Source organism: Mercurialis annua, linkage group LG6 (genome assembly GCF_937616625.2).
Source record: "Mercurialis annua linkage group LG6, ddMerAnnu1.2, whole genome shotgun sequence".
Taxonomy (NCBI): Eukaryota; Viridiplantae; Streptophyta; class Magnoliopsida; order Malpighiales; family Euphorbiaceae; genus Mercurialis; species Mercurialis annua.
Window position 1 is genome coordinate 2,607,478 of NC_065575.1, and position 140,934 is coordinate 2,748,411.

At 30.9% G+C, this 140,934-nt stretch overlaps 10 protein-coding genes and 2 long non-coding RNA genes across 17 annotated transcripts; 4 read left to right on the plus strand and 8 right to left on the minus strand.

Annotated features, from left to right (window-relative positions):
* Nucleotides 1–1,565: 1,565 nt before the first annotated feature.
* On the minus strand, nucleotides 1,566–8,422 carry LOC126688233 (stomatal closure-related actin-binding protein 1). The gene is made up of 13 exons (XM_050382862.2): nucleotides 8,193–8,422; nucleotides 7,380–7,676; nucleotides 6,846–6,974; nucleotides 6,556–6,648; nucleotides 5,796–5,936; nucleotides 5,361–5,429; nucleotides 4,415–4,498; nucleotides 3,809–3,989; nucleotides 3,342–3,458; nucleotides 3,160–3,218; nucleotides 2,778–2,912; nucleotides 2,392–2,541; nucleotides 1,566–1,860 (listed from the first exon to the last, which is right to left on the minus strand). Exons 2-13 carry the CDS (start codon nucleotides 7,659–7,661, stop codon nucleotides 1,816–1,818), a joined length of 1,485 nt encoding a protein of 494 aa, XP_050238819.1. The 5' UTR covers nucleotides 7,662–7,676; nucleotides 8,193–8,422; the 3' UTR covers nucleotides 1,566–1,815.
* A 9,067-nt stretch (nucleotides 8,423–17,489) lies between these two features.
* LOC126686719 (beta-adaptin-like protein B) lies at nucleotides 17,490–26,194 on the plus strand. Of its 3 annotated transcripts, none has more exons than XM_050380922.2 (16): nucleotides 17,490–17,687; nucleotides 17,902–18,099; nucleotides 18,531–18,728; nucleotides 19,048–19,161; nucleotides 19,362–19,612; nucleotides 20,197–20,332; nucleotides 20,463–20,642; nucleotides 20,777–20,869; nucleotides 21,024–21,235; nucleotides 21,324–21,387; nucleotides 21,480–21,659; nucleotides 22,969–23,061; nucleotides 23,442–23,851; nucleotides 24,062–24,251; nucleotides 24,329–24,532; nucleotides 25,603–26,194. In XM_050380922.2, the coding sequence occupies exons 2-16, from the start codon at nucleotides 18,013–18,015 to the stop codon at nucleotides 25,900–25,902; spliced, it is 2,712 nt and encodes a 903-aa protein (XP_050236879.1). In that variant the 5' UTR covers nucleotides 17,490–17,687; nucleotides 17,902–18,012; the 3' UTR covers nucleotides 25,903–26,194. The 3 variants fall into 3 exon arrangements, with proteins under 3 accessions (XP_050236879.1, XP_050236878.1, XP_050236880.1); XM_050380921.2 differs by having other exon boundaries at nucleotides 17,933–18,099; XM_050380923.2 differs by having other exon boundaries at nucleotides 17,987–18,099.
* A 4,869-nt stretch (nucleotides 26,195–31,063) lies between these two features.
* Nucleotides 31,064–33,958, plus strand: LOC126686551 (tubulin beta-5 chain). Its single transcript, XM_050380661.2, has 4 exons — nucleotides 31,064–31,189; nucleotides 31,642–32,048; nucleotides 32,279–32,548; nucleotides 33,123–33,958. Exons 2-4 carry the CDS (start codon nucleotides 31,655–31,657, stop codon nucleotides 33,803–33,805), a joined length of 1,347 nt encoding a protein of 448 aa, XP_050236618.1. The 5' UTR covers nucleotides 31,064–31,189; nucleotides 31,642–31,654; the 3' UTR covers nucleotides 33,806–33,958.
* Nucleotides 33,959–35,158: 1,200 nt separating this feature from the next.
* LOC130014734 (BURP domain protein RD22-like) lies at nucleotides 35,159–38,005 on the minus strand. Its single transcript, XM_056106189.1, has 3 exons — nucleotides 37,959–38,005; nucleotides 37,725–37,833; nucleotides 35,159–36,664 (listed from the first exon to the last, which is right to left on the minus strand). The coding sequence occupies exons 1-3, from the start codon at nucleotides 37,995–37,997 to the stop codon at nucleotides 35,304–35,306; spliced, it is 1,509 nt and encodes a 502-aa protein (XP_055962164.1). The 5' UTR covers nucleotides 37,998–38,005; the 3' UTR covers nucleotides 35,159–35,303.
* A 3,406-nt stretch (nucleotides 38,006–41,411) lies between these two features.
* Nucleotides 41,412–42,292, minus strand: LOC130015646 (uncharacterized). The gene is made up of 2 exons (XR_008790947.1): nucleotides 42,121–42,292; nucleotides 41,412–41,673 (listed from the first exon to the last, which is right to left on the minus strand). It is a non-coding gene; the product is annotated as an uncharacterized LOC130015646 (long non-coding RNA).
* Nucleotides 42,293–48,636: 6,344 nt separating this feature from the next.
* On the minus strand, nucleotides 48,637–60,432 carry LOC126686683 (uncharacterized). Its single transcript, XR_007643983.2, has 3 exons — nucleotides 55,323–60,432; nucleotides 49,346–49,419; nucleotides 48,637–48,898 (listed from the first exon to the last, which is right to left on the minus strand). It is a non-coding gene; the product is annotated as an uncharacterized LOC126686683 (long non-coding RNA).
* A 7,251-nt stretch (nucleotides 60,433–67,683) lies between these two features.
* LOC126686681 (BURP domain-containing protein 9-like) lies at nucleotides 67,684–72,772 on the minus strand. 2 transcript variants are annotated; one of them, XM_050380834.1, is made up of 3 exons: nucleotides 72,709–72,772; nucleotides 71,430–71,538; nucleotides 67,684–69,455 (listed from the first exon to the last, which is right to left on the minus strand). In XM_050380834.1, the coding sequence occupies exons 1-3, from the start codon at nucleotides 72,751–72,753 to the stop codon at nucleotides 67,828–67,830; spliced, it is 1,782 nt and encodes a 593-aa protein (XP_050236791.1). In that variant the 5' UTR covers nucleotides 72,754–72,772; the 3' UTR covers nucleotides 67,684–67,827. The 2 variants fall into 2 exon arrangements, with proteins under 2 accessions (XP_050236791.1, XP_050236792.1); XM_050380835.2 differs by having other exon boundaries at nucleotides 67,684–69,452; nucleotides 72,709–72,759.
* Nucleotides 72,773–84,535: 11,763 nt separating this feature from the next.
* Nucleotides 84,536–94,506, minus strand: LOC126687263 (BURP domain-containing protein 9-like). 2 transcript variants are annotated; one of them, XM_050381758.2, is made up of 3 exons: nucleotides 94,391–94,506; nucleotides 93,764–93,872; nucleotides 84,536–86,282 (listed from the first exon to the last, which is right to left on the minus strand). In XM_050381758.2, exons 1-3 carry the CDS (start codon nucleotides 94,445–94,447, stop codon nucleotides 84,709–84,711), a joined length of 1,740 nt encoding a protein of 579 aa, XP_050237715.1. In that variant the 5' UTR covers nucleotides 94,448–94,506; the 3' UTR covers nucleotides 84,536–84,708. The 2 variants fall into 2 exon arrangements, with proteins under 2 accessions (XP_050237715.1, XP_050237714.1); XM_050381757.2 differs by having other exon boundaries at nucleotides 84,536–86,285.
* A 25,139-nt stretch (nucleotides 94,507–119,645) lies between these two features.
* LOC126686847 (early nodulin-like protein 17) lies at nucleotides 119,646–123,866 on the plus strand. Its single transcript, XM_050381113.2, has 2 exons — nucleotides 119,646–119,920; nucleotides 123,239–123,866. Exons 1-2 carry the CDS (start codon nucleotides 119,728–119,730, stop codon nucleotides 123,733–123,735), a joined length of 690 nt encoding a protein of 229 aa, XP_050237070.1. The 5' UTR covers nucleotides 119,646–119,727; the 3' UTR covers nucleotides 123,736–123,866.
* Nucleotides 123,867–127,649: 3,783 nt separating this feature from the next.
* On the minus strand, nucleotides 127,650–130,098 carry LOC126686845 (pentatricopeptide repeat-containing protein At1g11900). Of its 2 annotated transcripts, XM_050381110.1 has the most exons (3): nucleotides 129,845–130,098; nucleotides 129,658–129,746; nucleotides 127,650–129,196 (listed from the first exon to the last, which is right to left on the minus strand). In XM_050381110.1, exons 2-3 carry the CDS (start codon nucleotides 129,727–129,729, stop codon nucleotides 128,144–128,146), a joined length of 1,125 nt encoding a protein of 374 aa, XP_050237067.1. In that variant the 5' UTR covers nucleotides 129,730–129,746; nucleotides 129,845–130,098; the 3' UTR covers nucleotides 127,650–128,143. The 2 variants fall into 2 exon arrangements, with proteins under 2 accessions (XP_050237067.1, XP_050237068.1); XM_050381111.2 differs by lacking the exon at nucleotides 129,845–130,098 and having other exon boundaries at nucleotides 127,650–129,174; nucleotides 129,658–129,748.
* Nucleotides 130,099–131,494: 1,396 nt separating this feature from the next.
* On the plus strand, nucleotides 131,495–136,131 carry LOC126686846 (protein APEM9). The gene is made up of 6 exons (XM_050381112.2): nucleotides 131,495–131,640; nucleotides 131,851–132,018; nucleotides 132,714–132,791; nucleotides 133,110–133,395; nucleotides 134,138–134,496; nucleotides 135,522–136,131. The coding sequence occupies exons 1-6, from the start codon at nucleotides 131,594–131,596 to the stop codon at nucleotides 135,649–135,651; spliced, it is 1,068 nt and encodes a 355-aa protein (XP_050237069.1). The 5' UTR covers nucleotides 131,495–131,593; the 3' UTR covers nucleotides 135,652–136,131.
* A 1,966-nt stretch (nucleotides 136,132–138,097) lies between these two features.
* LOC126686849 (splicing factor 3B subunit 6-like protein) lies at nucleotides 138,098–138,831 on the minus strand. Its single transcript, XM_050381114.2, has one exon. The coding sequence runs from the start codon at nucleotides 138,742–138,744 to the stop codon at nucleotides 138,370–138,372; it is 375 nt and encodes a 124-aa protein (XP_050237071.1). The 5' UTR covers nucleotides 138,745–138,831; the 3' UTR covers nucleotides 138,098–138,369.
* Nucleotides 138,832–140,934: the final 2,103 nt, after the last annotated feature.

Here is a 140,934-nt window from a genome sequence, read left to right on the forward strand (position 1 = left end):
TGATTTTTATTTTTGTTGCTATTTAACGAATGATGTACTAAAGGTACACCAATGACCTTTGTTTTTAATACATTGTTGGTTAACAAATGATTAACTAATGGTTAATCAATAATTTTAGATTTTAAAAAAGACGATTTAGGTTTTATTTGTCGGTTGCTCTTGCGGTGATGAAGGCGGAGGGGTTTGTATTAGAATTTTCAACTAGTTTAATAAAAATGGAGGTTTGAATTTGTAATAGTTTTGTTTGTTGGTTAACCAACGGTGTTAGTATACCGCTGGGTAACCAAAATCGTATTTCTGAGATTAAAAAAAATATTTTTGAAAATAACAAAAGTCATTTTTGCAAAAAAAAAAAGTACAGATTGTAATATTTAAAAAAAAACTTTGAGGTAGTATTCTTGAGAATATTTTATTAGATCAATTTATAAACAATTTAGGCTTAATTTCTTAAAAAAAACCCACCTTGCATTTTTTTTTCGTTTATACCCTGACCTTGTAAAAACACCATTTGTACCCAATTTTGGGTTTTTATGTTTCATCCCTACCCAAAAGTATTAAATTATACTCTTTTCATTTAGAAAAGAGTTAAAACATACTTTTTTATATTTTTAAAAATACAAATAAATCCTTAAACTTAAAAAATGATCAAATATATCCAAATAATTAATTAATTTTTTTAATTATATAAAATAATAATAAAATTAAAAAAATTATTATTATTTTTAATTTTTTTGTTAGAAATATTTTTTAAAAAAACTAAAAAAATAAACAAAAATAAACAAAAAATTCGGAATTATTTTTAAAAAAAATTAAAAAAAATTATTATTATTTTTAATTTTTTGTACTATTAATAACTTTAATATCTAATTAGTATATAAGTTAAAAATGAAGGATTGTTTTACACTCTTTTTCAAATGAAAAGAGTACAATTTAATGCTTTTGGGTAGAGATGGAACATAAAAACTCAAAATTGGGTACAAATGGTGTTTTTACAAGGTCAGGGTATAAACGAAAAAAAATGCAAGGTGGGGTCTTTTTAAGGAATTAAGCCAACAATTTAATATTGAAATCACTTATTTAAATTTGTTTGTTAAGAAATTACAATGAAAGTCATAAAATTTAGAATTAGATTTTAGCATTATTTTTTGTTTTTTTTTTTAATATTAAAAATTAAATTTTAAAATTCTGAAAATCGGGTTTTGCTAATTACATAGTTAATTTATAAATTCAACTCAAAATTGAAACAATTAAATTGACAAGAAAAAAATTGATTAGAATTGCACGAAATATTAAAATCGATCGGGTTATAATAAAAATTAGTAGTTTTGGTTAAAATTGCAACAACCTTCAAAAATTTGAATTTATTTTATAATTAGGTCTATTGGCAAATTAATTAATAAACTTATCCCTTACGAAAACAATTTAACTATTAATTGTGATCTTACATCTAAGAACAAGTTTCCATTTACCAAGTATTAAGCAGCCAATAGTTATAGTCAAATACATTACAACTACCAAAATATGTAGCAATAATCAACCATTACATAATAAATCAAGCAAAACAAGTTATAATGTTTCAATAGATATCACATATATTCAATCACCAATTTTACACTCTGGTACACAAAAAGGCTAACAAAAAATACGCCTTGCTGTCGACACAAAAAGAAGAAACAAAATCGAAAAAAAGAATGGTGAGAGCTCATACCGCAATACGACATGCCAGATCCTACTACTGTTACAAACCTATAAATACATATCAAACTTGCTATTTTTAATTACAATTAGTGAAACATAATATCAAAGATCAGTCGATTATGTTCCCAAGGGAGATCGATCGTCTGGCCCAGCAAGCATTATCTGCCAGTTCAAGAAGTTGCTGATATAAGTGACTTTTTGATGAGTGGGAAAATAAACGGCAGAACACATTTTAAGGTTCTTGTATTATACGTTTTTTGTTTATTTGGTCCTTGATCAAGTCTCTGTAAGAAGTCCTTGGCTTAACAGAAATTAGGCCAAATGAAAAAAAACTACAATCACGCATCGTAAGTTAACGTCCATAATTTATAAATCAACAACAAAAAATATACGAATCCTTAAAGACCAAGTCACAGCATAATTCAATTGAGAGATTATGCTTTAACTTGATTTTTGATGTGTAAATTATTCTTTTGCGCGGATGTGTCAATCATGAACGTTAACTAGTTAACCACGTGCGATTGTAACTTTTTCATTTTTGTTAAGATAAGGACTTGGATTGAAAAATACAAATACAGGGACTTGATGAATTCCAAATGATCTATAAGAACCACATAAATAAAGAACGTCATAGTAGAGACCTTGAGATGGATTTTACGGAAACAAACAATCACATTCTTGAGATGTACTTACATTGCAATCAAAGGCAAATCTCCTTGCAAGCATAATGGCAGCATTCCTTTCCCTCTCTGATTCAAATGCTAATACAAATGAAAGCCCTTGTTTCACTTGCCAATAAATAGCTTGTGGTGCAGCATTTCCACCTCCTCTAACTCCACATAGCTAGAGCCACATGAAAGTGTTAAAAATTTCATTGCACGTGCGAGTGCTCGTGTGTGTATGTGTGTACGTGCGACTAGTGGTGAGCATTTGGTTCGAAAAGATTTTCTGTTTTTTGGTATCAGTTTTGCATACCCCTTAAGTGTGACAGAGAATGAGAGTGAATAAACAACTCTAAACCTGGACTGAGAATTTTCAACATTAAAATATGCTCTGCAATGAGGATTAAATAATCTTACCTGCATTGAAGCCGAGTAGTATTCTTTTGCCAATGTCGTTTTTCCTTTATGAAGCTTCATCCTCATCTTTCCAACATGAAGCACATGAATAGATTCTGATTGCTGATCTGCACCGTTCATCTGGGTAACAACTACCTATAAAATGATCAAAAAGATAACGTGAATGTAAAGTCCAAAAGATATATCAAGAGAGGACAATAACCAATCTTTTGCGACATGTTTGACAATAACCAATCTTTTGCGACATGTTTGACTAAATAACCAATCCTCTCCTATAACCCCTAAATAGGATAACCACATTTGATGCCTACACGCTATAAGGAACTTCCAATAATCCGAGGCTCAATTAATGAAAAATTGTAGATAGTACAAATAGACTTACATTAAATTCAACATCATGTTTCCGCACAAGTGTCTCCACATAGCTCCCCAAACCAGCAGCTGTAACAAAATCACATCAGCTTTTCTTCTTTTTCCCAGATCAATCAGAATAATAAGACAGCATAGCTCAAAATTAAATCATATCTGAAAGAATTAGATTAGAAAAGCAAATCAACAACAGACCAGGATCAATTGCACCAGATGTAGTTAACGTGATTTGTTGGCCATCAGAGCAGATTTCAACTTGCAAGATGCGCCCAACATCAAAAGGTTCTGGAGCATACACTGATTTTGTAGCCCCTGCAAATTAAATGTCAGAAATTAGCTGAATCTCACATTTCAAACCTACAATATTTCATCACAAGCAACCAATCACAGTTTTATAGCAATCATCATCTTATTAGACCAAATTAAGTTACGGATTTCTGAACAATCTTTTCCAGGAACTTCTGCTCTAACATCTGTGGTTTATATGAGTAATAGTAAAAATCAAATAACAATTTAAGCATAATCTGAGCATTTCAAGTACTAGTAATATGGCATCGGTAGTTTCAAAAAGCATAATAATATCCATGAAGCATCCAATGAGCCCTACTCTGATTTCTAAATCATAGAGCAAAGTAATTGCAAATTTGCAAGTATATTATTACCTGATATAAGTTCCCTTTTTCCACCTTCAGATGACACACGATACCACTGAATTGAACATTTAGAAAATTCAGGAACATGGTCAGAGCAAGGACAAATCTGCAAATATGAGCCTAAGGCTTCAGAGCCCTCTAACTCGTACAGCTGGGAGATGTTCTCTTCGCCTCTCTTGCTCCTTGCCAGCTGGAGAAGTGTATAAAGTTAAAGAACCGGAAACATAAGCCACTTTCCTAGCATATTTGCATGATACTACTCGCACAAATAAAAACAAAGCATTACTATAAAAAAATCAGAAGTATGTCAAAGATTTTGAGAGAGAGAGAGAGAGTGAATAAGTTCTCAATTGTGAAGGCCATCGTCCAGCGGACGAAACTAACCATCATATCCACAAAAAACTTTTTTTTCTTGCACCATTTTTGTGCTTAAGCTAGCTTTCTAACCACGAAATCCAACCCTAGGAACTATGGAAAGATGAAAAACCTAGGCCAATTACTTCATTACCAGTACAATAGGGGAATTTAAGGACTTTATAGTGGATGTGTCAATCTTACAAAACAAGGCAATATCTAACACAAGAAGGAAGAAAGGATGAAGCAAAAAAACCAAACCTCTTTCTGAAGTAGAAGAGAACGTTTAGACTTCTCATAAAGTTGAATCCTCAATGCATTTAGCTCAAGTTCCATATCCATAACCTACAAATTATATTCACACCTCGTCATGATGACAAAAAATGTTGGGAACAAGTTAATATTGAAATTCAGAATCTATCAATTGAAGGGTTCGGAAACTAGTAAACAGTCAATAATCTCTAAGAATTAGTAAATTTAATATCTCAAACCAAGGACTAAGACCATAAGAAAATTCCAGGCATAATAAAAACCATGACAACTTTCTACAAAATGAAGAGTTTTTAAACCATAAGAGACTGATCTACCATATAAAAAGCTGTAGAAAGTGTCATATGCTGCAAAAATGAGTAACTAAATGAAGCTGTCAAACCATGTAAAAATTTTAAGAAAAATGATTGGAAATGCAATGACAGACAAAAAGAGGATAACATATCAAACCCTAAAAAACATGTAAGAACACAGTTGCAAGAGTGAAAGAATCTTCACCAAACATATGTAGAGTTTGCACGTGGCATAAGAGATGTGAAGTACACATTTATTGCAGCGCGCATAATATTTGTCTAAGTTTTTTATTTAGTAGGCAATGATAATGTTTCTAACAGAATGTTTGCCGTGTCTAAGAACTACATTAACTTGAGATACAAGGAAAACAAATGGAAAGAATAAAATTAAAAAGAGTCCTTAAAATGCCATGGTGCAAGCCTAACAAATGGAGCCTAGCATTTGACTACTAAAGTCTAAAGGCATATAACCAGAAGCTTGAGTAAACCTAGAACCTAGGGTTACCTTCCCCAATGGAGCACGAGTCAACTATTTTACTAGAAAGTTCAAATAATTGGATAAATTGTTAAATTGAAACAAAATTATTTACAAAGTTTTATGTTTATGCAGGAAACAGCTATAGAACCAAAGCTCATATATGCACCTTGCTTGGCTGATGCAGCATTTTGATCCTTCTAGCCTCTTGAACCTCCTTCATTAATTCTTCCAGGTCCTAATATCCAATGCAAGATACATTGTTAAAACTAAAACTAGAGATAAGCATCCTGCAAAAAGATGCAAAGAGTACTAGCTTAAACACATTTCAAACACAAGACACCAAAAGAGAACAAAACGGAATGTGCATTGCATATGTGTTGACAGTTGCAATTCAAAACATTTCCAAGTTAGTAATAAACATAACACTGGAACAGCTGGTGTTGTGATGTTATGAAATATCTGCACATTGCCCTATCGAAGCAGAAGTCATGTTATTGCTACTGTTTTGGAGCGATAAAATTCTAGGATGGTGGAAGTGGAACAACTGAGAACCAAGTCACTAACAATCAGAACTCCTCGAAAACATGACAATATTCTATACCTGCTTTCCTGAAGCCCGAGACGTTCGTTCGTGTTCTTGAAGGGCTTCTTCCACTCTCTGAACTGCTGCTCTGGCACTATCAATTTCAGCACGAGCAAAGGCTCTCTCCTCATCAACAAGTCTCTTGGCATCTTCTGAAGCCTACAAATGGATAAAATCATTCAGTAAAAAATTAAGAAGCTGTTCTTTACTTGTCAAGAAGACAAAAAATAGGATTTTAAATGAGGGCGGCTGGGCGGGAATGGATTTATGAGAATGACAAAATACAAGGAAATAGATCATGATTTAATGAGAAGTCCACAGAGTAATATATCATATTTACATCAATAAATTTAATGAAATAACTTACAGAAGATATCAGAATATGTGCACAATAATCCTTTCCTTGCCTTCTAATTTCAAATTAGAACATAACTTGAATTAACTAATTTCCATGTTTATCATTGTAAAACCTGAAAACATATTACTAATTTTCGGGGCTTTTTTTCCTTTCAACTGATAAATTTCAAACCAACATAAACACACTCAGAAGAAGAGCCAATTCTAATAAATGCACAAAAAAAGTTAATGCTTCCGGCTTCTCGCCCGTTGATAATTTAGCAGGGTCGTGTTAGGTCAAATTGCCTTAAGAAACAATCATTGATTCCAATTACAACTGATCAAGAAGTCGTACAGATTTACTAGAGTAAAAAATATTCAGCAAAAAAATTTCAAATCAGGAAAAAGAATACACCCCCAGATAAATTGAAGATTACATTACCTGCTTAAGAAAATTAGCCAACTTCTTTACTTCTGATTTTTCTTGAATTAACTCTCCCTCCCTTTCAGTCAACTGAACTGCTAAAGCTTCCACCTGAGAAATTATCACAATTTGATTCCATAGCATTCAAACATGCAAAGTTGAACTAGTAGTAGTTTAGTTACTGTTGGCTGTCTAAAATATTATACCCTGTTCTCAGTTTTCTAAAATGCATTTGAGATTCCATCATAAACAAAATTAATCTGATAATTGTATAAGCTGTAAAAGAAAAGAGCAATCATTCAACCAACCATTGCAATAGCTTCCTCCACATCATCCTTGTTTTTTCCCACCACACGCCCTCTTAAGGATTCCAGTGCATCTCTAAGCTTCTTCAGAAGAACATGCTTCTCCAATGATGCTACATCTCGTAGTCGAGCCTGTAATCAATATGAGACTAGCTCAAAACTTTACTTTTTAAAATCTCTAATCTACTGAGAGACTAATATTTCATGCTCCTCAGCTTGAGGGAGGTGAAGATATAAGAGAAGTGAAAGAGTTCACTCAAATTAACTTTTAAGGTTCATTCATGCGCCACTTAATTGCTAAACAAATGCACAAATAAAATACCACATTACATCAGCTCGACCCAAAACTACCAATTGGCACATATTTTGACATGGCTTCTATAATCAAATGAAAACAACAGACAAAAGCATAAACTTAACAGTCAACCAGATAATCCCAGCTAAGGACAGCTAAAAACCAAATTCAATAAAACAAGTAAAACTAACTAACTAAATCAATCACCCACAAGAGTAAAACAAAACTCCAACGAACTTTACCTCTTCAGATAACTTAGCAGCAGCAGCCAAACCCTTCTCAAATTTACTAGCAAGGTCACGAACAGACAAGCGTTTCTGCTGTTCTAAAAGCATCGCAGTCTCACGAGCCACAGCCTCTTTCATAGACAACACTTTTGGATCATCCTTTGCCTCCACAATTTGATTGTTATTTCCAAGTTTATAATTAGGAAATCGACTCGAAGCAAACATTACATCCGCTGATACAGCAGGAACAGCATCTCTATGCATTGTATTTCCAAAATTACGGCTTACTCTTGTCATTATTGCTAACTAAACCTGTTTAACAATCAAAAAACAGTAAGATTAACAAAATAAGAAGCTAAACTCATAATTATTTCATAAAGACTCATCAACCTAATAAAGCAAAATGTGGGTCATGTTGTACCAACCGAATTTTACCTCAATTAAGCAATCAACCATCAAATATTAACAAAAAGTAATCAACTTTAAAAAAATTAAAATTTCATCAGATGAAAAAAAAATGCTAAAATTGACCAAAATTAAACAAAAGAACGAAACTTTACTCAAAACCCACTAATTCTAGCATAAACCCATAAATTATAACACACATAAACAATCCAAAAACAGTCACAAACACGGATAAATCAGTAAACTAAAACTATGAACAAGACAAAAAGAACAGAGAACACTCACATAAAAGCAAAGAAATTTAAAGACCCAGTAGTGCAAAAGTTAAAGAATTATTGAAATGGAAGCTTCAGCAGCTGAAAAAATGTTAGATTAGAGAATGAATTTAAACCAATGGAGACAAAAAGGGAAACTTGAACTTACATAGAAATTTTTCCAAAAAATGTGTAATTGGTAAGTATTATCAGAAAAGGAAAAAAGAATCTGGGCTGATAGAGCTGATAAATTAGAGAGAAAATAACAGAATGATAATGTTTTTTATGAGAATTTAAGTTGAAGATTGTGAAGAAGAAGAAGATGATGATGAGAAATAAAGAAAAAGTAAAAAAGAGACTGCACCAAAGGGACTATTTTGTGTTGCTTTTTTATTAGAATTTAATTAGAAAGAAGGCAAGGGGGGGCAGCTATAATAAAATGCCGCCCTTATGAGTTGAGAGTGTTATTGTTGTTTTATTTTAATTATTTTTTAAATTTTTTATTGTTTTTAATTGAATTACTTGGATTGGATTCTATTTGTAAGCTACAAGTCAAATAATATATTTGTCATTGTGATGTAAGCGACTCGAATTGAGTTGGATCATTGTCATGCTCGGGTTCGAGTTCGACTCGGCTTTAAAATCTAAAGTTTGAAACTCGTTTCGAACTAGAGTTTTATTTTAGAGATTTAAGTTCAAATTCGTTAGAATATTTGTTGAACAAAAGATCATTTCACTCTATGTGCTTGGTACGAAAGACCAAAATAGCATAAGGTCGTGGAATGGGGTTAAAAAACCCACAATTATGCAAAATTGGTCAAGAACAACCCCGCCTCCCCTCCTCACCCACTCTCACCAGCGTTTAATAAACACTCTCCATAAAAAAATGGTAAAAAGACTAAAATAATTTTTAATATTTTTAAATTCTTCAAATTAGTATTTGAAGATTTCAAAAAAATCCTACAATTTCAAAAATTTATATATCAGATAAATTTTTAAAAAACATCTAAGGGTTTGTACTTTTTTCATTCTTTTCCTCTCGAGACCGACACCCACCACCACCAACTGACATCGTCAGCCACCATCACCACCGTAGGAGCATAGGTGCTCCTCTTCTCATGCGAGGAGTTGCTGCTCCTCGTCTCATGAGCATATTAGTTGTCTTAGGCGAGCACCTCGTCTCAGACGAGCATATCTACTCCTCTTGAGCTGGGAGAAGCTGCTCCTCCGGCGAGGAGATGATCTGTCGGTGGTGATGGCGATAGACGGTGGTGGGCTGTGGGTGGCGGTTAGGGATTTATTAATTTGAATAATTAGTGTTAATTAGAATTTTGATTATGTGTAATTAGTAGTAAATTAATTAAATTATGCTTAATTATAATTAAATTAGGTTTAATTATGTCTAGTAGTATTAAATTAGATTTAATTAGTATTAAATTAGGCTTAATTATGTGTGGAGTTTCATTCCTCACTCTCTTCGGGTGTTTTTTACTGATTCTGCAAATGTATTATTTTGTTTGATCCACATTCACGGTCTTGGGCCGTTTTCATCGTTCGTGTCAAGTACGGGGGTTGAATTTATCCTTTGCTCAATATTTATATATTAAGTTCAACTCAACTTGATTCACTTATTTAAATAAATATTTAAAAGGTATACAATAAAAGTATGTTTTTTTTTATAATTGAAAAAAGACACTTGTAGGATTAATTGAATTCACGACCTTTACAATTTGATCTCCAACGCTTATTCCATTTGAATTATAACTTGGTGGTAAATAAAAGCAAATATTTTTTTTATTAAATATCTGTATAAAAATAAAAGTATTTTTATATAGATATATGATTACAAATAATAATATCAATTAACTAAATAGGTTTATTGAACCGAGTATTTTAAAGTTTGAATTTGACCTGATAATGAATTCGAGTACTTTTAAATTCGAGTTCGATTCGATATTGATCAAGTCGATTTTGCTAATTAATTATGAATAGCTCGCCATCGAGTTGGTTAGACTATATTATATTCCTGTTTCTCAATCATGATGCTAGTGCGTGCAATCACATTTTTCTTATTTTTTTTTTCTATAACAATTAATTATGATGTTTGGTATGGTGAGGAATTGAAGTGGAAGAGAACAAATAATATTAACATCAAGATATTATATTTTAGATTTTTTAATGGAACTAAATAGCTTTTAAATATATTTTTAATATGGATAAATATATATTATTATCATATTATAAAATTTTTAAAAAAACATATTTAAATGTGTTACTAAATCCGGTCGGCCAAATATAACATCATGGTATTCTTAATTAATTAATTAAAGCTTAATTTTTCCATTAATTATCTATAAGCTAATTAAATGTCAATTCTTCCTAAAAAATAATGTCAATTCGATCAACTAAAACCAGTTAAATCTTGTTAAATTTTAAGGCCAAATGTCATAAAAAGGCCAAACCTTTTACAAAAGTTTCACAAAAGTCCTGACTTTTCAATTTTGTCGATTTTGACCAAAAACTGATTATTTGGTTTCACAAAAATCCCGACCTTTCAATTTTATCGATTTTGGCCAAAAATGGATTATTTGGTTTCACAAAAGTCTTGACCTTTCAATATATGTGCATGCCACGTAGACGCCACATAGGCAAACTTGAAATCAAATTAAGAGTTGGCCACAATTGAAACCAAATAATCTGTTTTTGGCCAAAATCGACAAAATTAAAAGGTGAGGATTTTTGTGAAACTTTTATAAAAGGTTTGGCCTTTTTACGACATTTGGCCAAATTTTAATTTTTGACTCTTATCACCCATTTCCTAATCAACCATGTAAGTCTAATTTTTGTTTTTCAAAGTAATATGGTCAAATTTAGAAACACTGTATTAACTTACTTTTTACATTAACTTTTCATACCAGTTCAAAACAGAATCCCATGCGTAAATTAAAGTTTTCTGCATATGATATAATATAAAGTGGATCTGTTTCAAAATGTGATAACGAAATAGATTCAAATCCTGTATGACAAAAATTTCAAAATAAAATTTTCTATTTTCTGTATCTTGTAAATTCTTTTAATTTTTAAAAATATTTTGAAATGGCTTTTAGAATATTAGTTTAAGTTTATTTTTTATTTTCCGAAAGTTTGAATTAAAGAGCATATGTATATCTATTACATAAAACAAGTATAGACGATAGATAAAACGACTTATATATCGCACGTAAAATAAAATTAATGTGGTTGCGCTGTCACACTTTTTTAAATTGGATTTTTTCATTACAATTTCTATAAAATGAGGTTTGCCTTTTAAATTTTATAGACATTTTTTGTCACAAAAAATATTAATGGTGGAAGTCAAGCAGAAAAAAAAATTGGATGACTTGTTTTAAAAAACATGCATAGATCAAATTTTAAAAAATAAATAAAAAGATGAATAGAAGATTTATCTCATCACACCAATGGCACGTGGAGTACACTCATGTTATTTCTGAGACAAAATGACCAAATGTTTGTAAAAATAAAAATGATTGGTCTCGATTTTGATAAATAAAAATGAGGAGATCCAATTCAAAATAATATCATAGTACATGGATTCAAATGTGAGTTTTGTCAAGAAAAAAACTAGTATATGATTTTAAAATTTTGGATCAAACATAACTTCATTTAACTTTCATATATAACTATGAGCATGGAGTTAAAATCAGTTAAACTCAGCTATTTTATTATCATTTTTAAGCTCGATAGCTTCTTAATTAGACATTTCAAATATAAAATTCATTATTACAATCAGTTGTAAGAATAGACCATTCCAAATTTATTTAATCAAATAATCGAACAAATTTGAAAAACAAAAAGGAATTTATATACAAACAGCATGTCAATAGAATTATAAATTATTATTATGTTCATAAAAGGTACAAGAGTTTGAAAACTTCAAAATTAGGGAACCAAAAAACAGTTGTTCTCTTCAAACAGAAAAATGATTATTTTAACTAAAACAATTAGAGAAAGAAAGGGTGGTGGGTGAATGGTGATGAATGATGTTGTTTGTAGATATTGTTTAATGAAAAAGGGTCAATATACTTCCTAAATTTGTAATATTAATTCATTAAATTTAATTTTTATTTTATTGAATAATTAATTTCAAAAATTTTCATTTTTAGTTAGATTATTCCATAATTATATTTTTAAAACGCGTGAAATAAAATCGAAAAGTGAGAGATGCGAAAAAAATTAGAAAATTTTCTAATTTTTGTGATCAAATTATCCTAAACCTATCTTTTGCAATATAAATATAAAATTTGGGGTAATTTGACTAAAAATGAATAATTTTGACGTTAATTATCAAAAAAGTAAAAATTAAATTCAATGATCTTGTATCACAAGTTTAGGAAGCGTGTTAAATCTTTGTTCATTGTTTAATTGTAAATTGACCATACTGACCTTTCTTTTCTGTCCGTTGACCAAATTCTGTATTGGTAGTCTTTTTCCTTTAGAACAAGTTTGTTATTAGCTTCTACTAAATTGGACAAATCAAGAGGAAGCTAAGCAACTTCCTTTGATTTGATGGCTCTTGTTTTTCACTTTCATTTTTAACTATGCTTTATATTTAAAAAAAAAATTTACATATTAAATTCTGGCATTTCACGTTTATAGAAATTTAAATATATCATTTAAAATAATACATTCTTTAAAATGTTATATCACATATTTCATTCTTTTTAAATTTGACATTTCATAACACTTTTGTTTTTCGGATATTCGAAACTTATGTGACATATAAGGTAAATACGTCATTAATATGTCGCTATTTTACTTAAAATATTTATTTACACATTAAATCGTGCCTTTCGCATTTGTAACTCAAAAATATCGTTTAAAACGTTGCAACATATCTCTTTCTTTTTAAATTTGGCATTTTAAAGTAAATCCGCGTGATAAGAAACAAATAAAGTGTATAAAATTAAAAAAAAATGATAAATTATATAAAATGAATAAGTAGTAGTCTATATAGATGATGAAGTTTATATAAATTATACATTTATTAAAATATAAAATTAGAATAAATAGTTTAAGAAAAAGTGAAAACTCGTGAAAAGACAGATTTAGATAAACTAAAAACTCATTAATTAAAAATACTAAAACTAAAATAAATAGTTTAAAAAAAATAAGAAGTTATGAGAAGTCTTTTTTTATCTTTTCAACCCTCACGTTGTAAAACCACCAAATATACCCAAAATATGACCTTTCACTTTCAATTGTACCCTCAAGCATTAAATTGACCTCTTTTCACTTGAAAAATGTTCAAATCAATACTTTAAATTTTAGCATATATTTTAAAATAGGACTTAATATTTTATTTAAAATAAAAATAAACCTATTTTTTCAAGTGAAATGAGATCAATTTAATGTTTGAGGGTACAATTGAAAGTGAAAGGTCGTAATTTGAGTATATTTGGTGGTTTTGCAACGTGAGGGTGCAAACGAATTGAGGATAAAAGGTGAGGGTTTTTTAAGGGGATAAGCCTTTCAATTATTGTAGGACTAGACGTAATTTCCGCATATTTACGCGGAATCAAATTAATAATTTATTAAATAATAGATTTATTAAAAAATATATATAAAAAATGTGAAAAAAGCTATAATATGCAGACTAATAAAATAAAAATCTCTTTTATTGTTAATAATAGATTATTTAAAAATATTGATGATCGCTAATATTAATACTCTTTTAATAATAACTTTTATATTAGGTAAAAATAAAATAAAGTATAATATTAGAATCATAAAAATAAAATAAATACTTTCTATAACATGTCCCCAAATATTTATTTTAATATACTTTATCTTTGAAAAAAATATAAATAATATTTACATATTTAAATTTTAACTCGATGAGATTCATATCGTTAAAATTATAAAAACAAAACCCCAAGACGCATGTGAGTTGGTAACGCGCTTTTTTAACTTAAATGAGGTCGCGAGTTCGAATCATACTCATATATTCAGCCGTTTAAAATTTCGAGCTGGAGTCTGTTTCCCGCAAGGGACCTACATTATTCGAGTGAGGATTATTCTGAATATGGAAGATTTAAAGATGCCGTTAGGAAATGTAATGTCCCGTAGTTTTACGGTCATGTTTCAAGTTGGTTGCGGACTCGTTTTCTCGTTGTTTGATTCGTCTTTGGTTTCTTTAATGGTTTGGTTTGTTTACGGGTTCGATTTAAACGTTAAACTATCTACCTTGGACCTTTCTTTGGCTCGGTTCTGATGCGTGCGCCCGCACACATCAGGTGTGCGCCCGCAGACATCAATTTATGATGTGTGCGTCCGCACACAGCACGTGAAACATCGTAACATTCATTCCTTCCATTCGCTTCTTGTGGATTTGGTAAGCTCTCGTTGGTTTTCCTTATTCCTTTCGATATCGTCAGTATCGTTTTTAATTAGTATCTCGTTTGTTTTTGCTTCAATCTGAGTTGGGTTTCTTCGTGACATCGGTCAACCTCATTCTCACTAATATTTAGGCATTAGAATTGATTTCGGTACGTAAAATCTTTAGTTTAATCGTCGTTTCGATCTATCGCTGTTGTATGTTCTTCTTGAAAAATTATTGCACACAACCGTTGCGCCATATCATTCGTGCAACAAACCAATTGTGCGTTAGCCATGTGGAAAATTGAATGATAAAAAGAATAAGTAATAATTAAAAGATTCCCTATCGCAAATGCTCATTGGCTTGATGTAAAAATGACGTGGCGCAACAGTTGCATGAGATAAACACTCGTTCTTCTTTGCTGAATTCTGAATTGCTTTTGGGTTTGGTTCCTAATGTGTTTAGGCTTGTTATCACGTCATATCTGAAACGTATCATCTCTGAAATCATCTAGCGTTACTATCTTCAAACGGTACGTCGAATCTATCGATTTCTACGCTGAACTTATGTCATTGTTGTTGGCTGCCGTTTTCCTGTTTCTTGTTACTATCGTGGGTTACATAACTGATCTTTTGTTCTCAGACGTTATGTATATTGCTTCGGTTATGGTTGTTATGCGTTGTTTGTCTAGGATTCACTGTTTCGAATTATGTGTTGTGACTGCCATTGTTGGTTGATATCATTACTGTTAAGTATTAGAGTTCATTGACTTACATGAAAGCTTGTTGTGTTGAGTTGGTTACTGTTTAGCATAAGATTATGCTATGACTTTTAGAATTTCTTAATTCAATTACTATAATGCTTGGGTTTTGATATTAATTTGTGTTTAGTTGATTGGTTATTGTTTTGATTCCTAAACTACCAATTATTAACGTTAATCAAATATGAAATAAGTTATTGGATTTTCTTTGAAACACTTGATAATAATATTTGAGAACGTTAATTGTATTATAATCTCTTAATCGAGTAATTACATGAATAATTATTGTTTTGTAAAACATTGGCAATTATTTATAATTTTTGGTTGGGATAATTACTTGGGTAATTATCGTTTTGAGATTTTGGTTTGATATGACAAATTGACTAAATTATAAATTTAGTTAATAAATTGTTTTCTTAATTTATGTTAGTTAAGTATTTGATTGCATATTGGGTTACTTATACCTAAAGCTATTGAGTTCCGTTTTAAGTAATACTTATTATTTTATCAAAATTGTTATTTTGAGATTTACAAACTATGATTTATATTTTTGATAAATGTTTGAGTCGGGTTAGACTTGAATCGCCTGACATGTGAGGTTAGCTTGGTAGTTATCGGCAACTAAGCTAATCCACTATTTGGAGATTTATTCGATTTATTATTTAATGATTATTAAATAATATTTTTTGAAACGGATTTTAAAGCGGGAACTCGATAGACTTCACTTGTTTATGCCTTTATTATTATATGAGTCTTTTGATTACTCTGTCTGGCTTTACATTAACTTGTCGTTTGTGCTAGTTTTATGTGATATCTTACTCTTTAGAGTTAGGGTTTCTTTTAATTATCATTTATACCTTGTCTAGACTCGTCGACCGTTCGTGCTTTGAGGCGAATCAGGTTTTGTTGCTTGCCAGGTTATCACGTGGATTAGCAAGCGGTAAGTTTATATCGCTATTTACCGCTTTATTAAGTAAATTGTATATTCGAACTGTTTTCGAAATTATGGATCCGAATTGGAACAGGCTACTCGATGGGCATCATCGAAACTGCGTGCGTAACGGTATATGATCATATGGTATTTGAGGTATGGAGATTCGTCTCATCTGGTGAAGGCGCCAGTTGAAGATACGTCTCCTGGGACTCACGTGTTTTATTTGAATAACAGTCGGAGATCGATTATAGAGATACGTCTCACCGGCACGACAACTGCATTTAGATATTTGTGGTTTAGGGTTTCAATGCTTATCCATAATAATAAAATGCTTTACAAATGTTTTACGATTTTTAAAAGGTTTTCACTTAATAAATATAAGGCTTAATGTCTTAAAAAACCATGACCTTTAATCCCCTTTTCAATCCTACCCTGACGTTGCAAATCTGTCAATTTTACTCTATTTTGCATTTTTTCATTTCAATTGTACCCTAAAGCATAAATTTGATCTTTTTTTATTTGGTAAAAATTCTCTAAATTGACTCTTTTTACATTTGATTAACTTTTTATATTAAATTGACCATTTTAAAAAAATTATTAAACTTTTATCAAATAAATAAAGGTCAATTTTGTGCTTCAAGGTACCATTGAAATGAAAAAATTCAAACTGGGGTAAAATTGACAATTTTTCAACGTCAGAGTAGGATTGAAAAGGGAATGAAAGGTCAGGATTTTTTTAAAGCATTAAGCCTAAATATAAATAGTTGTATAAACTCATCTCAGTATATCTGACCCCGTTGTTTTCCCAAATTTTCTCAAGGTTATGATTTTGAGCGAGTCTGCTGGTCTCCAATTCTTTATTTCCTCGGAAATTTTGCTATCTTCTTAGTAAAGTTGTTAAACTGAATTTATTCTTATAACGCAGTAGTAATTAGGAGTCTTACTTGTTCTAGTACTTGTTGTCAGATTAATTCAATTAGTTTATTTGTTGTATTGACATATGTTAACTTTGATGATTTAATATTTATGCCATGTTGGAGATTCGAAGTTGACTAAGCAATTACTAGTTATATGTCGTTTATATAAACTGCTAGATTAGGTTGGAGCCTCGGTTGTTTCTGAGCATGTGGTTTTATGCATGTAAATTGTTAAATAATTTTTGTTATCCGCAAGATTTGCTATGAATTTCAGTACAACCATACTCATATTCTAGCGCCGATCGCGATCTATGAAAATGGTTCGTGACAGGAAACCTCATGTATCACGTAACAAAAAAGTTGTAAAATCAGTGCAAACGTTTGACTAATTTGATAATAAAATTAATTTCTATACTAATTAACTAAAAATCTATAAGTCGAGTGACCAAAATGATATTTAAAACATTTCCCCTTTCTATTTGTTTTTTATCTTCTTGATCTGTGTTTAGCCTTCCGTCTGTTTTTCTTGAATTTCTTGATTTCAAACTAAAATTTGAAGCAAGTTTCTATTTGAAAGAACAATCCAAATTATCAAATTCTTGAAGAACAATCCAAATTATATCTTAGCGGAATTAGCTTGCAAATTGATTGATCTATTATACGACATACAATTCAAGGTAAGACTGTCGTTTCTAGCTCATTTTCGTACATGACCTAATTTTCGATTTTAATGGAATTTTTTTCATTTTTAATGTCGTGATATACTGATTCGTTAGTTAAGAAGAAAAGAAATGTAATTATTTCTGCTAGATCTAGGGAATTTTTGCTTCGATTTATTGATTGATGATTTTTCATAGTGAGATTCAGTTACTGAATTATGTATCTCTTTAGGTTTGATTGAATTGCATTGGTGAATTTGCAGCTTGTGATTTGCTGCTACTGCTGTTGATATTAGTGTAACTTACTGGTGAAGAAGAATTTGTAATTGGAAAGCTCGGAACAATGAGCGGTCACGATTCGAAGTATTTCTCAACTACGAAGAAGGGCGAAATCCCTGAACTTAAAGAAGAACTCAATTCTCAATATAAGGTTTAACCTTTTATTTTCTTTTACTGTTATTATTATTACTATTATTATTGCTGTCGTTATGTATACTGCGGTCATTGCTGAACGAATCGGATGCTTAAAAGATCACATTACTTGTTGTAGCTTGAATTCCAGGCTTTCTAGTAACTGTGAGCATTCATAACATGGGAGTTGAATAGAACTTTTAATTGAATTGAGTTCATTCTCGTGTTTGTAATTTTGCTACCCTAGTGACTCGAGTTCGATATTTCGGCAATGAATAAGGTCATTTTGAAAGAAATGAAAGCATGATAGACAAAATTTTGTAGGCATTTAATTCAGCTAAATTCTTAATTTATTGTAAACGAGGTTTTAGGGTTTTGATTGTGATTATAGTTTTTGAATACTGCATTAGAATCTATTTGAAACTAAGGTGTCTGAAATAAATAATGCAGGATAAGAGAAAAGATGCTGTTAAAAAGGTTATTGCTGCAATGACTGTTGGAAAGGATGTCTCATCACTTTTTACAGATGTAGTGAACTGCATGCAAACAGAGAATCTGGAGCTTAAGAAGCTAGTTTATTTGTACCTCATAAATTATGCTAAAAGCCAGCCTGATCTTGCTATACTTGCAGTCAATACTTTTGTCAAGGTAAGAACTACGTTTCACATGTCAAACCTTATATTTATCATTATATTTATATGTTTGCTAAAAGCACGTGTCTTATAACTCTTAACACTGTTTAGAGTGCCTGTTATTTAATGGTATCTTTATCATTCTATCCTGTGTTTAATTGTTCATCTACATCTTGGCTTTGAGTAAATACTAGATAGATTTTACCTTTTGTCATCTATTTAATCTCTGCATAGACCTTCTTTTGAAGGTATTGATTTCTCATATAATGAAAACATACTGAAAATGAATTATTAGAATATCCTCTAATAAGCTGCATTTTGATATCATTATGCAGGATTCACAAGATCCTAATCCTTTAATTCGAGCTTTGGCTGTAAGGACAATGGGTTGCATTCGTGTTGACAAAATTACTGAGTACTTATGTGATCCCCTTCAGAGGTGTCTGAAGGTTGGTTGTAGGAATCTGTTTATATTCTTATGCGCCTTCTTTCTGGATTGATATTTTAAATTATTTAGGCTACTGTCTTCAGATAATGCATGTTTTCCTCGCCTTGTTTTTTTAAAATCACTCGGGTTATTATTTGCCTCTCATGTCTGTGTTAGCCTTGTATCTTCTCTAATTTAGCATTTCACTATCACTCTTTCCAGGATGATGATCCTTATGTTCGTAAAACAGCAGCCATTTGTGTGGCCAAACTTTTTGACATAAATGCAGAGTTAGTTGAAGACAGGGGATTTCTGGAATCTCTCAAGGATCTAATATCTGATAATAATCCAATGGTTGTAGCTAATGCCGTGGCAGCCCTTGCAGAGATTCAAGAGAATAGTAGCAGGCCCATTTTTGAGATTACTAGTCATACACTTTCAAAGCTGCTTACTGCTCTAAATGAATGCACAGAGTAAGTTAACTATAATGTGACGCCTTCCGGCCAAAGTTTTCATGGTTGGATTTGGAGATCCATCATTCATGTAAAACTGATGTTTGGTCTTTGATGAATCTAGTTCTGATGTAATTCGATCCAATTGTAATTGGTGCTTATTACGTCGAATATCCTTTTATATCTTGGTCTGAGATATATTTACAATGGAGGAAAGTAAACAAAAATCTCAGAATCTGGTCATATGTACATCCAGCCGTGTTAAGCTTGTAAAGAAACATTTTATGCTATTCTTCTCTATTCCAACCTTCTACTTTTCCTTTTGCATCTTTTTCCTAAAGAAGCTATATGCTTTTTGTTTGCGTAGACAACCAATCTGTACATACCCTCTGTTCTTGGTCTCTCTTGTCATTATGTTACATGTTTATGTTATTCATATAATTATTATGAAGACCATCGAATAGAATTTCACTTGCACCATGCTTTGGAGAATGTGATGTTCTTTTTTTCTTTTCTGTTTTTCACTTAATTTTCTTGAAACGCCTGCAGGCTCTTTGCGGAACCTGTTTGTTTGATCTTTCATATGTCTGTTGTATATTTTTCAGGTGGGGCCAAGTTTTTATATTGGATGCTCTTTCTAAATACAAAGCTGCTGATGCCCGTGAGGCTGAGAATATTGTGGAACGAGTTACTCCAAGACTGCAACATGCTAATTGTGCAGTTGTACTCTCAGCTGTTAAGGTTATTGTTTTATTTATGTTCTTTGTCAATCAGTTTTAAGTTTTAACCTTGATGCTTTTAAAGATTATCAACTTGTCAAAATTTGATCAATTTATTACTTTTGTTTATTTGTTCTCTTTCACCTTTACAGATGATCCTACAACAAATGGAACTCATCACTAGCACTGACGTTGTTCGAAATCTTTGTAAGAAGATGGCTCCTCCTCTTGTGACATTACTTTCTGCTGAACCTGAGATACAGTATGTTGCTTTGAGGAACATCAACCTAATTGTACAGAGAAGGCCTACTATCCTTGCTCATGAAATTAAGGTTAATAAACTCTGTCCTGCTGACTAGATTAAATATGCAACTTTAGACATGAAAACATTTCCACTTGTGCTTCATAAAATCTGCAATCAGGGACCATTTTCCAAAACTTTCTTATTTATGTAAATAATTTTCAGGTGTTTTTCTGTAAGTACAATGATCCCATATATGTGAAGATGGAGAAGCTTGAAATCATGATAAAACTTGCCTCGGACCGAAATATAGACCAAGTATGTGTTTTTGTTCTTTTATATAATACTAGGTACATTACTTCATGTGTATGACCGTCTTTTCAGGTGACAGTGTTGAAGCTTATTTTCTCGCCTTTTTGACCCAATAAGAGTTCTTTAGGTTGTGACATTCTTTTATTGATCACTTATGTAGGTCCTGTTGGAATTTAAAGAGTATGCCACAGAAGTAGATGTCGATTTTGTCAGAAAGGCTGTTCGTGCCATTGGTCGCTGTGCCATTAAGTTGGAGAGAGCTGCTGAGCGCTGCATCAGTGTCCTGCTAGAGCTGATTAAAATTAAAGTTAACTATGTAGTTCAAGAAGCTATAATTGTTATCAAAGACATCTTTAGAAGATATCCTAACACGTGAGCACTAATTTTGGTGCCCTTGAGGAGTGCTTTTGTGAAATTCAAACTTTCTTTCTTTTGGACTTAGTTATCCTTTTGTTTGCAGTTACGAATCAATCATTGCGACACTGTGTGAGAGCTTGGACACTTTAGATGAACCGGAAGCTAAGGTAATTTGTTATTCTTCAGGCTATTTTTTGTCTATTATAGATTAATATTTGTTGCTTATGTTTTTTATTTTATTTTCTCTCTTTCTCCTAAGGCTTCCATGATCTGGATAATTGGTGAATATGCTGAACGAATTGATAACGCTGATGAACTTCTGGAAAGCTTCTTGGAGAGTTTCCCTGAAGAGCCTGCTCAAGTCCAGTTGCAATTGCTGACTGCAACCGTCAAATTGTTTCTTAAAAAGCCAACTGAAGGCCCTCAGCAAATGATCCAGGTCTTAATTTTATACCTACATGATTGGATTTAGGAAGTTATGTCTTAGTTTACCTCCTCCTTCAATTTACCTTTACTTTAGAATTGAAATCCTTCTAGTCATCTCTCTCTGAGACTATTAGAGCATAATGATTTTTGGCTCGTAGACAATTATGAGATTCTCAGCTTGATTTTTAGCAATCGTTGTGACCTAGGGATGGGCATTGGCTTGGGATTATGTTTCTTACCCTTCTTATTTTGGGTAAGGTACTAAGGTTCATTCATCACAGTTTGGTTTTCATAGAAGTATAGAAAAAATGATAGCATTCTTTTATATGATTAGTTATTTATATACAAAAAAATATAATTTTTGTATCTACCAAAAACAGTAGTAATTAATTTGTTTGTTTTATTTATAAATTAATTTCTAGTTAGCCATTGCCATGTGCATATATGTTTATGTAAAAATATGTGTTTGGTAATCAGGTCGGTTATGGAAATACTGTTTCTTGCTCAATTATTAGTCGAGGCTGGTTGATACATATCCATTTAATGGAATAAAGTTGTCCTTTATCTTTAAGATGTGGTCGGGATTGTTGAAAACATAGCAGTGGAAGAAACTGATTTATATAACGGAAATTGATTTTAATATTCTAGTTCTGTGCTAGTCGAGATAAATTTGAAGAGGAGAAATATAAAAAAAAACTAAGAAGTCAGGCTTTTTTTTACAACCCACAAAAGTTTTATTATCTTAAGCATTCATGGTCCTAGCTTGGTGTCTCTTTGACTACATATTTTTCAAATTTACTTTCAAATTCTAAAAGAGCTGAAAACCTAATTGGTTGACAATGCTACATAATCTTTTACTCACTCAATAACAGATGCTTGCAGAATTATGTACACGATTTTTTTTTTGTAGATACAAATTTAACAAAATTATCTTCAGCAATTTTTTTATTTTTTCTCACAAGGACAGTGAATTTATGGAAGTAACAATGCTAATGGACTTTATGAAGTGCCGCTTCCATGTTTTTGTTCTATATATGTTGCCTTCAGTATGTGAACTTTATTTGTACATTTTGAATTTAGCTCGTCAAATTTACAGAGTAGGATGATGAGGTATTTAGAATTAGTCATATGAAGTGTACTATGCTGCCATATTTTAGTGTTTTGTAAAACAGAGGAGCGCTTTGTATTAGATGATAATTTTTGCTTCATTATAATTACAGATTATTAATCATTGTTCTTGATTGGTAGTTGCTGGTTCTTTCATTACACATGTAGATTTGATCATTATCTAGTCAACTCTCACTGTAAAACTTCTTCGGCAGGTGGTCTTAAATAATGCAACTGTAGAAACAGACAATCCTGATTTACGTGATCGTGCATACATCTATTGGCGACTACTATCTACTGATCCTGAGGTTTGAATTTGCTTTAGACAATCATACTTTATATTTCACTATTTAAAAATAGCAATGCATGGTATTCTTCACTATATATTTTTTCTCTTATATGGGAATTGGTGCGGTTGGAGGACCATGTGAATAGTTACAATTTCCCCTTGTTTATATGCTGCCACAATTAGCACAAGTTTATCCATTGTGCTATATGTGACTTATGTGAGCTGCCAGCAAATTTCAGATCAATATGAAAATCCGAATTTATTACATTTGGAACATAAAACTTTCTTATTATCATTTAAAATTTCACGAGGAAGCATCTGCTCTGCATTCAATATATTGGTAAAGAAAATTTATTTTGTGCTTCATGTATGTCTGATAAATGTAATTTGTTGTCGCAGGCTGCTAAAGATGTTGTGTTAGCTGAGAAGCCTGTGATTAGCGATGATTCGAACCAACTTGATTCATCTCTTCTGGATGAGCTTCTTGCTAATATTGCTACATTATCCTCTGTGTATCACAAGCCCCCTGAAGCATTTGTAACCCGTGTAAAAACAGCAACACAGCGAACTGAAGATGAGGAATATGGGAGTGAAACAGGGTATTCAGAATCACCTTCTCATCCTGCTGATGTTGGTGCATCACCACCACCGAGCACTTCAAATAATGCTTCATATCCTGGATCAAGGCAACCAGCTCCTGCACCAGCTGCGCCACAACCTGCTGCTCCTGTGCCGGATTTACTTGGTGACCTGATAGGCATTGATAATAGCGCTATTGTCCCCATTGACCAGCCGTCTACTCCTGCTGGGTAAGTGTTGGGATTTATGAGCTGTGAAAGTATTTATGGGAAAGTAGACACGTGACACCCATATGGAATCACTTGACCACAATTATGTTTAAGCTTATTGATTTGTGGATTTCCCGAGCATTCATTAAGTAATGAACCCATCATTGTTAGTTGGCAAATCAATTGCATGTTTTGGAATGTTGCTTACTAGATCTCCTGAACTTGTTGCAGCCCTCCTTTGCCAGTGGTACTACCAGCCTCTTCTGGTCATGGTTTACAAATCAGCGCACAGCTAACACAAAAAGATGGCCAAGTCTTTTATAGCATGTTGTTTGAGAACAACACACAGGTTTCCCTTGATGGTTTCATGATTCAGTTTAACAAGAATACATTTGGTCTTGCAGCTGCTGGACCCTTACAGGTAGTCTTAAACCTTATTTATTGAAACAATGTTTTATTTTAGCTGGAATGTAAAATTAACATCTTATTATCTGTTAGGTTCCACTATTGCAACCTGGTGCAACAGCAACAGCCCTACTACCGATGGTTATGTTCCAAAACATGACTACTGGTCCTCCAAACTCAATTTTGCAAGTTGCTGTGAAAAATAATCAACTGCCAGTATTATACTTTAATGACAAAATCTCGTTGCATGTATTCTTTATTGACGATGGACGGATGGAGCGTGGGAGCTTCCTTGAGGTAAAAGCAGTCCATAGCTTTTTATTTTCCTGGATATCATGTGCTGAATACTGGTTCTGGTCTTTGGTGCTATTAAAGGGGTTGTTGATTTATGTGCTTGACCTAAGGGTGGACAAGGTGTGTGCACAAAACAATTGCGTAATATGCAAGGGTTTGGGTCATTTATACGAGTGTTATCATTAGTTTTATGTTCTACACCACACCCTATTGTTTTCTCATGTCTTGGGTTGGGGGATTAAACAACTCAAATTAAGAAAACAGATAAAACAAAAGAAAGTCTTGAAAACAGCGGTTAGCGAGCATAGGTTTTGGGCCGACAATTATGCAGCACAAAGCTTTCTCAGTAGAACTAATAGGTTATCTAAATGGATTACTGCTCTAATCTGTCTTTAGCTTGCGGCCTGTTTTAGTGACATGCTGTACTATATGTGTATGCCTGCTTATTATGCAATGTCAAATGAAGGACCCTCTCTGACTTACTTTTTATATTAATAAAACCAAGTTCCTTAGATTCTGCCAGTATAGGAACAACAATGAATTTGTCGCGCGCACTTGCATATTTGTAGTGGTAGGGAGGTCTTTGTAATTTGTTTCATGAAATACATATTTCTGGGAGCCAAGTATGTGTTAGGGTCTTGCATGGTTTGAATTCAACAGTGTTCTATGTTTAGATGGGCTTTAGTTGGTAACTTTTTCAATGTAAGAAATTCCGACAGTAACTAATTTATGAATTTCAATAGATTATGACCAGGGGTGCGTAAAAATCAAACCAAACCGAACCGACTAATTCAGTTGGATTCGGTTTGAAATTATAAAAATTAAATTGTTCTTCGGTTCAGTTCAGTTTTAGAAGTAAAAGAATTTCAGTATAAATCAAATCGTATTAAAAAGACCAACAAAACCAACTAGCACGGTTTGAATTTTTTAACATTCTTATAAATAATTTGGTTTCCTTTCCAAATAAATAATTTTTTTTTGTTCTGTTCGGTTCAAACAAAGTGCATCCCACTAATTATGATGTTTGTAATTGTGCTTGAAATCTCATGTTGCATGATATGTTGCCTATGCAGACATGGAGGTCTCTTCCCGATTCGAATGAGGTCTCTAAGGACTTTCCAGGTCTTGTAGTGAACAGCGTAGAAGCTACCATAGATCGGTTAGATGCATCGAAAATGTTTTTCATTGCAAAGCGAAAGCATGCCAACCAAGATGTATTCTACTTCTCTGCTAAAATTGCTAGAGGAATTCCATTTTTGATTGAATTAACCACAGCTGTTGGAACTCCTGGTGTTAAGTGTGCAATCAAGACTCCGAGCCCCGACATGGCGCCATTTTTCTTTGAAGCCCTCGAGACACTCATCAAGGGATAGTTCTGTTTCTATATTTTTTTTTGCCTTTTTGTTTACGATTTTTTAAACTTTTTTCGATTTTTATGTAAAATCTGCATTGGGTAGTGAGGTTTAAGCTATGATTCTGCCTTTTTTAAAAATCTTTTTTATTTGGTCTCTATCTGTGTCAATTAAAGCTTTAGATTCTTGTTGTATGAACTTTTGAATTTTGGTAGTAACTCAAGCGCATGTATTTTCGTGTATCAGACAATTGGAATTTTTTACGAACATATGTCTCGATGTTCATTCAGTAGCTAGATCAGATTCTGGCGTAGATCTCTCCAAAAGAAAGTATGTTTTCGATCTTTTAAGCTTACATTAGATTCATTAAATGTAAGCTCGAGCTTCTTCAAGCTGTAATGTTCATTGTGATTAATAAAAAATGCTTAGTTAATAATTTCATCAAATTATGTGAAATTATAAATATATCATTTTATATTCAAATGGTTCAGGAAAATACTAAATCGATAAATAAGCTGAAATTTAAACCGGTGGTCGTATTAATTTAGCCATCGATGATCGAGCATATCTTTAAAATACTAATAGAAAAACATAGTAATTGAATTTGAAAATCAAAGCATAACGAGTTACTTGTTACCTATAAAAGATTTGTATTTAGCTAAACAATCAAAATCATGTTTAGGCAACTTACCATTAAGAAATTATAATTCCATTAAACTAAGGCTCCTTATTTCTAGAAAAAAGCTTCCACTGTTTTTTATATTCTTCAAATAAACACTGTTTTTATAGTTTGGAAGGGGATTTTTAGCATTTTAGCTGAAAAATCACCCCCTCCACTCCTTATATACACACATATATTCATATTTCTAATATTTATTTATCAATAAAAACTCCAAGTAATGAAGTTTTTTTATCCTTTTTTGGTACATGTTCAACTTTTTTGGCTCGATCAAGATCTTCTGATTTATATATAAAAAATACTCGGTCCGATAATTTTTTTTTGAAACTTATTTGACTTTTATATTAAATATTGGTTGATTGATCCAATATCTTAAAACTTATTGAAATAAGTAAAAGTTACTCTATATTATTTTCATGTTATTTTATCCCTTGAGATTTTATTGAAAATAAAATTTTGATGAATAGAAAACTGCAATTGAGCATATTCGCAGTTTAATCGAGTGAGGCTGTTAATCAAGTTTCTTATTCCAAATAAACTATGTTCGTGATCTTAAATGACATAATTTATGACTTGATTCATTTATTATCTTTATATTGTGTTCTTCATAATTTCATTTTTATTTTTTGAATTTGTATTAGAAAAATCAAATGTTAATTCTTATAATATAGTTCATATATAGTTGTACTCTATATATCTTCAATAGATTCAATCTTGAAAAAATTATGATTAAGGAACTCAAAATATAAGCAAAATATGTAATATGTTGTTGTCTTGTCATGTTCAAATTTATAAAGTGGAAGTTACCCTTTAATTTACATTTAATGAAACTTAGGTATATAAATAGAAAGATTGAAACAAAATAAAATGAGAGTAGTTGACACATCACATGCTATACCACTGTCTTTCATGTGGCCCTTTGATCCTTTGCTTCCCACCATTTTTCTGTCCTTTTCTCATTTATAAATCAAGGTAGATACACCAAACAAAAATTTCACATCTCAAAAAAAATGTTAAAAGTTAATTATTTTTTAATTAATTTGGTTAATGATGAATCTTAAATCACTCTTCATCTCTCCTTATATAATCTTCTTATGTTTCAATCTGATTATATTTTTTTATACATATTATTTGAATTTACTAACAAATACTATATAATTTACCTTCATGCCTCTGGTTATATTGAATATATCACGTTTTTTTAAAAAAATTGTAAAAAATATATTAATTAATGAGAATTAAAATTAAAATTATTAAGTAAATTAAAATTATCAATTAAAATATATCACCAAAGAAATTGTGTTGATCAGATTGAAAACACTAATCATAATAATTACATGCAAAAAAGCAAATTGATTATCTTTTGTTTATTAGCATATTTTAAAAAGTACAAATTAATAATTATTAAAAAGTACGATTTATATATATATATATATATGCTTATTAGTATATTTATCATATATATAATAGATTATCTTATCTGCTTGTTATAATGAAAAAACGAAAACTAAAAACTATAAATGTATGTATTTATATAAATTTCTTATTTTTTAATTCGGTTTTCAATTATTATGGCTTTTAAAATGCTAAACCGAATCAAAAACCTAACACCAAATTTCTATACAATTACAAAACAAATCAAACCGTATTTATTACATTAACAATCGAACACAAAAAAATATTCGGTTCAATTTTACAGTCCAATTTGATTTCTACACACTCTACCTACAACACCTCCTCCATAAGTTATTATATTTGTAGATATTCTTTAAATTCTAAAAGTCATGGGTGAAGTGATAAATATTAAGAGATTTAAGTGGTAATTTCTTTTAAATGCTTTATGAGGTTTTCAGAACGGATCTCAACTATAAGATGATACATTTAAACCTTCTATATCCAGACCGATCACCATTCGAGTAGTGCAAGTCGCCTTTGGACGGCAGAATCTGGCCCCAACTTTAAATAGCTACATATATGAGTATGGTTCGAATCCAAAATCCCATTTAAATAAGGAAAGCGCCTTACCAGCTCACCGGTGTCTTGAGGATGACAATCTTATTCTTTGATTTGCAAGCGATTGTTAATTAATACAGATTTCAATTTTATGGTTAATTTAGTCCAAATCTGGTTCATTTTATCAGTTTATTCCATGTTTATATTCACTTCCATAATATTTTTTGCTAAAATGAGGCAATATGATTTAAAAAGTAAGTTTATAATTGGATTGACCCTAAGGCACCGTTTGGATTGAGGGTTTTTACAATCCATGGATTTTAGCAAAATCGATGGATTTTAAATCAATGGAATTTAAATCCATAGATTTTAAAATTCCATCGTTTGGATTGAATATAAAATCAATGGATTTTTAATATTATTTATGGAAAATAATAAATAGTATAACAATCCATCATCTATAAAAAATGGTGGATTTGGACTTTCCCACCTAGTAGGTGGGAAATCAAAACCCTCAAAAATGATGGATTGTAAAAAATGAGGGAATTTATAAATCCATGGATTGTATTAATTTTTTTTCTAGGCAAACGATGGATTTTGTCCAAATTCATGGATTGTTTAGAATCCATCGTTTAGAATCCATCAATCCAAACGGTGCCTAAATTTGAAATATGTGTCAATTGACTTTTGCTTTATAGCGTTTCTTTTTTCTACGATTTATGCGGGTTTAGAGTAGCTATTTAAAACATTTTATATAAAATTAATTATATCATTTATATTTAAACTGATCATATTTTTATTTAGGCCTACATAATTTATTCAATAAACCTAAACACAAAATGCCAGATCTAGTCAAAGGTCAATAGGTCAGCATCCACCATTAAACTTACACAAAAAGTTACATATGGAGCTTCATTCAACATAATTTGTGTAACATTAATTAAAAAATGTTAGTCTATACATAACATTGCACTTAATGGATGTGCCACCTGCTAGACAGACACCGGAGGGGTCAGCCGGCCGGATAAATTTTTTGACTTAAAATTAATGGATAACTATTATCCTTTAGGAAAATATATTATAACCCAATTTTTTAATTCACTTTTCGTAAACTTCCTCACATGTTAAGGTTTTTTTGTCCAATTTCCTTATAAAAGTATATATCTCTAAAAATAAAATTTAAATTATTCATCCGTTAATTGCCATGTCAGATGGTATTAGAAGACGAGTTAAAAAATTAGACTATGTAACACTACTTTATCCTTTAATATTGATAATTATTACACAGTATACTCCATTAAAGGATAATAAAAATAATAATACAACTGTCTTAATAATACAACTGTCTTAATTTAACATTGGATAAACAAACACAAATAATAAAAGTCATATATTTTTTTCACCCCCCACAAAGATGTACGTTAATAACCTAGTTACCCATAATGGATAAGGTAAATTTATAATTAATTTTAAGGTTAATGTCATAAAAATTCATCAACTTTACACGTTTTTTTAATTTAATCACGTTTTTTAAAATTTCTCATACAAATACACCAATTTTCATTTTTTTCCCAAATTCATACACGGTGCTGACGTGTTACTCATTTATTGGTTAAAGTTGACTTACACCTCACCAAATTACAACAATAAATGCGTGATACGTCAGCACCGTGTATGAATTTGAGAAAAAAATGAAAGTTGGTATACTTTTATGAATTTGTTTAAAAAATATGATTAAATTGAGCAAACGTGTAAAATTGGTGAATTTTTATAACATTGCCCCTTATTTTACCATCTTACCCATGTTTCTCAAAATAAAAAAATCAAATTATTTTAAGAGCCCGCGTATTTATTATAATTGACACTTCTATATTTCTTATTTGAAAATCAAACGATTTGATACTTCATTTTTAATTTTATTAACAATCAAAGGCTTCTATTAGTTCTATTAACGATTTGGTATTCACTTTCAAACAGTTTGGTACCTCACTTTTAATTATATTAACGATTTGATACCTTACTGTTTAGTTATGTTATCGATTTGATATCTCATTTTCAAATAATTTAAGACCTCACTTTTAATTCCGTTTACAGTTTGGTATTCGGATTTAACAAAAGATTGTTATTACTTGCAAATTTAAAAGTATAGTATCAACTTATTTAATTTTCAACAGGTAACAAACTGTGATTTATAACATTTGTTGGGGCTTTAGGATAAATTGTTCAAATAAAAACACCAAACTAGGTGGTCCCATAATGAAGTTGCACATCTACTCCACGTGGCGTCAAAAAATACGACCGTCCTTGCAATAGATTTCAAAAATTAAGGACAAAAAAGTCATTTTAACATAAGGCCATTAACGTCTACAATAATTAATCAAAATTTTCAAAAATCAAAATACCATCAACACAAAATCCACACCGTTCAAATGTAGTAATCCAACGTCATCGAACGGAGCAAAAATAAAAAAGGAGGGAAACAATATTAACCGTCCGATTAATCCAGCCTTGCCCTATCCCTTCGTTATATAATCTCTCACATCTGTACTCCCAAATACTTATCTGCATATCACAACACACTCCACTTCCTCACTCTCTGTCGCTCCGATCGTGCCTTTCTCGGGCCCGATCACCGGAAACTTCACATTTTCACTTCCGGTCACCGTTAACTCACCGGTAAGTTCATCATTTCCGAGATCTGGTTTTTATTTGCAGTTATTAAAATTCTGTTTGAATAAGTTGTTTAGTTTAGTTTAGTTTATTTGCTTCATTGAAGTTTATATTTGTAACCAAACAGGCCTGGATCTGCTGTTTTAGTTCGATACTACAGTTTAAGTTGTGTTTGGATACTTAGATAGTAGACGAATTCAAAACTTCACATATCTGTTGCCAAACAGTCTAGATCTGCAGTTATGTTTGGTTATTAGTGTATGTATTTTCTTTAGGAATTTGTCACAATTCTTTTGTTTTCTGTTTTTTTTTTTTGGTCACTTTTGTTTTCTGTTTGTATACTGAGAAAGTATTTTTTTTATTTTTTTAGATTTTATAATGTGTTGTTATCATTAATTATAGTATTTCTGTTTCAATTTCAATGTGAAATTTGAGTTGATTGATTTATTTATTTGCAGATTTACAGTAAAAATGAGAGAAATCCTGCACATACAAGGAGGACAATGCGGTAACCAAATTGGATCGAAGTTTTGGGAGGTAGTATGCGATGAACATGGAATTGATCCAACCGGACGATACACTGGAACATCAGATTTGCAATTGGAGAGGGTTAATGTGTACTACAATGAGGCATCGTGTGGCCGATTTGTGCCTCGTGCTGTTCTTATGGATCTCGAGCCTGGTACTATGGATAGTGTGAGGACTGGTCCCTATGGTCAGATCTTTAGACCGGATAACTTTGTGTTTGGACAGTCTGGTGCTGGTAATAACTGGGCTAAAGGTCATTATACTGAGGGAGCTGAGTTGATTGATTCAGTGTTGGATGTTGTGAGAAAGGAGGCCGAGAATTGTGACTGTCTTCAAGGTACCACTTTATATATTGATTTTAATTATATATTTTTTATTTTCTTCCTTTTCAAGTATTGTTAATTTCAGTAGATTTGGAAGTTGGATTCCAATTAGATCAACAAGTAATGTAGATTCTAAATCTAAAGCCGAAAAATGTGGTCTCATACTCTCATTGTGTTGTACTTTTGTATTGTTGGTGATTTGATGTATTATTAGTATTTAATCTTTCATGTTATATTTGTGTAGGTTTCCAAGTTTGCCACTCACTTGGTGGTGGAACTGGTTCGGGAATGGGAACTCTTCTGATATCTAAGATTAGGGAAGAATACCCCGACAGGATGATGCTAACTTTCTCTGTGTTCCCATCACCCAAGGTTTCTGATACCGTTGTTGAGCCATACAATGCCACCCTTTCTGTACATCAGTTAGTTGAGAATGCCGATGAATGTATGGTGCTGGACAATGAGGCCTTGTATGACATCTGCTTTAGGACTCTCAAGTTGACTACTCCCAGCTGTAAGTGAATTATTGTAGCATAAGTAGTAAATTCATGTAAAGTTTTTTCGTCTCATGCAATTTTATTAGATATTTTTTGCGTTATATGATTTTGGTATAAATCATTAGTCGTTGACAGTGCCTTTCTGGGGCACATCATTGGGTATGATTTTTCTGAATTTCAGGATTATTACCTAGTTTAGTCTGATATTTTAGAACTGGTTAGCTCACTAAAGCAATAATATATGATCCTTCTTTTGTTAGATTCAAGATCTGTTTTTTCTGTAATTGGTTGCTCTTCTATAATCCATCGCCTGATTTCATCATCTTTTTCCAACATTGTTATGCTTCTTTCACGAATTTTGTTCCTTGTTCTTACTGATACTTCTCGAATCATACATTTCAGCATTTCAAGTTTATTTCCAATTTTATTTTTGGAACTTGGAAACTCTATATTTGTAACCTGTTTTTATTAAAATATCATTTCCATTGGTTTCTCGAGTGTTACCATTTCAGTGCTACATGCTTTCTTAATTTTTATGTGCTATTTTGTTAGAAGCATATCTAACTTCAAAGTATTATTTTGACCTGGCAGTTGGTGATCTGAACCATCTGATCTCTGCAACTATGAGTGGCGTCACCTGCTGCCTTAGGTTCCCTGGTCAACTCAACTCAGATCTTAGGAAACTTGCTGTGAATCTCATTCCCTTTCCTCGTCTGCACTTCTTTATGGTTGGCTTTGCTCCTTTGACATCACGCGGTTCGCAACAATACCGTGCTTTAACAGTTCCAGAACTGACCCAACAAATGTGGGACTCAAAGAACATGATGTGCGCTGCTGACCCACGCCACGGACGCTACTTAACTGCCTCAGCTATGTTCCGTGGTAAGATGAGCACAAAAGAAGTGGACGAGCAAATGATCAATGTTCAGAACAAGAACTCCTCGTACTTTGTTGAGTGGATCCCCAACAATGTCAAGTCAAGCGTATGTGACATTCCTCCCAAAGGACTTTCTATGGCATCGACTTTCATCGGAAACTCGACTTCAATCCAGGAGATGTTCCGTCGTGTGAGTGAACAATTCACAGCTATGTTTAGGAGAAAGGCTTTCTTGCATTGGTATACCGGTGAAGGAATGGATGAAATGGAGTTCACTGAAGCCGAAAGCAATATGAATGATCTCGTGTCCGAATATCAGCAGTACCAGGATGCTACTGCCGAAGAGGAGCTCGAGTACGAGGACGAAGAGGACGAGGAAGGAGTTCATGAGATGTAATGAAACAATGAGCGAGATGTCTTTAGTTTTTTCTGTTGCTTTTACAGCAATATGATTTCTAAAATATATTGTCTATTGTTTTTGTTGCTGTTGAACATTGTGTGAATGTTTCTAAATGTTCCCAAATAGAGTTAAAAATGTGCCTTTGTTAAAGTGATGGTTGAACGTGAATGAGAGATATTGAATTGGTCTGTGTTTTATTGAACCCAAATATATCTAAAAGTTTAATTTCTATTTTAACAATTCAGTCTCTAAATGTTGGAATTAGAGTTGATTAAAATTATTTATGAAGATGATTATGCAACTTTTTTTCTCTATTCCATACACTTCGAATTCAGATAGACTTGTATTACATTTCACAAACCACGGGAATTATACAGTCAATATTATAATGCTCAACAAAATTTTAACACACTGAAACGAAAATGCATATTGAAATGTGAAGCAATATTGAAATTTTTAGTGTTTCATTTGTTTTGCTTCGCCTATATCTATAGAGTCCACATCTTTAATCTAAATTCTTTTCCAAAAATATGGGTAAAGTAATTAATAGTTTACAATTGCTAGATAAAAATGGACGAAAGGTTCGTTTTTAATATAATCCTTTTGAACCGATTGAACCACAAATGGGAAATTACTGACGGAGATAGATATTCAAAATTTTTTCGTCAATTCTCAATTTTTCTTGTACTAAATCCGACCTTTGAACTAGAAACCAATGGCTTCACCAATTTGGCCATCGTTCTGGTTTTTAAAATACCGGAAGACATGCAAATACTAACATAAAAAAAGGAGGCAAAAAATTTCAACAAAATCCTTCAACTTCTGTAAGTGTTACGCTAATCACCTTTTAAAAAGAAAAATTATGAGATCAGTAAACCCTCAATGCATAAGCTAATTAATATGATGGCAAAAAAACCCCAAACCTTTACGATTTGTTGCAATTATATCCAAACCTTTTAATTTTTGCAATAATATCCATATTGCATTATTTTGTTGCAATAATATCCAAATTGCACTTTTTATGTGATTTTTTTTTTAAGTTTTTTGCCATTTTTTGGAACTTTTACTATATTATTATACATCAAAACATAATAATAGCCTAATATCTTAATTGAAAACAACAAGTTTAGCCATCAATTTGACTATTATTGCTACAAAAAATGCAATTTGGATATTATTGCAACAAAAAAATGCAATTTGGATATTATTGCAAAAATTAAAAGGTTTGGATATAATTGCAAAAAGTCGTAAAGGTTTGTTTTTTTTTACCATTAGGCCTAAAATCAATTATATTTGTGATTTTTGGAGCTTCCATATTCCATTTAAGTGATGCATCCAAAGTATCCAAACTAACACAATCAGAACATTTTATTAGAACTTATAACATTATTATACATATTACAAGAAAAACAACATATATGAACACAAAGCATGCACACTTTCAAGAGTGGCTTATTCAAGCAACATTATGGACAATACATCATTATTTCTGCTTCTAATTGCTGATGGCTTTATTAGATGTCCAAACAATGGTATCACTTCTAATAAAGTGGCACACAGTTGCTTCACCAGGTTTGATATTGAGCATCAAAAATGCTAAATGTTGTGGATTCCAATGTGAAGTATCTGAGTGGCAAATTGCAACAGCTTTGGCTTTGATCCCATCAGCACCTACTAATGGAGCTTGGTATACCTTAGTAGCACTTACTGAGTGGCAATAATACACAGCATAAGGGTACTTCTGTTTGTGACACACCACTTGGTTTTCTCCGGCCAATTCAACTCCCATGATAGTGTACTCTTGTATCCTTGTTGGCCTATCTATCTCATTGTATAGTATTTTGGTTTTATTACCAACAACTGGAAGAGCAAAATCAAGTAAGGATTCTAATGATGTAGGGCAATATCTTTCTTCTCCTTTGATGCCTGGAGACTCACAATCCTCTATTGTTTGCTTTATCATCTTGGCTTGCTTCGAATCGGGTTTTATTGAGAATTTCTGCAGGATCTTTTGTAAATTTTTGCTCGAGAAAGGCATAGATTCAGCAGCTTCACGGGGCAGAAATTTAGCCTTGTTTGATGATTTAGTTATATGAAGTTTCATTTTTTGGCCAATTTGTAGATCCTTTTGTAAAAAGAATACAGTTGAGTTAGGAAGGGAGTGCTTTTTGAATTCAGCGTCATATCTTTTTCCATATTTTTCCCTCTTATCGTTTGTCCCTTCTGCAAATGCCGCGTCATATCTTTTTCCATATTTTTCTCTCTTATCGTTTGTCCCTTCTGCAAATGCCGCGTCATATCTCTTTCCATATTTTTCTCTCTTATCGTTTATCCCTTCTGCAAATGCCGCGTCATATCTCTTTCCATACTTTTTCCGCTTGTCGTTTGTCCCTTCTGCAAATGCCGCGTCATATCTCTTTCCATACTTTTCCCGCTTGTCGTTTGTCCCTTCTGCAAATGCCGCGTCATATCTCTTTCCATACTTTTCCCTCTTGTCGTTTGTCCCTTCTGCAAATGCCGCGTCATATCTCTTTCCATACTTTTCCCTCTTGTCGTTTGTCCCTTCTGCAAATGCCGCGTCATATCTCTTTCCATACTTTTCCCTCTTGTCGTTTGTCTCTTTTGCAAATGCCGCGTCATATCTCTTTCCATACTTTTCCCTCTTGTCGTTTGTCCCTTCTGCAAATGCCGCGTCATATCTCTTTCCATACTTTTCCCTCTTGTCGTTTGTTCCTTCTGCAAATGCCGCGTCATATCTCTTTCCATACTTTTCCCTCTTATCATCAGCAGATTGAAGCAAAGAGTGGTCATTGTTGAAGCCCATATCCCAAAAGAAAAACTTGCCTCCAATTTCTGCTTTAAACGACGAGTAAAAAATTTAGAAAAAAATAACTTTTTCGTCTCAGAAAGGTAGGCTAAGTTTAATTTACGCAGAAATTAAAAAATATACATTAGATTAGTTTTTTTTAGCTAATTGTCATTATATTTTAATTTTCAATAACTTTTCTAGCACTTTACAAAATCAATATGTAATTAAATTTATTTTAAAAACAAAATAAATAAAAATAATTTTGAAACTAAAGTAAATTTTAGCTGGATAATGTAATGAAAGAGAATCATGCCTTCTTTTCCACTAGCTATCTCAAAATTGTTTGACTTTATTAATAGTTGGGTATACGAAAAATAATTAAAAGAAATACTCATCTGAGAAATTTAAAAAATAAAATAAAATACTAATTAAAAAATAAAAATATTAATTGCATTCTTCATTATTTTCAACTATTTTTATTAGGCTTAAATCATTCAAAAAATTCCATTTTTTTGGCCTTTTCGTTTATGACCCATACTTTAAAAATCGACAATTTTAGTCCATTTTTCAATTTAGTTTCAATTGTAGTTATTTGTCCAAAATAAAGTGAATTAAAATTCATATTAGCTATTTATATTGTTTTATATTGTTCCAATTTATCCTTTTATCGTCAATAATTTCAAATATAAAGCGTACATTTGAACATTTTCTGCTTCAATTTAAATAAATGACTAATTGAAACTGAAAATTAAAAAACGGATTAAAATTAAAGATTTAAATAGTCTTGGTCATAAAAAAGTCAAAAAAATAAAGTATTTTTTAATGATTAATTTTTATTATATATCTATTTTTTTTTACCAATGAGCTATAACTCAAATGGTATAAACGCTAGGCAGCAAACTGCTAGGTCGTGGGTTCGATTCCTCCCACAAGCGCTCCCCCTTCCCAATCATAAAAAAATAATTAATATTTATTATATATCTACATCTATATTTAATTTATTTCATATAATAAAAAATTACAGATAATGAATTAAAACGTTAATTTAACTATCATTTCTTATATAAACTTATCAAAATAAATAATGAAAATAAAGTTGACACAAACCATTAGGCTGAATGAGATTTTGAAGTTCAGCAGGAATTGGAGTATTTGGTAACTTGGAATGCCAGTAATCTTCAGAGGGTACAGAAGCATTGATTCCTACCAAAACCATCTGTAATGTAATCATTCAATTCAATTTAATTAAATGTATTCATCAAAAGAAAAAAAATTAATTAAATGCATAAAATCAATTAATTAAAAAGCCAAATTTAATTAAAACATTTTGTGCAAGCTTACACAAAATACAGCAAAAAGAGGAAGCAGAAGAAACTCCATTGACGCCATGAGATTCATCAACTTTGGGGTGCAATTTTAAGCTCAACACTCGCTCTTATTTATAGCAGCTAATTTCCATGTCGAGACAAGAAATATATATTATTTTAAAAAACATGCAAGTTTGAGAGATCAGGATTTTTTGCCAGGTATTTTTATTGTAGTCTAGTTTATCTCCAACTTAATTTTAAATTATTGTTGTATATATATTCTTATTTTACATAAGTTATTTTAAAAGAAAGATTCAAAATCTATAGATTAATGTATTTTAGGTATAAAATATTCAATGTTTTTCACATTTTTTATTTTTTATTGTATGTTAAAAAAATCATTGTATCTTTAAAAATTTATTTAAAATTTTATATGACTAAATAAATAGTTAAACATTTTTTTTATGAATAAATAGTTAAACATTATTTTATAATAGTAAATATTTTATCAATAGAGAAACAAATTAAGCACAACTAACACATTGAAGAAGTACAAAAAAGAAATTATAATCAAATAATTAAAGAAACATTATATCTATATTTTTTAATTGTGTTGGCAAGAGCTAACTTTTTAAATGTTCAACTTGACGATGCGCCCGTTTCATTTTAATAGTTATTTGAAGCTATAAGTTGACAATTTTTTTTTGAATGAGTTACATCGAAAAATACTGAATCTAAATTTTCACTGACGATAATTTCGATTTTTACTCCAATTGCGTATCCATGAACAAAAGCAAAACAGACAAGGATAATATAAAAAATTTCATGAAGAAAAACACAGGATCATTGATCTTGGGATACACAAACTTTGATTCGGTTCAATTTTATTAGTAAGCATTTTTTCTTTCATTTGAAAAGAAATCAATTTAATATTTTAGGGTACAGTTAAAAAAAATCTAAAGGTGGGAGGATTTTGAGAGAATTTTTTTACGTCAGGGTGCAATTGAAAAAAATTCAAAAATGAGGGGCTTTTGAGTGATTAAGCCTTAAACTGTGCTCACAACTTCTTTTAATCCATCGTGGTTTTGACAGACGATAAATATGGTCTTTTCAATTTTGGCTGAATTTGTTTTTCCACCCATTTTATTTCATCAGAATCTGTTAGTTTTCTAATCATGCTGTCATCATGAATAGTTGTTTTATGTATTTCAAATTAACTCATTTTAAGAGTTTTAAACTATTCAGTTTTTATTTAATACATTTTTTTATTTTTTATATTATCGTCTTCTTTTTGTCCTTCGTGAAAGTCCGTCTACCATATGCAAGGACGGAGACAGGGGATTTATAGTGGCATTAGCCCCTCCAAATTTTTAATTTATACTTTTTCATCCTTAAGAAAAAAATTAGCTTTTTTTTTACCCTCTAGCCCCTTCAATTATTTAATTTTTTTTACTCCTCCAAAAATAAATTCTGACTTCATCCTGACCATATGACAGCACTTTCTAAGTAAAATTCAAGGAACGCCACATAGAATACAAGTAGGATAAGCATTATCCAATGTGTAGTTTTTAATGCTAAAAATAAAAAATGACATATCAATTTAGAACAGATGAATATTTTTTTTGGAAATATTATATATAAATTTCAATCCCGCTAACATAAATAGAATAAGTACAGTCAAACTTATCAGTGAGAAGATGAAATCGTCGGATAATGAGTGAATTATTGTTGGCATTGTTGCGGTTTTCAGGATATATATTTGAATTTAGAGCTCAATTTTGATCATTATTGTGGCTGGATTCAAACTTCAAACTTTTTTCTTGAGTTCTGATATTTTTCTTTTCTTTTATTCAAAATTTAGAGCTCAATTTTGATCATTATTGTATGAATGATTGAAAAAAAAAAAGCAGTAAACTAATAAGACAAATTTCACTCGTGCAGTAAGACATATGGATTATATAAACTATTAGCAAGACACATTTCACTCATGCTCATGCAACAAGACATATGGATTATATAATGAAAACACTACTAAGTATGCATGACAAATAGCTATATTATAAAAAAATAGACAATTTTGTTTAATTTATGAATTAATAGATAATAATTTTATTAATATTTTTTTATTAATAAAATTGTTATATTTTTACTTTAATTATTTAAATATTTTTAATAGTATTTATGGTATCTTGAAAAGACCATCGTAGAAGTAAAAATATATTTTTAACAATTAAAGCCAATATTGATGATGATTAAAAAATAGGCTAATGGGCTGAAAAAACCCCGACCTTTGTTTTAGTTTTCAATTCCACCCTAACGTAGCAATTTTTTTAATTATACCCTATTTTTTATTTTTAGTTTTCAATTGCACCATAATGTATTAAATTGAACTCTTTTCATTTGATTAATATTTAAAATAGTTCTTTCATTTTATTAAAAAACCTAAAAATCCTTTGATGTTATAAATTATACCAAAAAAAACCATCTTCTCTACAAATAAAAAAAAATTAATTAATTTTTCTTTAAAAATTTCCGGAGGAAGAGCTGCTCCTCCGTTGAGGAACTTTTGCTCCTTAACGGAGGAGCAGATGCTCCTGGCCTGAGGAGCAGCAGCTCCTCAGGCCAAGAGCTGGCGGAGGAGGAGCAACCTCCACCGGCAACTAAAAAAAATAAAATAAAATTTATTATTATTTTAGGATTTATTTGAATTTTATTTAAGTTTAAGGATTTGTATGAATTTAACCAAATGAAAAAAAGTATGAACTAATCCTTAAACGTATTTGTTTTATATATTTTAATCCTTATAATAATAAATTCATTTAATATTTTTAATTCAGGATTAAAAAATGCAAAATAGGGTATAACTGAAAAAATTGTTACGTCGGGGTGGAATTGAAAATTAAAACAAAGGTCAGGGTTTTTTCAGTGTATTAGCCTAAAAGATATTATAAAAATTAATGAGAGATAAGACTGATATTTTAATTTAATTATTAAAAACTAAAATAAATCATTTATCTATACATAGGAACGTTCTTAATGGAATTTTTTTATATTGTTTATGGAACGGGGCAGTATGTAAAAAAACAATTTTATAGTTCAAAAATTTAATTTTTAATATTATGTTTCAATTTAATTTTAAAAATTTAACAATTTTTTTATTAATAAATTATTTAGTAATTTAATTTTTTTATTTTTTTTAATTAAATTTAAAAACTAAGTTGAAACAATTTAAATTTTGAGGATGTAAACGTTTTTAGAGAAAAATTCAAAAAATTTTCTGCACTGTTGTCACGACCCATTTTCATGAATCGTGACCGGCGCTAGGGTATGGGTATGGTTGTACCAAAACTCGTAGCTAGCTTTGCGGATAACCAATTTATAACATTTAAAACAATATACCTGCAGAAAACCTCATGCTCGGAGGTAACCGAGACTCCAACCTAGTCTAGCAGTACATTTAAGCAACATATATTCAAAGTATAGTTAATTTCAAATTAAACTCCAACAACATGGCAAATCAATAAATAATAACAAAGTTACTGTAATCATGCCAAAGCTGATAAAATCATAGTTGAACTATATCAACAAACAATAGTCTAAAACAATAAGTATAAGACTAAAACATCAATAATCCAATACTACTACTGCGGTCTAAGAGTTTAAAACAGTTCGACTCTTTTATTCTGAAAATAATTAAAGAACCTCCGAGAATGAAGAAACGGAGATTGACAAATGCTCAAATCACAAACCTGGAAAATTTGGGAAAACAACGGGGTCAGATTTACTGAGTAGAGTTTATATAACCATTTACATTTATTAAGTTGAAAACCTTTAAAAAACGTTTAATAAAACATTTTCATTATGGATTATCAATGAAACCCTAAACCACAATTTCTAAATCCATTGTCGTGTCGGTGAGACGTATCTCAATAACCGATCCCCGACTATCACTTAATAAATAGTGAGCCCAGGAGACGTATCTTCCACCGGTGCCCTCACTAAGGTGAGACGTATCTCAAACCTACCTCAATACCATAATCATTACCGGTGCGCACGCAGTCCCGATGATGCCCATCGAGTAGCACGTTCCAAATCAAATCCACAATGCCGAAAACAGTTCAAAAGCTGCTTATACATATATATTTACAAAATATAACAATTACTTAATAAAGAGGTAAATAGAGATATAAACTCACTGCTTGCTATTCCACGTGAAACTGACAAGCAATCTAACTCTGGTTCGCCTCTGAAGTACGAACAGTCGACGGGTCTAGACAAGATAATAATTATAAATTAAAAACAGACCCTAACTCTAGAGAGTACTAGACAACACGTAGGACTCGCACAAACAACAAGTCAGATAAAAACCACACAGAATAAACACAAGACTCAAATAAATTATAATGCCCAATTAATACAAGTATATTAAGTTCTCGCTTTAAAATTCATTTCAGAAAAATATTGCTTAAATAATATTTAAACAATAAATTAAATTAAATTCCAAAAATAATGGGTTAGCCGAGTTACCGATAACTGCCAGGCTAATCTCAAATGTCAGGCGACCCAAGTCTAACCCGACCCACACATTAAACCAAAATTATAAACCATAGTTTATAATTTAAAAATAAAATAAATACCCATTCGATAAAGTAATAAATAAATGTTTTAAAACGGAAGTCAGTATCTTAAAATCCAAGTAACCAATAGCTACTAATAATTTATTTAATAAAAAATAAATTAGAAAAACGTCTAAATCTTAAAACGTCAATTTGACACGTGAAGTCAATAATTCTCAAAATTTAAAAATTATCCGAGTAATTATAAATGATTGATTAAAATATAATTATCTTTTCTCAATTATATTTATAAACACAGGTTAATTCAAAATCAAATTTGTTAATAAAATCATGATTTCATTAACTATAGAAATAGCCCACACTTAAATAACAAAGCCCAACAATTTGAATATAATATTTCCGTCCACAATCCTCATCTTCACCAAGTATATGAATCTCAGGAACAAATATTACAGCAACGTCAACCATATTACAAGCTTCATACTTCCTTAACAACCATACTATCAATAACAATGATTCTCTATCAATGAACGATTGCAGTGACCAAAACAATACTAACCAAAATTATAAACCATATACAATAACAAGAACAAGGAAAGGAATTACGTCCATGGCAGCTGAAACAAACGCTTCAAATAATTACAACAACGATGGAACAATCACCACTCAATCAAATGGGTTTATTACTTCATCCATAAAAGATTACAGAAAAGCAATGGCAGCAATGAAATCAATATAACAGTAGTAACACGCACAAAAGAACGCAGCCATATTTTTTTCAATCGATGAATCGTAACGGTACTTAAACGGATAATATTTACGTACCAAAAACAAAACCAATGCGTAGGGATGATCGGGAATGATCGAGATAGATGAAATGTAGAGAAAACTTTGGATTTGATGCTACCATAGTAAAGAACATAAGTCATTAAGCGGTGTTACGATATCGTAAGAATAAAGTAAAGAGAGACGAGAGGCTTACCGGATTGAACGGATAAAAGGAATGTTGAAGGCGATATCTCAGAATGGTTTAGAGCGTTTGACGGCTAGGGTTTTGTTTAAAAACGAAGAGAAAAAAAAAGGGTTTTGAAATATTGAATGGAAGAAAATAAAAGACGCAGAAATTACACTGCTACTCCAAAATCCAGTTTCTGCTCCATATTTTTACATAAGGGTTATATGGGCTATTCTTAAAATTTTGGCCCCTACCAAAATTTGATGGGCTAAATAAGGTAAATGCATAAGGTAATTATTTTGGCCATCCCCGTGAAAGTATATAAGGTAAATGCATTGCTTTTTTTTTCCTCTTTTTGTATAACTATAACAAATACTTAACATATTTAATTTAATAATAATAAAAAATAAATTACCTAAATTTGACGGAATGTAAAATTTATAATTAAAAATAAAAAAAAAACAATTTAAAAATATGAGATATTACATTCTCCCTAACTTATTAAAAATTCGTCCTCGAATTAGAACAAAAACGACTAACGTAATTACACAACATAAAATTACATACAAAACGCACATAACCAACGTAAAACTCACGAACTAGATACTCAAGGTAATCAAGGACAACAATAATAATAATTCTGCATAACGAACTTCGTCTCTTAAGAACATTCCTCAACCAAGTAACTAATAAAACCAAAACCATACAGCAGTTAAGCCCTATCGAATTCCATTTGAAAACATAATATGGAAACCTTTTCAAACCATTTGGCAAAACAACTTAAAGAAAATAAAATGGTACTTAACCAAGTCAACCAAGATTTTTATAAGCTTAAATCACGTGTCGGGCGACCCAAGTCAACCCGAACTAAGAAACCCCAATATAAACCAATGTTTAAAATCTGAAAATTCATTTGATAAAATAACATGAAGTTTGAAAAGTAACAGAACTCAACATTACTTAACTAGTCAACAATTAACAACACGCACCTAGAGTGTTGGATAAAATCCAAAATAACAAACATGCTAAAAATGGCACCACAAGCCACAACATAGGAATTCCGTGCTTAACGACTTAAGCACTTGCGTAAGCAAAACTCAACAAGTTGTTCCTCGAACAAAACTCAATACCACAACTCATACACTAAACAATTTCAGATGGTCACAAAAAGTATCAACACTAACTTTCACTTGACATAAACGATGTCGCCATATCTAGTTGAAATCAAACGAGGAAAACAAACTCTCCTACAAAAACTTTTGACTGAAAAGCTTAAGATAATCCTAGAACAAAGCCTCAAATCTCTTGCAATGATAACTCTAAACAAAATTTCCACTCGGGAAGGTCAACACAAGACGAAACACGCCGAAAACATATGGGGTATTACATTCTCCCAACCTGTGAAAAACTAGAACTCGAATTTTTAAATCTAAAACTGACTTGCAGTTTAAATGGTCACAACAAACTTATGCGCAAAATTCTGATTCTAACAACTTAGTGCCCCAATGATCACTCGATCAACATAATGTGAATAATCAACAATTATCCAATTGAGAGCACAAATACTCTTTAACAAGTTGGCTTCCAAAACTAACTTAAATCTATATGATTACTAACTCCACATTATCAAAGTGTAAGAACAAGCCCTAAGCTCAACTATAATTCTTAAAATTCCAAACTCTATCGTTTCATACAGGGTATTGAAAACACAAGCTCGTAAAATCTTCCGTTCTACAACACCTACTCACTTATCCAGTTATAACGAGCTCGGCACCCAAAGCAATCGATAAAAATACTCCACAACAACTAAATAATATTTTGGCAAAAAAACAACCACTATTTGAATCATTTGGTTCAACGATTAACACCAATTTCGATAATACCATTAACTTCGTGAATCATAAACACAAAATTTTTACCGTCATTCAAAAGAATACGTAAACTTAACTCATGATAACAGAATCTCCAGATTAGCAACAAAATCTCAATCCTAGTTATTCCTACAATCATTCAAAAATAAAATAGGTCGTAATAATCTAAGTATATAATCATTAACTTACATCCTAAATATGTCCCACAACTTAACTTTATTTCATACAAAAAAAAATTAATATTCGAACAAAACGATATCAAAACTCTCAACAATTAAACCCTCAATCTACAGTGTCGAACAACCAACTTTGTTGTCGAAACTCACCAAATAAAATCATCAGATTTTTTTTTCAAATCAACTAGTTCATATACCCAAATCAAATCTAAATTCTCAAAAAAAATTCCATCGATTGACTATAACCTCGTATACAACAAGAAATCACTACGACCAATTTACCCAACCAGACTGTTAGTTATGCTCAAAAGCAACCTATGGAAGTGTAAAATTTTCAAATACTAGAACATTTTATATTCAAAATTTTCCACCTCTCTTTTAAAAGACTTAACATTTTACACCTTATTTTTATATATCAAAACCATAGTACCTTTACCGTTGGAAAACTATCAGTTTTGTAAACCCCTGAATTTTTTTAAAATATTTGCATTTTTAAATTCGCAGATTCCCCTTACTTTTAAATAAGTTTGCAATTTGTGAAAACGTTCAACTGATAAAACTTATGTGATCTGTAAAATCAAACTTGCTAAATAATTTATCCTTTTCTCGTAAATAATCAAACCAGGGAAAATCCTCCGTATTCAAAATATACATTGAAGTTTCAAAATATCCAAAATTTAAGTCGTTGTCAAATTTTACTCTCAAACAAAAACACGATTTGAAGAATCGTTCAACCGAAAAGTTATTTATTCCTTTTGAATCAAATTTGACAAAATTGCTTTCTTTCCACCCGGACGTAAAATTTAGTAATGCATATCTCTTTGTTTACGAAAACATCTTTATATCAATATATCAAAACATTTGAATAAACAACTTATTTTTAAACTTTCAGTGTAAAAAAAAAACAAAATAAAAAATAAAATACAATGGAGTATAACCAAATTCCTTAATCTAACAATCCTCTAATCAAAATCGTAAATTTTTCAAAAAAGTTTTCTAATCTACATATATCTATATACCGCACTTAGCACAACTAAATTCTCGCACGCAACCTTAAAATATTCCTGCAATTCCATACTTACAATCTATCAAATCATACGATACCACCAAAACAAATAAAAACGGTATCTCCACTAAAACTCATAAGCATAAAGTACGTAGCATCCAAAAAAAACTCAAATAAACTGAAACTTAATTCAGAGAAAACAACAGATCACATACATTTCTACAAAACTTACCACCAGTTCCCGCATCACACCGAATCAACTTAATGAAAACACCAGCATATTAAATACACCAATTTATAATCTCGGGTTAGGATTTTCAATATCCTTTTCCAGTATAATCAGAAACCACCAACCGTTCCAAGAAAAAAAAAAATTCCCTACACTTCCTCGATATCGAAACCCAAAGATTTCGACTCATAAACAAAACACCAAATCTATCAAAACTAAAAATGAAGACAAAGGCAACTGGGGTCTAAACAAAGATCTTACTCACAAATTAAGACCATACAACAAGATAAGCCATCCATGACCACGTGAATTAACTCATCTCACGTGTTACTCCAAACGAAGAGACAAAATAAAAACAATCAAAATAGTTCAACCAAACACGAGATTCAGCAAAATCAGCCCAACTTACTTTAAAGACCAAAATCAAGACATGCTACAACAAGCTTGAATTTTCGTATCAAAATCAACTTGTAATTATATCATCCTATAAGAGTGTACTTCAAAATTCATTTTGAAATTTAAAGTCAATCATAAAACTTCAAATCCAAGTTTGAGCCTCATGATTTTTTTATTTTTTATTTTTTTTTTAAAAAATTCGTTTTCCGGAAAAACCTCCTCTACAAGTTAATTGCTTTAAAAGTACTCAATTATCTTAATTCGTAAAACCATCGAGTTAGCCGAGTCATTACAACTTCCAAGCTCAACTCCTAAATTTGGGTGACCCAAGTCAAATCCAAAATAACTGTTTAAAAAACGTATTCTAAATATTTGTAATTCCGGAAAATGCACTTAAAACAAAATCTCAATTTTTTTATATAGGAAGCTCAACGTCATCCAAATAGCAACATAAGACTCATCACTTAAGTGAGGAAATAATTAATCTTTAACAAACTTTTAGAAAACGCATACTTCAGCTATAACTAGCAAATCGAGTATGAAACCAACGACACTTTACCACAACTTGATAAAATTACACAAGTATTATTAATTCTTCAAAACAACATCACCTTTCAAAATAATTTTATTACAAAAATCACCAACGTAATGAAAATCACCTTTAGGGTATCATGCTCAGACTACTCATCCGACTTTTATGTCAAAACACCAGTTAGATCAAAAATAATTTTTCTTAAGAAATACAAAACCAATACGTGGTCAGCAACGTAAAGTCACAAAACGTGATACAAGATTTTACGATCAAAATCATTTAAACCAGAAACAAGACCCAAGCCAAACGAAATTATTTTCAATAATCCATGTTCTCGACCAAAGTCAAAACTACTCACCAAATAACCCAGCGTTATTAAAATCATTAAAGGCAATTAAGTCAAAAATTATCTTCCAGGTGAAATGCAACATCAACAAGATAAGGCAAACAACATCATACCCAAGTATGAATTTAAAAAAAATACCAATATAAGATTTCCCGAGAAATCAAAAGCAACAATAATCACCTAAGTGAAACAACAACAATTTAAAATATTAGCATCAAATCAACATAATATAACTGACTCGACGCGATCCTATCGGTGTAGGCAGAAGTTTTTAAAAATCAAAAGATGACGTTTCAAAAGACAAGACTTGAATCCTAATTCCGCAGTAGTTCCTAAGACACAACAACAACTTATCATGCCCAAACAAGAACCACATAACATGCAAAAGGCCTTGGTTTGAAACCAAAGCTCTGATACCAAGTTTGTCACGACCCATTTTCATGAATCGTGACCGGCGCTAGGGTATGGGTATGGTTGTACCAAAACTCGTAGCTAGCCTTGCGGATAACCAATTTATAACATTTAAAACAATATACCTGCAGAAAACCTCATGCTCGGAGGTAACCGAGACTCCAACCTAGTCTAGCAGTACATTTAAGCAACATATATTCAAAGTATAGTTAATTTCAAATTAAACTCCAACAACATGGCAAATCAATAAATAATAACAAAGTTACTGTAATCATGCCAAAGCTGATAAAATCATAGTTGAACTATATCAACAAACAATAGTCTAAAACAATAAGTATAAGACTAAAACATCAATAATCCAATACTACTACTGCGGTCTAAGAGTTTAAAACAGTTCGACTCTTTTATTCTGAAAATAATTAAAGAACCTCCGAGAATGAAGAAACGGAGATTGACAAATGCTCAAATCACAAACCTGGAAAATTTGGGAAAACAACGGGGTCAGATTTACTGAGTAGAGTTTATATAACCATTTACATTTATTAAGTTGAAAACCTTTAAAAAACGTTTAATAAAACATTTTCATTATGGATTATCAATGAAACCCTAAACCACAATTTCTAAATCCATTGTCGTGTCGGTGAGACGTATCTCAATAACCGATCCCCGACTATCACTTAATAAATAGTGAGCCCAGGAGACGTATCTTCCACCGGTGCCCTCACTAAGGTGAGACGTATCTCAAACCTACCTCAATACCATAATCATTACCGGTGCGCACGCAGTCCCGATGATGCCCATCGAGTAGCACGTTCCAAATCAAATCCACAATGCCGAAAACAGTTCAAAAGCTGCTTATACATATATATTTACAAAATATAACAATTACTTAATAAAGAGGTAAATAGAGATATAAACTCACTGCTTGCTATTCCACGTGAAACTGACAAGCAATCTAACTCTGGTTCGCCTCTGAAGTACGAACAGTCGACGGGTCTAGACAAGATAATAATTATAAATTAAAAACAGACCCTAACTCTAGAGAGTACTAGACAACACGTAGGACTCGCACAAACAACAAGTCAGATAAAAACCACACAGAATAAACACAAGACTCAAATAAATTATAATGCCCAATTAATACAAGTATATTAAGTTCTCGCTTTAAAATTCATTTCAGAAAAATATTGCTTAAATAATATTTAAACAATAAATTAAATTAAATTCCAAAAATAATGGGTTAGCCGAGTTACCGATAACTGCCAGGCTAATCTCAAATGTCAGGCGACCCAAGTCTAACCCGACCCACACATTAAACCAAAATTATAAACCATAGTTTATAATTTAAAAATAAAATAAATACCCATTCGATAAAGTAATAAATAAATGTTTTAAAACGGAAGTCAGTATCTTAAAATCCAAGTAACCAATAGCTACTAATAATTTATTTAATAAAAAATAAATTAGAAAAACGTCTAAATCTTAAAACGTCAATTTGACACGTGAAGTCAATAATTCTCAAAATTTAAAAATTATCCGAGTAATTATAAATGATTGATTAAAATATAATTATCTTTTCTCAATTATATTTATAAACACAGGTTAATTCAAAATCAAATTTGTTAATAAAATCATGATTTCATTAACTATAGAAATAGCCCACACTTAAATAACAAAGCCCAACAATTTGAATATAATATTTCCGTCCACAATCCTCATCTTCACCAAGTATATGAATCTCAGGAACAAATATTACAGCAACGTCAACCATATTACAAGCTTCATACTTCCTTAACAACCATACTATCAATAACAATGATTCTCTATCAATGAACGATTGCAGTGACCAAAACAATACTAACCAAAATTATAAACCATATACAATAACAAGAACAAGGAAAGGAATTACGTCCATGGCAGCTGAAACAAACGCTTCAAATAATTACAACAACGATGGAACAATCACCACTCAATCAAATGGGTTTATTACTTCATCCATAAAAGATTACAGAAAAGCAATGGCAGCAATGAAATCAATATAACAGTAGTAACACGCACAAAAGAACGCAGCCATATTTTTTTCAATCGATGAATCGTAACGGTACTTAAACGGATAATATTTACGTACCAAAAACAAAACCAATGCGTAGGGATGATCGGGAATGATCGAGATAGATGAAATGTAGAGAAAACTTTGGATTTGATGCTACCATAGTAAAGAACATAAGTCATTAAGCGGTGTTACGATATCGTAAGAATAAAGTAAAGAGAGACGAGAGGCTTACCGGATTGAACGGATAAAAGGAATGTTGAAGGCGATATCTCAGAATGGTTTAGAGCGTTTGACGGCTAGGGTTTTGTTTAAAAACGAAGAGAAAAAAAAAGGGTTTTGAAATATTGAATGAAAGAAAATAAAAGACGCAGAAATTACACTGCTACTCCAAAATCCAGTTTCTGCTCCATATTTTTACATAAGGGTTATATGGGCTATTCTTAAAATTTTGGCCCCTACCAAAATTTGATGGGCTAAATAAGGTAAATGCATAAGGTAATTATTTTGGCCATCCCCGTGAAAGTATATAAGGTAAATGCATTGCTTTTTTTTTCCTCTTTTTGTATAACTATAATAAATACTTAACATATTTAATTTAATAATAATAAAAAATAAATTACCTAAATTTGACGGAATGTAAAATTTATAATTAAAAAAAAAAAAAAAAAACAATTTAAAAATATGAGATATTACAACTGTTGACCTATTATTTGCGATGGTGGCAAATGTATGGCAATGCCACGTCAGCTTTGGCATGTGTTTTGTAAGGACTGAACATTTCTAGAAGGAAAACATGCATTTCAGGACTGACACTTTTAAAAGGTTTGGACATAAGTGAAATTTTCTGTAAATGTTTGACCTTTTTTGATTGACTTTTTTGTAAAATCCCATAATTTTATAAAAGTCAGTTTTGCCACGTATGCTATATTTTAACCGGAAAAGTGAAATTTAAAAAGAATATTAAATTGGACTACGATATTAAATTAAAAAATACATGAGTTGAATTATTTTCGAAAATATAAAGAATCAGGAAATTGAATTAACAATATAAATTGAATAAATGTTTTTTTATCAGGACTGAAACATTTTATAAATATGTAATAATTTGAGAAATTATGGAAAATACTTGAAAACTTGGATTTAGTGATTAATAAGTCCCGGTATAAGAATTTTAGAACTTAACTTTTCGGAATAAGAATTTTGGAGATTTATTTTGAAAATTAATATCAAAGTTCAAATTCATGGTTTTGTGTGATGATTAATTAAAGTGAGTAAATTGCTAAATAGATTGTTTGGGTAATTAAGTTTGTAGTTAAGTTAAGGGATTTGTTTAAACTTTTTGCCAATTGAAAAAAATAAAGAATATTAGGATTTAAACTTCCCAAATTTGTGGAGACCAAACTCATTTCCATCATTCTTCGTTTCTTCTTCATATCTTCGTTAAGATTATGTGTTGGTTAATCAATTTGGTTGCTACTAAATTCCAATTTTTAGATGTTTAAAATTGATGAAGATGGTGATATATAAAAGTATTGCTGATCGTTAAAGGAAGAATCAGACTTGAGTTGAACTGCTCAAACGAGCAGTCCAACCATTGCTCGAACGAGCAGTCCTGGTTACTGCTCGGACAAGCAGTCCTTGACTAGGTATTTCTGGGAATTTTTCCCTACTCATGACCTAGCGTGACGAATTAGTTAAACCCGAACTTAATCGAGATGAAATTACGGTATTTAGTTAATTAGTTTATGATTATAAATTGATATTAAGCCGGAGTTGCGGGGTTAGATTGAATTAGTGTTATATATAAATGAATAATGTATAGTAATATACGAATTACTTATGAAAATAATTATAAATGATAAATCACCGAAAGACCGTGGTAGATCTATGCCGGAAGCATCACCTGAAATCCATAAACAACGATCAGAAGGAACGCCGGAGAGGGTCTCCGGGCGTTCGCTCCGACGCTCAAGTCAGCCATTTTAGTAGGGGAAAGAAGAGAGAAGAGAAAGAGAAAATATTAGGTGGGTAGAAGAAGAAAGAAAGAAATACCTTAGGGTTTTCTCATAATGTGACTTATATAGAAGATTTTGGTGACCATATTTTCCTCGTTCAACAAGTCATATTTTTCATATCTCGGTACTAAAGGTAAGCCCTTTCGTGGTAGAGATACGAAATACAGGCAGGTAGTACCTCGGTATTTGTATCTCGGAATCTGGATGCTAACGCGGGAGAGCAAATAATGTTTGTCATTATCTCGGCTTATTGTTTAGCCTAGTTCTTGTGTACCGGTTATACTTGTATGAGTTTTATCATGTAATGATGGTATCTCGGTCTGTGTTTATTAGAGTTATCATGTTTTTTGTGGTATCTTGGTTCAGATTATTTATTATGTAATAACGATATCTCGGTTCGTATCATTGGCCGTTTCACTTAGCGACATCTCATCTCGGTGAGGCTGCTTCGCTCCCTTAATGTGTTACCTACTACGTTATCACTAGTCCCCCCCAGTGTATCGGATATTTATGTCCGTGTTGTCTTTTTTGATATTAGGCTAGTATTTTGGCGTGAAATCAGTTTTTACGGTTGTATGCACGTAGTTCGGCATTTAAGCTTATCTCGAAAAGGTGTATATCCTTATTTAGGACGGCTGTAAAGCTTTATGTAGGACGGGCGTAATGCTTTATGTCGGAAGGCTTATAGCCTTACACAGGACGGCCGTAAGGTCTTTATCTAGGGCGGTCGTAAGGCTTTATGTCGGAAGGCTTATAGCCTTACACAGGACGGCCGTAAGGTCTTTATCTAGGGCGGTCGTAAGGCTTTATGTCGGAAGGCTTATAGTCTTGTCTAGGGCGGCTGTAAGGCCTTATCTCGATATGCGTATAGTCTTGTCTAAGGCGGCTGTAAGGCCTTATGTAGGACGGGCGTAAGGCTTTATGTCGGAAGGCTTATAGCCTTACACAGGACGGCCGAAGCCTCGTCCTTACTAGGACGGCCGGAACCTTACTTGGACGGCCGGAGCCTTACTTGGACGGCCGGAGCCTTTGTTGGACGGCCGAAGCCTTACTAGGACGGCCGGAGCCTTATTTGGACGGCCGGAGCCTTACTTGGACGGCCGGAGCCTTACTTGGACGGCCGGAGCCTTACTAGGACGGCCGGAGCCTTACTTGGACGGCCGGAGCCTTTCTTGGACGGCCGGAGCCTTTCTTAGGACGGCCGGAGCCTTACTTGGACGGCCGGAGCCTTACTTGGACGGCCGGAGCCTTTCTTAGGACGGCCGGAGCCTTTCTTAGGACAGCCGGAGCCTTACTTGGACGGCCGGAGCCTTTCTTAGGACGGCCGGAGCCTTTCTTAGGACGGCCGAAGCCTTTCTTAGGACGGCCGAAGCCTTACTTGGACGGCCGAAGCCTCTCTTGGACGGCCGAAGCCTTTCTTAGGACGGCCGAAGCCTTTCTTAGGACGGCCGGAGCCTTACTTGGACGGCCGGAGCCTTACTTGGACGGCCGGAGCCTTTCTTAGGACGGCCGGAGCCTTTCTTAGGACGGCCGAAGCCTTTCTTGGACGGCCGAAGCCTTTCTTAGGACGGCCGAAGCCTTTCTTAGGACGGCCGAAGCCTTTCTTAGGACGGCCGAAGCCTTATCTTATATCGATGCTGTATCTTTATATCGTGGTTCCATCGCCCGAGGTCTAGGTCTTATATCGATGCCGTACCCTTAGGTCTTGGTCTTATAACGATGCCGTACCTTTATACCGGGGTCTTGATCTTACATAGAGGCTGCTTCGTTCCCTTAATGTGTTACCTACTACGTTGTAAAAGAGTTAAACCAAAACAAATATTCAGAGTATTATTATAATCATGTATCATTTGAATCATCCATAGTTATAATTTTAATAGTTGGAAAAACAATTCTAAACCAATTAGCATGGCCAATCCTACCGAGTTACTAGGCAATTGATTGAGTCTATTATCTCATCATGTAACATCTTCAAATTTAAAAATTATTCATGGCAAGGAGAATTAATATATTTTTCAAAAGTACATTTGCTCGTATATTTTCCATAATCCAACAAAGTAATATTTCACATAATAGGTCACTTCAATAAAAAGCCTTTAGGACTACTAGGAATTTAATGTATATGTATCAAGAGAATTTCTATTGCCCATGTCAATTTAGAATCAAATTAAATTTAGAATTCGACAAATTAATCAGTTTTGATTACGTTATAAGTGATGGCCCACCTCATCCCACAAATCCATAGGCATAAAAAGCATAAACACAAATGAAAAGTTGGTGTCTAAACTGATTTATCCAAGTGTAAGAACAAGAGCATATTTTCTAGTATTTCTTATGATCTGTCATCAACTTTGTTTGAATGTTGAAATTCTTTAATAGAAACATGGCAAAACCATAATTACTTTAAGTGGCATAGCAGATTGAAGATATAAATTGCACGGCTCATCAAATACAATTTAAAAAATAAAAGTAAAAAAGCAAACTTTTAACACAAAATAATAACTTATGATAGGCATTTGCCTTCTAGTTACATGTTTTATTTAATGATAGGCAATTATATTTTGACATGCCCAAAGTTTAAATCTCAAATATGAAATGATAAAGGAATTACATTGGCTAAAGGCCTCTGGTTTCCGACGAATGAAAATAGGCTACGAGCTGCAAACTTTCTTTCAAATTGAGTTTTAAAATATTGCCAACTGAATTTAGTATAATAATATGCCGGGTTGAAAGGAGAAACTTATTCAAAAAGGAAAAGTGGTGCCCAGTTGAGACTATTAAATAATACCCAAGTTTCAGATAAACTAATTAGGTTCTAATTGGAACGGTACCTGTAGGGGATTGGATTTGAAAAAATCAACCTTGAAGGCCTGAGTACCTAGAGCAGCAACTCTGAAACGATTACCTCCTTTAAAGGATTCGTCACTTTCTCTTTCAATAAAACTCCCTCTTTTTTAGTGTTCCTCTGCTGTAGGTTTATGACTGAGTTGTCTCGGAAAAGATAAACGTAGGAGCAAAGCCTACTCTTCTAATTCCACGGAGTCCCCTTTTATCCGGTTGCTCGTGCAAAACAGATACATAATGCCATTAACACAAGTCAACATATTATGTTCTATGAAGACAACAGGAAAAATATAATGATTGATTCAAATGATAGGCTAGAACATCTTCAGGTTCAAGACATTCAAGCAATACATAAGTAATAGTTATTGATGAATCAACAGATTGCTTACATTAGTTGACCAAATAGGAAACTTTAATGTATGTAGGTGCGCTAATTCTTACCAGATTTGCATATAACAAGATGCATACTGCGGTATGAAAATGAATGTAGGACTGTAATGTTCTGTGCTTAATGCCAAAGCTGTTTAAACTATCCGTAGCAGCAAGAAACTGATCAACAAGTGTGTGATAAAAATACACGTCTCAGTAGTAAAGCAGACCCCTAAACCTCGAAAGTGATTCTTTGTTCCCACCATAACAAGTAGTAAAGTTTAACTGTTAAAGCTACTAACGAGTGGTCACAAACTATGCTGAAACCAAGTCTTACTCCACTCGAGGAATTTATTTTTTTCAAATCAAATTATGAATTCTTAAAAATTATCATAAACTCAAGAAAGTTTTACTCCAAAATCAACTTCATGAACCAAGAAATTAAACTGGAAAATGTCAAGTAGTGCAGCAAACTCAATGAAATGTTCCAGCAAATGCATTTTGAAGAAACTAACGCAGAATTCAATCATCGCAGTTGTGGACTATACACACAATGGGAGACTTTTAAACTAAAATTGACCACCCAAACACATAATGTTTTCACGGTTTTAACGTTTATTCACAGTGTTAGTCACGTGTATACCATCAATTGATATGTCATATATGAACCATTCTTCTTTCTATTCATTGAATAAAATGACTAATCATATAAGAAATTTGCAAATCTCAAAGTTAAAAAATAATTAATCACGCCAATTTATTTGCGTCTGCACCACGCACAATGTTTAAACTGCATTTTAGGACAAATTTTTCCATTCGCAAAAGTTGCACACGCCATTTCCAATTCATTCTAGGGGAGTGTTAATTTAAGATCTTTATGTTAAAATTGAACTTTTGTGCCTGAAACACCGAGTTTCTAACACACTTGCTAATACCAATCTGTTTATAAAAACCAATCTGATTGCTGCAACTAGTAGAAAGTTACAAAGATTGTCAAACATAGCCAATTCAAAAAGTTCAATTCAATGCACCAAAATTAATGATAAGAAATGTTATTAAATAGTCATTAATTACAAAACTCTGAGATAAGTGGTTCTGAATATATTAACCAAAGACCAACTCTACTATGTTTAATAAATTAATCAAATAGTACTCTTCTGAGTAATCAATTACAAGTGTACTTCTCAAATGCTAAGCCATAAAGTCACATATTAAATAGATACAGGAGGCAGCAAAAGATCACAACTCTATACACACATTTACTCTATTTGTTTTGGCAATATATCTTACATGGCATAACTTTGATTCATCTCAATCAAAATTGCAAATAAAAAGTCGGGAATAGTGTTAGAATTATAGCTAACCTACAAATAATCAAAATCTTTTGTGTAGCCAACAAAAGGCAATTGTTGGAGCTTTAAATCTCCCTGGATATTTAAAATTTGCAGGATCAGAAAAGAGAGAGCACAAAGTGCAGCATTTCAAGTTCTTCTATGCTTAATTGTTAGATAATTTTTTGGCAAAATCGTTCAACGTTGCTCATGACATGGATTTCCACGCTAATCACCCTAAGACAGTTAATACATTATGCATAATACCAAAATCCGTTCAATCACAAGAGATTAAAATCAGACACCCAAAACAGACATGCAACATTCTATCAAATGAAAACCAAATTCATATTTCAGGATCCAAAAACGTTATGCAGAAACCTATATACTTAAACAAAACAAAAACGACATATATGCCATACTGCTATACTTGATGTACCAGTTGCAGAGTGTCAAACAACAAACAACCACTTATCAAAGGATAAATTTCTAATGTCATAACCCTTGGCTGTAAACACTTAGGTTGAAACCGTTGAAAATTTCGGCTAACAGAGATTAAAAGGGGCAAATTCCTAAAAATTCCATATTTGCCCAGTAAAACAAATGATCAAATGGGTTATAGTTTTTGATTGGTGTCAATGTACTCCGACAACCACAAAACAAGTTTAATGCTACTCCATACTACGTTAAAAATAGCCATGATCGAACCAAGCAGGACTTAAAGTGGAAAAACAGTCTAAATCACAAAAGGCTGTTACTAAGTAGAGAATCTTTTTAATCAATTAACTAGCTTCGTAAAAGTAAACAATTTAATTTACTAACATTTTGGAAAAATTTATACTAGCTAAAAGCATCCAATTTACAACACGCGAACGTAGGCCATAAGCAGAATTTGGTTGTTTCCGTTGTAAATTTTAATCAAATACTTTAATATGCATCTTTAGAAGTCCTTTTCCGTTTACTATACCTTCTTCATTCAGGTCTGTTTAATTTTATTGAAAATAATGAATAGGTGTATACATATATTAATTTGAATTAAGTGCAACTCAGTAATTATCTTTTTCTCTCATGTGCAATTCACTTTTTCCATGTTTCACGTTCTTGATTTGTTATAAATTATGAATTTCATTTTTCAAAAAGTAACTTGCAACAAATATAATTTAAGAGAACATATCTTCATATTCAGTATAACTTAACACGTACAGAGTGTTGTTTCACTTTTAAAATCACATTTCATAGTAAATCGCCCCGCTATAACCCAGGGATATAACATTTTCGGATTTAAGAAGTAGCCCTTTTCCTCTTCTATCATGACATAGACAACCATATCTTCTATTTTAGGCTTCTTATTTGAGATTTCTCTAAAACGAAGGTTTTAATACGTTTTCATTTGCTTATTGCTCTCTAAAAACTGTCAGTTTCCAAGGCAGCATCTCTATTATAAACACGACCACCTACCATCACGTTATTGCAATTCAAACAAATACCAGTAGCAATTTCTTCTCTTCAAATACTCAGATGGCAAGAGCAACTTAGACTTCCAATCAAACAACACACAAGACTCAAGAATACGCAAACATACAAGTGAGCAACCATTGTAGTCATCACATCATCTAATAAGCAAATGAAATCAATGTCTACCGTTTATTAAAATTTGAAATCAATGTCTACCGTTTCAAATATTTTTTATTACACGTACGTAGCCTTTAACATTTAAACACCCATTGACACTACAAATAAGCCATAATCGGAGAGATAAAAGAAAGGAGTACACCTTTTCAATCCGGCAAGGGAAGTACCGCCTGTGTTGGTTTGGGCCGGTAAAACTCCATTAACACTCCAAAACCCCGACATTACCAGGACACATACGAGCTATTTCGATTTTCTTTGCGACCACATCGATGCACCATTGCGGGGTGCATGAACTGAAAAACAAGCAGCCGCGGTGGCCGTGCGATCGGCAGAAAATGGGTAATTGGCATTAGCGATTTGCTTTTTCCCATGACCATTCGCAATATCTGGATCTCTTTCGTAACCTTTATTTCGTCAAAAATACCATCAAGAAGATGGAGATTTTATAGCAAAAGCCAGAAGGGTGTGGTTCGACCCAAGAATCACAAGTCCCCGTGCTGCTGATTGGGTCTCGCTCCCAAACTATAACTCCGGGTCCTTCTCGCCTGAGCTCCGGTGCCGTGACTTGGACCCACTGCGTTAGCACCGATGGTTGTCCCTGCCGGTTTCCAGATCTTTTATCTTTGATTCTCTTAAACCTTGATGCCATCGGGTTTAGCTTGCAAATCGGGATCTATCAGCAATGTCAAATTTACCACCGCTCTTAAACCTTTTTTGCGTTTGAAATTGGGTCTGCAGTAAAGTGAACATGATGACCCAGGCCATGAACACGGCAACATGAAACTTAGCCTCTTCCAAGCAGCGGATTTGTTTGTTTTTCCCATAGGCATTTTGGAAAAAGTGCTTCCACTTTTCTTTGCTGTATAAAACCTTAGATCCATTAGATGTAACCTCGTTTCAACAGTTCTTAGAAAGAATGTAATAGAGAAAAGAGAACTTAGCTTATTTGGAGTCCGAGAGCGTTTTCACGTTCTTCATCTCGCGCAAAATCATCGCCTAATCTTCCATTTTCAGTAATACCCATCTCAGAAAAATGTTAGATGATCCGCCATTTTCATTTTCCAAAACTCTATCAATAAACAGTAACAGATCAATAAGTAGGGAAAGCATTTCCCACAGACGGCGCCAAGTGATAAATCACCGAAAGACCGTGGTAGATCTATGCCGGAAGCATCACCTGAAATCCATAAACAACGATCAGAAGGAACGCCGGAGAGGGTCTCCGGGCGTTCGCTCCGACGCTCAAGTCAGCCATTTTAGTAGGGGAAAGAAGAGAGAAGAGAAAGAGAAAATATTAGGTGGGTAGAAGAAGAAAGAAAGAAATACCTTAGGGTTTTCTCATAATGTGACTTATATAGAAGATTTTGGTGACCATATTTTCCTCGTTCAACAAGTCATATTTTTCATATCTCGGTACTAAAGGTAAGCCCTTTCGTGGTAGAGATACGAAATACAGGCAGGTAGTACCTCGGTATTTGTATCTCGGAATCTGGATGCTAACGCGGGAGAGCAAATAATGTTTGTCATTATCTCGGCTTATTGTTTAGCCTAGTTCTTGTGTACCGGTTATACTTGTATGAGTTTTATCATGTAATGATGGTATCTCGGTCTGTGTTTATTAGAGTTATCATGTTTTTTGTGGTATCTTGGTTCAGATTATTTATTATGTAATAACGATATCTCGGTTCGTATCATTGGCCGTTTCACTTAGCGACATCTCATCTCGGTGAGGCTGCTTCGCTCCCTTAATGTGTTACCTACTACGTTATCAATAAATAATATTGAAAGAAGGTTATAAAGGAGGAGTATTAATAAAATTAAGTAGGCCTGCTCGACTCCTTAATTATTTTTATTGTTTCGTCTGATAGTTTATGTTGGACCTTTATCCTTTCATACTCCTTTATTTTGACTTTGAATCAATTTTGAGTGATATAATCTTATTTATTAGTGTATATGAACTCATAAGAACAATCAGAAGTCAATTTGGAGCTCTTTAGTAAAAATTGAATTTTTGAGTTGCAAGCTGTCCAATAGCATATCTCGCCCGTGATGAAAAGATCATCTCGGAGGAGATACAAATATCATGAGGGGAGATATTTGAGCTGATAAAACCCTAGTCGACTGTTGGAAAGAATCACGAGTGAGACGAATGCATCTCGAGCGCGATAAATAAGACTGTTGAAGATCCAACATATATATTTTTGAAAACCCAATGAAGTGATGACACGTGGCACTAGCCGTTGAAAGATTTTGGCCTATTCAAACATCTCGCCCGTGATGAATGCATCCATCTCGGGGGAGATATTTTTGCTGAGAGCAAAATTTGTTTTGTTTGTTAGTGTTTTGTTCGGGAATTGTTTTGGGTATAAATATAAACCCATTTGCAATGTTTTAAGGTTAGTGATTTGCAAATTTTGAAACAACAAACACACATCTTTAAAATATATTTGTTTTGTTGTAGTTTTGGAGTAAGCTTGTAAACTCCTAAATCATTATAAGTTAGAGTTTAACTTTGAAAAAACTCAACCTTTGTAAGCTAGAGATTAACTTTGGAAAATCTCATAATTGGTGTTTAGCTAAAAAGCACTAATGTTTGGAGTTAGTTTAGAAAACTCGTTGTGAATTTTTTTTAGTGGATTTTAAATCTCAATCTTTGATTGAGTAGTGGAGTAGGATCGATTTGCAATTCAAACCACTCTAAATCTCCTATGTCAATCCTCTATTCCTACTCTTTTTAATTTCCATATTCCGCATTTACAGGGTTTATTCTTTCGATTCACATTCAAAAACCACGATTTGCCATACCCTATAGGTTCTTTCAGTTTAAAAATTTAAGCGGACAAATATAGTTATATACGGACTAATTGAATTACGATTTCTTATAGATATTGACTATAAGTTAAATAACGATCGATATATGACTTTTAACTAATTTTGGATCAAGGTTAAGGTTTAAATATGAGTTATAGCTTGATTTAAAAGTTTAATTAAATAAAGGTAATTAGAGTACAAGCTACTTATAACGCGTCTGTAAGTAGTATCGAGATGAAATTTTGAAAGGATAAATAATAAGTGGAATATGACTTATTAATAAATAAGTTATGAAATAAAATTTTGGAGTATAATTATTAATTGATTATTTGGAAAAATTTAGTTAACAAATTAAATGCGATTAAGTTGGATATATCATAATAAGTTACAAGATTAGATCATGAATTGATATTTGATATAAGTGTATAATTAGTAATTTTAGTTAATTTATATTATTAATGATGAGTTTAAATTTTAAAAAGTAAAGTAGTATACTCGATAATGAATTATGAGAGCGGAATATAAATAACCGAGACTGGAAAGCGTGAGATCTCGGTCGATAGGTTATAATTATGATTTATGTTTACAAAGAAAAATTGAGATTTAAACATTGGACCTAGAAATTTCTGAATTTGGTCGACTAAAATGTGAAATGTGTTTTATTAACAAAACCCAAACTCGCTAATCGATTAGCTAATTTTATAAGGAATAAAAGTTTAAAATTGTGTGTATTTGATTATAGTATTTAAAGTTAACTCTAGAACTAAACTCAGTTTATCAATTATTAACAAATAATTTATATTTAGATCTGACGAGTTCGCGGATCTCGGGATCAAAACTGTAACATAAAAAAAGGAGTATTATTCTTGAAAATAGCGGTAGACTGTGAGTTTGTATAATAATGTTAAATTTTTATATGTTCATTTAAATCGCATTAAATTTGATATTTGAAACCGATTTAGATCCTATGAAACAGGTTTCCTATTGCGCGATAATGGGACTGCATACGCACCAGTATTGGTTTCCTATTGAGCGATAATAGGACTGCGTGCGCACCAGTATTGATCGAATTAGAAGTAAGTAGTGTTTATTTATATGTCTAAGGAGATATTACATAGATACAACCTAGACTTAAAATTCAAGGATAACAGAAAAATATGTGGTGACGATACATAGTTTATGGCCTAGAACCTGACACAGGTCTGAGGCGACGGAATAAAAATTACGGCCAAGAACCTGACACAAATTTGAGGCGACGGTACAATGCTTACGACCTAGATACTGTAAAGTGTTGCGGAAGCTCAATCGATTACGCTAGCGAGTAACGTATTGTGCTAAATAATTATACCGGAAAATTCCCAGGAAAGAATGGTGGGTCACAGGCGGACCACTTAAGTACCAAACTCCTTAGACAGAATTTCACACGATATAAATAACTTCACAATATATAACTCCAACTAGCCTGAACGTTAGCTAATAAATAAACAATAAAGAGAACACCAACCTTTTAACGAGGTTCAGCCAGAACAACCAGCTTACATCCTCGGGCACTGCCCAAAATACTCCACTAATTGTTTGTAACAAAATACAAACTCGAGAGAGAACCAACTAAGCCTTAGGAGTTAATAAGGCTTGTTGTGGGATGAGTTTCAATGGGTAGAGCAGACTCCCTTTTATAGGCTAAGGAAGTCCTCACCCTTCCACTCCTAAGCAATGTGGGATTTCTACAGTATATGTATATAGCTCAACAATTACAAGTCCCTTTTCTAAACAATGTGGGACAAGTCTAAAATGAGCCATATCCAACATAAAGAAATAAGTGAAATTCTGCGACAATGGTACAAAATTTACGGTCGAGATTTCTTTGTATATTGTTTGGGGTTTATTGGAGTAATCTTTGATGGTTATTGATTTATATGTGAACTGAGGATTAAGGTTTCATTCACATATCGTATCTGGCTGTATTGGATAAATTGTTTATCATGTGATTTGTTTTTATTTAATGTTCATTTGTAATTATGTATACTTGTTGGTAAAAATACGCAAGCGTACGTAACCAACTTGACTGCGAAGTCCAGATATCGTATCCACAGAGAATTCTTCTAAAGACAACCAGTTAGGAGACTCGATTTGGATAGTTGATAAGATATTTTTGGTTGTTTGAGTAATTTAAAAGACAAAATTAAACTATTGTAAATTAAATGAACTAAAGCTGTAACAAAAAAGAGGTTTTAACAATAATGAGAAAAGCAGGGATTATTAATCGTCATTATGCTGTTTATTCGATTTGGGTTATGAATTGGATTGTTCTACTAAGGTTCGGACTAGTCAGCGGCACCTAAAATTCTCTCTCGAGCAATTACAGGCAAAAGCATGAAACTAACTGATAATAGGTTAATTATTCACTCTCGCACAATGATTAATCTAATTACCAATTAATTCAATGTTTATGAAGTAAATCCTATGAACACGCACTCGTCAATTCACTCTCGCGCAATTAACTCCTACATTCTTAATTATGTTGTGATATTCCTATTTTACTCTCTCGAGCTAAAACCAAAACAAATAGCATAGGCTAAATGATCAGTTTAGACTAAGCATTAAGCACAATAATTAAAATAGAGCGAGAACAAAAACTCATAAATTCGATTCGAGCTATATGAAAACCCAGAAGTGCCCCTTAAGTTTCATGGAATTCAGGACTGAAAACAAACATTTTTGTCTTTTTAAATCGTAGAATCAGCAAAGTGCATGAACGTGCAAAATGGTTCTTCAGCAAAGTGCACGAACGTGCACTCCCAGACTTAGCCAAATTTTCACTTCTAAAAAACAATGCTCTTCGACACTTTTACACGAACGTGCACTTTTGTACTTCATGAAAGTGCACGAACTTGCACACCTATACTTAGCTATTTTTCTTCATCTTTTCACTAAAAACTTTCCATTCCATTCGTCATTTTTGCACGTTCGTGCACTAGAAAAATGCACGTTCGTGCAACCCAAAAAACAGCCTGAAATTTTCATTTTTGCTTCCCAACTCCGCTCTGATTAGCTCTGATGTCTGGAAACCTCTGAATTACATAAAAATTGCTCCAACATACGCCATAATTGCACATTCTACCTGAAACGCTCAAAATGATAATAAGTATCTAGATAAGTATAAAAAAAACAATATAAACATGCAATTACTGTATCGAAACACACCCAAATATATGAGTATTTCTACTTCTATCAAATATCCTCACACTTACCTTTTGCTTGTCCTCAAGCAAACACAAAATAATGTCACACACCAATCAGACAAACTTGCTACAATGCGTGAAACTAAAACATTTTCAGACTCTCGATCAAAATCATTCTTTTATGCCGAACAACATAATGTGAATAACAGTAAATTACAATACCAAATGCTCACACATAAACTAAGAACACTGAAACTACTCAAATGCACTCACTCTTGCATAAATTATTTCGATCACTACAGCAGTCTAAAACAATCTCAAAATAATAGTGAATATCAAACTCTCAGCGGAAAACAACATGTATGGAAAAAACTGATAAAAATCACGAAGCATGTATCTCATAAGGTACTCTCGCACACACAAATGTTTAAGGGTAAAGAAATCTGAAACTCTCACATCAATACATGCAATTCTACCACAAGTTTGCCAATAGTCCATAATTCCACTACTAAATAAAAAGAATTAAAATGAACTTTTCAACGGATTGTAACAGAGTTTGTGTTAAGGTATGGTAAAGGTAAATGACAAAAGTAAATATGATCTGATAAATTAATCAAATAACAAATGGAACTATAATTAAACACTTAAGCTCATCAAACTTTCAATCTCTTTTTTTTTCTTTACTTTTCAAGCCTCAAGTTCATTTCTTTTTCTGATTTTCATCTTTTAAGCTCAAATTTTCTGTTTTTTTTTTCTTTTTCTAGCTTTCATTTTCTATTCTTTTCCTGAACTTCAAAAGGCAACACCAATCATCGAAAAAAAGAGATAATCAATCTAAAAACATAAGCTGAGGATGTTATACTAGTTTCCTGCATACATCAATCAATTTATCAAGTCATTCGGTAGAAAGAGGTGAATGAGAAAAGGTAGATGTGTAAAATAAATGTAACAAGAAAAAGGCTAAGACTCAATTTGGAAAATCTAGGGGAAATGGGGTAGGATAATTTAAAGTGGTTTGAAAAAAAATGGGTAATCCTAGGTGCCATTTATAAATTTCAATTCAGTCAACTAATTATGCAATTTCACTACGGACACATGAAAAATTCTAAAGAATTAACAAATAGTGACTCACACCACAGTAAACAAAACATAGAAAAAAATATGCTCAATAAGGCTCAAATTAATCTATTAAATTGGGTTAATGGTCCGTGACTTGCTATACACCCTGTTTAAATGTTCAGAAATTTAATTTTTAACAATGTTCTTGCCAAATTATACCCTAAATTACGACGTTCAACAGAATTCATGCGTTTGCAAAGTACATATATTCACCTCAGTCCTATTAATTCATGTCGGCTAAAAGGCACGTTATTTAGGTGTTATTCACAACATGTTGTTCAGTCATAAAAACCAAAAGTAAACAATTCATTACATAAGGGAGACAAAAATAATTTTTCCAAGCATTCTAACATGGTATCACCATAACGTGAGCAACAAAAATAAACAGAAAAGGTAAGTGAGACAATATTTGACCATCATATCCACTATAAGCCAAATAATATCATAGTCATAACATCATAACGTTACGTTTCCTACAAAAAAAAATGATATAACAAACAAACATAACAGACTGACGCAACAGAAATATAATAGAAAATAAAAGAAAAACACAAATATTAGAACTGTATTTTGTTATGTCCTATAGACTCGGCCAATAAAATTGGCATACTCTAATAATCCTTGCTAGTATACACTTTAGATGTTTGAGATATGTATACTTTTTTTTTTGGATAAATGATTATTAAATTAGCTCAACCACAAAGCAGTGGCAGGCAAAAAGTTTTTGCGAGAAAGACAAAGCTACGAATAATTACAGAAAAAAATTAAATTTCTATAAACATCCTTAGCTAAATAATAAAAACCCTTTTGAATGATAAATATCTATATTTATAACAGGTTGACCTCGGTATGTGATTTAACTGTTGTTATTATACCGAGGTTGTTTGAATATAAATGTTTAAGAGATTTAAAATGAAAAACTTATAGTGGTTTTCAGGCTTATTCCGGGTTTCAGAGTGAGCACTCCATTTCCCAGCGGTGGCCTTGATTCGATATTCATGGTCATGACAACTTTGTTTCACTGGAAGGTTACTTGCCGAAAAAATCAAGATCTTGAAGCTGGTCTTTCTATTACCTTTGTTACTACAAAGAATGATAACATAAAAATGAGGTCATAAATACAAAAACAATCCTTCAACTTTAATGGAATAACCCATTTTTAAATTCATACACTGTAGCACTTTTGATTATTTGGCTCTTAAATTAAATTTTATTTTTTTATGTTCGTTCAACTTAGCAAAAACGCATGTTCAAATCTCTGAATGACAAAAACAACACCATTTAAAGTGAAAATTTGCATTTTCGAATATAATAAAACGACATCGTTTTCGCCATTCAGAAACTTAAAATGCGTTTTTGTTAAATTGAAGGGCCAAAATTTAGTTTAAAAATCAGATAATTAAAAGTAGTATAGCTTGATAACCTGAAAATGGATTAATCCAACTTTCATTTATGTTACAGTAATCACCTTAGAGAAAAAAAGTAAGAGATTAATAAACACCCAAATTCATAAAATTATTAATATGCCTATTATTGGTTGATCGTACTAATGTGAATTAGGATCTATCAATAATATCCAGTATATTGTATCTCTTTTTTTAAATAATAAAACCTTAAATTTTAAAAATAAAAATAATTATTTCGTCTATTCTAAATGTATAGTCACTATTCTAAATTTTTATTCAAATTATAGATATTCAATTATTTTTCAAGTGTATATATATATATATATATTTCTCATTACGTATTCTAGAATGTATTACAAATTACTTTCTATTAATTAACTTGGAATGTAATGTTTGGCAAAAGAAATTACATTCATGATTTTTGAAGCTTTCTTATTACATTTGTACTTAAAATAGCTTATAACAATTCATAACAAATATACTTGATGTATCCAAAACTAATTAAACAGCATTTCATTAGAACTTAGAACATAATCTGATACATATTACAAGAAACATAAGGGATTACAAAGCATGCACACTTTTTCAAAAGTGCCTTATTAAAGCAACATAATTGAACCCTAATTCAAACACTTGAAGCCATTATTTCTTAGATGTCCAAACAACAGTATCACTGCTAATAAAGTGGCAAACAGTTCCTTCACCAGGTTTGACATTGAGCATCAAAAATGCCAAGTGCTTCGGGTTCCAATCCGAAGTGTCGGAATGACAAATCGCGACAGCTTTGGCTTTGATCCCATCGGCACCTACCAATGGAGCTTGGTATACCTTAGTGGCACTTACTGAGTGACAATAATACACAGCGTAAGGATACTTTTGCTTGTGGCACACCACTTGGTTTTCTCCGATCATTTCAACTCCCATGATAGTGTACTCTTGAATCCTTGTTGGCCTCGCAACTTCATTGTAAAGTATTTGGAGTTTCTTACCAACAACTGGAATAGAAAAATCAATCAAGGATTCTAAAGATGTAGGGCAATTTTTTTCCTCTCCTTTGATTCCTTGAGACTCGCAGTCGATTATTGTTTGCTTTATAATCTTGGCTTGCTTCGAATCGGGTTTTATCGAGAATTTCTGCAAGATCGCTTGTAAATTCTTGCTCGAAAAGGGTATAGCTTCGGAATCTTGACGAGGTAAGAATTTAGCCTTGTTTGATGATTTGGTTATATGAAGCTTCATTTTCTGGCCAGCTTGTAGATCCTTTTGTAAAAAGAATACAGTTGAGTTAGGGAGGGCATGTTTATTTAAACCAATTTTATATCTTCTTTTTGATCTGGCATCACCGCCTTCTTCAAATGCCGCATTATATGCAATGTTATATTTTTTGTTTTTCTCGGCAGAATCGCCTTCTTTTAATGCTGCATCATATCCAATTTTATACCTTTGTTTCTTTTTGCTACCGTCGGCTTCTTCAAATTCCACATCATCATATCCAATTTTATACCTTTGTTTCTTTTTACTACCGTCGGCTTCTTCAAAGTCCGCATCATCATATCCAATTTTATACCTTTGTTTCTTTTTGCTACCGTCGGCTTCTTCAAAGTCCGCATCATCATATCCAATTTTATACTTTTGTTTCTTTTTGCTACCGTCGGCTTCTTCAAAGTCCGCATCATCATATCCAATTTTATACTTTTGTTTCTTTTTGCTACCGTCGGCTTCTTCAAAGTCCGCATCATTATATCCAATTTTATACCTTTGTTTCTTTTTGCTACCGTCGGCTTCTTCAAAGTCCGCATCATCATATTCAATTTTATACCTTTGTTTCTTTTTGCTACCGTCGGCTTCTTCAAATCCCCCATCATATCCAATTTTATATCTTTGCTTCTTTTTGCTACCGTCGGCTTCTTCAAATTCTGCATCGTCATATCCAATTTTATATCTTTGCTTCTTTTTGCTACCGTCGGCTTCTTCAAATCCTGCATTCTCATATCCAATTTTATATCTTTGCTTCTTTTTGCTACCGTCGGCTTCTTCAAATTCTGCATCATCGTATCCAATTTTATATCTTTGCCTCTTTTTGCTACCGTCGGCTTCTTCAAATCCCGCATCATCATATCCAATTTTATATCTTTGTTTCTTTTTACTGCCGTCGACTTCTACAAATGTTGCATCTCCATCTTTTGATTTCTTATCATCCATAGCTTGAAGCAACGATTGACCGCAGTTGAAGCCCATATCCCAGAAGAAAAACTTGCTTCCAGTTTCTGCTTTAAATGGCAAGTAAAAGGTTAAGAAAAACATATATTACTAACCAAATCTCAAGTGTATTAAATTTTAAAAACAGAAAACATGTATAAATATTATGATTATCAATTAGTATAAGATGGATTATTTCTGAAAAGAATCATAAATCATAAAGATATAACATTTGAGTAGCATGCATGTGTTTATATCATTTATAATTTATCTAATTCTTCTTACGAAAGGTACATCTTTAATAATAAATTATTCACACGTATGCATGTCTCTATAGTAAAGTTAGAGTTGTGTGTATATACTGTAAAGCAATCAACTAAAGACAGATTGAGGTTTTAGTTTATAAATATTCAGCGTATTTAGCCTATTTCATATATATACAATAATTTATTTCAATTTTAATAAAATAGATTTACGTAAAATAGAAATAAAGCTTTATTATAAAAAAAATTGTGCTTAAAAATATATTAAAAGCTATAAAAAGTGGCAAAAAAAAATACAAACTACTCAGAGGTTTCGCACAAGAAGTAGGTGTAAGACGATATATATTAAAAGTAACGACTTTGAGAGTTGAGCAAATATAAAGTTACAGACCCAAAAATAAGATACAATAATATTTCAAAAATTAAGATAACAATATCAAGCATCCCAAATTTTCATTTACGTAAAAGTTGTGAAAGAATTTCCAATTTTTGTTAGAGAAAATTGCAAAAAAAAAAGATGTCATGCATGACATATTGTAAAAAGTATAAATATGTGATCAAATTGCTAATTTTACTAAAGACATATTTTTGAATAATTATCCTTTTTAAAAGTATTTTTTATGACTAAAATATAAATATTAAAAACTTTTTAAATTTTTAGTGTGTTTATGGAAATTCATGCTTCAAGATTGTAAAAAGTTAACCGACTATTAATATTCAAATATGACACACCTACAATACATATTATACGACATGACATGTATAAATATATAGAGTTAAGTGTGTTATTATAGATCATACATAAATTTATTTAATATTATATTAATATTCACATTAATATCTTTTAAAATAAATAATATAATAATTTTAAAAATATAATATATATATATATATATATATATATATATATATATATATTAAAAATTTAATGAAATTATAATTAAATGGAGTACATATATAAACTTATTGTGCACATTTATTCAATTCTATAGATTGATAAAAACTTTAAGACATAGGCTATTTAATTTTTAAGAGTTGCTAAGTTCCAATAATATATTATTTTATTCATGAAACCAAATAAAATGTTTCAATCCCCAAAATAAAAAAATTTAATAATTAATTTATATAAACTTAAGTATCATATATGACCTAATAAAATATTTTATAATTTCACTGAATTTCAATTTTTTTTTTTCGAGTTAGAATTTAATATAGATTAGTTGTTAGATATGTATCACGTTAAATCAGTTTAAACTGTCTGTGTTGAGGCTCTTTCAAGAGTCTAGCCTCTTGAACTCATTGGCCAAAAATTAATTATTCTATTTACATGCATTAAGGAATATACTTTATATAAATAAAAATAACTGATAGATTAAAATTCAGAAAAAAGAGTTATTTATATCTCCAAAATTTGATTCGAGGATCAAGTGAGACTCTAATGTCCGAAAAAGTTTAAATATATTCCCCTAACGTTTTAAAAATGAACAACCAGACCTCCCGATTTTGACAACCAGACCCACAACGTTTCATTTACGAGTCAAAATCGGGATATGATTGTTCACTTTTAAAATGTTATGGCATATTTGAATCTTTCCGAATGTTAGGAGCTCATTTGATCATGTGGACAAATTTTAGGGATATAAATGACTCTTTTCTCTATAAAAAATAAATAAAAAATTGAAATAATCATATATCAATTATATGATATTTATCTTTTTCCACTTCAATAATAAAAGATATGAAACTTATAAAAATATAGATTGAAATCAAAGTGACACAAACCAGTAGGCTGAATGAGTTTTTGAAGTTCATCAGGAATTGGAGTATTTGGTAATTTGGAATGCCAGTAGTCTTCAGAAGGCACAGAAGCATTGCTTCCTACCAGAATCAACTGTAATGTAATAGTTCAGCTCAATTTAGCAATGCATAAAACCAAAGTTAAAAGTACGAAAAAAAAAATCTTATAAATTATTCAAAAAAAGCATGCAATTTTTTTTTTAGATTTTTTTTTTGTGACGAGGACTTACTCTATTGAGCCGAAACTCAATATCATTGTCAAACCCCGGGATGTGGACCGCCCGCAAGCCCACATACCTGGTAATTCCGGACTATAATGGCCAGCAATCCAACCTCAACCAGTCCATATTAAGAAAGAGCGTAGCCGGGGTTCGAACCCGCGGCCTTTGGCGTCCATATGGCTGAGGTTTAGACTACTAAACCAAACCCGTGCGAGCTTTTTTTTTCAGATTTTTTAAAGCACTTGAACCTTTAATATTTTTAAATAGTACAAAATCTTTAATTGCTTTTAGAAAAAACAATCAAGTCAATTTTAATTTATTTTTGAACGTTTAGCCCAACACATTTTCAGTCATTTTGTGTTTTTTGCAAGTGCTATGCGAGGGTTTACTTGCACCATCTAAAAACACTAAAAATTTAAGGCTTAATGGTAGAAAAAACCCAAACCTTTGCAACTTGTTGCAATTATATCCAAACCTTTTAATTTTTGCAATAATATCCCAATTGCATTTTTTTGTTGCAATAATATCCAAATTGCATTATTTGTAACAATAATAGTCAAATTGATGGCTAAACTTGTTGTTTTCAATTAAGATATTAGGCTATTATTATTTTTTGGTGTATAATAATATAGTAAAAGTCTCCAAAAATGGCAAAAAACTCAAAAAAAATCACATAAAAAATACAATTTGGATATTATTACAACAAAATAATACAATTTGGATATTATTGCAAAAATTAAAAGGTTTGGATATAATTGCAACAAGTCGTAAAGGTTTGAGTTTTTTTTGCCATTAAGCCAAAATTTAAATAGTAAAAAAAAATGGAAGAGTTATGTGCTCTTTCGAATAATTTGAGGAATTTTTTTGTACTTATAACTCAAAATTAAAGAATTTATATCAAATATGCTAAATTTTTCATATTTTATGATGTGAAATATTTGTAACTCTATTCACAAATGATGTAATAAACAAAATCTATATAACAATTTTTTTATAAAGTACACAAAAACAAAAGAGAAACTAAATAATTTGTGAATGCTTACACAAAATACAGCAAAAAGAGGAAGAAGAAACTCCATTGATGTCATGAGACACTAACTTTGGGATGCAATTATAAGCTCAATACTCACCACTTATTTATAGTAGCTCCTTAACATAATGGGACAAAATACTATATATTTTTTATTCTTTTTAAAGACCAGCAAAACTGAGAGAACGTGATTTTATGTCAAGTGGATATTGTTCAAAAAGAAAAAATGTCAAGTGGATGTACAAAAAAAATTAAATGTCAAGTGGATGTTCAAGTTTGACTAGTTTATCTCTAACTTAAATCTAGATCTTGATTTTAGAAAAAGAACATCTAAATTTTGTTTGATACTGTAGTGAAGGAATATTCATAGAGTATGCAACGGTGAGGAAAAACCGAATCATACCGTAAAATCGAACCAAAACAAATCAAAATTGACAATGGATTAGCTAAAATAGTTCAGTTTGGTATAATTTTATTAAAAATTACGGTTTTCGGTTCTGGTTTGATTTTAGACCTTAATGGATCCAACCGAATCGAAAAACCAAATAAGTGAAACTACATCGGTTCTATTATATATAAATACTCCATTAAAACCCACAACCTTATATATGTCAATTTCTGCCGGTTCTCCCATAAGACCATCTCTAATAGGATTCATCAAAATGAAATCGGTGACTCTTTTTCCTCTTCTCCCATCGGAAATGGTTAATGGTTTTTTGTCTTCATCATTTTACTTTATAAATATAATAATATAATATAATTAAATTAAAACTTAATACTTATAATTCGTGGGTGTATTTAAGTAATTATTTAATTATTAAATAGTAATAGATTAATTTTACACATAATAATATTAAAATATATTAATTATTTATTTTTCATTATAATTTTTTTAAAATTAATATGAAGACATTATATAAATAATTTTACGAGACAATAATATTTATTTTAACTAATTTTTTATTGTGTTAATTTAAATAAATTAACGTGATATTTATTTTAAGTAATTTTAATATAAATTAAGTTTTAATAAATACAAGATTTGTAACAAAAAAATTAATATGTGTTATTTTTTAAAATATAAATAATACTATATATAATAATTTGAACGAGCATGAATACACATAAGTATGTAGGAGTAATTGGTAAAAAAACTAAAAAACTAAATATAGTTAAAATATCAAAATGTAAAAAATTATTTAAGAAAAAAAAAACAAAAGTGATGACTTCTATTAGAATGAATTTATTAAAAATTCATGAAATTGAAAAATGATGATTTTCTTTTTAATATTAAACATTGGAGATGCTTTAACCCTAATTTTCTCATTTCTCATTTCTCTTTATCCTCTCCATTCTTTTTCTTATCTACTAATTGAATCCAAAACTCCTCTGTATCGTGGAAGGTGACTTCTTGTTACACATGTACATTCACCTGCTCTAAGCTTATTCATCTAACTTGCCCTGAACCCTAATTTGCGAGTTTTTCATTACAATGATTCGACAACAATGGATGCATTTTTCAGGAGTTTAACTAGGGCTGGTTTTTTATTATAAATGTAAACATTCGTCTTCTGTTTACTCCAGTTTAGATTTGTTTAGAAATCTGAATTCTATCTTTTTGTAACTTGCTTACTTCTCTCTCGGACTCGTACCCTTAAAATGACATAAGTTTTGAGTAGGGTTGTTTTGCCACTTCTTGTAGCTTTCTAATAAAGCTTTTATTAAAAAAAAAAAACTAACACTTATTTGGATCTAATTTGGAAAGTGAAGTTCTTTTCTATGTGGTGAGTGATTTAATGAACAAAGGATCACTTTACCCCCCGAACTTGGCACAAAATATCAAAAACGTCCAAATTAGCAAAACCGTATCACTTTTACCCTGAACTTGGCAAAACCGGTTCAAAGACACCCCTATGCTGATGTGGCACCTTAATTGGAGAGTGAGATTCTAAATTTAAAATAATTAACTCTAATTAACCCTAATTAACTTAATCTAATTAAATATTTAACCCTAATCAATCTAAAACCCATCTTCTTCTTCTTCTACCTCCACCACCACTCTTCCTCCATCAATTACCACAAAAAATCCATTAACCACCGGTGGAACCTATCAGTAACCGCCCAAAACGCCATCCCGCCAAAAAATGGACTCAGAGACGAACTGAGTTCGTCTCTGTTCGTCAGAGACGAACTCAGTTCGTCTCAGCATCTGAGACGAACTGATTCGTCTCAGAGAGACGAACTGGTTCGTCTCTCAGATGAGAGACGAACACGAACCCAGATCTGGTTTCGTTTGTGAAGATGAGCAGCTGCCGGAATCCGGCAGCTGCTCATCGGATTTTTAAAAAAAAAAATTGTAAAAAAAACAAAAAGGTCCTTTATATTTTTAATTAATATAATTTTAATATGTAAAATTTTAAAATTAAATTGTTTTTTTAATTATTATGGACTAATTTATACAATAGTAAAAGAATGAGGATCATTTTAAAACTTTTACCACTAAAAACCACTTAAGGAAACAAAACCACCACTAAAACCAGAGAGTGTAACTCACTCTCTTAGGTGAGAGTGGGGAGGGGGGGTTTTGTACCAAATTTGACAAGTTTAGGGTAAAAGTGATCCCGTTTTGCTAATTTAGACATTTTTGATACTTTATGCCAAGTTCAGGGGGTAAAGTGATCCTTTGTTCGTGATTTAATATTTCACTTTTGCTCCGCCGTGTGCATATCAGTCGGAAATTGTTGGAAAAATATGTTGTTGTGGAGGTTGTGCGGAGGAGGACGAAGACAGATGACTTGAAATGGTGATCCGATCAAATCAAACCGGTTAAACCGATATTTTGGTTCCACAATCCGAATTAGTGAAATTTAATTTTAATTTTTATAGAGGTGGTTTGATTTGATTTTTGTACATTTTGAACCAACCGAACCGAACCATGCTCAATCCTAACTGTATATATATATATACATTTTACACAATTTATTATTTTAAAAATTTAATGAATTTAATAAAATTTATTTTAACCCCACTTTATAAACTCTTCAATTTTACTCTATTTTACATATTCGACTTTAAATTGTATACTAAAATTTTAACGACTTTCTTATCAAGAGATGAAAAAATTCAAAAAAAAAAAAAACAAAATTTGAGGGTAAAATTATATTTTTTTTTCACTCAAAAGAATTCAAATAAGTCCTCTATATTTAAAATGCAACTTAAAATGCTAATTAATTGAAAATTTAACTAAATATAATTAAACCGAAATAAATTTATCAAACTATAATTAAATTTTATTAAAAAAATTAAAATTATCAAATTCATTCCAACCGAAATCCTCCGACTTGCCGCCCATCTGAACTGGTTTGTCTTCCTCTATGGAAGATGGATCGAGGAAGACGAGATCTCATCAGCTCGTCTTGCTACATGGAAGACGAGCTATGGTTCATTTTCTATGGAGGAAGACGATCGTCTTCCACCATCCATGGTGAAAGACGAGTCGATCTGGTTTATCTTTTTGAAATTGAACTCAGATTGAGTTTGTCTTGAGGAACAGAAACAGTTGGTCGGAGGGCGTCGACGAGGTCGGAATAGGGCGACAATGGAGTCAGAGGTGTTCAAATGTCAGGTTGAATATAAGATGATTAATATCATTAATTTATATTAATAAAAAAAATATTATTATTATGTATTATTATATTTTGACTTTGTGGAAATTTTTTTTTATTATATTTATAACATTAAAAGTTTTTTAGACTATATTGTAAAAATAGTCGATTTATTTGAATTTTTCTAAGTGAAATAGAAGCCAATTTAATGTTTTAGCATACGATTGAAAATCAAAAATGTAAAATAGCATAAAATTGACGATTTTACAAAATTAGATTGCAATTAAAAAAGAAGTTAAAAAACCGGTAATTTTCTAGACATTTTATCATTTATTTTTAATGTTTACACTTTATCCTCTTTATTTCACGACTACTTCGTCTGGAGTATTTATGCTTATCCATATTATATAATCCTATTAGTATACAAGCTCAGAGTTCTCTTTTAGTATTTTTTTGGGATAAATATATGATAGTTCTATTTATTTAATTCTAAAAAAATCCCGATTTGATTATCAATTTTGTTTCGATAAATTATATAACTTTTATGACAAATTACTATGAAATAATAATTTTAATTTGTCCCTTTAATAAGTAAGATGCAAATTATATCAAAATTATAGAAAATTCAACATTATCTTTAGTATAAGTTCAATAAATTATTATTTTTATGAGTAAAGTTTTTTATAAAAAGACACAAGTGGCGAAACCTCCACGCCGCTAAAGGCTACGACTTCGAAGAAGGAGGGAATAAGTTAAGCCAAAAAATATAGTCTGGATTCCTAGATATATCTAAATCTGAATATATAAAAGAAGAGTGTTACATTTGTAATGAAAAACCGTTCTAATGAAGCAACTGTAAATAATATCCTTTAAAACCGAATTTTTATGCTGAAAAACACGATTATTACGACATTTACAAACCTCCCAAATGATGATAATCCATAAACTTGTCCATGAATTAAAAAAGGGTTAATTATATATAAAATCATCACCTTTACACGAATTCTCAAAAATAACACGACCTTTAAAATGTGTCAATTCAGGGCATCACCTTTCATTTCTTTTCAAAAACAACATGTGCACGTTTTTTGATAAAATTTTGCTGACTTGGACACCCGATAGGAGTGCCACGTGTCATGCCACGTCAGCAAAAACGTCACTAAAAATGTGCCCATGTTATTTTTGAAAAGAAATGGAAGGTGGTGCCCTGAATTGCCACGTTTTAAAGATCGTGTTATTTTTGCAATTTCGTGTAAAGGTGGTGATTTTGTATGTAATTAACCCATTAAAAAATGGGTTAATGCCAAAAAAAAATCATGAACTTTACACATTTTTTCATTTTAATCACGAAGTTTAAATTTTCTCATTTTCATACACGAACTACTATTTTTTCCCAAATTCATACACGGTGCTGAGGTGGCACCCATTCATTGATGTAAAATGACTTCCACCTCAGCGAATTACACCAATGGAGCCGTGACACCTCAGCACCGTGTATGAATTTGAGAAAAAGTGGTAGTTCGTGCATGAAAATGAGAAAATTTAAAGTGCATGATTAAAATGAAAAAACATGTAAAGTTCGTGAAATTTTTATGACATTACCCCTTAAAAAATCCACTTTTCAGAATGATATCAATTCATTAAAAAAACAATCCTCAAAAGAAAAAGGTATAACCCATGTGATTCCCATACGTAATAGAATCTTAAACGAAATGTTTCTTAAATAACCTTAACTTTCTTGTCAACTGCAAACTACTTTGTTCTGTAATTCAGGGTCAACTTTATCTCTCCGTGATTTATCGACACTAGAGGATATGTTACTTTTACATTTAGATACTTCATTTTTATGGATTCCACATTGTGTGACGATGATACTTGCTTTTGATTGTTGAATTTGATTTCTACTGAGCATGTGTGGTTCATGTTCGGTTTATGAATGATGAACTATTTTGTGTCTTCATTACTTGATGCTTTCAGATATCATCGACATGTATCATCAATACATTTTACCCAAAGTTGCTTTTGACATGATTTAACTATTTCTTGCTGGTAGTGATGATTGATTACATGAACTTGTAAGATTGCTTAAAGAGTTTCTTTCTCTTTGAAATATTTTTCAACTCTCGATTCTATTTCTTTTAGTGATTGTGATACTGAATCTTAATTTTTCTCCTTTCCATTTGGCTCATAGTTGGATTCAATTATATCTATCACAAGAAGTCTAGTGTATTGTCCTATTTCACAAAATGTATTAGAACCGTCTCTACCATATATCAGCAATGTATCTAAGTCTCTATTTGGTTATGAAATACATGTTGAAATACTTCTTGTAGTTTATATATGTGCATGTATCTGAAAAGTATAATCGCAATTTTATTTCTGAGTGAAGGAAGGTGCTGATGTAAAGTTTTGTTTTTTACTTGTAAAAATGATAAGAATTTGGGTTGAATGGTATTTTGTATAATTGGTAGGCGTTGTTTTGAGTATTTTGTGGTTTTCTCGATAAAATAATTGGTGACTATCCATTCTTATCAATTTTGGATATTTGCTTGAACTTTGCGTCACCTCACATGCATGGACGAATGTCGACGACCGACGTGATATATATATATCCAAACATTCGTACAAAAATTTAGTAATGAAAAAACTCTTAACTTTTTATTTTCTAATTTTGTTTTTATGCCACGTGATTTTTATATTTTTCCTAAAATGTTAAACTAATGAATGCTTCAGTTTTGTGACTTTGTCTAAAAATAGAACATTTATTTTTTTCAAATATACTAATTACGTTTCCATTTTAAAAGCAAAATATTTCATTTTATATGTCCCATTTAAAAAAATTATATTGTACTCCCTCCGTCCCAGTTTATTTGTCCACTATTCTATATTTAGATGTCCTAAAATGATTGTCACATTTGTATTATATACACATATTTTCCTCTTTTACCCTTAATATAAATGGATATAATTTATAAAATATTGGCATTTAATGTTATTACTATTATTGTATTGACTATTTTTTTTTCTAATATAGTAATTCTAAATTAACTCAATAATCAAAAAGGGTACAAAAGGAAGAATTGTTAGTAATTAAAGTTTTCTTAATATGTATGAAATTAGAAAGTGGACAAATAAAATGGGACGGAGGGAGTATTTTTATGCTAATTATATAATTTTTTTTCTTTCTATAGTTAATAGTTATTAGTTTATATGTAAAACTATTATTAATGGGAGTGGCTCCCCTCAAGTCTAAAATTCCTCCATTTCCCTCAAATCCATTTAGATGGATGACACATAAGCAAATTGATAAAGAAATTATCACATTAAATCAAAATATACTTATGTGTCATTTATCTAAGTGGACTTGAGAAAAATGGAGGTTTTGTAATAAGAATAAAATAAAATAAATTATAGTAATCAATGCTTTTTTAATTTATGTATAATGTCATGCATTCCTTTTTAAATAAAACAGAGAGAGTATAATTTAGTGTATTTTTAAAAATATTTTTATTTTATTTTATTTTTCAAAATAGAAAATATATTTAATATGAAAAGTTACATTTAATTTTAATTTAATATTCTTTAAATTTTAATTTTTTATTCTTTATTTCTTCTATTTTGCTTTAAATTAATTTTTCTTTTTTTATCCCTTCGTGTTTTTCAACTTGTCATTTTCTTAATTAAACTGAGAAAAAATTGATTTAGCAGTTCTAATTCTAAAAAAAACACTAATCTAAAATTAGTTACCATAGTGATTAGATAAGCTTTCTATTTTAAAACAAACAAACAAAATTTTACTCAATTTTAATTTAAAAATATATGCTTCATTTTTTTCTCGTTAAATTAATTTACTCGTTTATTGTTACATTAGTTGATATAAAATGATGGATTAAATAACATACTTTTATTTTATAAGTTCTTTAAACATAACAAAGAGTAAGCTCATAAATAAATAAAAATAACCACGAGTAGGTATGCGCTCTTTAAATTTCAATTTGTACATTTAACAATAAATGAAACTTTAATTGTCTTTTTTATAATTTATCCAATATAATTTTTGTTATCAAAGTCTCGTTAACAAAAAATATTTATACCAAGTTATTCCTTGGTAATAAAAATATTAAAAAAAGTAATTAGAATAGTTATGTTAGTTAAAAAAATTAAAATATTCCTATTAGATTTATATAAATGTATTAAATAATTATATTCCATCATTAATATATAATAAGATATGGTCCATTTACTAATCGAAGATATTATTTAGTATGTAAATTGTTGTTTTTTATTTTTTATGACCCACTATTTGATAATTTAGGGATCCGTGATAAAATAAAAAAAAATCTAAGAAATTTAAGAAGAGGTGGGCCTTCAATTGTAGACAGCAATTAATAGAATTGGACCATCTACAATTATTCGAACAGAACATTACACAAAATACTACAATAGGAAGTTTTATTTTTCAAAATACGGTGCTACAAATACGGCGCAATTTTTTTATTTTTTTATTTTTTTATTTAATTATTATATTTTTATTTTTTAAATTTATGATTTATCCTTTTCATTTTGTGGTGGTGGAGGCGGTAGCTGCTTCTTCACTTCAACGACGATTGTTGCGACTAAACTTCCCATCTCCAGCAGTTTGAAATCCATATTAGCATTTTCTTTTATAGATCTGGCAACTGAAGTGACCGAAAATATTTGAAGACGAACCGTATAGGTCGGTAATTTGGTTTAAACCAAAAAAGCATAAGGAAATATTGTAAAATTAAAAAAAATTGATTTTTTAATTAGTTCGGTTAACTTAAATGATTCAAATCGAAAATCAAAAATAAAAAACTTTAAATAATAAAATGGCAAAAATACTTAAAAACCCCCCCAACTTTGACTTTGTTTTCAATTGCAACACCACGTAGGAGAATTTTCAATTACACCCTATTTAGGGTTTTCAGTTTTCGTCTGTACCCCAATTGACTAAAATGACCTCTTTTTATTTAGAAAAATGTTTAAATTAATCCTTCATATATTAATTTATTTGTTTTTTTCAAATTAAAAAAATAATGATACAATCCCTCTATTTAGTTGGTTTTAATAATTTTATCATTAAATTAATTAAATTATTAATTTTTTTTTATTTTGGGATACAGATGAAAACTGAAAACCCTAAATAGAGTGCAATTGAGAATTCTCCTAAATGGTGGTGGAATTGAAAAAAAGTTCAAAGGTGGGGGAGTTTTCAGTATTTTTGCCTAATAAAATTATACTTACCAATACCCATCTTCTTCATCGAACTGAACCAACCGAAAGTCATCGATTCAATCGATTAATTTTGTAGGTCAAATGTTTTTCTCACTCCTAATCTTACATAAGTCCTCCTCTTTAGGAAAATTAAAAAATACCGGCGCACAAATCAAACCGAGTTGTCTCATTTTTAAATAAAATATATTAAATCATTAACTAACGTGATTATTATTAAATTATAATTATAAATAATCACGTCACGTATCATATTTTAAAATAAATAGTTCATAATTTTACAACTTGTAATGTCAATGTCCTTAAATTCTTGATGCTATTTTTAGATTTTTACATTACTTAAATTTTATCCATTATATTATGTGTGAACTTAAATATAACATATCTCAAGTCCTTCTCACACACCCATACCAAGTTGAGATGAGAAACCAAAGTTCTAAATAAGGGAAGGGAACATAGTATATAGTCTAAATCAATGATAAATGGTCCCAGTGAGAGTGCATGAGCATGTGTCTGGATACAATGCTCTTGTGTGGGGGTAAGTGTTAGTTGTCTCGTCTCTAAGGATAATCACAAGATTAGTAGAATTATCAATTTCTTTATATTAATGATCAAATTTTTAATTTGTTTTATTTTATTAATTTAATTTTAAATAAAATTTTCAAGCTAAAATACATATATGCAACCGCATTTTATCATGTGGTAATCAAATTTTATAAAAAAATTTCTTGAAATTTTTTGTTATGAATAATTTTATTTTGGAGAGGTGTTTTAATTAATCGGTGAAACTAATTGATAATTCAAAATTAATCTTTTTATCGTTCTTCCTTTCATGTAATAAGAAGAAGTTTTAATTTTCATGTGCAAATATGTTCAAATTTCTACTTTGAAGGATTCTTATGCAAATGTAAATCCATGAGATAATTTGTTTTTTTATCAGCTGTTTGCGATATGAGGTAAGTGTAATTGAATAAAATTGCTGATTTAATTTGAATTATGTTTAGTTAATTGCAACTACCGGAGTCAACTTGATTTTCCTGCTGCAAAATTGATTTTAATATATGCATGGTGGGAGTATACGATCACTTTTTATTGTTTGATTCTCTGATTATTAACTAATCAAGATATGCGATTTTTAAATTATTAAAAAGATTAAGAGAACTCGAAGCAAACAAAAAAATATATCATCATTAGGAAAATGAATTTTTATGCCAGTAATTATGATCAAATCAATAAAAATATTTTTTAAAAATATTATCGCAATCTTGCTCTGGCCTATCAATTTTACAATTAATAATAATTATATTTAAAAAATAAACTGAAAAATTAAAAAATCTAAATAATAAATATAAAATGTAGTTCAGTATTTTAAGTTATACCGTTGGAATAGAAATTATTGTCTATTTAGAAGATATCTTAAATTAAGGGGCCGTTTGGTTCGCCATAAAAGAGAAAAATGGGAATGGGAATAATTCTTATTTTTTGTGTTTGGTTTATCAAATTATACAAGAAAATAAGAATGCGTTTACCCCTTCAATGAAAATTACCATTCTCCCCTACGCCGTGGAAATAGAGTTTTGAAAATAAGAATCAAAATTTAACAAAATATTTTAATAATAACTAATAAATATATAATTATTAAAAAAATTATTTTTAAATATTTATTTTAAAAAATATACTTAAAATAATAAAAAATATTTTTAATATTTTTTAAATAAATAATTTTTTTACTTTTTTTTAAATATTTTTACACTTACAATAATAAAAAATATTAAATATTTTTTTAAAAAAGTATTTTTAATAAATAATAAATAATTTTTTTATTAAACTTTATCCATTCCCATTTCTACACTAATTGTAAACCAAACAAAAAATAAAAACAATCATTCCCATTCCCGTTCCTTCTCACTCCAACTCCTATTCCGATTTCGATTCCCAACCTTGAACCAAACGGCCCCAAAAGTTATTATCCTATTTTATTCAGGAGACATTTTAGGGTAGAGGCATTATCCCATTCTATTATGACTCATATATATATATATATATATATATATATATATATATATATATATATATTTGTAATTACCAAATTATTAATAACAACATTATTCTTCTATTCTATAATCTTCCTTCTCTAATTTATCACATAGTATCAAAGCCAAACCAGTTCTTCATCTAAACCCAAACCCTAAACTAACATCCTTATGGAGGTGATTTTTGCTATTTTTCGGCCAAAATCACCTCCCACCTTCTCTTAATTTTCGTACATAATAATAAATAAATAATTTTATCATATAGTTTCTACTGTTTATTTTTTTCTTCGGTTCTTCTACTCTATAAGGAAATGGTCCTTTACCGTCGCCGCCGTACCGCACTTCTAATTTATCGCATGGAAAAGGAAGTTGTTGTCAGGATGAGGACAGGGAATCTCTTAAGGATAAGTTTGTGAAATCGAGTTTTCTTCAGCTGCAGGAGAAAGGGGTCCGAAGGCGTGAAACACTTTTTATATGTTTGTTATCTCATTACTTTCAAATACAATAGTTATTATATACCACCAAAAGTTATTATGCCGACTGCGGCAAGAGCTGCATAGGCTTCCTTTTCTTCTACAACTTAGAGGGCTTCTTCCTATTTCGTATTGTGACAAAGCGAGAGTTTTAACCTTCTCCCGAGTAAGAAAGCTTATCGCGTATTAAAAATGCCTTCCGGGCTCTCAGAAAAATAGGGGGAGATTCAAAAGACTCGACGGGAAAAATCTCTCACCAACAGAGATCTCATAACATCTTCACTACCATATGTAATTAACCCAATGATTTTTTATATTTTTTTATTATTAAAGTTTCCAATATTTATATTTGTGTTAGTTGCCTACCAATTTGAGATATGATGTTTGACAAAAAAAAATTAGATTTTAAATCTTTCTTATTACATTTGTACTCAAAATAGCTTATAAATTATAACAAATACCTAATGCATCCAAACTAATATTAAAACAACGCTTCATTAGAACATAGATCACAATTATACATATTACAAGCAGAGAACATATATACATACGTAAGTAAATAATACAAGGGAATACAAACCATGCACACTTTCAAGAGTGGCTTATTTAAGCAACATCATCATACTTTAATACATACATTTTAAGGAAATTATTTATTAGATGTCCAAACAATGGTATCACTTCTAATGAAGTGGCAAATAGTTGCTTCACCAGGTTTGACATTGAGCATCAAAAATGCCAAGTGCTGTGGGTTCCAATTTGAAGTGTCTGAATGGCAAATTGCAACAGCTTTGGCTTTGAGCCCATCGGCACCTACTAATGGAGCTTGGTATACCTTGGTGGCACTTACTGAGTGGCAATAATACACAGCATAAGGATACTTTTGTTTGTGACACACTACTTGGTTTTCTCCGACCATTTTAACTCCCATAATGGTGTACTCTTGAATCCTTGATGGCCTCTCAACTTCATTATAAAGTACTTGAGTTTTATTACCAACAACTGGAATAGCAAAATCAAGCAAGGACTCCAAGGATTTAGGGCAATATCTTTCTTCTCCCTTGATTGCTGAAGACTCACAATCGTCTATTGTTTGCTTTATAATCTTGGCTTGCATCGAATCGGGTTTTACCGAGAATTTTTGTAAGATTTGTGGTAATATTTTGCTTGAAAAGGGCATAGATTCGGAATCTTGACGAGGTAAGAATTTAGCCTTGTTTGATGATTTAGTTATATGAAGCTTCATCTTCTGGCCAACTTGTAGATCCTTTTGTAGAAAGAATACAGTTGAGTTAGGAAGAGCATGCTTCTTGAAACCAATTTTATATCGCTTCCCGTACTTTTCTCTCCTGTCGTTCGTTCCCTCTTCAAATGCAGCATCGTATCTTTTTCCGTACTTTTCTCTCTTGTCATTCGTTCCCTCTTCGAATGCAGCGTCGTATCTTTTTCCGTACTTTTCTCTCTTGTCATTCGTTCCTTCCTCAAATGCAGCATCGTATCTTTTCCCATACTTTTCTCTCTTGTCGTTCGTTCCTTCTTCAAATGCAGCATCGTATCTTTTCCCGTACTTTTCTCTCTTGTCGTTCGTTCCTTCTTCAAATGCAGCATCGTATCTTTTCCCGTACTTTTCTCTCTTGTCGTTCGTTCCTTCTTCAAATGCAGCATCGTATCTTTTCCCGTACTTTTCTCTCTTGTCGTTCGTTCCTTCTTCAAATGCAGCATCGTATCTTTTCCCGTACTTTTCTCTCTTGTCGTTCGTTCCTTCTTCAAATGCAGCATCGTATCTTTTTCCGTACTTTTCTCTCTTGTCGTTCGTTCCTTCTTCAAATGCAGCATCGTATCTTTTCCCGTACTTTTCTCTCTTGTCGTTCGTTCCTTCTTCAAATGCAGCATCGTATCTTTTCCCGTACTTTTCTCTCTTGTCGTTCGTTCCTTCTTCAAATGCAGCATCGTATCTTTTCCCGTACTTTTCTCTCTTGTCGTTCGTCCCTTCTTCAAATGCAGCATCGTATCTTTTTCCGTACTTTTCTCTCTTGTCATTCGTCCCTTCTTCAAATGCAGCATCGTATCTTTTTCCATATTTTGACCTTTTATCGTCTACACTTTCTGAAAATGATGCATCATATCTTTTTCCATATTTAGACCTCTTATCATCCATAGCTTGAAGCAAAGATTGGTCATTGTTGAAGCCCATATCCCAGAAGGAAAACTTGCCTCCAAGTTCTGCTTTAAACGGCAAGTAAACAGTTCAGAGAAATATATAGATACTAGCTACGCAATCTTAAGTATAAATATTATGATTACTAATTAGCCAAAGAGTATATTAAAGTATTATGAGATGAGATTTTTCTAAAAAGATTAATAATAAGTGTACAACACTTAAATAGCATCTGTTTGTTTCATTTATAGTTTCTGTAATTTTCTGTACATATCTTTATTTTGCATCTTAATAATAATTCTAGCAAATGTATAATCAAATATCAAATCTTAAAGAGAGATTGGGATTCAAAAAAAAAATGGGATTTTTCCTTTATAAACATTGAGCACAATAATAATCTATCCACAATTTTAATATTTTTTTAAATATATCACGATCTTTAAATTTTGTCGATTTGATCCATCATCTTTTAAATTTTTGTCAAATATACCTACAACTCATTTTGAGCTAATGTACCGCAAGATTGTATACAGTACGTGTGATAAAATTTGTAATGTAGACGAACAATATGCCACATTTGCTCAAAACTAATTATGGGTATATTTGGCAAAAAAACTAAAAGTAAATTGATCAAATTGGCAAGATTTTAAAATTATGGTATATTTGATAATAATGTAAAAATTGTGGGTAGATAAATTATATATATATATAATGAAATAATTTCAATTCTCAATGATATAAATTCATGTAAAATATAAATAGGATATCATTGCAAATTGAGCTAACAATATTAAGCATCACATAGCTTTACTTTTACTTTCAAGTCATAAAATAGAATTTTTGTAAACGGATCTAAAAGAATTAAAAACACAATTTGTTCGTTCTAATGAATATTTTATATTCTTATTGAAATTATTTTATGCTAGCTTAGAATATATAATAACTTTAAAATTTTATGATTATATTATAAATTTAAATCAAAAATGATTAATTTTTTCAATGACTTTATGGTTCTTTAGAAATAAACATTTAATTAAATTAATTTTAAAGACAAAACAAAACAAAAATAAACAAAACATCTGCAACTAATATAAAATTTAGCAGGATAATAGAATGAAAAATAATTATGTGCTCTTTTCCACTAGCAAAAAAAAAACAATAACTTTTAAATACCAAAGTGGCAAAGTAACATATTTTTAATAAATTTAAATTAAAGTAAAAATATTAGAAGTGAAGTATGATTAAAAACAATCATCGAAACAATATTTTTTTTACTGTTTTTTTTTTGAACCCGTTCGAAACTCCATTAGAAACTGTTTAAAAAACGGTTTCTAAAACAGTTTTGAATTGTATTTTTTAGAAACCATTTTAAAGCTGTTTTAAAAACGGTTTCTAAAACAGTTTCGAATTGTGTTTTTTAGAAACCATTTAAAACTGTTTAAAACTGCGGAGTAAAAAAAGTGAATATTCAAAAATTTTGAGGTGCGATTAAAACCTCAATTTAGAGATTAAATTTTACAAATATTTTTTCTTTTAAGATAACTTTGCAAATATTTATGTATAATTTTTTATGAAAACCCGAAAAGCTCGGTCAAGCTCATATATATATATATATATATATATATATATATATATATATAGAGAGAGAGAGAGAGAGAGAGAGAGAGCGCGCCAAAATTGCATAGCAAATATGAAACTGAGATCGGGTTCAGGCTAGACTTGAACTTACATATGACACTAAAGCCCGTTAGACTTGAGTCCAGTACATGGACAAGTCTAAACCAAACACATGTTAAATTATAATTTTCTCTAATATAGAGTTTTATAAAAATCATTTATATTTAATATATTTTAAAATTAGTTTTGAATAATTAGCCTATATAACCCATATTGTACGGAAACTAATAAACATTGAAATGGCTAACAAAAAAATAGTGAGATTTTATTTTTTGTGGAAATAAATTTTAAAATTTAAAATTTTAATAATGTTTTTGAAAATACTATATATGAAAATACTATTTTAAATTTATAAGAACATTATGATGGGTTTAACCTACTATTTTAATGTGTTAATAATATTAGTTTTTATTTCATTTGATCCTTAATAAATAATATGTATTTAAATAATTATTTAGTTATTTATTATATACGCATGTGGCCTTTATGCAGACGAAATAATAAAAACAATCATCGTTAACATGAAATTACGGAGCTTCATGCCAAATAGGACCACTATTACATAAGATGAATAATTAAAATATTATTTAAATATAAATATCTGTTAAGGACCAATCTATACTATATATAAAAGCACGGATGGGGGGGGGACAGGCAAATTTACCGAATAATCTTTTTTAATTTATTACTAAATAAAGATTTTTATAGTCATTACCTAATTAGTTATTTAATTAATCACTAAAACTATATTATAATTAGAGTTCTAATTAGGATAGAATTGCATCATGATATAAATATATTTAGTTTTTGACAGAACATTAATAATTTAATATAGAAAAAGAATAGCTAAATTGTCTCCTAATTAATTTTTGACGGAATATTGCTAATATAATATGAAAAAATTGGTAAATTGTTTCCAAATTAAAAAGAGGTTTATTGATTTTAGGAGAGTAAAGATTACTAAACTTATAAAAAGGGACGACTTTAGTTGTCATATATAATTGAAAAGTATAAAAGAGTTTCATTGATGTAGGAGAGTAAATTTTGCAAATGTACATAAATAACAATTGGACGATCAATTTATCGTTTTGTAAGTAGCTATTTTTATTTGTAATGTTCTATATTCAGCTTAAACAATTTTAACTTCAACGTTATATAAACCTCCAAGCAAAACTACTTGCAATCAGACCACTTGATTCACTGCCACAGTTTTCTCAACAGACGTAAATAATTAACTTTATAAAATATAATTATTGATTAAACACTATTAAAATAATTTTTAAGATAATGTACTAATTAAAATAAATTACTATGTTAAGATAAGTATTGAAATTAGAGTATTAACTAGAATAAATTACTATGATGAGATAATTTTCTAGAGTACTACCTAAAATATACTGCTTAAAATATTTAATAATTATTATTTTAATTATTTTTTAATTGTATAGAATTTTAAATAAAATAAACTACCTTAATTATTATTTGATATTTTCTATTTAAATTTTCTATAAATATAAAATATAATATCAATTAAAAATATTAAACAATTTAAAAATTATTTAAAATATTAAATAAAATAAACTATTCTTAATTAACTACTATTTTAAATATAATTTAATAATTTGACGAGTCACACTACGAGCCACGTGTGAAACACGTAAAGCGACACTAGTAGTATATAAATTTGAGGATATGTTTAGCTAAAATAGTAGTACTATAAATCACACATAATGCCCTGAAATCTATTTGTAATAATATTAATTGTCTTGTATTTTTTCATTATAAATTGATACACTTTCGAATGACTATATATATTAAATTTCTAAAATAATATTTTTCAATATATATTGTAGCTACTTTTATTTAATTAAATAGTGCTCTTGTACAAAATTAAAAATTAAAAAATTAATATAAACATATATAATATTTAATTATTTAGATAATAACCAACTGTACAAATTATTTAAAATACAGTCTATCAAATTAAAAAAAAGGCCCAATGGTAAAAAAAACTCAAACCTTTACGAGTTGCAATTTTATCAAAATCTTTTAATTTTTACAATAATATCCAAATTGTATTTTTTGTTGAAATAATAGCCAAATTGATGGTTAAACTTGTTGTTTTCAATTAAAATATTAGGCTATTATTATTTTTTGATGTATAATAATATAGTAAAAGTGATTGATACAGATATGAAAAGGAAGATCAATGCAGTATTCACTGAGAAAGAGATCACTGAGGCTTTGAAAGAGATGGCTCCAACTAAAGCTCCTGGAAAAGATGGCTTTCCAGCTCTTTTTTATCAGAAATATTGGAGCATAGTTGGAAAACAGATTACTAAGGTATGCTTGAGTTTTCTTAATGATGATATTGATATGCATTGTATTAATGACACCATTATAGCTTTGATACCCAAGGTTAAGAAAGCAGTTAAAATCACAGAATTTAGGCCTATTAGTCTTTGCAATGTAGTTTACAAGATTGTTTCTAAATGCCTAGCTAATAGACTGAGAATAATTCTAGATAGTGTGATTGACCAGGCCCAGAGTGCCTTCATTCCTGGAAGGAACATAATTGATAATGCTTTGATTGGCTATGAATGTATCCATATTATAAAGAATTCATCTAGGAAGTACAATGGGCCTCTTGCAATGAAATTGGATATGTCTAAAGCTTTTGACAGGGTTGAGTGGTGTTTCATTGAAGCCATGATGACTAAAATGGGTTTTGATGGTGTTTTAGTGAAGAAAATTATGAATTGTGTGAGTTCAGTGACATTCTCTTTTCTTATCAATGGAAATGTAGAGGGACGGATTCATCCTGGCAGGGGTCTTAGACAAGGGGACCCCCTGTCCCCTTATCTATTCATTATTTGTGCTCAGGGGTTATCTGTGCTGATTAACAAAGCTGTGAATGATGGTTCCCTTCATGGAGTGAATTTTGGGAGAGATTGCCAGGTCTCTCACTTGTTCTTTGCTGATGACAGTCTTCTGTTTGCAAGAGCTAATGTTGAGGAGTGTCAGAAGATTGTTGATATTTTGAGGATTTATGGAAATGCATCAGGTCAAATGATTAATCTAGATAAATCTGCATTATCATTTGGCAAAGGTACTTCTGTGCAGATGAGACAGATTATCCAACAGGTTTTGCAGATGTCTGTTGTTACCTGTCATGAGAGATATCTTGGATTGCCATCAACAGTGGGAAGGAAGAAAGGGGACAGCTTCAAAGATATCAAGGATAGGATATGGCAGAAACTTCAGATGTGGAAAGGAGATATGTTTTCTAGTGGTGGTAAGGAGGTATTGATCAAAGCTGTTATCCAATCAATACCTACCTACTACATGAATTGTTTCAAGCTTCCAAAGAGCTTGATTGATGAGATTGGAAGGCTTTGTAATAGATTTTGGTGGGGTAGCTCGGATGGTCACAAGAAGATTCATTGGACTGGATGGCAGGCTCTGTGTAAACCAAAATGTGAGGGTGGCATGGGTTTTAAAGACTTGCTCTGCTTCAACAAAGCTTTGCTGGCTAAGCAGGGATGGAAACTTATCTCCAATCCAAGTTCTTTGCTGGCAAGAATTTGGAAAGAGAGATACTTTAGAGATGGGAATTTTTTAACTGCAGGTTGCCCTAGGATGGCCTCTTACACATGGAAAAGTTTGATTTGGGCCAGAGAGGTGCTTTTAGAAGGTTTGAGATGGAGAGTTGGAAATGGTAGAAGTATTCTGGTCTATAATGACAAATGGCTTCATAGAGAGACTACTTTCAAAGTCTTTAGCCCTCCTCTCTTGGGAACAAATGCAAGGGTTAGTGATCTGATAGGAGCAAATGGAAGATGGAATTTAGACATGTTGCACACTGCTTTCGTTCAAGAGGATATCAGAAGTATAACCAGCATTCCCCTTGCAATCTCAGACCAAGAGGATGCACTGAGATGGCACTATGACAAAGAGGGGATCTACAAAGTTAGAAGTGGGTATAGAGTGGCTGTAGATATGCAGAAAAGAGCTTCAGGTTCGAATTCAGGTCACATGGTGAAATGGTGGAAGGATTTGTGGAAACTGGATGTGCCTTCAAAGATAAAAATTTTCATATGGAAAGTCTATCATGAGTGGCTCCCTGTGAAGACTAAGCTGATCAGTAGAGGTATGGACATTGATCACATGTGCTCAGGTTGTAAGGAAGCTGCTGAAACAGTTCTTCATTCCGTTTGGTTTTGCAGTCAAGCTGCAGATGTTTGGAGAAACTGGCCTTTGTCTAAGAATATCAAACCAAAACTGGATTGGAGCCCTAAGGATCTGTTACTTCAAGCTTACTCAACTCTTAATAAGCATGATTTTAACATTTTTACAATCCTCTTATGGTTAATTTGGAACAATAGAAATTGTCTGTTGTTTGGCAGGAGTTTAAAACCAGCATGTCAACTGCCAGAATGGGCCTTGAGCTATGCTGAGGAGTACAGACAGAATAAACATAAGGGAACAACATCTACTCTTCAAGACATTCAGGTGGCGAGGAGGGATACAGACAACAGAGGTGTTCCACCTAGAAGGGATACATACATTGTCAATGTTGATGCAGGTTTTAATGAAGACAAAGAGGTTTATGGCACAGGTGCAGTTATCAGGAACTGGAAAGGTGAAGTCATGATATCCAGTAACAAGTGCTACTCTGGTCTTGTTGAAGTAGGAGTAGGGGAAGCTGTGGCAATCAGAGATGGAACTACATTGGCTCTCGAAGCTAATCTAACTCCCTATGTGATCAAGTCTGACGCAAAGGTTGTAGTAGATTACTTTAATCACAAAACTAAGTCATGTAGTGAGATTGATTTGCTGTTCTTTGACAGTGTTGCTTTAGATGAACATAGTTATTGTTTGGGTTATGAGTTTGTTAGCAGAAATTTAAATAGATTAGCCCATGTTATGGCTAGAAAAGCTGTTAGTGAGAATAGTACTTTTAATGTCTGGATGGAGGCTGTTCCTCCAGACATCACTCATTTGATGTTGGCTGATCTCAGCTTAGTGTTTTAATAAAGTTCACTTGGATTTCAAAAAAAAAATAATATAGTAAAAGTCACAAAAAAATGGTAAAAAACTCAAAAAATTTCACATAAAAAGTGCAATTTGGCTATTATTGCAACCAAGTAATGCAATTTGGATATTATTGCAAAAATTAAAAGATTTGGATAAAATTGCAACAAGTCGTAAAGGTTTGGGTTTTATTTTCCATTAAACCTAAAAAAAAGCTAAATTCCATTAGTATTTATGATTTATCTATTAGAGATTTATTAATACCTTAATTATAGATTATTTACATTTCGGTAACCAATTTTTCATTTGTAACATTTTTGTAACTCAACTTTTATTTTCGTTACAACGAGAGATAACTCATCTATTACAGGCGAAGTTTTACTTACGTGGCAAAGAAAACCTAATATTACGTCCTTTATATGTCGTTTTTTCAATGATATGATTCTCCATGTCGTTTTTTTTTTCAATTTATGATCCTCCGTGTTTTTTAACGGTATCATCGTCCATGTGTCTTTTTTTCTATCGTTTTTCTATCGTTTTTCTAATGGGCGTTATTACATGAAAAAATTGGGTTAGAAAATAATTTCATGTAGCCACATAAGGCAAAACTTCTCCTGAAATTAATGAGTAACCTCCCGTTGTAACGAAAAATAAAAGTTAAGTTATCAAATTGTAAAAATAAAACGTTAGTTATTAAAGTGTAAAAGACCTATAGTTCGGTAACTGGAAAAATACTTTAATCTGTTTTGCAAACTTCTACTTTCCCATTGTAATATTAAAAGAAACTATCCAAAAAAACTTATCAAAATAAAAGTGAAATTAAAGTGACACAAACCAGCAGGTTGGATGAGTTTTTGAAGTTCAGCAGGAATTGGAGTATTTGGTAACTTGGAATGCCAATACTCCTCAGAAGGTACAGAAGCATTGCTTCCTCCCAAAATCATCTGTGAAATAATAATTCAATTCAATTTAACAATGTATAAAATTAAAATTAACTATATAAATTATGTCATCACATAATCACCCGTGAACATGATTAATAATATCTTACACAATACTTTATAATAATAGTTAATAAATGAATTAAATGTTTGATACTAACTAATAAAATGGTTTAAATACCATGAATTTTGAATTTATTAGTATACATAAAAAATGACAAAATGTATTTATTTATCACAATTTTGATATCTTGCCACATGTGTCATTCATTGAAACTTTTCTATACATACATTTGCGGTCTTTATTGAAGTATCAATATTTTACGTAAAACTGACATGACGTGATGTATGTTATTTATTTACATGCACTAAAATTACTGCTACATGGCATGCATCAGATCTAAAAGAATGGTACGTATATTTAACAAAAAATCGAAAAAATAATGATAATTACGTTTCGCCTAAAAAGATTCATAAATCAACAAAATCAAAAGATGAATTAGATATTTGTGAAAGCTTACACAAAATACAGCAAAAAGAGGAAGAATGAGAAACTCCATTGACGCCATGAGATTCATCAACTTTGGGATGCAATTATATCTCAACACTCGCCTCTTATTTATAGTAGCTCCTTTCCATAATGGGACAAAACATATATATATATATATATATATATATATATATATATATATATATATATATATATATATATATATATATATATATATATATATATATATATATATATATTATGTAAGGACCAGCAGTCGATGTTCATTTTAGTGTAGGTTATCTCTAACTTAAATTTACATTTTTGTTTGATGGTGTAGGGAAGGAATATTCTTTGAGTATATATTATCTTATTTTACACAATTTATTTTGTTAAAAAAATAAATTCTAAAAATTAATATATTTTAGACTTCAATATTCAAATTTTTTTAAGATTTTTATTTTATATATTTTACGTATGTAAAAAAATTATTACATTTTTTCAAAATTATTTTTACATAACTAGAAAAATAGTTTAACATTTTAGCAAGACACTTGGTTGTTTACAAACTATTCTTTTTGACATTTACATTTATTGATATATTTTTGAGATATTTGTATATTTATATGAAATAAAATAAATATTATTTAAACCTTAAATAGGCTTATTCAATAATTAAATCCATAAATTTTCATTTTAATTTTCATTACAATTAAATAATTTATATTTTATAATTTTGTCACAAAGATTGGTATATATTTAAACTATGTATTGCTTCACTGCTATAGATTCCCACATATTTGCCGTAAATAAAAATATTTTTAAATTTTAAAAGGAGTTTAACTTTTTACTAAACGTTTAATTTTTTTAATCATCATCCACGTCTTTTATTTAAATTTTTTCATAAATGGCAAATAGGACTCTAGATATTTGCACTCCTCAAAGAGTTTCTCACACTCCTTGAGGAACCACCTTTTATTGGTTTGATATTCTACATGCTGGTTGTTGGCAAGTTTAGTATCTATACTTTCATTTTAATTTTGTTTACCATCAAATTTTTTGAGTCTGTTATTTTATGTTTGGTATCTATAGTTTTTATTTTAATTTTATTTATAGCTAGAATTACTAATAAAATTTAATAATGATTTTGAATTAAAACATGCTATTGTTTATGCCAGGTTTATTCTGGAACAAAATTATCATGCATTAACATTGGGAATATTATAGTTTAATTTTTTTAAAAGCTATTTATGAAGTAGAAGAAAGGTTTAAATGGATATAATGATAATACAAGTTATAAAAACAATAAAATTAATTAAGAAAATAGAGTAATAATTTTATAACCTGTATTGTATCAACTTAAATTTTCTTAGTCTATTCACTTAATAAATTTTTTTGTTTGAATAAAAATACTTTATCTAATAAAATATTAAGGAATACTTTATTTCAAAGTGATTACTTATTATTTAATCAGATTTAAACTTATTTTAGATAAATTTTAATTAATCAGGTTCATTATCTTTTTAACTTTATTTTAGTGAAAACACAAATTTTAATTTATATCTTTTGTATTGCATTTATATTAAGAAGCTTGATATTAAAAAGTTATATTAGTGTTTTATAGCAAACAAGTTTTATGTCAGCTACAGTTTTATAAAAATTAATAATATGAAATTAGTAAATATTTTATTGTATCCTAGTAAAATATTGAGTAAAAAAATTAATGTCATTAAAATAATAAAAGAATTTTTTTGTCACAGATAAAAATTTAAAATTAAAGTAAAAAATAATAATGATTGCATAAATTGTAACCAATCATACTTAATAAAATAAAAACTCAAAATAATAGTAAAAATAAATAAAATAAAGACTGTAGATAGTACTCTTATAATTAATCAGTATATAGCATAACAAATTGTTGGTCCAAATTGAGTGTAATGTATGGGAGAATACATTCATGAGGCCCAGAATGTGAATCATATAACCGTGAGCCGGACACCACATTAAACCCAAACCCTAAGGTAATGGGTTAAGTAGTCCATCCTACTTATATATTCCACATTCTACTCATAACTTTCCAATGTGGGATTTCCATCACACTTAATATTCAACAATGAGGCCCAGAATGTGAATCATATAACCGTGAGCCGGACACCACATTAAACCCAAACCCTAAGGTAATGGGTTAAGTAGTCCATCCTACTTATATATTCCACATTCTACTCATAACTTTCCAATGTGGGATTTCCATCACACTTAATATTCAACAATCTTCCCCTTAAGTTTGATACCTTTCACATTGGATCGCTCAACTTACCTCCGAACTAGATTCCAACTCTTTCGGGATGGCTATCCGGAGTCACCAAGTTCCACCCAGCCGAACCGGACTTTGATACCAATTGTTGGTCCAAATTGAGCGCAATGTATGGGAGAATACATTCATGAAGTCCAGAATGTGAACCATATAACCGTGGGCCGGACACCATATTAAACCCAAAACCATAAGGTAATGGGTTAAGTGTCCATTCCACTTATATATTGCACATTATATTCATATTTTTCCAATATGGGATTTTCATCACACTTAATATTCAACATAAATTTATAGAAAATTTAAATACGGTGGCCTCTTAAGGAGTGTGAGAAATTTCCAATGGAGTGTATATATTTGGAACCGGCAAATAGGCGTTAGTTCATATGAGTGACATATCAGCATCAATACTCTTCTTTTTTTTTGAGTTTGGACATTTTTAAAATAATATTATTTAATATTATTTATATCGAGATATTTTATAAACTTGAATGGAGCAAGAATTTTCGCTAAATGTTTGTATCATTAGGGTTTCATAAAAATATCCCATTTTACATATACAAATCAGTTAATGAAAAAAGAAATATATTATTTTTAATATCTTTTTAAAAAATAAAACAAATGGTCGTAAGTTAATTAGAGATTCTCTCAGACGTATATTATGTATTTTTGCTATAACTTTGCGCCACCTCACATGTGTAGGGGATGGATGTTGACTTGATATATATCCCAATATACTTCTTAAAGAGTCACGTGATTTAAATTTTCATTCATATCTATTTAGTAATGAGAAATATTATTTTTCTATTAAAATATATTATCACATTTTTGTCACTAACTCCAGCGCATATATCTCGGACAAAAAAAGAGCCGTAAAATATAAAAATAATGAGTTATCGTTTAAATCAAGAGATTTCAGACGATCAAAGTTTATGAATTTATACAGTTTTTAAATTTAAATAAAATTTACTGTTACAATAAAAAATGAAAGAATTTATAGATGTTCAAAATCTACTATTTTCCAATTTTTTTTCTTTTATTTTCCCCTTACGAGAAATTCTTATGTGAACTAAATTCGTTACGTAGGATTATGAACCATTCACTAACCGTATGACAAATGACAATAAGAAATTTAATATTCAATCATTAAATACCATAATAAGTAATCAATTTTAACTATAACTAATGTTAGATATGAAAAAATTAATTATTTACTCACAGTGTGACACCGGATTCAATTTTTTTTTTTAAAAGTCTTTAACATTATCATAGACTTAATATGAGAAATTTATTTATTATAGATTACTATATCTTCTCATGTTTACGAATAAGATTTTCATTTTTTATATTTTAATAGTGAATATTAGGATTAATCATCTTAGAGAAATAAGCACAATCTACTTATGAATATGGATATATTTAAGGAATTATGATAACATTTATTTAATGAATTTAATCAATTAACATGGAATATCCAGAGATAGCCAGAGTCAATTAAATACGTTCTTATATTTTGATAAAAAGGAACAAAGATAATTTAAATACAAATGCCATGGAAAAGCTTTGACACTTTGTACACTTACATAATTAGCCATAAAAGCATTTTATTTAGTTATCAAACATAATAAAAAGTAGATGTATTCATTCAAAAATAAAATAAAAAGTAGATGAGAAAATTAAGACAAGTTAATTTTTTTATTCTGTAAATACTTTTTATCTGTTTACAACCCAAAATGCACTTGATTTCCTCAATAATTAAGGGATTCGTTAATATAATATATCTAGAAAATTTAAGATGAGGTGGGCCTTAAATTTTTGACAACCATACTGGACCAGTTGTGAGGACAAAAAATGTTAAAGTTGGACCATTTACAATAACTCAAACATGGCTTAATTGGAACTGGCCACAAAATACTGATATTTTAATTTCTTATCTCATTTTTAGAAGAAAAAAATTAAATTTAGAATTATTTAGATTCCGCCACCTCATTTATGTCATTGTCTTTGGCAAAATCATAAAAAAATATGTTGATTGATTCTTTGCCAATTACGTTTTTGTGATTGAGCTAATATATCTATCATCTATCCAAAAAACCGTTTTTGTGATTGGACTAACAAATCACATAGCATGCACAAATATAAAAAGCATCTCACCCAATTATCTCATAATGTTTATAACGTTTCTTTAAAAAAAATTATCAAGTTTATTACATTAACAATGTTATGATCGTAATAGAAGTATACTAAGCGGTTGAGTTCATTGCATTACCAATAACATCAGAGCTCGCACGGGGGGGTTAAAATCCTGTTTTTCGATGTATTTTGATGACAATTTTGATTTCGCTATAAAAAAAACTCGAAACTCTACAAAATTAACATTTTATGCCTTGATGAGAAATGTGATCTTTATTAATTTTGCAAAAGATGATTACAAGAGCCAGTTATGGTTGCTTTTATAGTTGAAGCAGCTATAACAGAAGCTCAACAAACTTTAACAGAAAGTTAAAATAACTACCTATCTAACAGAAGTTACTAACGGCAGTTCATCCATGTGCCTCGTGTGTTCTGCTGACCTTGAACACATGCGCTCAGCATTGTGAGCTAATGTGCTGAGCTGTAACACACACTTGGTGCATGAGTTGCTTGAACCAAGTGTATGAGGTGAAGTATATTCATTATCCCCCCGTAAGCTGGCAGCAAATATATCAAGCATGCCAAGCTTAGAGAAAGCAACATGGAAAGCTTGAGGAGCCAAAGGCTTAGTGAAGCAATCTTCAAGCTGAAGAGAAGATGGAACAGGCAGCAGTGTAATGACACCAGCAGAGATTTTCTCACGAATCAAATGACAGTCAATTTCTATATGTTTAGTACGCTCATGGTAGACAGGATTATGAGCAAGCTGTATTGCTGATTGGCTGTCACTATAAACAAGTGCTGGACCTGTATGCAGTTGCTGGAGATCATTGAGCAAGAACAACAACCATTGTATCTCACAGGTGATAGAGGCTAAGGCTCTGTATTCAGCTTCAGAGCTGGAACGAGCTACTGTAGTTTGCTTTTTTGATTTCCAAGAAATCAAAGAAGAGCCTAAGAAGATACACATACCAGAAACTGATCTTCTACTGTCAACACAAGCTGCCCAGTCTGAGTCAGTAAAACCTTTTAAGCTCAAAGAACTATCAGAAGGAAAAAATAAGCACTTTCCAGGTGAGGCTTTGAGGTATTTTAAGACCCTATAGACTGCTGAAAGATGTGCTTCAGTTGGTTTGTCAAGAAACTGAGACAGCTGCTGTATAGCAAAAGACAGATCAGGCCTAGTATTGCAAAGATACAACAGTTTACCAACTAACTTGCGATATAAGGCATTGTCAGGTAGTAAGGGACTGTCTGCAGCAGTAAGCTTTGTAGTTTTGAGCAAAGGAGTAGGAGCAGGCTTTGCATCAGCAAGTCCAGTTTCTATAAGCAAATCCAAGCAATATTTCCTTTGATATAGACTTATACCCTTAGAAGATCTGGCCACCTCAAAACCCAAAAAATATTTGAGCTTACCCAAATCTTTGATAGAAAACTGCTCATGAAGATAATCTTTGATGAGTTGAACTGCTGGTAGATCATTACTTGCAATGATCACATCATCCACATAGATGAGCAAAGCCATGAAACTAGATCCTGATGTCTTAATGAACAATGAAGGATCTGCTATTGCTGGTTTAAAACCTTTGTCAAGTAAGGCTTGAGACAACTTAGCATTCCACTGCCTGCTGGCTTGCTTTAAGCCATACAAAGACTTCTGTAGTTTGCAGACTTTAGAGGAAGTAGTGGACTCAAATCCTGGTGGAAGCTTCATGTACACTTCCTCTTGTAATTCTCCATGAAGAAAGGCATTATTTATGTCTAACTGAAATAAATGCCAGTGATGGATGGAAGCAAGGGCAAGGAGAGTTCTGACAGTAGTAATCTTAGCTACTGGAGAGAATGTGTCCAAGTAATCAATACCTGGTTGTTGAGTGAAACCCTTAGCCACCAGTCTAGCCTTACAACGCTCAAGAGTCCCATCTGCCTTATATTTCGTTTTATACACCCACTTGCAGCCAATAGCATGCTTATCTTTAGGTAAATCTGTGATAAGCCATGTATTGTTGACATTTAAAGCAGAGATTTCTGCCTGCATTGCCTGTGTCCAGCATGGATACTTGATTGCCTCATTGTAACTCTGAGGCTCCTTAAGATTGTCAAGAGCAACAGAGAAAGCATGATGTGTTGGGGATAGTTTGTGAAAGGAAGTGAAAGAAGAGATGGGATAAGGTGAGGTACTGTAAAGTACTGCAGCAGATTTTGCTAAGTTTGTGTGAGGTAAGTCAATATGGAAATCTTTAAAGTGAGAAGGTATGACAGTGTTTCTAGAAGATTTTCTTAAAGCAGGAAAATCTTGCTCTTGGAAAACTGAGATAGGAGAATGAAGAATAGAGGTTGTTGGTGATATGGGAGGAACATTGTTCCATGGATTTTGGACAGAAGTGACTGGTGAGGGTGAGAAGGGTATGGGAACTGAAGTAAGAGGGATGAAATCATCAAATATAGAAGGTGCAGGAGTCATGGACTGTCTAGAAACAGATTGGATTGTATCAGTAGATTTAAAGAAGGGAAAAACAGACTCATAGAATGTAACATCTCTAGAAACTAAAAACTGTTTGGAACTGATGTCAAACAATTTATAGCCCTTGACACCAGTCTGAAATCCTAGAAAAATGCATTTTGTAGATCTTGATTCGAATTTTTTCTTATGAGAATGAACATTAGCTGCAAAAGCTAAACATCCAAAGACCTTGAGACTAGAATAAGAGGGGTGTTTTTGATTTAAAAGAAAGAAAGGAGTGGAATTGGAAAGAATAGGAGAAGGAGTAATGTTTATAAGATGAACTGCATGTAAAATGCATTCTGGCCAAAAATAAATGGGCACAGAAGATTGGAAATAGAGAGCACGAGCTACATTTAAAATGTGCTGGTGTTTCCTCTCAACAATGCTATTTTGTTGAGGGGTATAGACACAAGATTTTTGGTGAACAATACCATGTTCATTGTAGAACTGTGGCATGGAAAATTCAAGGCCATTATCTGAACGAATGGTTTTAATACACTTTTGAAATTGAGTCTTAACAAAAGCACAAAAATGCTGGATTTGCAGACTAGCTTCAGATTTTGTTTTAAGAAGAAAAATCCAAGTGAACCTGCTATGATCATCTACTATGGTCAAAAAATACTTAAAACCTTTCAAGGAAGTATTTTGACAAGGGCCCCATAAATCAACATGGATGAGATCAAAAATTGAATCAGAAGTAGTTATACTGATTGGAAAAGGTAATCGTTTTTGCTTTGAAAAATGGCATGTATCACAGACATCTGACATAGAACAAGAGATATCAGAATCTATATTCTGCAAAAGTCTAAGCCTGGAATTTGAAAGATGTCCTAGTCTTAGATGCCACAATTTTGAATTGGCATTGTTTTTGACAGTAGCTACATTACAAGAAGAATTTTTAGAAGTTTCTAACTGATACAATCCATTTATCTTTCTAGCTAGTCCAATCATTCTCCATTTGCTCAGTTCCTGAATATAACAAAGTGAAGAATAGAAGATTAAGCACAAATGAGGTTGATTTGTGAGTTTACTGGCTGATATCAAGTTAAAGCTGAAATCAGGCACATACAACACATCTTGAAGGATCAATGAGTTTCTTAACTCAACCATGCCAATATGAGTAACATTAACTTGTTGTCCATTTGGCAAATTAACTTTCACACCATTTACTGGTTTGAACTTAGTGAACAGATCAATTGTGCATACAATATGATCTGTTGCACCCGTATCAACAGTCCAGTTATCAGGAGTATTTTTAACAGTTTGCAAGCAAGTGTGTATAGTGTTACCTGAACTGTAGTCAGGTTTGAAGGTGGCAGATATTGTATTAATATGAGAAGAGGAAGGATTTCCTGATGCTCCATTTGGATGAATCAATGCTAGAAGCTTAGCATATTGATCTGCTGTAAATGGAAATGACACAGAACCAGCCCCATTTCCAGGTCTCATTTCCTCAGCTTGAGAATTAGTATGGAAGTTTGCAACATTCTCAGCACTTCCATATGAATGATTAGAATCATTTTCAACTTGATTCACTGAAACATTCTGTCTGTTTCTGAATTGATATCCAGGAGGATATCCATGCTTTTGATAGGATATCCAAGCTTATGGCAAGATTACATGTATTGATGTGAGAGCTTAATTGATATACCTTATACACTTGTGTGCGAGAGACGACCTTGTGAGGAGTTACTTGGTGATTTCATTATACAGACCTGTGATTTTGCTCATTTGCTCAAGTTTCGTTGTTGGTTTTGAATTGATTGAATTGCCTTTAGGATCAATGTGATTTTGAAATCATGTTTAATAAGTGTATCTGTGTAGTCTCGGTGTTATTGCTTCATGATTTGGCACTAGGATTTGTTATTTAATGTTATTCTCTCGGTTGTTGTTCAGTTCAAAGGTCCTTCTTGATTGATTCATTATTAAGGGGGTTGTGAAAGTGCTTTAATTTTGGGATTTGTGGCAAAGCTTGGTAATTGGTAATGTGGCGTTATTCTTTATTTGCTTGAGGACAAGCAAAAGGTAAGTGTGAGGATGTTTGATAGGAGTATTTCTACTCCTATTTTCTAGGTACTTTCAGGTCTTTTTAATGCGTATTTAATGTCGAATTCATGTTATTTGTGGTTCTTATTGTTATGTCCAAGCATTTCAGGTATATGCATGAAAACGGATGATTTCGGAGCTTATTAGAGCGATTATGGACTTACGAGAGAGCCGGGAAGCGTTTGGAGCGAGAAACGACGAGTTTCGGGACAAAAGTACAAGGTGCACGTCGTGCACCCTTGTGCACGTTGAGTGCACGGCACCACTGACTTCCAGTGGTTTTTGCACGATGATGGCACGGTGGAGGGCACGACGTGCCTCTGAAAAAAGGGAACCGCACGACGTGCGGTCTTGCTGTGCACGTCGTGCGGTGTTGAAGTATTGAAGGGCACGACGTGCCCTTGGCTCCTGCACGTCGTGCCCCCTTCGACTGCTGCCCCAGAAAGTGACGTTTTGGCCCCCGATTGATGCGTAAAGACCTGGGTATTTTGGGAATTTCACAAAGCCCGAAGATTAGAAGAAACCCTAGTATAAATACACTTCTTAATCATTGTATCGGGGTTGGCGATTTTGTTTTTCTGAGATTAGAATATAGATTAGCAACCTTAGTTTTCTTTATTCATTAGTATTTTGTTGGATTATCGATTTTATTGAGTTCTTCATTATTTCTTATTGTCGATTACTGTTAGCTTTCTTCGAACAAGGTACGATTGATATTAATTTTATATTCAGTATTTTATTTAATCGCAGAATGAATCTTTCACTTATTGATTTTAGTTATTTCATTATTATGTCTAGCTAAACCCTTCGTTGGGGATTATTAATCGAATTATGTCTGTTTAATTAAATTGGAATTATGGGTTCTGTGTTCTTGATGGGTTTTAATTGTTGTGCTTAATGCTTAGTCTAAATTGATCACTTAGCCTACGCCAGTTGTTTTAGTTTTAGCTCGAGAGAGTAAAATTGGAATAGAACAATATAATTAAGAATGCAGGAGTTAACTGTGCGAGAGTGAGTTAACGAGTGCGGGTTCTTTGAATTTGCTTAATAACCATTAAATTGATTTTGACCTAGGTTAATCATTGTGCGAGAGTGAATAATTAACCTAGTATTAGTAAGTTTAATGCTTTTGCCTGTAATTGCTCGAGAGAGAATTCTAGGTGCTTTAGATTAGTTCGAACGTCGTCAGAACCATATAATCCATCCCCCAAATTAAGTAAACAGCATAACGAAATTAATAATCCCTGCTTTTCCCATTATTGTTAAAACTTTATTTTAATTACAGTTTCAGTTATCTTTAACTTGCAATTGTCTATTTCTGTTCTTTTTAATTACAAAATAAACACAATTATCTTTTCGGCTATCCGAATCGAGTCTTTCAACTGGTTGTCTTTAGAGCTTTCTCTGTGGGTACGATATCCGGACTTCATAGTCTGTATTACAAGTTGGCATACGTACGCTTGCGTATTTTCACCAACAGCTTTCTATAGCATATATCCACTGTGTGATTGGTATAACCACAATAGGAGCATTTCTTATTTCCACCATAATTTCCTTTCTTGTAAAAAACAGGTCCAGTACCTAGCACTCCTTTTCCTTTGGCAAAGAAGGCACTAGATTCATTCATATTAGATTGATTCTCATTATTCTCAGAAACATTAGCTGTATGTCCCTTTGAGAAAAACACATTTGACTCTGTCAAACCTGCTTGTCCAATCCCTAACTGTCTCTCAAATTGCAGCACTAATGAGAAAACCTTATTAATTGAAGGCAAAGGTTGACTCATTGTGATTTGAGATTTCACTTGTGAAAAATTTTCATTAAGTCCTTTTAAGAACTTAATGACTTGATCATCCTCATAATACCTCTTAGTTATATCATAAACACTACAAGCACATCTGTTTAAGCAAACACAAACAGGTATGGGCCTCAGATTTGTCAGCTCATCCCAAAGTGTCTTTACTAAGGTATAGTACTCAGTAACAGTCAAATTGTTCTGTTTCAAGGCATAAATTTCTTCATACAGGTCACCTATTTTGGTTGCATCACCTTGAGAAAACCTTTCTCTAAGGTCATTCCAAATATCAAGAGCATTGTCCATACATGAAAGACTTTGAGAAATAGTTGAAGAAACTGACATGTTTATCCAAGAAACCACCATAGTATTACAGCGTTCCCAAACCTCAAACAAAGGATCAGTTCTTGAGAGTACTGGAATGGATCCATCAACAAATTTGTATTTGTTTTTGGATAATAACGCCATTCTCATTGCTCGAAATCATGGATGATAGTTTCCTTCAGTTAATAAACTAGAAACCAGAACAAGCGAAGGATTTTCGCTTGGATGAAGAAAATAGGGACTGGACATTGTTTCTTCTGGACGCTGTTCACGATAAGTGTGATTCGCCATTGTTAACTGTAAAAAGCTTCAATGAAGTTTTAAGAAGAAAGGAAGAAGAAGAAGAATTTCAGAGTGTAGCAGAGGATTTTCTCTGCTTTGATACCATGATGAGAAATGTGATCTTTATTAATTTTGCAAAAGATGATTACAAGAGCCAGTTATGGTTGCTTTTATAGTTGAAGCAGCTATAACAGAAGCTCAACAAACTTTAACAGAAAGTTAAAATAACTACCTATCTAACAGAAGTTACTAACGGCAGTTCATCCATATGTGCCTCGTGTGTTCTGCTGACCTTGAACACATGCGCTCAGCATTGTGAGCTAATGTGCTGAGCTGTAACACACACTTGGTGCATGAGTTGCTTGAACCAAGTGTGTGAGGTGAAGTATATTCATTATGCCTCAAGTGCTCAAAAGCAATACAAAAATCATACAAGAAACAAATAATATAATAAAAGCACTAAAAACGATAGACATAAAAAGGGTAATTCAAACGAGAAAAAAATCTTACTTAAACAAACAATTAATCCGCCATATTCATTAACCATAAAGTACAAAAAGCTTGTAACCGGTTGGCATAAATCAAATACAAAAGAAAATCAAATAAAAGGAAAAACGCAGAAAATATAAAAAAATGCAAATAAAATAAAAACATAAGATAATGGAATTTTTGAACTTGCATTTGTAATCTGTAGTTGTTTGCTGAGATTATCAATATATTGTAGTTGTTTGCTGAGATTATCATAACATTTCTACATATGTGTTTCAGAAGTTGAGACCACATAGTAGTTATAATCCCTTTTTTTATTGCATATTCAGCTTGGAATTGTGTTCTTTTAATGATTAGTGTCATTTGAATTATGTCATCGTATTTAGATAATTTTTTTACTTTAATGGTTAGTGATTTCTCTTCTCGGCCCTACAATTAAAATTCTGGCTAGACCTTTGGATTTGTATCGTGTGAACTATTTGCAAATGTCGGAATACTAGATTATTCAACCGCAAGAACACAATGGTAGAGAAAACTAATCTATACTTTTTAAAAACGACTTATCTTTTTAGGTGTTATAAGAATTTTTTTAATTTTTGTATGAATTCGCTTAGAAGATCATATTGTGTTTAATCTCTTGACTATACCTTCTATTTTGGAGTTGTAGTTTTAAGTATGCATAAACTTTTTGAATAGTGGAGTTTTACCACTTTTTGTTGCTTTTTGATATAATTAAATTCATATTTAAGATTGTTTTTGTAATTTAATTTTTATCGTGGTTAAGACGCTCTCTTGGTTTAAGTGAAATCGTGGGTTTGAACTGTACTCATTTATGCAGCCATTTAAAATTTGGAACCTGAGTCTGTCTCTTGCAAGAGACCTACATTATTCGAATGAGGATAAGTTTGAATGTAGAAGGCTTAAAGGTGTCGTCTCATAGTTGAGACCCGTTCAGGAGATCTCATGGACCATTATTAATTTTAACTTGTAAATAAAATATTACAATTCGAAAACATCAAGTTACCGATTAATTTTAGCAAGAGACTGAAAATCCATCGTTAAATATGTCATTTCCTGACGGATCAGCAACAAATTTGTCTGTCCCTAATTCTTCAACGGGTTAGCGTCAGTATCTGTCGCTGATTTGGCAAAAAACTTTCCGCCAAAAATTATCGATGAATTTTAACGATTGATTCGTCGCTATTTTGACGAGAAACTTTTGCTAAAAATTTCTGACGAATTTTGGCAACGGATCCTTAGCTATTTTGGCGAGAGACGAGGAGCCAAATTTTTTAGAAATTTAGAAATTCGTCGCTAATTGGCAACAGATTATTTGTTAGTCACTAATTAGCGACGGATTTTAAAATGCTTCAATAAAAATTAATTTAACAAATTATTTATTTAAAAACAAATTATTAAAAAAAGATATTTAAAAAAATTATTGAGAAAAGATTATTAGAAAAATTATTACTTAAAAAAATATTTTTTAAAAAATACAAGAATAAAGTGCGGGAGTAATTATTTGTTCTTTTTCATTATAAGTTAAATATAATATATATAGATACATAATAATAATTTGAGTTGGGAATAAGATGAAGTTACATGTAGAACTTCACAGTTTAAGAGTCTTATGTAGGAGCAATAGTAGGATGGACCTATTGGAAAATTTGCAAAAATCTCAAATATGATATATGAAAATATTGACAATCATATTAAATATTAATTAAAATTAATAGTTTATTTAATTAAAATATATTTTTTAAATTAAAAAAAAAACAAAAAAAAACTATCCCTTCGGTAATTTGTCGCGAATTGTCGTCGATAATTTCTATCGCTAAATAATCAAAAAAAATTGAAAACACAATATTTTGTCTGTCGCTAATTCACAGTTTGGCATATTCACAGTTTGGTACCTCTTGTTTGAAAATTAAATGATTTGGTACCTTATTTTTTATTTTTTAAACTATAAGGCCCTTCTGTTAGTTCCGTTAATAATTTGAAATTTACTTTCAAACGATTTGGTATTTCTGTTTCAATTATGTAAACGTTGATACCTCACTTTTAATTATATTAACGATTTGGAACCTCATTTTCAAACGATTTGAAACGATTTGGTACCTCACATTTTATTCCGTTAACGATTTGGTACCTATATTTAACAGAGAGGCTTTATAGTTTATAAAATAAAAACTGAGGTACCAAATCGTTTGATTTTCAAATAAGGGGTACTAAACTTTGAATTATGACAAACGTGAGGGGCTTTAAAGTAATTTGCTCTTATAAATATATGAAATATTCAATTCAATTTTTTTATATAATTAGAAAATTTGAGAACGCTTGTGGGAGGAATAAAACTCAAAATCTTGCAGAATTACGCCTAAGCGATATACCATTTGAGCTATAACCCATCGGTAATATTCAATTAATTAATAAACATAAAATAATTATAAAATTAAGTTTAGTTATAGTTGCAAATAATTGTTATAAATTAGATTAATAATAAGTAACACTCAACTTTGCGGTTTTAGAGAATGTTAGTCCGATCCACCCCTATGCCAGTCGGTAGGCTGGAAATAAATTTTTAAAAATAATATTAACGCCTAACACCTAACCTAGTGACTAGTATAATTCTATCTTTGATAAATAAAAAGTTATGTTATAACCTCTATTAAAATTGATTATACTGGCCAATTTTTTATTTAAATTAGAAATTAATAACAAAATGAATTAAAAACATAATTAACTATAAATTATTATGTAATTATAAATTAAATACATAGAAGAAAAAAAATGTTTTTGTTAAATAAAAATATAAGTATAAATTATAAATAATTATAAAATAAGTGGCTCACATTTAGTACTATATAATATGTGGCTAACATTTAGTACTCCAATAAATAATTTGATTCCCGCAAAAACAATTGGCAAACATTAATTTTAAAAATAATTTTGTCGTCACTTAATCAATTATATATCAATTATTGCTATGATAATCGTCCCAAAAAAACAAAAAAAGAAGGAAGAAACAAAGCAGAAAGGCAGAACTTTCGTCTATATACATTACCGACATAAGTCACAGATTAATAATTAATATTTCTTTTAAGAGTTGGCACTAACTGACCCACACAATGTTAAGAGTAGTTTTTATCTTGAACAAAGGATCAATTCACCCCCTCAATTTAGCACGAAATATGAAAAGAGTCATTTTAGAGGCTTTCGGATAAAACTAACCCACAACTTGCGTTTTTGTATCAAAAACATTCAAAGAAAGTGGGTTATCACCACCTTTAAACTATGTAAAACCAAATCAACCTAACACTTCGCTCACACCGGAAACCGCTGTCAGAAATTTTTTTTCACTGTAATTTTTTAAACTTTTTTCCGTTGAAGGATGGGTCTGCTCCTTCGACGGCGGAGCAGTGCTCCTCCGACGAGGAGCACCAGAGAGCTCCTCGTTGAGGAGCACAAGCTCCTCGTTTAGGAGCGGTGCTCCTCCGACGAGGAGTACCAGAGGAACAGTGCTCCTCCGATGAGGAGCACTAGCTCCTAGTTGAAGAACATATCTGCTCCTCGTTGAGAAGCAGATCTGCTCCTTGCCGGAGGAGCAGATATGTTCCTCAACGAGGACCAACAGCTCCTCAGGACCTCCGGTGAGGAGCAGGGCTCCTCCACTGACTAGGAGCTGAGGAGCAGCAGCTGCTCCTCCTCATAGAATAAAAAAAAAAATATTATTTTTAATTTTAATGTGTTTATTTTTTTAATGTTTAGGCATTATTTTGTAACTTTTCAAAATAGTAAGGATTTATTTTTGACTTTTAACCAAGAGTGTGTGTTTCAAATGCGGGTCGAGAGTGGGTGAGGATGGAAAAAGGATTAATTTGATGCACTTTGACATAGTTGCGAGTCTGTTTGATCCAAAATCGTTTAAAATGACTTTTTTGATATTTCGTGCCAAGGGGGTGAATTGATCCTTTTTTCTTTTTATCTTTCTCCTTATTTATCATTTTCTTTAAAAAGACTAAGTTTATTTGAGATGCCATGAACAAATTGGCAGGAGTTTAAAAAATCGACTAAAACCGGAAAACCAAAGCCACAAATTTAGTTTGATATAATAAAATAATTTTAATTGGTCGGTTTGATTCGATTTAAAACATTAAAAATTTCCAATTTGGTTCTAAAGTAGATTAAACCAACACAAACCTATCAAACTGACTGGTTTGGTTCGATTTAGTTTGAAAAAATATATTTTTTCAAAATTTTAGTTTGATTTGGATTTTAAAAATAGAATATTTTGATTTCATTCTTTTCGGTTCAATACACACATATTGATAACGTTACTTTGGATTTACACACATATTAAATAATTTGATTATTTTAATCAAAAATTCATTAACTATCTATAATACTCTTATTAAATTGATAATTTATATTCAATACTACTCCCTCATTCCTAAATATATAACGTTTTAACTATTAAGACTTCTTTTTACCTAAAATAATTTTCATTTCTTTTGCATTCAAAAACAGGTACTGTAAAACTATTTGTTAGACTGTGTCATAGTCATGAATCACATTTTTTTTGTTAGAGATAGACCTATCCTAAATTAGTTGTTAGCGGAGATTAGCGGGAGTTAGTATGCTGTTGCTTATTTACCGCAAGTATACGGTATCACAACTCGTAATAAAGTGGACAAAAGTTCGGGTATCGAACCACAAAAATGAGAGACTTGACATGAATGAAAACCGATTTTAAATCTCAATTCGTTTATTACACGAGCATTCAAATATGATTAAACAACTACGGAACCTTCGTCTCGGTTTGTCCCCGGACAAAACTCTTCGTCTGGATTTATCCTCAGACGAAGAGCTTTGTCTTGAGAGGAACCAAGATAAAGCTTTCCGTCTAGGGACGAAGTCAGACGAAGAGCTTCATCTGAGTTCATCTCAAACGAAGGTCTATTTGTATGAGACGAACTCGGACAAAGAGTAATGGTGGCATGGGGGCGGTGGGTAGGGTGACAGCGGATAAGGGCGGCGGCTAATGGCGATGGAAGTGGTAGGATATGATTAATTTGTTTTTCATTTTTGGTGTTTAATTGTGAAGAAAATTTAGGAAGAAGATGATGATGACGTGGCAAGCTGACATGGCATTGTAAGAGTATTGTGGAATGACAAGCCGAAGGAAGGAAGACGTGACTCGGACTCTGGCTACCACATAAGAAAATATTTTCCGGAATTCATATAGAAACAATGGAAGTCGCCTTGTATTTAGTAAGATAGCCATTTTATAATGGCTTGAATTTGGTTACCAAAGTGCAACTCGAGCAAAGTTCAATAAGTTCTAGAATCTAATATCACTCTTTTAGCTAATAATAATAGGTGAAACTGAAAAAATAATAAATCAAACTAATAAAATGTTAAGACTATGATATATTTAACATTCCAGGTATAGTTGTAGGTATATTAGAATATTTTAACTTAATTATTATAATTGATTTACTTTTGGCCAATAATAATAAGTGACATATTAGCATAAACTTTTCTGTCATTTTTGGTTGTCAATATTGAACAATCATTCAACACCAACTTTGTTTAATAATTTTTATTCCAATTTTGTTTGACAACTAACTTATGTTATAGTTTATTTAATCTCTTAATCCAGTTTTGAACACAATTAATAATCATTTAGTAGTTCAAACATACAATATCACAACATACAAATTATGTGATTATGAGAATGCCTTAAACAATGACACATTCCAACGGTCAACTACTAATCTATCAAAACACTGATACATTTGGAGTCACAGTAGCTGTTCCTCTATTAAAAGAAGAATTTACATATTTTTTTCTCTGGAGATTATGATGGTGATCAATGCAAAAACGGTATGCATTTCCAAAGTTTCTAAAATTTCCATCGTAAGTGTCTATATAACCTCTAATTATATATAAAATTAATCATAAGATGTCTAAGTTAATTGATTGAATTAATTAAGACAAATAAGGCTAATTATTTACTAACTCTAAAGTTAATTTTATATATGTACAATAACGAGTAACAAGGTCCGAAAATATATCATGCAAGAAATAAAATAAATCTAAGTCTAAAGCGATTTTATGGTGTGATCATTAATTTTAAAAAACTAAAATAAAACTCTAAATGTCCACCTAAAGTCTAAATGTCCACCTAAAGTTAATTTTAGGAAATTATCATCTTTATTTATACAACCACTAATTATATTTTAATTAAAGCTGTTGTTGCTAAATGAATTAGTTTTAATTAAATGTCAATTTGTCTAATCTAAACACTAATTATAAATTAATTAATTAATTAAAATTGCGATCATACATCCAATTTTTACTATATCATAATTGTTACACATTACAATTTACAATAAACCGCATAAAATAAAATAAAAATAAAGATAAATTAATTTGGGCCGGATGGCCCAACTATCATATTATGCAAGGGGCGATGACAAAAGTACCTAAAATTTTAAAAATATTTACAAAAGTACCAGTAAACTTTTTTTATTTACAAAAATACGACTGATTTAAAATTAATTACAAAAGTACCAAAAAATGAAAATTAATTACAAAAGTACGATTTGTATAACGTCGGTATAATTATGGTATAATTTTGGAATACTAAAACTATAAATCAGATAATTTAAAAATAATGTTTGGTTTATTATTGGTATAATTTCAGTATATTTTTGGTATATTGATTATAAATTTTTATATATTTTTTCTAGTTGCTAACATGTATATTTTTTTTTATATGTACTTTTCACTATAGTTGGTAATAAACTAGAGAATTTGTATATTGTTGGTATAATTTTAGTATACTGTTAGGGTAATATTTAGTGTGCGATGTGGTGTAATGTTGATGTAATAATAAAATTTCAGTATATTTTGATTTGTACACTTTTGGTATACTGTTGGTATAATTTTGGTATATTATTAATTTAATTTTTAGTATACAATTTGATGTAATTTTGGTAAATTTCCATTTAATATTAATAAAATCTCAGTATGTATAATGTCGGTGTAATTTTGGTATAATGTTGATATAATGTTAGTTTATTAGTATACTGACATTATACCCACAGTATACACCGTATGTTTGATATTATTTTTTATTTTTTTGTACTTTTGTAAATATTATTAATATTTTTGTAAATGAAAAAAGTCAACATGTAGTTTTGTAATTATTTTCATTTTTTTTGGTAAATGGTGTAATTTCCTCATTATGCAATTGCAAGGCAATTGCAAAATGTGGCCCATTTAAAATAAGCAATTGCAGAACGTGAACAACAATAAGGAAATGACAAACCAGTGGGATGAAATCACAGGAGATCAGTGGCGTAGTGAGAAACTAAATTTAAGAGGGGCAAAATGTACTATTTTAGTATTTTTATAAATAATATTTAAATTTTAAAATTTATTGAAATTAAGGGAGTCAATCTATAATATTTTCTAGATAGTTGATACAAATAAAAATAAATTTTACGTAGGAAATTGTATTTTTTTAGAAAAATAAAAAGAGCAAATGCTCCTCTTACCATGCATGTGGCTCCGCCACTGCCGGAAAGGGACGATGTACCATAGAGGGTACCAACATCGGAACCATTCAGAAAACCTCAAGGCGTAGATGAGTTGGTAAGGCGCTCTTCTAACTTAAGTGAAATCGTAGGTTTGAAATGTGCTCATGTATGCAGCCGTTTAAAACTTGGGGCCAGAGTTTGCCTCCCGCAAGGGATCTACACGGTTCGAGTGGGGATTAGTCTGAATGTGGAAGGTTTAAAGGTGCCGTCTAATAATTGAGACTCAGGAAACCTCATAAACCCTGTACCAAAAAAAAAATTATATTCAGGAGGGTCGAATAGTTTTTTAATAGGCAATATATTGTTCGTATTTTTTGATAATTTATTTAGGCTAAACGGTATATTATTAATTACTTAAAAATATTTTAAGTCAAATAATATCGTTGGATTAAAAAAATACTCACATCAACATCAAATATTACTATAATTTAATTTATTAAATATTAATTAAAAAATTAAAATAGATAACTATATTATTAAAAGAATTCAATTCTCATTTTCATACAAATTTTTCATAAACATACCAACAAATCAATTTTATTTTTTAAAAAATGTTGTAATACAGTAAGTGAAAATAAAAAAAAATCTAAAACTCTAAAAATTAAACAAATGAATTTTTAGTAGTGAAAACAAAAACAAACCCTAAAATTTGGAAAGAAGGCCCATAACATATTAACACAGGAAAGGCTTATATTGGGCCTTCAAGCTCTAGTTTGGATTGTAGAGAAAAATTGACAAATACCCAATATGAGTAAAAATATTGTAAATTTTACTAAAGCAAAAAAGAAAATTGACAAATACAATTTCTAATTTTGATTTTGCGGAAATAACATTTCAATGTTAAAAAATACGGTAAAAATAAAATAAGGAAAAAGTTGTTACTAAAATCAAAGTCTCCTACAAAATCTCAAACTACCATAATCGAAAATATTTAAAAGAATCTTTAAGAATCATTGATTATAATAATAGTGTATTTAATATTTGATTTCCATGTATAACGGCAGTTATAGAAACAAAATTCTCCTACAAAATCTCAAACTAACATATATAGAAAATATTTTCAAATTTTTTTAACAATCATCAACTATAACAACTATTTGTTTAAATTAAATTCTCATATATAATTTTGTTACCTTATTAATTTATGACCAATTATTTTTTTAAATGGTTTTAATTAATTGTTTAATGCTAAATTTTGTTATTATTTTTTATTAACGTACGTAACCCCTTTCCATGTTATATATAAATTTACTAATTTAACGGGTTTTTTATATGGACTAACAGTTAACTTTCAATTAACTAATAGTTTAATACTACTACTTATAAACATCAATTTGTCTTTTTATAACTTAATATTTTGTTGAAAAAATAAAAACAACCAAACTATGTAAAATAACATTATGCAGTTAACATAACATGCAGTTAACTAGTAGGATATTTTTAATTAATTAATCGTTTATTGTTAGCACACCTATAGTAAATACAATTTATACACAAACACATTTATTTAAATCAAATGAAAATATAACATGAGAAAATTGCCTAACTGGTAACCAAAATGTATTATATGTTCGACAATAATAAATGTTTTCATAAACAAGGCAATTACAACTGTTTTCGTTTGAAAATAAAATCAAAACTTAAATCTTCCAATCTGTCAAAAAATCTAATCCTATTGCATCCCCTTCAGCTTTGGTTTCGGTTCCACCTTTTTACCGCTGTCAAAGAAAAACATTGGTGTACTGTCAGTTTACACATAGTTAACCATTGGTAAACTACATCTAATAAAAAATGTTATTAACATTATAAAGTAATTTTAGATAAATCTAACAACAATATATACAAACATTTAACAATACACCAGTAATTTAAAAAATGATTTAATATTGCAATAAAACAAGTTAATGATTAGTTAACCATCAAACAATATCTAGTATCCCTTAATTATTCCAAGTTAACATTAGTTAACCATCAGACAACATATAATCTTTAATTATTCCAAGTTAACTATTAGTTAACCATCAGCCAACATATAATATCCGTAATCGATACATGATTGATCCACACAGAAAAGTTACCACAACAACTATCAATTAATAGTGTACCAATAGTTACCTAATGGATAACTAACATGGATACTGACATTAATTATTTTTTAAAAATGCAGGAATGACAACGTTAAAGGTTGTTGTTTATTATAAGATCAAAGGAATTTTAATTAAAGACGATGCGGAATTCTGAACTCTAAAAGCAATAACTTATAAGGAATTTTTAGAACAATTACCTTGACATCAACGGGCGGAGGAGCAATCGGTTTGTTCTTTTTCACGACATTGACAATGAAATCCTCGAAATCATTGTCACTCCCTTCTTCTTCTACATGAACTTCAATATAAAAAAACAAAGACGATTCAAAAACTTCAAAAATAAATTGTAGAAGAAAAATAACCCACCACTGCCAAGACCTCCCGCCGACCTCCACGTCCGCCATCGAATCTTCCAACTCTTCCACGACCGCCGTTGTATGTTTCGCAAGAGGAAAGGAGATGCGGACCGCCGTAGGAAAAGAAAAAATGGTTGGAGGAAAAGGAAAAAGAGAGAAACAATTAAAATAAAATAGAAAGATTTGGTTAATGGGGTAATTGAGAGAAATATGGCAAAAATCTATGAAAAATCTAAGAGAAATGGAAAGATGCAAATCAATTATGATAGGTTATCAATAATGAGAAAATCATGGGAGGTTACCATTTTGGGTAGTTGTATTTTATTAATTTAAAAAGTATCTTTATGCAAAGTAAAATCATGAAATTCAAATTAAAAATTTGTTAATAGTATAATTCAAAATGGACTTTTGCTCCAGTAAAATTCAAAATAAAATGCCTTAAGCTAGTAATCTGAGTAATTTTCTCTTTTTTTTAAGAGAAGATAATAAAAATATTCAAAAAATGGAAGAAAATAACAAAAATGCTAAATTTGTTGAAATATTACATGAGCACCTCAAAAAGCTGAAATTTTACCTATAATACCTTCCCAATGAGGATGCAACACATGGCACTCACAAAACAAGTCAAAAAAAGTCAAAAACGCGTCAGAATAGGTCAAAAACGCGTCAGAAACGCGTCTCACATGTGTCTGCCACGCGCATCATAGCTGTGCACCAATCACGCGTCAGTTTGTCAAAACTATTCAAACATGTATCATTTATGTATCTGTTATGTATCAAGGACATATTTGATTATTATTTTTTTATTTTTCTTTAACAAAAATAAATAAATAAATAAATAAATATATTATTAATATGTATTATTTATGTGTCTCGAAGGTGTATGTATAATATATTTTAAATTAAAAGATATATGTATCACATATTTTAATTAAAATTCACGCATTAAATAATATCAATAGCCTCTTATAATAATCCATCAATTTTAATATAAAAATTACAATGTATAAATTATACATCAAACATGTATCTATAATGTATCATAACTTAACATTTATGTTATAACAAAATTACAAAAAAAATTTAGTCTGCAATGTATCATAAGAGGGAATGCTTTACTCATGGTCTCATTTTCTAACACTCTCTCGAGCATAATAATTAAATTGACTTGTGATCAAAGATGAACTAGCGTTAACATATAATTATCACTTGTATGGGCTACTCCACTAGTTTAAAAATTGATTGATGTATCTACGATGTATCAAAGATGCATCGGTAATGTATTATTGATGTATTTATGATGTATCAATAATGTATCTATAATGTACCGGTGGTACATCTATGACGTATCAGGTGATGTATCTATAATGTATCATTAATGTATATGTATAGTATTTTTATTTGAATTGTATATTTAACGCATTGAATATATAATTTACGGGTAGTTGAAATGTATCTATAATATATATTAAAATAAAAATATGCCACATGCTCTGTAATTTGTATAAAATATTTATCAATGATACGTATTAAGGATATATTTATCATGTTTTAATTGTATATGAAAGATGTATCTAACAAATACATCTAAAATGTATCTGATATGTATAAGCTGTTTTTGGTATGTATTGATGATGTATCGGAGATGTATGGATATGCATAAGAAATGTGTCGAAAATGTATTTTGGAGGCATTGAGGTACCATCATTGACGAAGTGACGCATATACTATTAAGGATATTATTAATGTATTTATGATGTATCAGTAATGTATCTTTATAATTTATAATTTTAATTTTTTTTATTACTTAATAAAAATTTAGGGATCTTTTTTCCCTTTTTTTCTCTTCTTCTTCTTTTTTTTTCCTTTCCCTCCGCCATGGATTCTATGCCGCCGGTGCCGTTCTCAGTCTGAGAACAAACCTGTTCTCAGACGAGAACAGATCCGTTCTCGTCTGAGAACAAGTGAGAACGGGATTCTCACCTGTTCTCAGACGAGAACGGATCTGTTCTCGTTTGAGAACAGGTCGTTCTCAGACGAGAACACGTCGTTCTCGTCTGAGAACAATTTTTCTCAGATGAGAACACGTCGTTCTCGTCTAAGAACGATTTCTCAGACGAGAACGACCGTTCTCAGACTGAGAACGGTCGTTCTTGTTTGAAAATGACTTTCTGGGCAGCGGCGGCAAGGGATTCCGGGCGGCAGCGGCGGGCGGCGGCAAGTGATGAATAATTAGGCATCCAAAAAGCAAGTGATTTTTTTTCCAATTATGTGCCACATGTAAGGCTGAGATCAATTAGGTATGCAATGTAATATTAATCAGTTATCAGCTCAAACAAGTAAAGAAAAAATTAGCAATGATGAAAGAATTTGGAAGCCTTAACATTTTTGTAAGAAAGGCCCTTATTTAGCCCATTCCTGTAATTTTTTCTTTTTTTAAACACCTATTTTCAGCAAATTGTTTATAAAAATACGTTTCATTCGTAGATTATTGGTAGATGGTGTATTTTTATAAAAAAAAATATATTTGCAATAGCAACAAATTAGAGCATATTTTTACAAAAATTTCAAAAAAAAAACATATGGAACGTAATTTTCTTCTCTAATTTAAGCAAACTAAAAACCCGTGTTGTAGCATCACCAATGGAAGACTTAACTGATGAATAGGTTGTGAAAATTAGAGAGGCAGCGATTGAGTTTAAATAAAGTAACTCCACTTCTCTCGAGTTACTACTAGATCTGATAACGTCTTGCTCATTCTCCATAAAAGAGATTCAAATTCTTTAATCACAAGGGACTGTCTAATTGAGAAAAAAATAAAAAATTGTCGACGAGGGATACAAAATTCTGACCTAATTTAACTAATAACAAATTCCACAAACATATTAAAATTTTGGATATAAATTTATATTTCCTAAAACTACAATTATTTTTTTCCTAAAATACAAATAAAGAAAATCATAACAAAATATAATTGGGACAATTCTCGAATTCTACTTTTGAAAATTATTACAGCGGGACACACTTTTTGTAAATAATGACATCTCACATTTTTTTATTCTTTAAATTGCCTTTTTAATTTTAAAAATATCCTTTTTATTTTTTTATTAGTGTTTTTATATTATATTTATGATATATTTATATTGTATTTATAGTGAATAAATTCTGGTTAAAAATACATTTTTATAAATATTTTATGAAACTGGATATCAAATATAATTAGCAATTTATCATCTAAATTTTAGAAAATATTAGGACAGTTTGAAGATAATCCTAGCATAATTAGCAAATAATTAGCAAGAAAAAAGGGGTATATAAAGTTTTATTAAAAAGAAGATAAGAGTTCCATTAGGAATAGACAACTCCTTTATTTCTAAGAATAGGAAATTAAACTCCACACTCCTCTTTTATGCTCACTACTCTCCAACACCAATGGAACATCAAACATTAACTCATCTCTCTCTATCCTTCTCTTTTCTTCTTCTTTTTAGTTTTTCATTAGCATCCGCTTACAAGAATTACACAGTTGGGGACTCCTTGGGTTGGTATGATATCACTGAAAATCCTAACATCAATTACCAAAAATGGGCTGATCCTAAGAACTTCAGTCTGGGTGATTTCCTCAGTAAGTTTTCTTTTCGATGTTTATCGTTTCCGTTTCTTATATTTTGAAAAATATTATTTTGCGGTTTCCGTTTTCGTTTCCGTGCAACAAAGGTACTAACATGTTCATATTTTAACTTAGTTAAGCATATATGAAAACTTGATTGATCTTCTTATTTGATTGGATTATTATTGATTTGAATTTTTGTGATTATAATCAAATAAGGAAAGAAAATTTATATTTTAAATTTGATCACATAGTGATAAAGAAGAAAAACAGAAGGTCTCTAGCTTCCACATATTTCTGTTCCCTTATCATGATATTCATGATTTTTTTACTTTGCTTTTAGCTTTCTATTGCTGAATTTAAAGAAATTGTGGAGTTCACATAAGATAGGATAACAAGCATTTAAGATGCTCTATCTACTTTACTAATTCACATGTTTTTCTAGGAGATATAATCTTTGTATAGAATTATTGAAGTTAAAAAAAATTGTCAACTTAATTTAATATTCCATTTATCTTATTCTATTTTACTATAAACTTTTTATGTATTGTTTAAGATAATTTAATAAAAAGAAGTATATTTGTATTGTGATATATACTCTAATATTATGTTAAATATCACATATTTTATTAAAATAAATTTCAAAAATAATTAATTAAAGACGGTAAAAATAGAAGTATCAAATTAAAAGTATACTATAAATAAAAATTATCAACTAAAATAAGAAAAGAAGGTATTATTTTTATTCTATTTTTAAGCTCTTAAAACTATTTTGGTTGAATTTGTAATTGTTGCTTTGCGCGAGATAAGCCCCAATATAACTCATTTCGTTATTGAGGTTTAAAAGGGTATTTTAAAAAAAATTATTATTTAAGTCTCAAAAACTATAATTGAAAAACAGCATATTAGAAATATTTTTCAAGAAGCAAATTTGGAGAACTCCAAGCTCATAAGAAAAATTAAGTCAAAAAATTAATTAAACAATAATTATAAAGTGGGATTGTGAATTTATATTGTTTATTCTATTTTTCCCCCAAGTGATATGAGATCTAGGATAGTTGTCAGTGGAACAGCTAAACTCAAAAAAGTAAAAGATTAAGAAAGAACTAGACAGTACACTGATTGCCAATCATCCCAACTGTAATACATGTTTCTAAAATAATTGCCAACTACTACAACTTAGCTTTTAGTCTTCCCTTTTTTTTTAGTGTTTTTGTGTTGAAAAATATGCAAAAATAACCCTCATATATATTTTATTGGCATCTCATGTATTTCGAATCTAAAATATGATCCTAACGTTGTAAAAAATTTCAAAAAAAGACAAAAAAATGATGGCGTTAGACAGAAATGTGTACGACATTAAACGAAAATGTTAATAAAAGGGTCATTTTTAATACTTTAGGTTCATTTTTGAGATCCAAAATACATAAATTGCCAACATAAAACGCAAGCTATATATTAGGGTTATTTTTACATCTTTTCCCTTCTTTTTTAACTCTTGCTCTTCAATAAAGAAAAGAATAAACTCTATGGTATAATTGAATGAGATAGATAATCAAGATTCTTACATCAACTTAACTTTATTCATTGTCATGATCTTTTAGACATTTTTATGAGATACGATTTAATTTACTTTTCTCTAATAATTGTAATTGTATTTTTATTATTTTATAATATTTAATTGCTCAGATTTTATTTTGAAGGTTCATAGATTAAATTCTATAATATGATTTTTATAGTTATATTTTAATTATTTTTAAGTCTTTTAAAAAAATTGCACAAACCAAACGGACTAAACAATTAAATTAAAGCAACTCAAACCGAAACAGTTTAATTATTTTATTTTAAAGTTTTTCAAAAATAGTTTGTATTAGTTTCAAACTTTTGGAAAATTAAAAAACTGAACTACGTACATTTAACACAAATTTTTACTAACACAATTATTGTCTTAAATTATATTCATATGTAAGATTTTATATTCAACAATATTTATTTTTATGTTGTAATAGAAATATATTTGTATACATAATTAATTTCAGTAATTTTTGAAATAAATTGGAGTTAAAATACCTATTTTATATATGCGGTTAGTTTCTTTCATTACAATTAAAGTAAAAATTGAATTTATAATATCATTAGATTATTGTTTAGTTTATAACAAATGAATCTGAAGTCGGTGTCTTCACATGGTACAGTTGATCTAAGACATACCATGTGACAGGCAAAAGCGACAAAAGTGGTTGCTTCAAGACAACACTAACACTCTCTTCTTTTAACCTGTCACTATATGATTGGTTTTGTCGCCAAAAATATCACTGAGTTATTTTATTTTATTTTCTTTATTTTAGTGCTATCTATATATATATATATATATATATATATATATATGTATATTCTCTCTTTAAACTGTCTAAAGATATTATTTATTGGAATAATTCTCATGATATATTTGTTGATTTCCTGCAACTTTTCTGCCATAATTTGTTGTTTTCTACATTTACAAATTTATAATTTTTTTACTAGTATGTCTTTTATGCAAATTCTGTACAACATTCCATGCGCTTAACTAAATATTCGTGTAATATATGTAGCATAATGATTTGATATGCTTTTATAAGTTATAAGAAAATTAAATTTTAATAATGAACCGCAACTATTCAAAAAAAAAAAACTATAACCCAAGCGGCAATATATATAATTTGTAACTAAATTTTTAATTATATTAGGTTAGATGTTCTCGATGTGGTTCGAAATTTAATGTTGTAATATACTCATAACTATGTTTGCTCTGTCATTTTTTTCGAACGTTGTCAAGTATACCCATGCACATTTTTTAGCTTATGTGACGCAACGTTGTATATACTAAGTAGGACAATTCTTTACATGTTGACGTATATTACACCATGCCATCTCTAAACATGTTATGAATATCTGATTAAGGTCAAAAATGATGAATCAAACATAGAAATTTTAAAATTATTGTATAGTTGGCAAAGTGGATATAATTATGGCTAGATAAGTACATTTTACTTGATTTACTTTAGCTAATAATAATGATAGGCGATATATTAACATAAACTTTTATGTCGTTCTTGGTTGTCAATGTTTTTTTTTTTTTTTTGATAATTGGGAAGGGGGAGCGTTTGTGGGAGGATTTGAACCCACGACCTTGGCATTTGCTGCCCAGCGCTTATACCATTTGAGCTACAGCTCGTTGGTTCTTGGTTGTTAATATTGAACAATCATTCAACACCAACTTTATTTAATAAATTTTATTTCAATTTTATTTGACAACGAACTTACATTTTATTTTATTTTAATCTCTTAATGCAGTTTTCAACACCAATAATAATCATTCAGTAGTTCAAACATACAATGTCACAACCTACAAATTATGTGATTATGACAATGCCCTAGACAATGACACAGTACAATGGTCAACTACTGATCCATCAAACACTGATACATTTGGAGTTACAGTCCCGGTTCCTCTATTAAAAGAAGGTCTTACATTTTTTTTCTCTGGAGATTATGATGGTGATCAATGCAAAAATGGTATGCATTTTAAAATTAATGTTACTCATGGTAAAGGATTGCCGGAAAGTCTAAAAGATCCGGCCGATCAGGCGCCTGCACCGAATAGTCCTGATATATCCGGAGATGATACGGTACCGGATACTATTGTACCAGCCAATTTCGATCATCCGAAACAGGTAAGCGATGAGGATGACATGCAGGATTCGGGATCTATTTTATTATATTCAAATTTCTTGGGGAGGAAATTGAACGGGATTTTGATTTTAGTTTGGGTTATATGCTTGTTTCAATGAGGTAAATAATATCCTGGATATAGTATGTTCAATTCATTTATTTATTTGTTTTTGTGATATTATATATAGAGAACTCCTTGTATTCAATATAAATATAAATTACACTAATAAAATTAAGATTTAATACATTATTTAACCACTAAATTTTATCATTTTATTCTATGCGACCTCTAAACTTATTTTTTGTTCTATTGGACTTTTTAACTATTTTTTTTGTTCTATTTAACTCTTAAATTTAATTATTTTGTTCTTTGTGACCTTTGAACTAATTTCGTGTTTTATTAGACCTTTTAACTATTTTTTTTGTTTTATTTAATCCCTTAACTATTCTTTTTGCCTATTGCGTATTTAAATTTTTAATTTTTACCCATTTAACCTCCTAAAAAAATACAACTTTGCAACCATATTATATATAGAATAAATGCTTAAAAGCATATTAATTTATATACAATGACGTATGATTATTTTAATAATATTTTTGTAAATTGTTGACGACAATATAAATTAGAAAGAAAAAGGTAGAAATAAATAAAAAAATTTAAAGTTGATCAAATAATTAAGTGATATTACTTCTTGAACATGTAAATATTTTTTTACATTTCAACAATGATAAAAGGAGTTCATCTCTTTTGGTTAACAATATTTATAAAATACATAAATTTATTATACTTTGATAATATTAAATGAATGTTTAATTGTTCAAAAAAATTATAAATTTTAGTGTGATTTGTAAATTTAACTTGAATTTCTAATTTTAAAAATTTTAAGATACCAAACTCTAATTTTTTGCAATTTCAAACTTTTCAAATCACTTACGAATCTTTTAAGTTTGTGTTTAAATTGTAAAACACGCTATAATTTATGATTTTAAAGCAATTAATCCTTAATGAATTTTTAAAAAATATATAAAATACATCGCTCTTTATTTTAAATGAAGAAACATATTTATATTTATTAAAAATCAATACATTGTGTGAAAGGTAAAATGAGTAAAAAAAAGTAGTTTAGATGTTCATTGGGAAAAACATTTAGCTGAGGGGTTAAATAGAACAAAAAATAGAGTTGAGAGGTCCAATGAAATAAAAAAATTAGTTTAGAGGTCGCATGGAACAAAAGGGTAAAGTTTAGGGGTTAAATAGAATAAAAAATTAGTTAAGCGGTCTAATGTAACAAAAAATTAGTTTAAAGGTCACATGGAATAAAATGGTAAAGTTTAGGGGTTAAATAATATATTAAACTATAACATTAATAATAGTATATGATTTTTTGCATTTGGCTTTGGATAGTGTTTTTGGGAAGTCTTAAAATTATACTAAGATACTAAAGTTCAATTATATATTCCAAGAGGAGCAAAATGATACTACAAGTTAATAAGAGTTTACAAGAGTTTGATTGATTTCTTAAGCACACTTTATTCTCAAATACAAAGAATATTTTATATGAAGACTATTTTTTCTTAAGACTTAATCATTAAAGAATATTTCATTTTCTTGATTGTTTTTGTTGTTTATGGCTCAAACTATTAAAATCATCAATTTTAGCGTATTTTTATATTTGTTGTTGTAATTGTAGTTATTTATTTAAATTGAAATGAAAAAAAAATTCAAACATACCCTTCATGTTTGAAAATTTTGATAGTAAAAAAAATGAAACAATATAAAAGGCATATTTAGTCCTTTTTATATTCTAATTCGAACAAAAGGCTATAGTAAAAAATAAACTATTTGACGATTTTAAAAATTTGTGCCATAAAAAAAATTTCTAAAGGTGGAGTATTTTTTTATTAATTAAGCCTTCTCTTATGTATATTTGTATTTTTCTTGTAGAACAAATTGGAAATCATGCTTTATAAAAAAAATTAAAGTTTAATTTGTATGAAAAATTATCCATCTATCAAGGTCATGTATTTAATTTGATATTAGTTGTCATAGATTGTAACCTAAATTTAAGTATATTATAGAATTGGACACAATATCATGTAATATTAATTTACATCAATTCATACATTATACATGTCTACTTAAAGTGTGATAACCTATCACAAATATACATGATAAACTGAAAAATATAATGTAAACCAGAAGAGATAATTTGTAGCTATTTTAGATGTTGGAGAAAATTAAATTTTCATATTAAATACTATCAAACATTAAATTTATAAAAGATTATATTCGATAAAGATATTTGTATAGCTCATGAGTTTAATGGTGAAACTTCAGCACTCGTCTTAAATTTATAATAAATTATAAATTTAACCATTTTTAATAGAACTTTCAAAATCAATTTTAACCTCAGCTCAGCTCTCAGTTCCAGCTCAGCATACGATTGTTTACGATGCTTTTGGTTGTAGAGTATTGAATCTCTTGTAAATACACGCTCAATGTGTGTTAGCATATGCATGCGTGTTAGTTTTTTTATTATGAGTTAGTTCTTGAATTTTGTTAGATTGATTCAAGTATATAAATTCACCTCCTTTGTAAAACAATTATCATAATCAATAGTCGTCAAATAAATTATGATCTGCCACTTCACGATCCTGATTAATCATAATATGACCTAGAATTGAGCCGCAACAAGATGATTGTATGTTTATTTAATTTTTCTCTTAATGTTAATGTGATGTGATTTTTATTTTAAAATAAATTATTTAAATTTAATGTATAATTTATTAAAATATGTTATGTTTATTTATTATATCTTCATTAATAAAAATATAACTAGTATTTAATGAAAAATTGGATTAAAATAAATATTTGAAAAGTTAACTATATAAATTAGGCCAAATAACTGAAAAGGTTAAATCTTTTGAAGAAAGTTTCACAAAAGTTCAAACCTTTCAATTTCATCTGATTTGTCCCACACCATAAATTCATTTTGATTGTCCAACTCTCAATTTTCAATTGATTTTGCATATGTGGCACCTACGTGGCGCTGATAAGACATACCACACGTATGCCACCTTAGTGAATGCAAGGTAAAAAAATCCAAATAAATTCTTATATTTTTTTAGAAAACATTTACACCCTCAAACTTTAATTTGTTTCAACTTAACTTTTAAAATATTTACCAATTTTATGTTTATGAATTTTTTAAACATTTTCTCCCCCTTCTTCATTTATTTTATCCATAAATAAGTAAAATATATAAATTAAAACTAATTAAATAATCATCCCATCCCCGTCGCATACAAATTTTTTTCCCGACAATTATTTTCCGAGGAGGAGATCTGCTCCTCCGGCGAGGAGCAGAATTTGATCTCTCAAGCATGTAATCCTAAACAAATATTGCACATACTTCAATTTCCTTCTACAGCATGAGCTCTTTCAATTGTTCCATGATTTAATCTCCCCGACCCCGAATACATTAATCAGTTACCGGAATATAAGATCACTTAGCAGAACTAACACTCTGTCGAGACAGGATTACTGATCCTGTTTCTCCAATTAATATGCAGCAAAAATTGAACGACGTTCCTTGAACAGATAATCTTCTTCCCTCTATCCCAAATTTGAACTAAGGAATTCCCTATCAAGTTATTTCTCATTTTTCAAAGGACTAATGGATAAAAAAATACAAACTTCTTCAATTTTTTTACAAATCTAATCAAATTTTTCAATTTCAGTAATTTTAGTTATTTTTTTTAAATAGTGGTTTTAGCCTAATTTCAAAGATTACTTAACCGGCATGTGATATGATATATTAAAAATTTAATTTTTAAAGTCATACGCATAAAATTATGAAAATAAAAGATGCATATATAGATTTCCATGTCAAATTGAACAATTAGTGAAATCAGCATAAAATTATCAAGCTAAGAAAAATGTCGATCATTTAAATTCAGCAAAAAAATTGTTGAAGCTGAAAGGGATCCTAATAAGAAAACCTCCTAATAGTCATTCATATTCATATTCATATCAAATCAAATCAAATCAAAATTCTTTATAACAAAGTCCACACATATAAACATCATAGCATGATACATAATTCTTACCATCTTATATTATATTCTGCTAAATGTTTTGCATCAAATAGCATGTAGAAGTACACTAACAATGATCGTAGCAGCAGAAAAAGTATCTCGCCAAGTAATTAATCCCTACACTGCATTTACATTTATCAGAAAAATTAGAAAAGTTAATGAAGGAACAAACGTACCAATAGATGACCAGAGGTAAAATGCCAGCCTTGCTCCTTTTACTGGGTTGAGCGACAAGATAAAAGTCTGGCTCCATCCAATGAAAGCAAAGTAGAAAGCAGCAAGTGATCAATGGGTAAATCTGACTTCCGATAACTCTCAAGAGACTCGAGTACTAAGTCACAATGCAATTCCTCAGCTCAGAAGCTTGAATTAACGTACAAAGTTGCCAACTCGGAAACAATCACAAGAATTCAGATATATTGAGTTAAACTACCGCCTTTTTTGTTTGTAACCAATTGAGCCAGTCAGATTTTGGGGAGATGCATTCATCTCCTCCAAAAGGGTAAGGGCTAACTCTACTTTTCCCACTTTCTTCGCAGTATTGATTAACGATCGATAAACATAAATTGATGGATGGATCTGCCTTATCTTCATATCGTCAAAAAGACTCAAGGACTCCTCCAGGTTCCCTGATCTTCCAAAACTATAAATTAGTGCTGTATATGTAAGCAAATCAGGTCTAATGCCACTCTCACACATTTCCTTTATGTATACCAAACACAAATCCAACCTTCCTGCCTTCTGCAACTGGTTTAATAATGTATTGTAAGAAATAAAGTCTGGATCTATTCCTGCTTCCTTCATAAAAGAAAACTCGAGGAGCATTTCATCAACCCGACCTGCACGGCCTAAGATATCCAAAATTGTATTATATGTGATCAAATCTGTCCTACATTTCAGCTCTTTTATCTGATAAAATATAAGAAGGGCTTTGTCAAACTGCCTACATTCACCAAAGGCAAAGATGATTTTATTTATGACCATCATGTTTATTGGAAATATCAGCTCCGACACTTGTTTAACGAGTCTCAATAACAGAACATCATCGACTGTGTTCATAAAGCCCTTGGCAAGATTAAGACAAGAACTAGGAGGCATAGATTGACCGGACATCATCAAATGTTTGAAAACCTGAATCACAATCTCAAGCTGATTAGCTTCAATTGCAGCTTCCATAACGATATTATAAGCACTAGGGCCAGGAAAAATATTTCTATTTTGTAAAAATTCGAGCAATCTAGCGGCAACGGAAAGACTCCCACCATCACATAGCTTAACAAGATAATTAATACAGATTTCTTCAGTCGACCTCGGAGTCTTCTGAATAGTAGCAAGAATCATATTTAAGTTAGCTTGTGCAACCTCATCCAAATCCACAGATGCCTGGGTTGCAATCAGCTTATAATTGACAATAACTTGAGTCGCACCCTCAACGAGTGAATAGAGCCAAGGAGAACCAACTGGGATGGATATCATACAACTCTGTATTAGAGATGTAATCATCAATATCTTTTAATTTAACCGCAAACAAAGTCAGAGTATCTCCAATTTAAAACTACAAAAAGAAGAATAAACCCTAACACCTTTTTTAGAGTATATCAAAAGCAAAAGAAGAACTCGACTGAAAATCACATCATTATAGCTTTATGACTTGTTTAGAGAAACCATAGCGTTATCGGCATTATCACTTGTTTGAAATGAATTCAAGAAAAAAATGAGATTTCCTAACACAATCATTCAGTAAATAGAATTGAATTGAATTCTTACATTTGTAAAACACTCCTATAAAGCTTTGACTAAAAAAATTCAAAGGAATCCTTCCAAACAAAGCAGTTAATTAAATTAATTTAAAATTGAACTGAAACTCCTAAATTTTTAAAAGCAGCAAACACATTCTAAAAAATAAAATAAAAATGGGAATGAAAATGAAAAAGAAAATTTACCTTAATGGGAAGAACCCTAATTCTTTGAGACATAACTAAGGATCTTCCTATGATTCCAACTAAACTCCTCATCTGTGATAGCAGCAATACTGATAACAATAGTATGAAAAACAAAAATTAACGTTACATTCAGCATTTGAAATTTTGTTGCAGAAGACACTATTATTGAGTATATTATTTTATTTACCTTTAAGTTCACCACCATCAACCAGCTTTTAAGTCACCGGACGGCCACCGATAACTGGCGGAGAGCAGCAAGCCGCGAAACAGCAGAAAATTGTTACACTTGTAGGCTTTGGTAGGCTCTAGCCTGGGCTGAGCTTCAGAGGTGGAGGTGTTCCGGTGGATGCTGAAGCTCTGTTAGACTGCCGCCGATGGTTGTTTATGTACAGCACCTGTGTAATAGCCTGGCTGTGTTTGGAGAAGACGACTAAAATTATGTTTTTATTCCTTATTTAAAGGGTTAATGTCCCAAACAAATACTCGACCTGTTAACCCCTTTTCAATTTCACCCTGACGTTATAAAATCGTCAATTGTATCCAAATTTATACTTTTAAATTGTTATTGTATCCAATTTTATAAATCGGACTACTTTCCGCTGAAAGCAATTCAGAAAATCTCTTATAAATTACTTATTTGAACTTTTTTACAATGAAAAAGAGATCAATTAAGTTTTTATGAATAGAATAAAAAGTGAAAGTTATGTATTTGAATTTATAATATCAGTGTGAAATTTAAAAGGAGCTAAAAGATCAAATTTTTTATGGACATTAAGCCTTATTTAAATTGGACCAGATCATTTAATTTTCAGATAGAAGGGACCAATTTGTAAACTATCACTTGTATAGGGACTTTAAAATAATTTGATCTAAAATAAAATGAACAAAGGATCACTTTACCCTCCGAACTTGGCGCAAAGTATCAAAAACGTCCAAATTAGCGAAACCGGATCACTTTTACCCCGAACTTGGCAAAACCGTTTCAAAAACACCCCTATGCTGATGTGGCACCCTAATTGGAGAGTGAGATTCTAAATACTCATTAATTCTAATTAAATACTCATTAATCATACTAAAATACTAATCTTAATTAATTCAGGGGCTTTTATGAACTTTTTTTAAAAAAAATTGATTTTTTTTTACAATTTCCGGCGAGGAGGAGATCCTCCTCGCCGGAACCTGCTGCTCGTCTCAGACGAGCATGTCGGTGCTCGTCCGAGACGAGCAGAACCTTGCTCGTCTGAGACGAGCAAGGATGTGCTCGTCTGAGACGAGCAAGGATCTGCTCGTCTCAGACGAGCAGGTTCTTGCTCGTCTCAGACGAGCAAGGTGCTTGCTCGTCTCAGACGAGCAAGAACGGAGGAGCTGCTGCCGGCAGCTCCTCTGAGACCCATGGGTCAATTTTTTGACCCATGGGTCTGATTTAATGTTTAAATTTTTTTAATTTTTTTATTAAAAAATATAATTTTTGGGGATTAATTTGGAATATAAGTAAAAGTTGGAGGATTAATTTGTAATTTTAAGTTTGAAATTAAAAGGATGAAATTGTTATTTTTTTAAATTATTAGGTATTAATTTAAAATGTTTAAAAAAAATTAGGACTATTTTAAACTTTTTTCAATCAAAAACCACCTTAGAAAACCAAAACCCCTATTAAAACCGGAGAGTGAGGTACACTCTCTAGGGTGAGAGTGGGGAGGGGGGTTTTTGTACTAAATTTGATAAGTTCAGGGTAAAAGTGATCCCGTTTTGCTAATTTGGACGTTTTTGATACTTTGTGCCAAGTTCAGGGGGTAAAGTGATCCTTTGTTCAAAATAAAATCAAGAACCAGAGCTTACTTTTTGGGTTCTTCTGTTGTTCTTCGAAGTTGAAAGAAGAGCAGGTACCTGCGTTTATAGTTAATTTACTCCGTTAGATTTCTTTAAGACGGCTTTAATGGACTCAAATTCCACAATCTGGGAACAAATTGAACGCTCTGAGAGGTATTTCTCTATCTTCTTCGCCATTTTCCTTCAAATTTTATGCACAATTTCAAGTTTTATCAATCAATTTTATTTTGGTTCAAGATTATATCAAGTAGAGTAATCTCATAGTTTAATTTTGAGTGTATTATTTTATGGGATGATATGGATAAATTCTAATTGTAATATCTATTTTCAATTTCTTATGTTTTTTGATTAATTTTTTTGCAGTTGCCTTGTTGCTTCTATGTATGAAGAAGCTGCGTCATTGGCTTCCTCGGTTTTAAATAGAATTTGCAACAATTTGGATATTCAAGTTGCTGAAGAAAAATCTGAGTTGAATGATATGATGGTATCTGCTGGTATGGTGTTGGTTCAGTCCTTGAGCCGACTTGGCAGGTAAACCATATTTTAGGCTTATGACAAAAGTAATAGTCTTGGAGTTAAAGTTCCTGAATTTTGAATTCTTGTTTTTTTATTGGTTGGCTATGTGTCCGTATGAACTCGTTTTTAATTCGTTGGGTAACGGATGGGTTGTGTTGTGCTCTCCTTTTGCTATTGACTAAGTTAATATAGTCATTTTTCTTTTTCTGTGGCATGATATCTAATGAACTTATAGGGTTGTTCTTTTTTCGTAGTTGTGAAAAACCTGACTCTGATTTATGTTCAACATAGACATATAATACCCTGATTTGTTCAATGTAGACATATACTTACCTATAACAATTCTGACTTATTATTTAACCATCTTTAATTGTTATTTCAACATCATTCATTTTCAACTGTAACTGTTCATTGATCTCATCAATTCAGTTCAGATATATATACAATTATCTTTTCATGTCATGATTCTTTGACTCTTTCCTTGAATGGACTGCTTTCTAATTTCATTGTTTGCATAGTCAGCACTTATCTCAACTAATGGTCAGGTTGATGTGTTGAGTGAGACAATATGTGAAAGCTTAACGCAAATGCTAATCTTTTTTATTACAGTATTCTAAGTGCTAGACTTGCTTAATTTTTATAAGCTGTACATGCTTAACTAAACAGTGCCATCAAACTTTAATTATATCAAATGTACTTCTTGTGTGCAGGGCATCAGACATTTCGAAGGAGCTCAAACTGCTGTTTGTGTCTGTTGATGCTATACCTGTTCAAGTTCTTCTTACTGGGTAAACCTTTGACCCATAGCCTGTTCACTATGTCTATTCAGATGTAGGGATCATATTAATAACATACGAAAGGAATTCCATTTTATTTCTTAGTTATCTATTTTCATAAATTTCTTGTATTCACAAATTAGCAAATGCTACTGTCCTAAGATTGGAGAGAACCTTATAACAAATGTCAAAGCTATAGAAACTGATGGATCTTAATGTTAACTATCTTGATGCTAATGGGTTTTTCTGGAAATTGGAATAAAAGGAAATTCTTGTATTTGCGATGTTAAATGGAGCGAAGAGTGTGAATTTATGTGATTTTTGTTTTAGGGTATGCTTTCAGATATCAGAAGGCTCATCTTTAGGTGTCAGAGAGTTTCTTGAAGAATTCCTTGAGAAGTGGCATTTTGTGGATGAAAACTATTATGTTCTTAATGGTGCACAAATAGATGTTAAGGCGCAGCAAGGGTATGAGAATAGCAGCATTTTGGGAGTTGATGAGTATATTCAGGTCGTTGAACTCTATGCTGTGTCACTTCTTGGCGCAGCTTTGAAAGATGTGGACCATGCAATTGCTTGGGTGGAGAAAGCTGCTTTACCTGAGGAAAAAAGACAGGTGAGTTATCGACTTTGCATCTTATATTGATGGCAGCCGAATTTTGTTAACCTAAATAAGCAGAAATTTGAATAATGTATCACATGCCTGTGTGCACAACCATGTTTCATCTCTACTGATGATTTTATTAAGCTAATTTAGAATAGAATAGTCATAAAGCGATACTGTTGATTTATAGCATATTGTTGAATTGTTATACGTGCTATAAAATTTAGGTTTGGGAGATTTTGAATCAATCTAGAACCTAGGTGCTTTTAGGTTATAATACAGTAACAACTGGTATAATCCTCCTACATAGTAACAGAACAGATTTTTTTCTTTCCTTTTTTGCTTTAAATTTTCTAAGTATTGGCCTTTATGAAACTTGCATATAAATCTACCAAATTGACTATCACCCCTTGGCATTACAAGTTTACAACCAATTACATTACTATTTACTGCGGATCCACCACCAAGGCAGTATTAACGAAGTTCCCATTTTCAGCTAATTGTACTAAATCATCAATTTTCTATTACAATATTTGCAATAACTGCTAGAAAAACTAACGAAACAGATTCCGTATCTTTGATGTGTAAGCCATTGTCATTTTCCCGAATTTGAAGCATAAATGTAAATCTCTTATTCATGAAACCATAGATAACATATTCCTGGACTGGACAGTTTGTCTTTCATTTGGGTGATCTCAAGCCTAACGAACACATGTACTAACATCTCATCTTTTTTTTTTATATTCTACCATAGGGACTTTTGAGGAGATTGCACTCCTTGTACTCTCTTAAAGCTACCAACTCATCACAGGGATCCTCAGATTTACCAGCAAATAACCCTGATTCTCACCGTTCATCCTCAAAAGGACTTAATGTTTCTAAGGACCCTTTGAAAGTTTTTGAAACCAGTTACCTGCCTAACACAGAGAATAATACAAAAACAGGAATTTTGAAATTGTCCAAGTGTATGGACCCGTATTTCTGGTGGAACCGAACAATCACTTTGAAGTTTGGAAATGCACGATTTGTCATAACTAGTGGGAAGATTTTGCTTGGATGCTTGGTGTTTCTCATTTACTATGCTTTCCGGTGGAAACAAGCGAAAGTAAAAGGGTAAGTTTTCCTTTTTCTGCTGTTTATAATCAATTCCTTTATTTCCATATATCTGAAGAGGATCCATATTCACTTTTATTTATAGTTGAACTTGTTTACACCTCATTTTTTGCTGATACATACCTGTCCGTTAGTATAAAACTTAGCAAAGAAAGGAGTATTTTCAATTAAAAATGATTGTTAACAAATGCTATATCTAAATTCTTGCTTTTGAAGTTGATGGTTTTCGTTACAAAACCATCTGAGAGGTTGCTACCATATTAAAGTCGAAAGTGGTTAAGTTTCACTTTGTCAGCCCAGACTGAAGTGTCAAACTGCAGTTGTTAATTAATAGCTGTTGATTAGAAGCAACTTGCATGAATTCCTCAGATGAACAAGACAGGGTTTTAAAAACAGGAAAACTTTAATTAGGATTAGGAGCATCCTTAGCTATAATTTATCTTCTGTTTACAAACATTTCCACTTGCCAAGTTTTTTTTAGCTATGCTACACAGACCCGGATATGAGTGTCCAAAATGGATATGTATCCCTAATTTTCTTAACTGAAAATATGGGGTATGGGTCCGATATAGGACTCAGGTACTTAGGTATGGATATATATGTCTACAATAGATATAAGTATATATATTCTAGTTTTTTTTAACAAAATATATAAAATAAATGTTTGAAACTATAAATACAATCGTAGCTCTTAAGAACCAAAACATGAATTATCAAAAGAAGAACGAAAACATGACACCAAATCCAAACCATGATATGGTATTTTTACAACATGATATGGAAACTTCTCATGAGTTCTATCTCTTGAAGTGTCCACTTGTTAGTTGAAGAGTCGGATCCATATCATGTGTCATGTCGGTGCCATGTCATGTCTGACACGGGTATGGCAGGGAAAAATGACGAGTCCGGGTAACATATCTTTTTAGTATTAGTGTCCTATGAATTTTAAGGAATTAGCCGAGAAAATCTTGTTCCGTTTTTTTTGACTTTCATGCGTAATGACGGTAGTGTCTGGCGAATTTCAGGGTTATTAGCAGACACGTTTTATCCATGAAGAAGGCTTTGATAGATCTATGGCAGCTCACATTCTCATACCAAGTAAATCCCCTAGCTGCTGTTCAACCTCTTCCTGCTCCAACACGAGGTGGCCGGTGACGACTTCAAAGGAAAAGAAAGTATAATAATCCTCACCAATGATCTCATTAGTTGGTATGTTGTACATTCATCTTTTTTTGGATGGTTACCATCCAGCCAGGTATCACCTTGATCATATAAATTAAACAAAATAAAAAAATACCGAAAGCTTAAGGTTTCGGAGCTGTCACTTGTACTTTTTACGGGCGAGTTAGCGGTCTCCGTATTTTTACTGGCTTAAATGCTGTCTTCGTCTGTTTTCTTTGGTGGAACTGAGAACCTGAAATCGAGATTATGAATTTGCGGCCATTGTTTCAGTTAAAAATCATGTTTTACCATCAAAGAAATGCGACTTATTTTTCTGTTGAAGTTGCTTCCAATTTTTCCTTTGAGTCAATTTTGTATGAGTTGATCTACATGGATATTCACAAATTCGATCGGTGTATCAAATCAAAATTTACCATCTCTAATAATGACACAACTCTAATAAGAATTTGCACATAGATCCGATTCTTCTGATTCATTTAGGGTGTTGTTTGGTTCAAATGAATTAATGTTTCAGAACGTTTTTGTTATGCAATTATAAAGTACGGTCAGTGGCATTTAAGTGCAATGTTCACCGAACCAAATTAACTATAACTGATTTTTTCTAATTTTTCTTAATCGAACTATAACAGAAATAACTATTTGGTTTAATTCAACTGATTGTTTTGATTAACTGAATAATTAAATTTCAGTAATTGTAATTATTAAAAAAAAATTGCCAATTGTCAATATACAAATTTAGAAGGCTTGTTGATAATTGAATCTCATAAAAATTAGTATAAAAATACTTTTAATTTTAAAAAGAAATATTATAAAAAGAACATTAGTATGTACTTAGGTTAATTCAAAAAGCAAACCAAATGTAATCAAAATATTAATCATAAACCGAATTTGGTTAATTCGGTTATTAACGAATACCCGCAACCTATATAGCTCCCAATACCATCAGGTTATCAATTCATGCTCATAGACCACAAAATTCAAAACTAAGCTATTAACATTTTCTAATCATTAGGGCAAGCCATAAGCTGGGAAATTTAGCATCCACATTCTCATACCAAATAGCTGCTAGTCCATCCAACCAAAAGGTAGATTTCAATCAATAGCAACCATATAAATTAACAACAATTGGTATCAAACTCAGAAATCCAGCGGCTAAATCGATTGATTAAATACGGTGCAATTCAACCTTCTATAATTTATATCATATTTACAACTAATTGTCTGAAGTCTATAATCGGAGATATTACAGCTCAAGCCACTACTATAATTTATCCTCTTAAAAGAAAGTAGATGACATCCACACAGCATTAGAGTGCATTCATATAACATAAGAAATAAAAATATTAAAATCTTCTCAATCGGAAACTAAAGAGCTGACCAGTAAAGGATCAGACATTAAGTCAACCAAAAATCCGAAAAAGCATAATGTATTCTAACATTCTATGTATTCTTATATTTTATAACAAGAACCAAGCCAAAGGCTTGAGATTTTCGAACCTGACGATTAAAAAATTTCGGTCACTGCTTCCTTTCTTTTTTTCTCTTATAATTCAGAGGATTAAAGGATTTCAGTCCTACTCCCATTGTGACTCAAAAGCCGAACTTAAAACCTATTGATCTTAGGTGGGCACTCTTACAACTTGAGCTAACCTATCTCGTCAAAATCTTTGAATCCCTTTCTGCTTACATTAATCTCCTTCTACTAAATTTGCATCACACTGTAGATTGTTCTTTTAACTGCCCTTGCAGTAATTTAACATCCTAAATCTGTCACACTCTACCTCTACTTAACTCAAAGACACTCATTTATTCATCATTGAGCACAGATTAAAGTTATGGCCTAGTCTTCACTAGTAAAACCAAAAAGATGTCAGAACAAGAGATTCCGATGCAAGATCATTTACCAGCTCCGCCAAATGATCCTTCAACAAAAATGATGACTGTTGACTTATCACTGTTCAGCTTCGTTAATCAATTCATTTTAGTTCCAACTATACACAGTCGGAATCCTAGCAATATCAAAGATCTTGATTTCTCTCTAAAAATTTAAACTAAAAGCAGCCACATATTGTTCCCAAGATGGTACTCAAAATAAGATCTTAAAGTTCCCTTCATCTGTCTATTTTTCTCTATATATACATACCTCCACCTATATACAACTCAAACCATATCTATCAGAATCTCCATCTCTATCAGTACAAAAATACAGGCAAGAGCATACGAGAGATGTGTTATTAAAATATTTTCATCGACATGTACATACTCTCGACAAAACCTAAACTGATTCTAAGCAATCACACTATCGAAGCACATATGAGAAAAGAACACACCCCTGCAATCACAAAATCCATATACACATATGAATAAGCTTTCAGCATATGTTGATAAAAATATCATCCCGAATTACCGAAGAATATCATTTCGCAGCAACTATCAGTAGCATAACATTAAAAGAAACAGAATTCGCCAATTCGCCAAACAGAAACAAGCAAATAAAAGAACCCCTAAAATTCCACAAATACCTCATTTTTGTAAAATTAGGGCTTTCAAATTCTTATCATTAAAGAACCACTACAAGTTCCACACAAGTACTTAAAATTTGAGCAATAGCATAACAACTCCATTAATATACACTAAATTTTAAGAAGAAACCCTAAAATCCCAAATTAATAAAAATTAGGGTTTCTCACTCTACTTATCTTTAGTAGAGACGCCATATTTCTCTTGCATTCTAGCAATCTCATCTTCTTTTTTCTTCTGATCAAATTTCTTACTCATTTTAGCTTGCTGATAATACAAAACAATCAGATACCTATTCGCCACGTTGAATCCAGACAAGTGATCCACCGCCGTTTTGGCGTCGTAAATATCTTCGTACACAACAAACGCCGTCCCGCGCGTGTCTTTGTTGGTTCCGATTCGAATTTGACGAATGGCTCCGTATTTTCCGAAAATATCGTACATCTCTTCGCTTGAGATGTTGAACGGTAAGTTACGGACGTAGAGGACTCGGTTTACTTCCGGTGGGAGACGCGTGTTGCCTTTCCGGAGACTGATTGCTGCCATTTTGGGAGAATTGGTGTGTTTGGTTGCTGAGAAACGTCGAGAAAATTGAAAGAGAAAACAGGGTTTGGAATTACGGTTTATAGAGGAAGAAAATAAAGTCGGTGGTGATGATGTGGCGTGTTTTGATTTGCAGAAGAAAATTACTAAAATAATGTTTGCCCCCTGTACTTATCAATAATAATAAAATCCATTCAAAAGTTAGCTTTTATTTAGACCAATATTTGGGAAAATTATCAATATGGCCCCTGAGATAAACATTTTTTTTTCAGATACTACATCTTTTTAGTGTAATAACTCCCACTTTTAAAGTTGAGTACATTGATAATAAAAATTATTATTTTTAACTCAATATTGATTAAATAATCTAAGAGTATCAATTAAAGGATGGAACTAGAATTCATCAAAAAAAAGGATGGAACTAGAAATTCACGTATGAGGGGTTGGTTTGTATAAAAAAACCTTTTGAAGGGGGTAACTGTATAAAAGTTAAAATTTAATAACTATATTTTAGAAAACAAAATGAAGTTGAAAAGTAATTTAAAAAAAAAGAATTGGGGAGGCTCAGCTCCTGTATTAATTATTTTTAAGTTTCAATAGTAGTAATTGTTTAGAAAAACATGATAAAATGTTTAAAATTAATTAACTTTTTAATGTTTAAGAATTTTATTTTATCTTTTTGAGACAAGGATTGCGAGGTAGAAAATTTGGAACTAGAGTTTGGAAACTTACAAGCAGCTAAATTACTCTTTCCATTAGACTGAAGCCAATTAAAATGGATTTATTGGCTTATAACTTTCTCTTGTATGGTTGATTTTGTAGAAATTTTGATACAATCCAATTTTGCATACATAAAATTAAATAATTCAGAAAAATTAAGGCACTTTTTGTTTTGATAATGCTAACTATAAAAGAAAAAACTAATCTATTAGTTGTTCCGGACTATCTTCATCACCACGATGACAGAAAGATTATTGTGATAATAATGATAAAATTGTATATCTTCTTCTCCCTCCAAATTTAAATATTTTAAACATTATAATTTTATACCATTAATAAATTTAAATAAGAAGCAAACACTTTGACGATGAGGGAAACGATAGCATAGCAGCCATTTCTAAACCAAACTGGCTAAAGTGGAAGGCTGATTATAAGGATGACGATGACAATGACGATTATGAATCATGATGTTGAGAATAATACAGTTAGGCTCACGAAGGTGGTTATGAGAATGATAATATCTTAATATCTTATATGACGATTACAAATATAATATAACGAACAGCAAGAAAGAAATATGAAAATGAATGTATGCATTTGATAATAGAACATATCTTTTTTACTATTATTATTAAAGTGTGGAAATTTATGAATGTTCTATTTACAAATAAATAAATATCAATATACAAAAAGGCACATATACAACATGATGAAAGAGACATGTTGGTGTAGCATTATATAATAATCCAGAAAAGCAATATAAAAGAAAAGAGAGGTTTGTGTCATAAATAAAAAAAACGAGGGGCAAAATATTAAAAAAAGAGCGTAACCATATCATAATAAAGACACGTATTATTCATATAATATTTACACTCAATGCAAAAGTACATATTGCTTAATAATGAAAAATAACATTCATATATGTATTATACACGTATAAATAGCACTTATATAAAAAATTATTAACATCCATAAGTGGAACTATAAATTATTGTTGATATCATTTGTTATTTTTAGTCACTATTTTTTTATTTAAACATATATTATTTCTATTGAAATAATTATATTTTTAATATAGTTATTAAAGGTATAAAATACAAAATTACACTATATATTAAAATATACTATAATTAATGTTATTTTTCTTATTAAAGTGTTATGGATATTGTATGCGTTTTAAAATTGTTATCAAAAATAGATTTATAATATATGAAAAAATAATATACAAACAATACACTAAATGTTTATCAATAAGTATTCAACATACTGAATTAATTTTATTTCTAATTTAAAGTCAATGGTAACATTTTTAAGATAATAAGTAATTGTCCATTTGGAGAGTTTTAAGATAATAAGTAATTTTTAAAGTCATGTTTGTAACTTCCTTTGGAGAATTTGTAGGGGCTTTCTCCCGACGTCGGAAGCTTTAGCGGGCAAGGGTGTTCACGTTTTTAATCAGTGCTCGGTGTGTTT

What these genes read in the sequence shown, in the direction of transcription:
- LOC126686845 (XM_050381110.1), bottom strand. Translation starts at nt 129,729, where the DNA reads ATGAGGAGTTTAGTTGGAATCATAGGAAGATCCTTAGTTATGTCTCAA. An exon ending in TTAGGGTTCTTCCCATTAAG is followed by an intron (nt 129,197 to 129,657) that starts GTAAATTTTCTT and finishes TCTCTAATACAG; the next exon opens with AGTTGTATGATATCCATCCC.
- LOC126686551 (XM_050380661.2), top strand. Translation starts at nt 31,655, where the DNA reads ATGAGAGAAATCCTGCACATACAAGGAGGACAATGCGGTAACCAAATT. An exon ending in GAATTGTGACTGTCTTCAAG is followed by an intron (nt 32,049 to 32,278) that starts GTACCACTTTAT and finishes ATATTTGTGTAG; the next exon opens with GTTTCCAAGTTTGCCACTCA. An exon ending in CAAGTTGACTACTCCCAGCT is followed by an intron (nt 32,549 to 33,122) that starts GTAAGTGAATTA and finishes TTGACCTGGCAG; the next exon opens with TTGGTGATCTGAACCATCTG.
- LOC126687263 (XM_050381757.2), bottom strand. Translation starts at nt 94,447, where the DNA reads ATGAATCTCATGGCGTCAATGGAGTTTCTCATTCTTCCTCTTTTTGCT. An exon ending in CTCTTTTTGCTGTATTTTGT is followed by an intron (nt 93,873 to 94,390) that starts GTAAGCTTTCAC and finishes ATTATTTCACAG; the next exon opens with ATGATTTTGGGAGGAAGCAA. An exon ending in AAAACTCATCCAACCTGCTG is followed by an intron (nt 86,286 to 93,763) that starts GTTTGTGTCACT and finishes TGCCGTTTAAAG; the next exon opens with CAGAACTTGGAGGCAAGTTT.
- LOC126686847 (XM_050381113.2), top strand. Translation starts at nt 119,728, where the DNA reads ATGGAACATCAAACATTAACTCATCTCTCTCTATCCTTCTCTTTTCTT. An exon ending in CAGTCTGGGTGATTTCCTCA is followed by an intron (nt 119,921 to 123,238) that starts GTAAGTTTTCTT and finishes CTCTTAATGCAG; the next exon opens with TTTTCAACACCAATAATAAT.
- LOC126686719 (XM_050380922.2), top strand. Translation starts at nt 18,013, where the DNA reads ATGAGCGGTCACGATTCGAAGTATTTCTCAACTACGAAGAAGGGCGAA. An exon ending in CAGTCAATACTTTTGTCAAG is followed by an intron (nt 18,729 to 19,047) that starts GTAAGAACTACG and finishes ATCATTATGCAG; the next exon opens with GATTCACAAGATCCTAATCC. An exon ending in TACTATCTACTGATCCTGAG is followed by an intron (nt 23,062 to 23,441) that starts GTTTGAATTTGC and finishes TTGTTGTCGCAG; the next exon opens with GCTGCTAAAGATGTTGTGTT.
- LOC126686849 (XM_050381114.2), bottom strand. Translation starts at nt 138,744, where the DNA reads ATGGCAGCAATCAGTCTCCGGAAAGGCAACACGCGTCTCCCACCGGAA.
- LOC126686846 (XM_050381112.2), top strand. Translation starts at nt 131,594, where the DNA reads ATGGACTCAAATTCCACAATCTGGGAACAAATTGAACGCTCTGAGAG. An exon ending in TCCTTGAGCCGACTTGGCAG is followed by an intron (nt 132,019 to 132,713) that starts GTAAACCATATT and finishes TCTTGTGTGCAG; the next exon opens with GGCATCAGACATTTCGAAGG. An exon ending in AAACAAGCGAAAGTAAAAGG is followed by an intron (nt 134,497 to 135,521) that starts GTAAGTTTTCCT and finishes GGCGAATTTCAG; the next exon opens with GGTTATTAGCAGACACGTTT.
- LOC126686681 (XM_050380834.1), bottom strand. Translation starts at nt 72,753, where the DNA reads ATGACATCAATGGAGTTTCTTCTTCCTCTTTTTGCTGTATTTTGT. An exon ending in CTCTTTTTGCTGTATTTTGT is followed by an intron (nt 71,539 to 72,708) that starts GTAAGCATTCAC and finishes ATTACATTACAG; the next exon opens with TTGATTCTGGTAGGAAGCAA. An exon ending in AAAACTCATTCAGCCTACTG is followed by an intron (nt 69,456 to 71,429) that starts GTTTGTGTCACT and finishes TGCCATTTAAAG; the next exon opens with CAGAAACTGGAAGCAAGTTT.
- LOC130014734 (XM_056106189.1), bottom strand. Translation starts at nt 37,997, where the DNA reads ATGGAGTTTCTTCTGCTTCCTCTTTTTGCTGTATTTTGT. An exon ending in CTCTTTTTGCTGTATTTTGT is followed by an intron (nt 37,834 to 37,958) that starts GTAAGCTTGCAC and finishes ATTACATTACAG; the next exon opens with ATGGTTTTGGTAGGAATCAA. An exon ending in AAATCTCATTCAGCCTAATG is followed by an intron (nt 36,665 to 37,724) that starts GTTTGTGTCAAC and finishes CGTCGTTTAAAG; the next exon opens with CAGAAATTGGAGGCAAGTTT.
- LOC126688233 (XM_050382862.2), bottom strand. Translation starts at nt 7,661, where the DNA reads ATGACAAGAGTAAGCCGTAATTTTGGAAATACAATGCATAGAGATGCT. An exon ending in CTGCTAAGTTATCTGAAGAG is followed by an intron (nt 6,975 to 7,379) that starts GTAAAGTTCGTT and finishes TATTGATTACAG; the next exon opens with GCTCGACTACGAGATGTAGC. An exon ending in TGGAGGAAGCTATTGCAATG is followed by an intron (nt 6,649 to 6,845) that starts GTTGGTTGAATG and finishes ATAATTTCTCAG; the next exon opens with GTGGAAGCTTTAGCAGTTCA.